At 37.4% G+C, this 144,179-nt stretch overlaps 5 protein-coding genes, 1 non-coding gene and 1 pseudogene across 14 annotated transcripts in view; 4 read left to right on the top strand and 3 right to left on the bottom strand.

Moving 5' to 3' along the window:
* The window catches only part of LOC105047009 (calcium permeable stress-gated cation channel 1), a 53,393-nt gene extending 8,958 nt beyond the window's left edge, over nucleotides 1-44,435 (top strand). For 5 of the 6 annotated variants that reach the window (XM_019851400.3, XM_010925774.3, XM_010925773.3 and 2 more), the window contains 9 exons: nucleotides 12,659-12,794; nucleotides 24,567-24,668; nucleotides 28,638-28,757; nucleotides 28,899-28,979; nucleotides 29,443-29,783; nucleotides 31,014-31,259; nucleotides 37,742-38,066; nucleotides 40,520-40,753; nucleotides 43,907-44,435. In XM_019851400.3, the coding sequence (XP_019706959.1) occupies nucleotides 12,659-12,794; nucleotides 24,567-24,668; nucleotides 28,638-28,757; nucleotides 28,899-28,979; nucleotides 29,443-29,783; nucleotides 31,014-31,259; nucleotides 37,742-38,066; nucleotides 40,520-40,753; nucleotides 43,907-44,161 (1,840 nt within the window). In that variant the 3' untranslated portion in view covers nucleotides 44,162-44,435. The remainder of the gene's footprint in view (nucleotides 1-12,658; nucleotides 12,795-24,566; nucleotides 24,669-28,637; nucleotides 28,758-28,898; nucleotides 28,980-29,442; nucleotides 29,784-31,013; nucleotides 31,260-37,741; nucleotides 38,067-40,519; nucleotides 40,754-43,906) is intronic. The other variant, XM_010925779.3, reaches the window with a different exon arrangement.
* Nucleotides 14,400-16,984, bottom strand: LOC114914110 (zinc finger BED domain-containing protein RICESLEEPER 1-like; annotated as a pseudogene).
* A 21,244-nt stretch (nucleotides 44,436-65,679) lies between the features above and the next one.
* Nucleotides 65,680-86,387, top strand: LOC105047010 (glycosyltransferase BC10). Of its 2 annotated transcripts, none has more exons than XM_073259329.1 (10): nucleotides 65,680-66,338; nucleotides 66,485-66,601; nucleotides 66,690-66,790; nucleotides 80,216-80,287; nucleotides 80,430-80,511; nucleotides 80,625-80,705; nucleotides 81,512-81,550; nucleotides 83,092-83,157; nucleotides 83,441-83,520; nucleotides 85,575-85,713. In XM_073259329.1, the coding sequence occupies exons 1-9, from the start codon at nucleotides 66,000-66,002 to the stop codon at nucleotides 83,471-83,473; spliced, it is 930 nt and encodes a 309-aa protein (XP_073115430.1). In that variant the 5' UTR covers nucleotides 65,680-65,999; the 3' UTR covers nucleotides 83,474-83,520; nucleotides 85,575-85,713. The 2 variants fall into 2 exon arrangements, with proteins under 2 accessions (XP_073115430.1, XP_010924084.2); XM_010925782.4 differs by having other exon boundaries at nucleotides 65,696-66,338; nucleotides 83,374-83,520; nucleotides 85,575-86,387.
* Nucleotides 86,388-88,481: 2,094 nt separating this feature from the next.
* LOC105047011 (uncharacterized) lies at nucleotides 88,482-107,901 on the top strand. Its single transcript, XM_010925783.4, has 5 exons — nucleotides 88,482-88,822; nucleotides 100,077-100,233; nucleotides 103,034-103,084; nucleotides 103,964-104,056; nucleotides 107,555-107,901. The coding sequence occupies exons 1-5, from the start codon at nucleotides 88,668-88,670 to the stop codon at nucleotides 107,612-107,614; spliced, it is 516 nt and encodes a 171-aa protein (XP_010924085.1). The 5' UTR covers nucleotides 88,482-88,667; the 3' UTR covers nucleotides 107,615-107,901.
* Nucleotides 89,827-90,012, bottom strand: LOC140858998 (small nucleolar RNA snR190). The gene has a single exon (XR_012142399.1). It is a non-coding gene; the product is annotated as a small nucleolar RNA snR190 (small nucleolar RNA).
* A 5,607-nt stretch (nucleotides 107,902-113,508) lies between the features above and the next one.
* LOC105047018 (cytochrome b561 and DOMON domain-containing protein At3g25290-like) lies at nucleotides 113,509-117,585 on the bottom strand. Of its 2 annotated transcripts, none has more exons than XM_010925790.4 (3): nucleotides 116,912-117,585; nucleotides 115,756-116,016; nucleotides 113,509-113,919 (listed from the first exon to the last, which is right to left on the bottom strand). In XM_010925790.4, exons 1-3 carry the CDS (start codon nucleotides 117,566-117,568, stop codon nucleotides 113,623-113,625), a joined length of 1,215 nt encoding a protein of 404 aa, XP_010924092.3. In that variant the 5' UTR covers nucleotides 117,569-117,585; the 3' UTR covers nucleotides 113,509-113,622. The 2 variants fall into 2 exon arrangements, with proteins under 2 accessions (XP_010924092.3, XP_073116107.1); XM_073260006.1 differs by having other exon boundaries at nucleotides 113,673-113,919; nucleotides 116,908-117,585.
* A 9,468-nt stretch (nucleotides 117,586-127,053) lies between these two features.
* Nucleotides 127,054-133,559, top strand: LOC105047012 (two-pore potassium channel 3). 2 transcript variants are annotated; one of them, XM_010925786.4, is made up of 2 exons: nucleotides 127,054-128,504; nucleotides 129,910-130,653. In XM_010925786.4, exons 1-2 carry the CDS (start codon nucleotides 127,306-127,308, stop codon nucleotides 129,917-129,919), a joined length of 1,209 nt encoding a protein of 402 aa, XP_010924088.1. In that variant the 5' UTR covers nucleotides 127,054-127,305; the 3' UTR covers nucleotides 129,920-130,653. The 2 variants fall into 2 exon arrangements, with proteins under 2 accessions (XP_010924088.1, XP_010924086.1); XM_010925784.4 differs by lacking the exon at nucleotides 129,910-130,653 and adding an exon at nucleotides 132,719-133,559 and having other exon boundaries at nucleotides 127,056-128,504.
* The last annotated feature ends 10,620 nt before the right edge of the window (nucleotides 133,560-144,179 follow it).

The raw sequence follows: 144,179 nt of genomic DNA, 5'->3' as shown, positions 1-144,179 counted from the left end.
GGAGGGCCAAGTTGATATTGTCGATGATACATCTGAAGAGGAGATACTAAAGAGACAACTGGTTCAGGATCAAAAAGAGGTTTAAGGTAGGGGATTGGATGAACCTCGGATATGACGATGCGCTTAGCAATGGGAGAAGAGAAGAAGGGAGATTTCTCAAAAAAGATGACATCTATTGAGGTGAAATAGCGGTTGGTGTCCGAGGAATAACACCTGTATCCTTTTTGAAGTGGAGAGTAGCCCAAAAATATGCATTTAAAAGTTTTAGCAGAAAGTTTGTCCTGTCTAGGGGTGAGATTATGAACAAAACATGTGCAACCAAAAATATGAAGGGGAAGAGGATAAAAAGATTGATTAGAAAATAGAAGAGAATCGGGAATTTGATTCTTTACTACTGAAGATGGCATGCGGTTAATCAAATAACTAGTAAATACAGCATCACTCCAAAAACAATGTGGAAACATGTGTATGAAGCAATAAAGTGCGGGCAGTCTCAATCAAATGATGGTTTTTGCGCTTAGCAACCTCATTTTGCTGAGGAGTATGGACACATGATGACTGGTGAAGGATGCCCTATGAAGTCATGAAAGTTTGGAAAGGGGCAGATTCATGTGCATTACCACTGCGTAGGATATGAATAGAAACACAATTGTGTTCGAATTTCACCATAAAATTGTTGGAAAATAGAAAGCAACTTAGAACGATTTTTTATTTCTTTAGAAATAACTGGTATAACGGGAATAATTATCAATAAAAGTAACAAAATAATGAAAACTTAAGGTAGAACTGACACGACTAGGATCCCAAACATCTGTGTGAACAAAATAAAAAGGAGATTCAGTTCTACTGTTACTACGTCTTGGAAATGAAGCCATGCTTGTTTGCCAAGTTGACACGACTCACAATCTAAAGACAACAAAGTGGAGAGATGAGGAACCATCTTCTAGAGTTTGGATAGGCTCGGATGTCCCAAACGACTGTGAACAAGGTATGGTGACTCATTAGTTGTGTAGGCCATTGGAGATGTAAAAACAGTGAGATGATATAGACCTTGTGACCCATGCCCTGTGCCAATTATTAGTCCCATACCCTGGTCCTATACAGGAACAAAATTATCAACAAAGATAATAGAGCAATTAAGAGTACGGGTTAATTTGCTAATAGAAATTAAATTAAAGGGACACTCAGGCACATAAAGAACATAATACAAACGTAAAGAAGGAAGAGGTTTAGCCCGACCAATACATTTGTCAACTGTTTTGGAACCATTAGCTAAAGTAATAGTAGGAAGAGATGTAGAACTGGTAATATGTGAGAAAAGATTTTGGTTATCAGATATGTGATCAGGGGCACCAAAGTCAAGAACCCAAGGTCCAAGTGAAGAAGACTGAGAAAGGCAAGCAACTTGATTATTGGGTTGAGCAACAGGGGAAAAAGACTGTTTGGCTGCCTGATATTGTAAGGAATCATTATACTCTATTCCTTATAAGGGAATAGTTTGAGATGATTGTCCCTCGAAGGAATCTGAACTAGATTTAATGGTCTCAATGGAATTTGTCTGGGCGACATTGACTGTACGAGGTGGTCGGACATTCGAAGAATAACAGTGATCCGTAGTATGGCCAATTTGATTACAGTAAATACATTGAGGACAGAGGCCTTGGTTGCGATTACCTCCTCGTCCTCCTTTATCAACAGAATGTGAAGCCAAAATAGAAGACTGTTGAAGAATTTTCAGTAGTAGCTATCGATGAAGAAAAAATGTGCAACAAACGAACAAAAACATCCTACATAGAAGGAATTGTAGGACTAGCTAGGATCTGATGACGAATTGAGTCAAGGTCAGATCTAAGGTCAGACAGTGCAAGCATCAAGATTTTTGGAGCTGGAACCCATGCCAGTTGGTTGTGTTGGATTTGTGCCCTAGAAGCCATTGTTGGCTGACACATTATATATTTCCAGGGCCTAAATTTGTATTTGTAATATTTTCATTATAAATAAAAGGCTTTTTCTTTTCAATCATGCTTATGTGTCCATGATTTGTCTTAAAAATTAACAAAGATGATTTTTGTATATTCTTAAAGAGTTAAGAATTTGAGACATACATTAATTAGTGGTTAATTTTTAAATGCTCCCGATCAAGGGATCATCACGGAGGACAGTGATCAATTCATTTGAGATCGGTGCACGGTTCATCTCCCTTGTGGGTAGATGAGTCTTGGGTCTGCAGTGTAGAGACACTGGGTGAAGGTGCAGGTGGTTATTAGAGAACTTGTACTGAGCGTGACCAACATGAAAACCACATGGATGTCTCCTCACTCGTCAGTGGTCTTCTTGATGCTGCAGTGGTATTAGTGGTCCTTTGACCTGCGGTGATATTGACTATTCGCAGCTAGGCTACTGAGTTTGACTGCACGTTTCCTTGATCCCTAGCCATTCGGGTCTTTACTGTGTATGTTGGCTTCCGCAGGTTCAGGTTCGCTGTTTGGAGTAGGATGCACCTAGATAGAATTTATCGATTTTGATAGAAAAGGAGAAGTCCTATGTGATTTGCAAGATTGAGTTCAGAAAGTCTTTGGCCAAAGCAAGTATGAATATTGGAAAAGAGTTTTCATGGGATTCATAAATGAACTCGAGTCGAGCCAATCTTACATAAGACTGACGATGGGATTTGACGAGTTCTCCATGACCTTTGTCAAGTCAGAACTCATGATAAAAGGATTAAATTATACGATAACTGCACCTAGGGGTTCGTATTTTCATTCTACTGGATCGCCACTACATACTGCTAGGTGTCACTGGTGGATTGTGAAACTCATTGGACGTCATCTTGATGATCGATGGCCCTCGAAGGGTAGAATTGAAAATGTTCCAATCCATCGAAAAGAGTTTCGATGATATTGTGATAGAGATCACAATATATCTCACTATCAGATAGAATGGAACCTATGGGGTCACACATTAAGAGATTTAATCTCGAATTTGTCAATTGGGCTTATAAAGTTCCAATTGGGTTAAGGTTTATTTGAAACTCTATTAGGTTTATGAGAATCATGCTAGCACATGGTTAAACCTCATTCTTCTCGGAATTTTGATTTGATCAAGTCTATAGCCTTGAACCTAACCTAAATTCATTTGGGTTTAATTGGGCTCTTAATTATAAGTCCAAGAGGATTTAATTAAGTCAATTAGTTGGCATAATTATCCTAACATTATCTCTTCCATATCTCCTAATTATCTCTAAATATGTATGTGGAATAGATAGAAGAATGGGTGGCGTAAATTTTTTTTTTGAAAATTATTGAGCGCCATATCCTAGAGGAGCCCACCCCCTTTTATGTGTCATGGCGTGAAGGAGAGAGGGTGGGGTCCATGCCCCATCTCTTATAGCTAGAGATCCCTTTGTGGGGCGCTAAGAATTGGCATCCCAACCACCTGACATATATTCCATGGATGGCTATTGTACATGCTTAAAAGAGCTGATTAATTATCTTTTATATCTGATTTTATTTGGCATAAATCATATTTAAAAGGTAGAGGATTCTTATGAGATAAGGATCTACCTTTTTAAGATGACAGGATTCCTAATATGTATCAGGGCTTATGTCTATTTAAAGGGAGGTCTCTAGGGTTTCTTAGTATTGACTTTTCATCAAGAAAATCTTTCCTCTCTCCATCTCCACGCCTCTCTCTCATATTCTTCCTTTTCATGCCCAAAGGTTGGGTGTTCTCTCTTCCACACGCCTAGAAGGAGTTCTGGTGACTTAGAGATCAATGATCGAGGAAAAGAAGAAGACTGCAGATCGAGTTGATCTCTCAGTTAAGATCAAAAAAGTTGATCAGAGTCCTCAAGGCCAAGGTTCTTCTTGAGAAGAAGAATCTTCTACGAGAAGAAAAGTTCGAGATTGATCCCGGTGGATATCCGTAGAGGTCGGACACGTGTGCGGCTCCATCTTCTACGAATTCGAGATCATTTGAAGCGGTGAATTTCTACCCGTGCAAATATAATGAGATATGATCTCATATTTTTTTTAAATTTCAGATTGATTATGTGTTTTCTTCTGGATTTGGGTAGGTTTAGATCGGATATCTTGCATGTGGGGTTAAAGGGTGTAACTCGATTTATTTTTTACTGTATGTTTTCAAAATTTTAAAATTTACACATGCTGCCTATCCTGTTTTCTATCAGTGGTATCAGAGTCAGATGTTTTGAAAACACATGATCTGGTTTTTAGGTTAGATCTGAAAGTTTTAATGATTTAAAATCAATTTTGTGCTGATATAAGGTTGTCGTGGTATAGGGTTTACCTCCTATATTGCAAAGGTTGTCCTAGCACGAGATTGATTGGTTCTGAAAACTGTTTTCGAAATAATTAAATCAAATTTTTTAGATCTGAAAATTAACATATATGATATGTTTATTTTTGATTTAGATCTGAAATTAGAATGATTAAAAGTTCACATCAAACTGGTATAAGGTTATCCTGATATAGGGTTTACCCTCTATATTGTAAAGGTTATCCTAGTTTGATGTGAATCAATTTTTGAAAAGATATTTTTAAAATATTTTAATCATTATTTTAGATCTGATTTTATATATATTTGATATGTGTAAATTTAGTTTTAGATATGAAATTAATATATTTGTGATGCATATTTAATTTAGATTTGAAATTACATATATTCGATATATGAAATTATGTTTAGATCTGAAACAGTTTCAAGATCATAAGTCATTAATAGCATGCAATGAAATATAGTCTAAAATCATTTTTAGATCTAAAATTAAGTTGTTGCATGTGGATATGGATTGAACAAATTAGGTCTAAGTGATTAAACTACAATTAGGGTCTAATTGATTAGATTAGGCTAAAATCTTTTATTCGATTTTGAGCAGTTAATTGAACCTAATCGATGGATGATTGGGATTAGATCACAGGGGTTCAAAGTCAACTTTAGTTGTAGTTGGTCGCATCAATTCACATTTTGATGTGAGTTGATTGACTCAAGACCAAAATTTGGTTCAGTGGCTCGGGTTCGTTTTCAATAGGTTAATCTAATCGATTCTAATCGACCAATTTGGTGTCTAAGGTAAGTATTTAGATAGTGGTTATTTAATTGGTTCCGTTGTCTGATCTGGTCAATTTTGATTGGTGTCTAAGGAAAGCAACGGAGGGACTCCCATACATCTTAACTTACCTGGCCATATTGAGAGATTTAGTTTCGTATTAGATTACTTGTTGACTTGAGTTCACCCATACCAGCTAGGTTGGTTGGACATATTGATGTGCTAATCTAATTTAATCAGTCGGATGTTAGATCTACTGATTTAGAAGAGATCTAAATCCAAATCTCTTCATTAAATATTAAGTCTAGAGGTCTTCCGTCGTTGTAGAGATGCCGGTGCCTTCCTAGTGTTGATCGTTTTCGACTGATTACAGTGGTTCGGTTGCATCGGAAAGGTACAACCACTCTATTGACATATGATGTCTCGGGTAGAGATGGGGTTGGACCAATAACTGTTAGGTGAGGGTCCCAATGATGGCTTTGCACCCGCTGGTGAATGATGGGTTTGACTTAACTAAGGAATGTGCCAATAACTGTTAGGTGAGCCACAGGACATAGAGACCTAGCCCGCTGCATCTTGCTTAGTGAAGCAATAGTCTACTCATCGGTCTGTACTCACCAATAACTGTTAGGTGAGGTGTGTATAGATTAATGAGACCGTAGTACCCACTTAAAATCGATCGCGTATAGGTTTCTGTTTCTCCACCTGAGGAGTGTGGGAGATTCGAAGAAATAGTGGGAGTTTTTTGTTTATTTTTAAAGTCTCTAAAACAAACAATATTGTAAGTACAAAATCTAATTAGAAACTATTTTCTCTGCAGATAACCGTATCGAGTTCAAATCCTTTAGCCTGAATCCTCGATACAAATAGGTTGACCGGCACCAATTACAAAGACTGGCTCCAGAATTTGAGAATCGTTCTCAATTCTGAAAAACTCATCCATATCCTCGATCAGAAAGTGCCTGAGTTACCTGCTCGCCCATCCGCTGATCAACGAGCTACACTTGAGAAGTGGATGGACGAAGATAACAAAGTAAAGTGCTACATCTTAGCATCCATGTCCAATGATCTTCAGCAATAGCACGAAGACATGAGGACTGCCAAAGAAATGCTAGTTCACCTGCAAGAGTTGTATGGTGAACAGAGTCGCACAGCTCATTTTGAAGTCTCTCGGAGACTTTTCAGAGCAAAGATGCGTGATGGGCAGGCCGTCAGTGATCATTGTTTGATAATGATCAAGGACATAGAGGAGCTTCAGAAGCTCGGTATGAACATGGACAAAGAACTGCAGGTGGATCTGATCATCCAGTCTCTTCCTGACTCATATGGACAGTTCATTATGAACTACCATATGAATAAGATTGATGCTACTTTGTCAGAGTTATTGAATATGTTAGTGACTGCAGAGGGCATCTTGAAAAGTTCAAGGGGCACAGTTCTGGCTGTGGAGCGGGCTTACTCCAAAAGGAAGTTTTCTTTCAAGAAAAAGAAAAAGCCCGTAAAGAAGCAAAAGAACGAGGCAAGCCCAAGAAACATGTTCCGAAGAAGGTCGACGATAAAGGAAAATATTTCTATTGCAATGTCGAAGGCCACTGGAGAAGGAACTGTCCGGCCTATCTGGCAACTGTCAAGAATAGGAAGAAGGATGGGCCTTTTGAAGGTACGTCTGAGTTGTTTGTTATAGAAACTAACCTAATGGCTTCCTCTTCTTCTAGTTGGGTTCTTGATTTTGGTTCAAGTACTCATTTGTGCACTTCAATGCAGAGTCTTGAAGAAGTTAGGGGGCTGAAGGAAGGCGAGATCACTCTCCGAGTCGGCAATGGAGCAAGGGTTGTTGCTGTGGTCGTTGGAACCTACCCTCTGCGACTACCGTTAGGATTTAGTTTGTTTTTGAAAGACTGTTACTTTGTAACTGTAGCCAGTAAAAATTTGATTTCTATCTCTGTGCCAGATAATTACAATTTTCATTTCAATAAAGACGTGTTCTATTTATTTTGGAAATAAACTTGTGGCACGTGCTTTCTTGATTGATAGTCTTTACCATTTGCATACCGATGCAAGTGTAAACATTAACGAGCAAATTGTGAATGCCATAGGGTCTAAGAGATCTAGAGATAGGATCAGTTAGAAGTATCGTGGCACCTTAGGTTAGGTCATATTGGAAAGGACAGACTCAACAAACTGGAGAAAGATGGTCTTCTTGAACCATTGACTTCCGAGTCTTACCAGTCTGTGAATTATGTCTTCAAGGAAAAATGGCCAAGTTGCTTTTTGTGGGACAAGAAGAAAGGGCCACTGAGATATTAGCCCTGGTACACACTGACGTGTGTGGTTCATTTGATGTAGAAGCCAAGGGTGGCTATATCTACTTCATAACCTTTACCGATGATTATTCACAGTATGGTTTTGTATATCTGATGCACCGAAAGTCTGAAGCATTTGAAAAGTACAGAATTCAGACATGAAGTAGAAAAACAGACCGAAAAACCCATAAAGGTTTTTTGATCAGATCGAGGAGGGGAATATCTTAGTGGAAAATTTCGGGCCTATCTCAAGGAAAATGGCATAGTCTCACAATGGACACCTCCAGGGACACCTCAACTCAATGGGATATCCGAGAGGAGGAATCGAACCCTATTGGATATGGTTCGATCCATGATGAGCTTCACAGATCTTTCTAACTTTCTTTGGGGACATGCTTTGCTGTCTGTGATTCATCTCTTGAATTAGATTTTCTTTAAATTCGTTCTTACCACACCATATGAGTTATGGCATGGTAAGAAACCAACTCTTGGGTACCTCAAGATTTGGAGATGTTCGGCCCATATCAAGAGACAGCAGGCGGACAAGTTAGAGGCTAGGTCCTTTAGGGCTCGTTTTATAGGGTATCCTAGAGAAACCATGGGATACTACTATATTCCTGAGGATCACAATGTGATTGTGAGCCGTCATGTCGTATTTCTGAAAAAAGAGTTTATCCAAGATGGAGGCAGTGGGAGGAAGATTGAGCTCGAAGAGAAAGTCTCTGAAGAGCATTGAGTCCGAGAACCTGAACCCAGTAACGAGCCAGTAGATGTGATACCTCCACCTCGTAAATCAAGTAGGATTTCTCGTTCTACTGAAAGATACTTAGGTATTCTTACAGAGAATTTAGAGGAAGCATTCCTTGTGGGAGATAGAGACATTAGGAATGATCCCAAAACCTACGATGAGGCAATATTGGATGTGGACTCTGAGAAATGGATGGAAGCAATGAAGTCAGAAATTGACTCAATGCATTCCAACCAGGTTTGATCCTTAGTAGATCCACTTGAAAATATTATACCTGTTGGGTGTAAATGGATTTACAAAAGGAAGATTGGGTCGGATGGTCAGGTAGAGACCTATAAGGCAAGGTTAGTTGCGAAAGGTTATAGTCAACGCGAAGGCATCGACTATCATGAAACTTTTTCTCCCATAGCCATGCTGAAATCTATCCGTACTCTGCTTGCTATAGCAGTATTTCATGATTATGAAATTTGGCAGATGGATGTGAAAACTGCTTTCCTAAATGGATATCTTGAAGAAGATATCTATATGGAGCAGTCTCTGGGTTTCATATCCAGTGATAGTGATCACAAGATCTGCAAGCTGCAAAGGTCCATATATGGACTCAAGCAAGCATCTCGAAGTTGGAACACTCACTTAATGATGTGATCAAAACATTTGATTTCATAAAAAATGAGGAGCCATGTGTGTATAAAAAGATCCATGGGAGCGCTGTCACATTCTTCGTATTGTACGTGGATGACATCCTCTTGATTGAGAATGATATTCCCATGTTGACATCGGTCAAAGTATGGTTGTCGAAAGAGTTCGCCATGAAAGATCTAGGAGAAGCTTCCTACATTCTTGATATAAAAGTCTATAAAGATAGATCTAAGAGAATGATAGGACTCTCACAGCATTTGTACATAGAGGAGGTGCTGAAGAGATTCAGCATGAAAAACTCCAAAAGAGATTTTTTGCCCCTTAGACATGACATTCATCTCTCTAAGAAGATGTGTCCAGACACACCTGAGGAGATCCAGCATATGAGCAAGATCCCTTATGTTTCGGCAATAGAGAGCCTCATGTATGTTATGTTATGTACACATCCTGATATAGCACTTGCCGTGAGTGTCACGAGCAGATATCAGGCAAATCCAGGTGAAGAACACTGGATTGCTGTTAAAAACATCCTTAAGTACTTGAGAAGGACTAAGGATTTAATATTGGTCTTTGGTGGAGGATCGGAGCTGAAAGTTGAGGGATACACCGATTCAGACTTTATGACTGATGTCGATGATAGAAAGTCTACATTGGAGTGTATCTTCTTGTGTAATGGTGGTGCGGTTAGCTGGAAGAGTTCCAAGCAGCCAATCATTGCAGATTCGACCATGGAAGCTGAGTACATCGCCGCCTCTGAAGCTGCTCAGGAAGTCTTTTGGTTCAAGAAGTTCGTTGCAGAGTTGGATGTGATGCCATCAGATGCCATTGCACTGCACCGTGACAACAACGGCGCCATAGCCTTTGCTAAGGAGCCCAGGTCTCACCAGAAGTCCAAACACAGAGCGGCGATTTCACATCATACGTGAATATCTCGAGAAGAAGTTCGTCGAGGTGCAGAGAGTTGACTCCACACTAAATGTAGCGGACTCGCTAACCAAGCCTCTCAGCCAACAGAAGACCCAAGCTCACCTTGAGAAGATGGGTCTAAGATATATGGTCAATTGACTTTAGGTCAAGTGAGAGTTTGTTGGATTTGTGTCCTAGAAGCCAATTGTTGGTTGACACTGCATTTTTAGAGCCTAAATTTATACTTGTAATACTTTCATTATAAATAAAGGGCTTTTTCTTTCCAATCATGCTTATATGTCCATGATTTGTCTTAGAAACTAACAAAGATGATTTTTGTATATTCTTAAAGAGTTAAGAATTTGAAACATACATTAATTAGTGGTTAATTTCTAAATGCTCCCGATCAAGAGATCATCACGGAAGACAGTGATCAATCCATTTGAGATCGGTGCACGATTCACCTTCTTTGTGGACAGATGAGTTTTGGGTCTGCAGTGTAGAGACACTGGGATGAAGGTGTCGGTGGTTGTTAGAGAACAACTTCCACTGAGCGTGACCAACACGAGAACTACATGGATGTCTACTCGTCAGTGGTCTTCTCGATGTTGTAGTGGTATGAGTGGTCCTTTGACCTGCGGTGATATTGGCTATTCGCAGCGAGGCTACTGAGTTTGACTGTACGTTTTCTTGGTCCCTAGCCATTCAGGTCCTTGCTGTGTATGTTGACTTCAGTAGGTTCAGGTTCGCTGTTTGGAGTAGGATGCGTTGGTTTCAGTAGGTTCAGGTTCGCTGTTTGGAGTAGGATGCGCCTAGATGAAATTTATCGACCTTGGTAGAAAAGAAGAAGTCTTATGTGATTTACAAGATTGAGTTCAGAAAATCTTTGGCCAAAGCAAGTATGAATACTGAAAAAGAGTTTTCATGGGATTCACAAATGAACTCTAGTCGAGCCAATCTTACATAAGACTGACGATGGGGTTTGACGAGTTCTCTATTACTTTCGTCAAATCGGGACTCACGATAGAAGGACTAAATCATACGATAACTGCACCTAGGGGTTCGTATTTTCATTCTACTGGATCGCCATTACATACTGCTAGGTGTCACTGGTGGATTGTGAGACTCATCGGGCATCATCTTGATGATCGATGGTCCTCGAAAGGTAGAATTAAAAATATTCCAATCCATCAAAAAGGGTTTCGATGATATTGTGATAGAGATCACAATATATCTCACTATCAAATAGAATAGAGTCTATGGGGTCACACATTAAGGGATTTAATTTCGAATTTGCCAATTGGGCTTATGAAGTTCTAATTGGGTTAAGGTCTATTTGAAATTCTATTAGGTTTATGAGAATCATGCTAGCATATGGTTAAACCTAATTCTTCTTGGGATTTTGATTTGATCAAGTCCATAGTCTTGAACCTAACCTAAATTCATTTGGGTTTAATTGGATTCTTAGGCCCGTTTGACCCGTGCGAACCCATGCGTGTCTCGTACCCGCACATGAACCCACACGCCCACTTAACTCACGCACGCTTGTTTGAAACTGCGCACGCTTGCTCGAAATCAAGCACGAACCCACCTAAAGCCCGCCAAAACCCACTTGAAACCTCTGTGAGCTGCGTGAAAGACCGAGCGGTCCTGTGCCCGTGCACCAGGCATGGACTGCTTGGTTGTCTCCCTGTGCACCGCGTGTGGAACGCATGGTGTTTTGTTTCTGGGCCGCATTCCTTGGGTCAGATTTGAGTCGGTTTGGGCTGGAATTTGGCTTGGATTTGAGCCGCCTTTGAGTCTCCATTCGGGGTCCATCTTGAGTCTGATTTGCTCCCAGTTTTCTTTTTTTTAACCTGTGAATCGGGCTCTTTGCATTGATAAGCATTTTCCCTACAAAAGGTACAAAGAAGCATCAATTCTTAAAGATTAAAGATGAATTGATCTACAAATTGATACTTCTATTGGTATATTTAATGGAGTTATCAATTGTCCCTACTAATTTTAAGCAGGGCTAGGAGTTTGGCATTTGGCTTGTTTGTAGAATGTATGGTAAATCTTGGGAACTGAGTAGCTTATTAGTCAATACAAGATGAAAATGACATGGCGGCTATTAGGCAAGATTTGGATAACAATTTAGTAGAGATGCTTGAATTTGAGGAGCAATGAACAGCGCATGAAGGAGTGGGAATAGACTCTGTACGTGAGACAGTTGGGTGCACAATGATCTAAGCTCGGACATAGGCATAAGCATGGATGTAGAATGCATGACATGATGGTCATATGAAAGCATGGGCATGGATGTAGACTGCATTTGATGACAAGATTTGGAGGGTGCAAGGTGGGCAAGGTGACAAGTGCACAAAGGTATGAGCAGAAGGATGGCTACGTTGGGTGCTTGTAGTTGTAGGGCATAAGCATGGGTGCTCCTATGAAACGGTGTGGTCATTCCACAGATTTTCCTTTGTTTTGCCATAGGGCATATGCTTTCTTAAAAACACATCAAGCTTGTGCCTCCTAATTAGACCAAGGCTTGATTAGGCTTAATTTGATTATGCCCCTAAGTTGAAGGAGAGCTAACAGTGGGAAAGTATGCATTTGCTTTTTAGTGTTGCAGCCCATATTGGACAAGGGATATGGTAGTTACCATGGTGTAAGAATATAGTGGTGAAGAACAAGGAATATACAGCATACAATTATGCTGTGTATATTTCTCTTACTCTGTTTTGTTGCGTACTTTATTCATGTTTATCTCTGCCAATAAAATTGTGCACAAACCAGTTGAATTGGTATTACAGTAAGTATCAATATGTAATTCCTTTGTTCTATTCGTACATATCACAGCAAAACACCTTTTAAATCTGTATTCTCATGCCATACTCATACACTTGAATGTATCAGGTTGATAACATTTGTCATTCTTGTAATTGGATTTATCCCATGGAAGAGCAAGCTTTCTGCTTAGACCTCAAAACTTTTTTGTTTCTGTTGCAGATTTTGGGCCCATTTGGTGATGGCATATGTGTTTTCCTTTTGGACCTGCTATGTGTTGTTTAAAGAGTACGAAATTATTGCATCAATGAGGTTGCATTTTCTTGCATCAGAGAAGCGTCGTCCTGATCAATTTACTGTAAGCTCACCTTAATTTTTGTCAAAGTATTTTTGGTATAAATAAATTTTAATATTATATCGACACTCTTTTTCTTGGATTTGAAAGAAGTTTGTTACTCGATATGTGGTACATTTCATAGTTTATTTTTGTATGAATAAGGAATGCATTGGGTTGTCCTTTCTGTGTTCATTTGGATTCTCTCATATTGCTCTCTTGTAATTTAAAATAATAATTTTAAAGGGAGTATAGGTTTCTGTGTCTACATATTTATGGTTTGACATGCCGACATAATTATGACAATGCTAATGTTTACATGCATTTTTTGCTGGAATTTTGCATAGGGCATAGTGTATGGCATAAACATTGAAATAGAAAAAATGTTTTGTGGAATGATATGGTCCAATTTGTTTCTATACATATGTATGTCTTTTTGAACATTATCACCAGTATCAAGTTTCTGTTTGTGCTTTTGGTTACCATCAAGGGAAGCAGTATCATCATTGACCAAAACATAGCTGTTAATAGATATATATGTGCATACATATGCATGTATAGTACATTTATTTTGTATTACTTTTTATTTTATGCAACAATGATTCATGGATATTCATAACAAATCTTCTTACAAACATGAGGAATTAAATTCCATTCTGAAACCCTTGGTTCTTGTGGCTTTTTTCTTTAGTGGCAGAACTTTTGTTTACCTAAACACCACCATACTTCTTCTATTGGCTGTAAGCTTCAGTGTCATTAGGCTTCTTGTTAAGTGCATTTTTGGACATTTGGCCTCTTACTTTCACCTCTTTGAGTAATCAAAATTTGACCCTTCCTTTGTATATTATTGAAAATTTGAAAGCAAAATGCTATCACAAATGGTCAAGGAAGAATATTGGGGCTTCGTACTTGGTTTCAATTCCAATTTTGGTCGGATTCATTGAGTTTTAATTTTGACAGTTTGGTCTAAGTTCCATAGTTTCAGTTGAAAAAGACACAAAAGCTAGATTTAAAAGTAATTCAGATATAATGCAAGCTAAGAAACATATTACAAATTTTGGAGTATCTTGTACTGTTTGGAACCATTGGCTCCATGCTTTCAATGTTTCAAGCTGAAATTTTGATATTTATAGTATAATTAAAACTAGCTTGACAATGAAAATGTTAATAAAGATTGCATCACACACATGGTTTTAAGTCCCAATTAGCACTTATTTTATTTTGGTAACCCAAATTGGACTTATGACTTATCGACTCCCTAGACACATCTAGGGCCCTGACCCTCTCCTTCATGGTTTGCCATTTTGATTGGTACTGATGTGTATCAACTGTATTGTGCTGGCACAACAGTGGTACATGGTATGGAGGGCATATCGAGTGTCCGTACGCCAAATTGGACCCTGTACCGAGCATTCGGACACAATAATAGGATGATACCGGCACGGGGTTTAACATCGAGATGGCGAAACTTGCTCTCTGTTCCAGGTCATCTCGATTGGTATCAATTGGTACCAAGTGTTATGAGGATTAGCATTGGCTGGTATGGATGAATAACAATAGGGATGCACTAAAATCGCACCTGCCCCTTCTGCGGTTGGCATCGAAATGGGGAGAGGAAAAAAAAGGGAATGGAGAAAGAGGGAAAAGAAGGAAAAACAACAGAAAAAAAAAAGAAAGAAAATGGGAAAGAAAACAAAAACTCACCTAACCGCAATTTAGGCCTTAACAAGCATAAAAGCCCTAAACAATGAAACATCAAAATAAAAGATAAAGGGCATCAAAAAATGATGTACTAGTATGAATTGGGTGGCCAACACATCCCAAGTTTGGTATACTATGCCATTGCTGAAATTGACTGAAAGTAGCAAGAGTGCTTTGCTCATTCCATGGCTTTAAAAATTATAAAAAAATAATTTAATACCATAGTGTATGACAAAGTTTATGAATGTTTTAGAAATTGAACTTGCAATATAAAAAAATTATCTATGTATAAAAAAATAATGAAAGTAAAAATTATAAAATTTTAATACCATAGTGTCTGACAAAGTTTATGAATGTTTTAGAAATTGAACCTGCAATATAAGGCGAGGCGTCTCGAAGCCAATCTTGAGTGCATATTAAGGCTCAACTGTATTGGGGGATAGGCTACTACGAAAATCGTCCAAAACCCTTCCAGCAGTGCTGAAGGCAGACTCAGATGCAACAGTAGACACTGAAATAGTCAATATATCACGAATCATCTTAGACAATATTGGATATTTTGATTTGTTGATTCTCTAATAGTCTAAAATGTCAAAATTTTGATCCCCTAGAGGATGAACCTATTTTTAAAAAAAAATACATTGCAAGTTATTTTATTAGCAATATTGAATTATATTTTAATGCAGATATATAAATAGATCTCTAATTCTGATTTAGATGGTTGGGCAACTTCTTCTTCTTGAATAAATTCTTCATAATGTTGCATGAAAAGACTCTCATCTCCTCTATCTTAAAATGTAGACACCATTTTCTCCACTTGAACATGAGAGCCATGTGCACCATACAAAATTGTATAATGATCATAAAGACTTTGAATAACATCACGCACCTTATTGATCTCAATTGAAGCACGATCACCATTACTATAGATTTTTTGAAAGCAATACTTAATAAGCTTCATCTTATGACTTGGATCAAGAACAACCCCGACAGCAAGAATGTGAGAGTAATCTTTTCAATACTTGTCAAATTTTTCTTGCATTTTTAAGGTCATCATCATCACAACTGTATTTGAACTCCTAGATTCTTGAATTAGAAGCATTTGTATTCTCCAAATCTCATAGAAATATAAATTTGCAGTTGTATTTTTTGTTTGTGAAAATAATTCAGTTATGTGATGAAAAACCTTTAAAAAGTTGCAAATAATGGTGCCTTGAGACCAATCTTCTTCAGTTGGTGCATTTTCAAAACTAGGATCTCGAGCCTCAAGTCGCATAAATACTTCTTTGAATTGTATAGCATCATTTAGCATGAGATATGTAGAATTCCAACGAGTAGGTACATCTATGCATATCCTTTTCTTACCATTCATTTTTAATTGTTTGACAATCCCCATAAATGTTTTCAATCTTGCTTGAGATGACTTTATAAATTTAACAGTCTCTCAGATCCTAACAATAGCACCCTTCACTGCCTTCAACCCATCCTTCACAATCAAATTAAGAATATGTGCACAACAACGCACATAAAAGAACCTACCATCCAAAAGTAAGTCTGTTTCTAAATTGTCTTTGAAGTTGTATGGCCACAACTGTGTTTGTTGACAAATTATCAAGGGTGATTGAACCTAACCTTCTTTTAATATTCCAAGATGAAATGCAGCTTGCAATACAATCACTAATGACTAAAGCCTGTGTGGGGTGAAGGCACCATCTTAAAATTGATAATATGCTTTTTAAGTTTCCAATCATTAATGATGTAATGTGCAGTGAGACACATATATCCCAATGTCAGATTTGATGTCCACATGTTAGATGTTAAGCTAATTCTTCCACAATTTGCTTTAAAGAACTCATATAATCTTCTTTTTTCCCTTTCATATGCTTTCAAGCAATCGGATGCCAATGTTGTCCTTGAAACAATATGAAATTTAGGTCTAAGATTTCTAACAAACATCCGAAAAGCCGGATGTTCAACTGTTGTAAATGGCATCTCTTGTAGAATTATCATTCTTGCAAGTCCTCACGGCTTTTTTCTTGATCAAATGAATAAGGAGTTAACTCATTCAATGCAACACCATCTTTTGATGTTATATTACCTATTAGCTGTTTCTGCCTCTTATCAAGATTTTTTTTTGACTTACTGTTCTTTGTATGTTTGTGAAGATGACTTGTCCCATTTTTAGGATCAGCTGAAAAAATAACATGGCAATAATTGCATTTAGCCTTGTCTTTCTGGTTTTCTACCTCAGAATAATGATTCGATATCTCCGACCTCCTTTTTTTGCTCGTTTTAGAGCTATCTATATTAGATGGCTCTACCGGTTGCGAACTACTACAACCAAGTGCACTTGAAACTTCAACTGTATTTTCATTGCTACCCATCATAGACATAAACCTATTTCATATAGAATTAAATAAAAATAAATAAGCATAAATTACAACTAATTACATTAGAAATACAAAATGAAACAAAACCTATATCAATCTATATCTTCAGGCACATAAAAGAACTTGGAAACTAAAAGTCTAAAATATATCTGGGGAGAGGGAGTGGGTCTAAAATAAACGAAACTAAAAGTCTACTACAATCGAGTCTGAAAGAACATGGAAACTAAAAGTCTAAAATAATTAAATAAATAAAAATAAAAATCTACTACAACCGGATCTGAGAGCTTGCGGTCATGAATGGAGTTGGAGAGGACAGCGACGAAGCCGAGGAAGTGGCAGTCGGAATGGAGGAGCGCAAGCGGCGGGTATCGTCGGGAGAGGGAGGGGCGTCCGAGGGCGGAGGAGGAAGGTGGAGCCCCAAGGGGGGTGCACCCGAGCAGAGGAAGAGGAAGGCGGAGGAGTTGGATGGGGGCATGAGGGCATCGGTCTCCGAGGGTGGAGGGGGGTAGGGTTGCCTGCGGCGATGGGGGAGGAAGGTGGAGCCCAAGGGGGGTGGGGGTTTGCCTACAGTGATGGGGTAGGGGGTTGCATGCGCGCGGATCGAATGCCAGCGGCAGGGATGTGTCGGCCCACGATAGCGGCGAGAGGCCATGGAGGCGAAGGGGCCACCGTAGGTGCAGTAGACTGATCGTGGCAGATGCAAGGAGGCCACGACAGCGGAGTTGGAGGATAGTGGGGAGGAGAACATTGGGGAGGAGTTCATATATGAGAGAGAGAGACGTCGAGATGAAAGCCCGAGAGAGACGTCGAGATGGAGAGAAAGCTTGAGGGAGATGTCGGATAGAGAGAACCAGAGAAAGCTTGAGGGAGATGCCGATCGGAGAATCGAGATCTGAACAAATTTGGGAAAAATTTTTCTCATGGAGGTCGGAGAATAGACGAGAAAAATTTGGGATTTAATGGGGAAGAGAAAGATCGAGATCCGAAACAAATGAAGACTGAGATCTTGTGAAATAATAAACTATGGGCTTATAGGAAATCCAGTGAGATAATTTTCTTAACGAGGGTTTTGGGTGAGCCACTTAAATAGTTAAACTAGATTTGGATCCGGATCGGATCGAATCGGGTCATATATTTTCAGATCCCAATTAATCCAAAAATCTTCACGGGTCGGGTCGGGTCCAAATTCAGAAAATTCAGACCCGACTCGAAAAGAGAACGGGTCCAATTTTTGAACCCGATCCGGTTCCATGGGTCTTTTAAATGGGTTCGGGTCGGGTCTAACCGGGTCGGGTCGGATCACGGATCAACCCGATCCATTTGCAGCCTTAATAAGGATAAGGATGAGGCTGAGACTTTAGCTTCAATTTACTAATGACAGGCTTAGACACAACATTCATAGAACTACCCCCATCAATGATAAGCTTACAGATCTTATCCCCACGTTGGGCATACGTATGAAAAATGCTGGTGCATTTCCACACCTCAGAGTCTGCAGGAATGGTGATGGTACATCTTATGACATGAATATGCTCTTCTAAATCTCACAATTCTCCTCATACTCTGCCTCTGAAGTAGCTGGCTCTGGAGGGTTAAAGTCTTCTATGGGGCCATCATGTGAAGTTGCCTCACCTTTAATTCCCATGGTCAATGTACGATGTGGACATCGAGCAGCTATATAGTCCTTATTATGACAATAATGGCACTATATTTGAAGAACTAACTGAATGAGATATCATTGGGGTAGAGTCTTGGGTCCTAGTGATCGTGGTTTGCTGATTAGCAGTCATACTCAGAGTAGGATCATGATTTCTACAAGAAGGCAATAGCTGTGAAATATCCTTAGGACGATTGACAGAGGCAGATCTAGACTGTCCAGATTCATCGAAAAAGGAAACTCCTCTTCTTTGAGGGAAAGTCCTATGAAACTTCTCAATCTCTAAAGCTTTGTGGTAGGCATCTCCTACAGATTTAAGAGAATACAAAGAAACCTCTCTTTTCAAGTCGACTCTTAAACTACTAACAAGCTTAGATACCAGCTTCTATGACTCTTTATAAACATCACATCTTAATTGTAAATCCTCAAAACAAGTCATATAGTCAGTGACACTAGTGGTTTCTTGCCTAAGAGTATACAATTGGTCTGATAATTGACTCTTGTAGTAAGTGGGAACATACTTCTCACAAAGTTTAGACTTCATCTTCTCCTAAAGGACTATAGATGGATGTCCTAATCGCTCTAGATTCCTTTGAGTTGTCTGCCAGTACCTCTTGGCAGAATCCACAAGCTTCATTTTAGCAAAGCGGATACGAAATGCATCTGACATGTGGTACCACTCAAAATAAGCCTTTAGGTCCTATAATCAATCATGGAATGCATTTGGGTCTAACCTACCATCGTAGGAAGTGACATCAATCTTAAGCCCTTTAGGTGATTCCTCAAACTCCTTATATCTAGGTAGATATGACCTAAGTTGTTGACCTCGGGGTCTAAAGTGCCTAGGACCTCTAGCATACCTAGTAGGTTGCTCATGACGTCTAAATGGGAAAATATGTGGTTCTACTTCTCCCTCATAGTCATTTCAATAGTACTCATCGTCCCTAGCTTCTGCTATGTAAATTGGAGGAGCCCTACAATCATAAGGACTCTGAAAATTATTTATGAAATGGTGGGTAATTGGAGGTATTTGAAAGGATTGACTAGTCTACAAGACATGATTCGGACTACCAGTTGGCTTAAGAGTCTGGGAAAAAGGCTAATGAATGGGTTGACTACCAGTATGGTCATCCTTTATAGGTTGTTTATCCAGTCTTGACTCTCTCAGGGATAGTTAGCATTTGACTTGTTGATCGATGAGATTAGCGATGTCCACACGGTAATCAATCTGATTAGTACGAAGCTCATTAAGCTCAGTTTGAAGTCGGTCTAATGATTGGCATATTTGGTTTAAAGTCTCTTGGAATGCGGTTTGGATATTTTTAATTGATTCAAGCTCTTTTTTCATGGTGGAATGAGCATCTTTCAAATTACCAATGGTCATAGTAGCAAGGAAGGGCAAGGACAAAAGTGATATATGCTATAATGATCGAGAAATTCAACCACAATGCTCACAATGAGGAATGCAAAGTCAAATGCAGTGTTTGTGTTTCTAACTCATGCAATATCAAAGAGGTGATGTGATATAATCGAGCTACTGAAAAAAAAAGTGAACAAAATGAAGCCAACCAAATGATTCGGATTCTTCCTTTTTTTTTTTTTTTAGGAAAGCATGGAGTAAAGAAAGGATCTGAGCAATCATAGAAGCTACTTACAATTTGAAAGTCACAAGGTTCAATAAAGGAACCATTCCTTACACAAAATGATACCAATTACCTCACAGCAATTTGCACAGTGCGTAGAAAGCGGTCTGACTGGGCTCTGATACCAATTTTGTGCGGCACCAAAAAAAACTCAAGAAAACAAATAGAAAAGGGAGATAAAATAAAAAGAAAACAAAGAAATCAAGAGAGAGAACAACCCACTTTAGAGTTTTCAATTTGTTTTCCCAAGCTGTCTCCTTCAATACAATAGGAATCTTTAAATAGATTCTTAAATAAGGTGGAAATAAAATCATATCCTAATAAAAATGAAAATCATATCCCTCTAAGATGGAAACAAGATAAAATCTCTCAAATAAGATGGAAACAAGATAAAATCTCTCTAAGATGGAAACAAGATTTTCTCTCAATATGAAAATGAGATAAAATCTCTCATATAGGATGGAAACAAAATAAAATCTCTCTAAGATGAAAATAGGATAAAATCTCTTTAAGATGGAAATAAGATAAAATCTCTCTAAGATGAAAATAAGGTAAAATCTCTCAATTATTCAAAATTTTACAATTCCTAAATTACGATGTCTCCACCTAAAATAGGTGCGGAATTCTCGATTCTCATCAGGCACGTTTGGCACTTTTTGAAGTCGAGGGGTATGAGTGAGATTGGCCTAAAGTTGAGAGGATGTCCCTATAATTTTTTTTTAAAAAAGTAACATAAATATCATTTTTTATAACTATATTTATTTACCAATTATCCCTTAATGTCAAGAATATTTTGTTATGCCTCCGGTCCGAGATCGCAAGCCGGAGGATCATGGCAACCGTTGCATACTCATAGGAAACACTCTCTACAAGTATGCAAGGCATCTTATCAAAATAAATATCATAAAGCAACAGCGGAATAATTAGTCAATAATTTAAATCCAAAACTTAACAATCTAAATTTCAACTTTAATATCTCAATAAATTCAACAATATTCAATAAATTTTATATCAAATTTAATAAGATTTTTAATCTAAAATAAAAGTATCGAGGCTCTGCTTCTAATAACTCTCACACATATATCTTGTATCATCTTAATTTTTCAAAATCTGTAAAAACAGTAAAATAGAAGGTAATGGGCTAGACAGTCTAGTAAGCAATGATCACTTCAATCAGATTAAATCAGACAATAAAGCAAATACTCATTTATAAAAAATAAGCATATAGAGTTCATCAATTCGAAATCAGTTTCAATTATACAACATTATCAAAACATAGTTCATGCCAAATTCAATTCTTTTCAAAAATTTGAGTTTTTTTTACGAATTCAATTTCTTTCATTTTTAAGTTTTTTTTTCAACCATGAGCTATGACCACATTTTTTCTGCGGTAGGGTCATAACACCGCATATCATCTTGTGGTGAGCTACGAATCATCTGGCAGCAAAATCTTTCAAAATCATTGGTCTGCTGACGGTTTGTCGCTGGTCTGTTGGCGACATAACTCCCAGGACAAATCATTTGCCAGTGTATTTGCCCCCATTGGTGGGGTCTTTTACATAGATTGTCAATTCATACCATTCTTAAATCAAAATTCTTCATAAATTATATTTCTTATTCTAGTTTGATAGGAAAATACATAATCATGTGGTATCAAAATCAATCAATATAATATATAACAAAATCAATGCGTTCAATCATGCTTCATCATAACATTTCAAAATAAGATATTTTCAATAACAAAATATCATTTATCAAATTCATGCATCATTTCACAAATCGTATCAGAAAAATATATTATAATTTGCCGATAAAACTAGAAAAAAATGAAGCATTACTTACCTTATATGCGTTTTAATAAATCCACATAATTCTATAATTTTTTTTTAAAATCTTCGATTCATAGATCATATCATGGTATCCCATTACTAGGTATCCACAACTTTTATACAAATCAAGTCCAATAATCAGAAAGAATACGAATACCATATTCAATGGTTTAAATTGGTCCAGTCATCTAATTTCTTTTGGTCAAGATCCAATTAGGACATAGGTGATTCAATAGAGATCGAAAATGATTAAATCAATAGTGCTCAACAAGAATCAAAATAGAGATCTATGCTGTTCGGCGATCATGAGTCAATTTGATCAGTAACTTCATCTGATCAAAGTCTACCAAAATACTAGAACTCGATAGAGATTGACAAAGATCGAATTGTGCGATGTTCGATGGAGATTTCAGATGGTGCAAATATGTTGTCTGATGGACAATGTGGTTCAAACTTTGTCTATCGGGTCAACTCATATTTGAAGTGACATGGCTAGGAATCTTTCATTGAGTTCATAATTTAGTGAAAAGAGAATCATAGGAGAGAGAAATGAATCAAGTACAGCCGAACTGATCAAATACAGCCCAACATCTCGATCAGCCCAATCAGGATGATCTAAATCAAATCATGATTCAACTACTATAGAGATGATTCAATAAAAACTGCGGATGATCAAATCTAGTAGTTCATGGTTTGGTCAAGTTGGGTGCTAGCATGCCGCCTGACAACCACAGATTAGGACCCCTTCGCTAGGGCCGTTCAAACTCATCATCAACCTTCTCAAAATTCTAAAAAACCCCAGGAGAGAGAAACAATCTAGAGAGAGAAAATTTTAGATTGAGAAAGTGGAGAGAGAAGGTAGAGAGAAAGAGAGGAAAGAGAGAGGAGAGAGGGGAGAGTCTTTTTCTTTTATTTTTCTTTTTTTTTCCATGGCAAACAGAGGACCTGTGCATCCTCTTCCTTTTTTTTTCTTTCATGGAATAGGGGGGGCTCTTCTTCCCCTTGTTCCCGAAGCTGGGAGGTCCTCCTCTCAGTTGACAACCCTCATGGCCGGAAGGGCAGTCCCCGACAGCGGCAACTAGCCGGGTGCGGTGGCCGGCGGTGATCAAATGGCACCAAAAAATCAGAAATAAGGTGTGCAAAAACAGAGTATCCGGTAGTCAGTGTTTTCCAGAATTTTTTTGGCAGAAATTTCAACAAAAATTCAAGCTTAAAACCTATGAAGAATGAAGGGAAGATGGTTAAAAAATGATTTACCGGGTCTTGGCTGATCAAACCACTAAGATATCCAGAAGAAATCAGAGAAAAACGGCAGCTTTCGATGGTGATCTTTGGTGTTAATAAACTAAAGGATTTAGGCCTTTAAATAGACCTTTAATGGAGAGGGATTAGAGTTTGAGTTCACCTTGATTTCCTGGTGGATTCAGGATTTCCAAACGGAGGAGAACTCCTTTGGGAGTTTGGGTATTTTTCCCAACTTCTCACAGTAACCCATCTTTCCCAGCACGTGCTGGCCCATTAAGAAACCCCACACCACAAACCCCCCCCCGGGCGCATTTTTTACTGGTTCATGCTTTAAGATCTGTGCCATCTTTGGGTCTGAATTGAGACTGGGATATTACATGTTTAGAGAGAAAAATCAAGATATTTGTGATTTCTGCAAAATAACTAATGATTGACTGAATAAATCAATATGCTTGCCCAAAAAGTTGGTCTAGAGTTGTTGATACTATTTTCCAACTGTCAACAATTGCTTGACTTTTAAATACAGCAATATGGTTTCTCAGACAATGAGCGCCAAATGCATGATGGGAGTAGCGCTCTTCGTGCAATCGGAAGCTCCGCTTGAAACAGAGAAGAGAGTGAATTAGATTTTACTCCACTATGTAAAATGTTCAAAATCTTATCCTTGATTATCAAGATTGTTTCTTTGATCATTAATAAAGGCTGGGTGGCTGTATGCCTCCCTTTCCATAAACAGAAAAAAAAAAGGATTATCAAGATTTGATTCCTACAGAAATTTCAAATGTTGTTTATGAAGAATGTTGAGGGGACAGACTAAAGCCTTAATGGCTGAATTGCAGCTAATGCTAAGTAGCTTTCTGGATGTTATTAGTGCTAAAAATATTGTAAAGTACCAGAAAAAGGGGCATTTTTATATAATTTCAAGGTGGTCATCAACACATTATAAGGGTCCAAGGTCAATAGTTGAGGCCAGTGATGGTGATCTTTTGCTCTGCTACTGTCAGGTGCTCGTCACTGTTCCAATTTGTTAAATGTTTGAGATCTCAAACATTAGTTAGCTGGTGCAGTGGCTCTTGTACATATGCTTATTAATATGCAGAATGTTCTTCATGTAAGTATAAACACAATCAGTAATTAATTACACATATGCATGCATGCCAAGGGACCATTTTTATTTTGTAGTGGTATTAGTGTCATTTAAAGGACGTGAAGATGTTCATAACAACAAATTTTGTTGATTGTTCTTACTTTTTCCTTTCCTTTTCGAATAAATTGTCATTTCCAACTCACTTGGTTCTAGAATAACTCATGGTATACTTTAATTGTTTCAGGTCCTTGTACAGAATGTGCCACCCGATCCGGATGAGTCTGTCAGTGAGCTAGTTGAACATTTTTTCCTTGTCAATCATCGTGATCATTATTTAACTCATCAGGTTACATTTGGCCATAGTTTACATTAATTGGCATAGTTTGAAGCTTTAGGATGGGTGCATGCAAGGAAATGATGTGATTAACTCAATAATTAGTCTACATTAATTATATCTTTTACTTGTTGAAGGCTTTTCTAACTGTGCTATGTTTTTAGTTGTACTTGTAATCTTAATGAAGTATATAATTTTATATAATATCTTCTATATTCTTCTCATAAAATAGTTGTGTTTCCAAGGTGCAGTTTAGCTATTCACTTACCTTAATGCCAGCTGCATCTTTTGCTGAAACATATTTATATAGACTCATGCTTTTAGTCTTTGATATTCACTCCTGAGGAGTGGCTTTTATGAATATCCAATCTTAGGCATGAGAAGAAAATAAATTTGGATTTGTGATTGAGAGCCCATCAAAAGTGATGTTGTAGGCCAAGTGGAGTGAAGCATCCAAGTGGCTGCAAGATTAAGAAGCAATGTGATTCCCAAGTAATAAAATTTTTTGATTACACCTTCATTGTCTATCATCATCCTTAATTTCAAATCCCAAAATACAAAATTTGGGGAATAATGTCCAACCAGGACTACAGCATTGGCTAATTTGATTGTTGATATTAAACTTGTATGGAGCTACAAACATGTAAAACAGAAGATAATGGACTGGTTGGAGATGCATCAGCCCCAAAGTTTGTTAGTTTGGTTCTGTCAAACAATTAAATTCCTGTTGAAGAGGTGCCCTTATAAAACCATAATTGGATATATTAGATATTTTATAAGTTATTAATAATTTCATCTGTTAAACAGTATGCAATATTTTTATACAAAATCTAAAATTCTAGAAGTCTGTAGGTGCCTTTTAGGGAACTCATTTAATTGTTTAGGGTGACAAGTATCAAATGTATTTAAAAAACCCAGGGCAAGTTTAACACACTGAACTTGACCCTCTTATCTCAATTCTCTATGTACCAATGCCAAAACCCATTTGTATACTAGATTTAAATGAGTGATCTTCTTGTACATTGATTGACATGAGCAATTTATATGTATTATGGCACTGCTGCTTTTCTGGTACATGTTTAGATTATCATAATCTCCTGCATCTAATTTAAAATTGAGGATTTTTTGTTACCAACTCATGGAGCCTCCTACGGTATCTCAAAACCTACTAAAGAGGAAAGCACAATAATGTTCAAACATATGCGATGCAAACTGCTGAGTAGGTATGGGTACACAAGTTAGAGGTAGGAAGTGGAAGAGGTAAAGAAAATGAAGCAGATGATAAGGGAAATGTGGACTTCATCAAAAAGAAAATTAATTTGCTTAAGTAACTGGTCAATTCTTCAAAATTCATTAGTGCACGTATGACTTTACGACAACAATAACAATTAAACAAGGTTTTTGGATCCTACAAGTGCTCTCAACTTATTTATAATGACTGTAGACTCATCCTGACACACATTGGCTATTAAAAATGGGACATATAATTACATTTAAAAGTAATAACTTCCCAGACAAATGTGCAACTTATCATACTGGTCCAGGAACACCATGGACTCCTAATTTGGATCGGCAAACCTGGAATTTTTTAATGACTCTATAATACTCAACGTAGAAACAAATCCAAAAGATGCACAAGAAAAGAAAAATAATGATCTCTTCTTCCTATGTTAACTATGAATATGCATGATGCATCAAAATTATTATATGATTATTAGAAGCTTTTTAGATTTAGTTCTGAGCGGTCACTTCATATGAATTTATGAGATCCCTACAAAAGTGGGCATTCTTGTTTGAACGATTTATGGTACATTGGCTGTCTGAGTTCTGGAAGAATTATTCATATTATCAATCAGTTCAACACTTGCTGAAATTGGGACAGTATTTTACATCCTTCGATGTCCACCATGCGGATCCTCTTTTATGTCCTTCAATATCTTGGTGGCCCTGTATGATCTTCTTGCTTTTTGGAACCAATTCCTCTGTTCGATTTTCATGCTTGCACAGATGTTTTGTGGTTTTTGGGAGATCCAAATGACTGAATTTGAAAAAAATGAGATTTTGAATTGCATTCTCTCTCTCTAGTTATTCAGTGCAGTAAGGAGCAAATCATTTCTGTGTAGAACCTCTCTCTCTCTAGTTATTCAGTGAAGTAAGGAGCAAATCATTTCTGTGTAGAACCAAGGTCCACGATTATTTGATGGCTCACTGCTTTTGAGTTTGCCTAATTCAAGTGCCATTTCATGGACCTGGATGTCATACAAGCCTGCTTTGAGATGTTATTTAGGCGGTAAGCAAGTCAGAATTAATGATTCATTGGGACACACAGTTACCATGTTTGCGATCATTACCTTGTGCTTCCGATTCAACTGTAAATATATGCTAGTGTTTCTTGACATCCGACACTAACTTTTGCCTTAAAATTCATCAGGAAAACTGTAGGTATATCATCTTTCTTGCACAAGGGGGATGGCGAGAACTAATAATTTATCATGTTTATCTGGTTTGATCCCTGCATTATTTTTTCATAGATTTTAGCAAGTGATGAGGAACACAGTTATCATGCTTGCTTCTATATGTGCATATGTGTGTGTGTGTTTGTGTTTTCTGTGAATTTCTTACCCCATGATGATTTGTCTTTACATGGCATTTCATCTGTTTTATTCTTCGTGTTTTACATTAAATTTATTCTCCAATTGGTGCAAAATATTCGCATACAATTTGATTTGTCTCCTCAATTGTCTAGGCCTCAGTCCTGATATTGAGAGCTTTATTTAAGAGTATTTGGAATCTGGGATCTTTTGTATTTTAAGATATCTGATCCAGTAGGGGAATGTTTGCTTTTGGTTAGAGTCTTGATCATCGTTCGTCGAACCATCCCGAACCAGATGGTTCAGGCTGTCCCGAACCGTACCGATGGGATATTGGTCTAGTTCTGGCATGAATAACGGCACAGTGGCCATCTCGAAGGGATGGAGAAGAAAGAGAGGAAGAGAGAGAGGGGGAAGAGAAGGAGAGGGAGAAGGAGAGGGAGAGAGGCCTCTAACAGCCATCAGGGCCATGGGAGCTCTTTCTGAGCTCGATAAGGGAAGAAGAGAGGGAGACCTCACTGGATTATCGGAGGCCATCGAAGGCCTCCGGACGGACGGCGACCCTATCGTGAGCTCTTTGACGGCCGCGAGCCAGCGTCAAGGGAGTAGAGGGCGGCCGAGGCCGGAGGAGGGCGGATTCGAAACAAGGGTTCACCCCTATTTTGATTTTTTTTTTTTTTGGATTTATAACGGGTGAAGTCAGCAATGCACCTATTTTGTTTTTTTTGAAAAAATTTCGGCAACTTGCCAACTTCAGTCAATTTTTTTCAAAAAAAAAAAGATGTAGTTGTCCGTTATAAATCAAAAAAAAATCAAAATAGGGGCGAATCCTTGTTTCGAATCTGTCGTCCTCCTGGCTCAACCGCCCTCCGCTCCCTCGACGCTGGCTTGCCGGCTATCGAAGAGCTTGCAGCGGCATGGCCGCCCGTCCAAAGGTCTCTGAGGGCCTTCAATGATCCAGTGAGTTTTTCTCCTCTCTCTTCTTCCCTTTCTCTGACCTTATTGAGCTTGGAAAGAGCTTCGATGGCCTCCAGTGGCTGCCAGAGGCCCTCTCTTCCTCTCTTCCTCCCCTCCTCTCCTCTCCCTCTCCCTCTCTTCCTCTCCTCCCCCCCTCTCTCTTCCTCTCGTTCTTCTCCCTCTTCCCTTCTCTGCCTTGTTGGTTTGCACCAGTCCGGTGCGGTATGGACCCGTACCGATTCGTACTGCCGGTCGCCAGGCACGGGTCCCGTTCTGGCTCCAGGAGTTTTGGTCTCAATATTTGTTCCAAAAGCCTAGTCATAACACCACCTAGGTTTTCTTGCTGTATGTTTTGTGCTCTATTCATGGATACAACTTAAGTAGTTTGTGATATGTTTTTGTTTTTATTTCTTATATGGACTGTGCCTTGTAGGTTGTGTATAATGCAAACAAACTTGCTAAGCTAGTCAAAGAGAAAAAACAAATGCAGAATTGGCTTGACTACTATCAACTCAAATATGATCGGAATCCATCTAAAAGGCCAACCACAAAGGTTATTTGAGCCAATGATATTATTATTTTAATTTTGGTTATGATCCATTTTATTGTCTTTTTTATGCTGAGGTTTAGAATAGCAAGCATTTGTTAACTTTCTTGGAAGATTCATATTCTATCCCTTTTTTTTGCCCATCAGACTGGTTTTCTTGGATTATGTGGTGACAAGGTGGATGCAATAGAATTTTACACATCTGAGGTTGAGAGGCTATCTAAAAAAGTAAGCAGTTCTTCCTCCTAGATTTGTTGCATATTGGTTAATCTTGGGAATCTTTGATGGAAAGCATTATGATATATTTTTCATGATGACTATTTGATCAGACGCACTCGCTTGTGAAAGATTGTTTAATTTTTGTTCTTGTATAAATTATTTTTATCAAGAAATCTGGTTTATGTGAAAGTACATTTTGTTTTCGTTGCCAAAGCTATGTGTATTGAAAAGTAAAACAGGTGACTTTCTTCTTTTAGGCATGTTCACAGTATTTTTGAAGGATAAATATTGTCATGAAAAGATGAAAATAGAACATACTTTCTTGGGGTTTATATGGTTTTGTGAATGGTATAAGACAGTTATAGTCTAATGTTCAGTATTTGCTAGTATGTTGTGCCTAAATAATTTCATATATGGATGTTAGTTTTTTGAAAATTCATTGTTGGTTTTTTGTGGACAATGTTATTTTCAGGCGGCCACAGAGCGTGAAAAGGTTAAAAAGGATCCTAAGTCTGTTATGCCAGCGGCATTTGTTTCATTTCGAACACGATGGGGGGCAGCTGTTTGTGCTCAGACACAGCAAACCCGGAATCCAACCCTATGGTTAACTAAGTGGGCTCCAGAGCCTCGTGATGTTTATTGGCAGAATCTTGCCATGCCTTTCGTCTCCCTCACAGTCAGAAGGTTGATCATAGCAGTAGCATTCTTCTTTCTTACCTTCTTTTTTATGATTCCAATAGCCTTTGTGCAATCTCTTGCTAATATTGAGGGGATCGAGAAAGCTGTTCCTTTTCTAAAGCCCATAATTGAAGTGTGAGTGCTCGTATTTTTTTCTCTTTTTTCTCCATACTTGATTTATTGCTACTTTATTTACTTTTGTTTCATATTCATTTTCCTTATCGTGTCTTTCTTATCCCATAATTATTGCAGTCAACTTCAATAAGTAGCAATGTAATATTAACGAATGATATTTTCTTCTTTTTTTATCAAAAAGTTATTAAGAATTACCAAAATTTAGGCAATTGGCATGTTGACCACTATACAGTTTAGATATAATTGAAGTCACGACACCTGCCTAATAGATGCAAAGGTTAAATACTAAAGCAAAAAGGATAATCAGGGCTTGCAAAATTATCAAAGTAACAGAATTAATTCAAAATGCTTCCTTATTTTGTGGGATTTTTTAGTAATAAAAAAAATGAAAAGATTGGAAAGGTTGCTGAAATCCCGATTTTAAAGTATACAAGAATCTTACAAAGCTAATGAACATTATAATATTAAAACTTACAAAATCATAATCTTTTATCTTTAAACTTTTCTTTACATTACAATTCCTAGTCATAATCAGGACATGGAAACGAAAAGCACAGTATATGTCCGTTGGCATAAGAGATGCTGGAGGAAAGGACACACTTATAGGAGGCAATATTATCCTTATTTCCTATTTTGAATCTTTAACTGCTGCACAGATGCACCTCCATAACCAAGTGGGACATTGTTTACAATATTGCATGAGTTTGAGGAGTTATTTCAGATATAATAGTTTCGTAATTGTTCACATGCCTATGTTAAACATTATAATATAATATGTGTGATGATTTAGGTGCTGCCCTGTGCCAATTAAAAACAAATGGCTCAGCCAAAAGTAATAAAACTCTTAGTTTTGGCACGGACACCCCTGTGCTGGCTACCGTTCTATTGTCAGTTAAATCCAGTATGTGCATGTATGCCCTGGCTAGCAAACTGTTGCGCTCATCCATTCACGATTTTTCCCCTTTTTTTTATGTGTTGTTAACCATGTTTCTGAAATCCCACTGCTGTGCATATGTGCTTGTTGCTTAATAGAAAATTACTTATAGGAAATTAATGGAAACAAGGAATTATTATAGGAAATTAATGAGAACAAAGAGTTATTATATCTAGCTTTAAATGATATGTTTGGACAATTTGATAAAACGTTCTATAATTTCATATATCCATTTTATGTTATGAGGTTATTCCATATCTTCCTACTTGCCTTGAACAGCATGTGACTTTGCACAGGCACATTATTAAGTCGTTCATCCAAGGGTTTCTTCCTGGAATTGCTCTGAAGATCTTTCTTATATTTCTGCCAACAATACTAATGCTTATGTCCAAGTTTGAAGGATTTATATCCTTGTCAGCTTTGGAGAGAAGATCTGCATCCAAATATTACCTTTTCTTACTTGTTAATGTATTTCTAGGGAGCATAGTCGCTGGAACTGCATTTCAGCAACTGCATACCTTTATGCATCAGTCGGCAAATGAGTATGTTTTTGCACCTTCATTTACTTGATAAATGGCTCTTTGAAACCTCATAAAATTTATTTCTAATATATGTGCTCTTCTTGTTAAACCTTGATGATGGAGGTAACAATTTTTTGGCCATAGTTGTGCATCAAGGTTACTGTTTACGTTAGCTTCTGCTTTATAATTTCATAATTCATACCAACAATTTGTTGACCTGTACCCCATTCCCTCTACAGGGCTAACAATTTGTAAGGATCATTTATATGCATGGTTCGCCGAACCGGCCCGAATCGGATGGTTCAGGGCATGCCAAATCATACTGGCGGCTAATCAGTGTGGTTTGAGCGTCTGATTTGGAATGCTGGTGAAAACAAAGTGAGCGAGAAGGAAAGAGCAGAAGAGAGAGAGAGAGAGAGGAGGGGAGGGCAGGAGAGGGGAAGGCCGATGGTGGCCCGTCGAGGCTGCCGGAGGGTGTCGAGACTCCGGTGGCCTTCGTGGCCCTCTGATGGCCATTGCAGGCATCTCCATCGGCCAGCTATTCCTTCCCTCCCTCTCTCTTGCTCTCTCCTTTTCTTCCCAGTTCATCCCCTATTTCCGCATCGATTCAGATTCGGTACGATCTGGTACAAGGGCATACCAACTCGTATTGCCAGCCAGCTGGCACGGGGTCCAATTTCGAGTTGGCGATCCTTGATTCTTTGTCTCTCTCATGCACATACGCACATGAGCACATGCACGCACCAATGCATGCTCCATGTGCATTTGTGCTCAGAAGTCTATTGAATAGTGCTAGTAGTATTTTTATCTACTATAACATAAACTTTTGTCTATGGTTACTATTTATGATTGGAATTTGGATCACCCGCTAAGCATATCTGATTATTTGAATATTTATTTCTTTTGTTGGATCACAAATTTATTAAAATTATGTAATGCTGTTATTTGAATATTTATTTCTTCTGTTGGATTAGAAATTGATTAAAAATAATAGAACCCATAATACAACAATGTTTTCTTGAGAGTTGAGACATAATGTAATAGAAAAGCAATTTTAAAAGATGAACGCTAGACTTATCAGCTGCTTTTGGTCAACCAAACCCTCATGCTCTAGCTTGATAATGAGGCAGACTGCTTGGATGACAGTGGATGCAAATGATATTACTGTGCTGGTAGATCAATGTATTATGGAAGTTATGCAATAATTTAAAAAATCACCTTATATGAATAAATTTACATTTTTTAGATATATGTAGATGCTTATATTGATGGGCTGGAAGAAGGTTGTGGAGGGGGAAAGATTTTTGGTTGTGGGTTAAGTGGTTACGTAGGCAAAAATAGTTGAGGACTGGAGAAAGGCACATGATATACTAATGTCTACAAATAGAAACATAACAAGGTCCATTTTCTGAAGGTTACAGCGGCCTACAATAGAACAGCAGTAATACATGCATAAGGAGCATTTTGTGATCTTCATGAGTAGAGCTGGTGACTTATAAAGTGATGTTTTCTTGTAACAGTTTTCATGCAAAGAAAAAATGGCACTAGGCAGAACTTGCCAAGAATAAGTGGGCAGACTTTAGAGTTGAGAATATAAGTCCCTTTATAGACAGACAATCATGAGAATTTGGATATTGAAAACCATATTTTTATGCTCGAGAATTAGATTGGTGATTATGTTAAAATGGTTCTCTGAAAGTACTTAAGATGGTGTGCCTTGGTGCAATGATAAGGTTGCTCCATTATAATCTAGGTGTCATGGCTTTGAAATATGGAAACAACCTCTCTGTATTGGACCAAGACTATATCCATCTAGCTCTCCTTGGACCTTGCGGTGGTGGGAGCCTCATGCACTAAGATGTCCTTTGCTATGAAAGTACTTAATGAAACAAAGGAATTTCACATACATATAAAGGAGCTAGGTGGTCAGAATTTTCAAATGATGATTATGGAGAAGAGCTTATGCTTCAGTTAATGACAGTTTGATTAAAGACATTGAATGATTAGAAAATGTTCCACGATCAAAAAATTTATAGTGTTGACATATCATTTATTAGGCTCAACATAGATAATGCATAATTAAGATGAGGATATAATTATTAGAATATGATATTTGTGATGGATGATGAAAGCCGGGTGATTTGTAATTGGTTTCCTTCTACAAACATCCTCCTAATGAACTTGAACATTCTTCAAAAGGATTGCCACCAAACAGTTCTGACATACAAAGAAGTAATGGGCTTGCTAGTTGTTGAGGAAAATATCTCGAGATTCGGCCTACAATAAGCCTAGAACGAGGTTCAGGATAACAAACGGAATCCAACGAGACTAAGAACAGCCTAAACGGAGTCCAGACGGAGGAGATACGTGTGAAAGAACGCTAGCAGGAGGTTGGTATGGCCTATGGGCCGCCAGAGAGGGCCCACGGGCCGGCACAGGCCGGTGGCAGTGCGGACCAAGCTCGACAGCATGCTGGGCCGGCCCAAACACGTGCGAGCCCGCAAGCATGGGCCGCGCGGGTCCCCAAGCCCTCCTGGGTATCGCGGTCCACCATGGATCGCTCAGGATGTCGCAGCTCATAGGTAGATGCATGGAACGGAGCGCGATTTGACGGCTGATATCGCAGTCGATCGAGATCAGACGTCTGAGACTTGATCTGGGTTTGAACTAAAGATTAGAGGCGCGATCCAATGGTTCTGACATGATCTGGATGCGATCAGACGGCCCAGATCGAATCTGAGTGTGATCTGGATGCCTGATTACATGATCGAATGGCCATAATTCGAGCCGATCACGATCCGACGGCCAAAATTGATTCTAAGGTTTGTTTTGGACTCGATATCCTAGGAAAACACTGTTTTGGAGTTTCTGAAGCCTATATAGCTCCAATTGACAAGCCATCTGTTGTGTTGGATATCTGGTGACATCCTGATCATGCAGAGATACTTCTTGAGAGGTTTCATAGAGCTTTTGTGAGGACTTTAGGGTTTCTTGTTGAGAGATTTTTGTACAAGGGTTGAGTGGTGAGTTCTTATATTTGTTTGATTTTCTCTCATAGTGAAGCTTGCGTATCTCGTGGAGGTAGGCTTGAGGTCAATCCACGTTATCTTGATTTGTTTGTGGTATTTTTCTTTCTTCTTTCTTCCTCCCCTAACAAGTGGTATCAGAGCATAATAATAAGTATCAGAGCCTGATTACTGTGGACAAGTGGTACCAAATGATCCAGACAGAGGTGGTATTGATCGAGATTGGAGATGGAGAAGACAAGCATAATCAAGATAGAGATCAATCAGTTTGATGGAAGAGTAATTTCTCCTTGTGGCAAGCGAGGGTGAAGGACGTGCACATCCAATATGGGTTGATCGATGCTCTCTTGTACGAGAAGTCAGACATCATGGAGGAGATCTGGGAGCGACTACGGATGCAGACGGTGAGTACCATCCGTTTGTACTTGATGGATGAGGTGGTGATTTATGTACTTGACGAGATTTCTCCGATGGTGCCGTGGTCGAAGCTCGAGTTGTACATGATGAAATCCCTCACTAACACTCTTCCTCTGGAGATAGTTCTACCAACTATGAATGGACGAGGAATAGAGCTTGCAGGAGTATCTCAGCCACTTTCAAAAGATTCTCACCGATCTTCTCAGTGTAGGTGAGAAGGTTGAGGAGAAGATCAGGGCATTCGTCTTGTCAGTGTCGCTTTTCCCTTCGTATGAGTTCTTGATGATTGCTTTTCTAACAGAAAAGAGCACCATCCAGATGGACAAGATCACCGTGGTGATTTTTCAGAACGAGGTTCTCAGGCAGGAGAATCAGGTTTCGAGCTCAGGCGGCGGCAGCTCAGCTTCGAAAATTTCTGAAGGAGCAGGTGGCAGCAAATGGAGCGATAGAGGATCGCGAGGAGGACGATCCAGATCCAAGACGAAGGACCCCAGCAAGATCAGTGCTACCGATGTGATGAGTTAGGGCATCATGTCAGAGATTGTCCCCAACTCAGAGATCGAATGCCGGCTACTGTGGTGACGGCCAGTAGAGAGTCAGATGATGATGTTCTAATGATATCTGACGAGGTATTTACTTTTTTCCAGCAATGAATTTTAGATTCTGTATCCATCCATCATATATATTGTAGAGAGGAGCTGTTTGACTCTATGGAGAGTAGTGAGGGCACTGTTTATCTGTCGGATGCATCAAATTATGCGATCAGAAATATTGGGACGGTCAGCTGGAGGATATATGATGGTGTAGTGAGATTGGGGGAGGTTCGATATATATCCAATTTCAGATGAAATTTTATCTCAATGAGTAGACTGAATTCAAACGTCTATATGTGGGTAGCTGATGATGAAATCCTGAAGGTCATGCACAGCGATAAGGTTATTCTTGAGGGAAAGAAGAGGACGAGAGGATATTACTATGTGGCGGGGAGCCCAGTGCGAGTTGGAGCTTCAGGAGCTAGGGGAGCTCCATGCGAGGTGAAGCTCCAGATGGTAGATCGGACATGAGATGTGAGACTCGAGAGGATGAGAGGCAACATTGCAGAGTGAAGTTTCTATTGTCGCAAGAGACTTTTTTAAGTAGATCTTTGATCAGAGTGGACATAGTCCATGACAGAGGTGGGATCGAGTGGCCTGACTCAACTCTCACATTTGCCCATCCATGAGACAGCAGGCATGCCTCAGGGCGTGGGGGCGAGATGGAGCACAAGCTCTCAGAGATAGGTGGAGGCCGAACATCGAGTCAAGGTGAAGATTGTTGAGAAAAAATACTTCGAGATTCGATTCACAATAAGTCTATAATGAGGTCCAGAACGACGAACGGAATCCAACGAGATCAAGAACAGCCCAAACAGAGTCCAAACGGAGAAAATACGCGCAAGAGAAGGCCAGCAGCAGGCTGGTACGGTCCACGGGCCATCAGAGAGGGCCCACGGGCCGGTGCAGGCTGGCGGTGATGCTGGCCAGGCCTGACAGCGCTTTAGGCCGGCCCAGATGCACGCGAGCGCGAGCACGCGCACGGGTGCCCAGGCCTATCTGGGTATCGCGGTCCACCATGGACTGCATAGGATGTCACAGCTCACCGGCAAATGCATGGACCAGAGCACGATTCGACAGCTGATGTCGCAGCTGGTCGAGATCGAAAGGCTGAGACTCGATTTGGGTTTGAACTAGAGATTAGAGGCGCGATCCAATGGTTCCAACGCGCTCTGGACATGATCGGATGGCCTAGATCGAATCCGAGCATGATCTGGATGCTTGATTGTGCGATCAGACAGCCATAATTTGAGTTGATCACGATCGGACAGGCAGAATTAATTCTAGGGTTTGTTTTGGACTCGATATCCTAGGAAAACACTCTTTTAGAGTTTTTGGAGCCTATATAGCTCTGATTGATGAGCCGTTTGTTGCATTATGTAGCTGGTGACGTCCTGGTCGTGTAGAGAGGTTTCTTGAGAGGTTTTAGAGAGATTTTGTGAGGGTTTTGGGGCTTTTTGTTGAGAGATCTTTGTACAAGGGTTGAGTGATAAGTTTTTTTTGTATTTGTTTAATTTTCTCTCTCATATTAAAGCTTGCATGCTCCGTGGAGGTAGGCTTGAGGCCAATCCACGTTATCTTGATTTGTTTGTGATATTTTTCTCTCTTTCTTTCTTCCTCTCCCAACAAGTAGTATCAGAGCACAACACTAGTAAAGTTTTCTTGGACTAGTCCAAGTCAAACTGTCTCATGAAAATAATAAATTAAATTAAACCAAAAAATTAAAATTTTGAATACAAAATAATGATTTATTTCCATAGATCACAGTCACGATTTTTTAAAAGAATAGAATCACAAAACATACAGAGTGACATACCATGCAATGTGTGCTGGTGTCTTATGTACTGAAACAAAGCATCTTGACATGAATAGGTACATGTATGGAGCAGCAGCGTGATGTTGTTTCACTGCAAGATAGCAGACTTTTGAATAATAGTTAATCTACACCAAGAATTGAACCTGGAAATTTTAATCTTCCTTCTGTTTTGGCAACTAATTAGTTATATGAAAGAAGTTTAATTTCTTATGTTACTCTGAGCTAGATTGTGTTATTTATAGGGCTGAATTCTAGACTTAGAGTAATAAGGGAAAGGTTTGTTAAATTGTCTAAAATATTTAAAACTAGATTTAGCATAGTGCAATCTTAGTGGTTCTCTGAAATTTTCATGCTAAAGGAGGAGTTATTTTTTGTGGTGAAAGTTACAAGCTATATTATTTTGCTTCAGTATTATTTGTCTCTAGATTTTAATGCCTATGCTAAGAATTGCAGTAATGGTTCACATAATAGTGAAGTGCTTCATAAAATATACTCTTAATGTGATTTAGAAATTAGTTGCAACAATTACTGGTGGAGAACATGAAACTTACATCTCCCGATCAAGTAATCATGAACTGTCATTCAAAATTTATTTCAACATACTGTTTATAGGCCATGCTTTCATGCTTTCAATTTGGTCTTTTGATGCAGAATTCCAAAAACAATTGGTGTATCCATTCCTATGAAAGCAACTTTCTTCATAAGCTATATCATGGTTGATGGTTGGGCTGGAATTGCTGGGGAAATTTTAAGATTGAAACCTCTAATAGTATTCCACTTGAAGAATTTCTTCCTGGTAAAGACTGAAAAGGATAGGGAAGAGGCCATGGATCCAGGAAGTATTGAGTTTGGTTCATCTGAGCCTCAAATACAGCTATATTTCTTACTTGGCCTTGTCTATGCTGTGGTCACACCATTCTTACTTCCTTTCATCATAATATTTTTTGGTCTGGCATATGCTGTTTTCCGTCATCAGGTAAGCAACTCACTGTTACTATGATGCTCATAGTGCTGCAAATTTTTTACATGAAAACTTCTTGGTCAATGTATATGCTTATCTAGTTTGCTGATCACATAATTTTATGGTTCATTCTATGTTATGTTGCTGTCTAACTTTTCGAGTTCAACTGCATCATTTTCTGGGCACTTCAACATAAATCATGTCCACTGATTTTGTGAAAACTTGTTGGAGAGACCATGCAGCATGTTTCAAACCTTGGTCTGGGCATCTTTTTATGGCTGTGGAAGATTACTTGCTGCTTCATGCTAAATTAATGAATCACGCGAAGGTGGCAGCATGGAGACTACTTTTGGGATATGTGTAAGGTGACTGGTACTATCGGTTATGTATGAAAATAATAAATACCCTAAAGGAGTATACGTTGGAAGAAACTTGGCACTAAATAAGTTTGCACTAGTTGCATAATGGAAGGCATACAGCCTCCTGGTGAAGTTTAATGCTAAAGATTGAGAAAAATTGAGCTAATGATGAAATCACATTAGTTGGGAAAGGAAAGAAGTGCAATGATGAGGATTCCTAGCTGGATGGCCATCATTTGACTGGCTCCATTATTTACATCTGTACTGCTTTTTAGCACCTTACTTTTTCTTGTCTAGATGTGATTGGCCTCAAGCCCATCAGGTCTAAAGCCTGTAAGATGTCTTAATATGGGATATTCCTAGTCTCTGATCCTCATTAAGTGGCTGCCACATCCACTAATCCTGTGTCATGTGGCATCTTTTTGCTTCAAATCTGTGCCTCCTTTCTCTTCTATTATCTTCTTTCTTCAAGTCTAGTTCTTGTAATTCTTTCTTTTCCTTTCCTTCCTCTACCCATCCTATGTATTTTTCTGCACTCTGCTTATCAAATTTGTGCCACTGGTGGAAGAGACCTAAATTTTATTGTTGCTATTAGAGAAAGTCAGATCTTGTTCTAAACAGTGTATTTACAAAAAAAGGCAACGTTGTTAAATTGGTGACCCTTTAGCCTAGCCTCCCATGAATGTGGATATTATCCTAACACCTAACGTTATATGTTCATCACACACCTAAATGGATCTACATGATCTAATATAAGGTGTGCCATCTTGATGCCGGATCCCATACTGGTAACATTTTGGTACAGTATTAGTACGTCCTGTATGGGGGTTGGTTCGGCATACAGACACTTGGTACGCCCCCAATACTGCATACTGTTTCAGCACTACTATAGTACAATATGCCCAGGAAGCATCAGTGCTGACTGTATGGCGTACCATGATCCTATATCAAATTGCTTGGACATTCCAAAGTTCATGATGCTTGGTCAAATGGTTTCATGGATTTGGCATTAAAATTGTAATTGTTGCAAAAGAAATAATCATTGAATTAAAATGCTTTGTTTTTATGATGTATTAACAACTTATCTACCCATGATTTTTCACAATTTTATTATGCATGGTCGGTTTGGTCAGTTCAGGTCTGGTTACAGCCTGTACTTCAAATGCTAATTCTTATTATTTACAGCTAGTACTTTAAATGTTATGTTTGAGTATCATATTTGTTATATCATGATAAGACTCCAAGTCCTTGAAGACTCATAGCAGGGTGGTAGACTTCCTACATATTAAATTGACAGGCTATATTGGACATTGTACGGTCAATCTCATGAAGAATGTGAGCCTTGGCTCCTGTGATTAATGCGATCGTATGATACTTAAGACAAGGTTAACAGTACATCGAAGAGTGGATTGGATATACTAGAACAGGTCAATATGCTCATTGTTTTTGTAAGATAAACATAAACTAAATTTGCAAACTTCGATTAACTGCTATGAGCAATTATAGTTGGTCACAAGGAGGCAAATGCTTATGGAGGCAATGGCAACATTGTTCTCCTATAGTTTGCTCAGTGAGGACAGGAACAAGAATATGCAAGTTTAGAATAACACCCAGAGCATGACCTGTGTTGCTACATATGGTGCCAAAAAATGCATAGAGATCATGGCATTATGCCATAAATATGAAACCATGGTGCATCATTGCATGATAAGCATTGATCATGGTATTCGTCGTCCTTATGAAAAATTACATGATGAAATTGGACTTTTCCATTTTGAAGTGTCAAATGTCTTCCAGCACAAGTTATTAGAGAAAATAATTAAGCAAGCAAATTCACTTTGTTATGATTTTAGTAAAGAAAAAGCCATGAAAAATGTTGTTGCAACAGACTTGAGATTTTTGTTGTCCAGATCATGATTCTGAACTCTCTCTTCCTTCAGCAATGCCATTTTTCCTGAAGCTAGAATGACATGCCGAGACTCTACTTCTATTCCAGTTAACTTATAAGCAGACAGAAATCAGCTGACTATTGATTATGCATACTATTATTCCATTTAAATGTTGGGCATTGTATCCCAATATTTCTTATGGAAGTTTCTATTGTGACAGATCATTAATGTCTACAATCAAGAATACGAAAGTGGCGCAGCCTTTTGGCCAGATGTCCATGGTCGCATAATCACTGCATTAATAATATCACAGCTGCTTCTACTTGGATTGCTAAGTACAAAAGAAGCTGCTCAGTCAACACCTTTTCTCATTGCACTTCCTATATTGACCATATGGTTTCACAGGTTTTGCAAGAGCCGCTATGAACCTGCTTTTGTTAAATATCCACTTCAGGTAACTTTCAGCTACGGTATTATCATTTTTATATATAGTGGAAGGGAGTAAATGAGTCTTGGATCTAATTTTTCCTGCTTTTTCAGTATATTAAGTCCCTAGAAATAATGCAAATTTGACATCATTTCAACAAGTGTCTATCTATTTTATGGTTGTGATACCAATTCTCATAGTGTTTAATAGACTTGCTAATATGATACTTAATATGACAAATGAAGATAGAAGTTTGTTTCTTATAAAGGAGCTCTGTTCATCCACCCACCATCATCTTATATTCCCTTTATATTTCTTGGCCTTTAACCTCCCTACTAAAAACATGTATCATTTTGGAAGAGTATGATTTGTGAAATTAGCTGTATTCACCTGTACATGTTTTATGCAAATAGTGTGCACCTATATATGGTTGACATGTCAGAAAATGTGTGCACTGAGACATAGGAAACGAAAACAAGGATTTTGCAATAAGAAACAACACTAGTTAGAGAAATATGTACAGAGTTTTCACTCAAAAAAAAAGGGAGGGTGGGGAGGTGTTTCATAACGTGATGCAAGAAGTAAGAAGTGCTTAATATTGTTTTGGTAATTAGATAACTTGTAAGGTACAAGATAAGAACAAAAGTTGGATTGTATTATAATAGCCTATAATATTGTTTGCCACATTACAGCATATTTACTTATTCAGTGCTATTATCCTAGAGTATTACTTTTGGATTGGTTTGGGCTTGGATTCAGAACTTAGTTATCCATATCCAGTCCTTATTCAGAATGGGTCATATTTGCCGATCCAAACCCAATCCAAATAACTTTGTTTTGGATTGAGCTGGGTTAAGTTCAGATAAGTTCCAGATTGGAAGGACGTCATGATATCAACATCCTGCACTACTGTTAACCCAAATTAATTTTTACCCTTATCAGGTGGTCGATCCCTTGTTGGCTATATCATATGACCTAATTAACATTCATTCATGCTAAATAGAGCACTTAATGTAAACTTATGACTTGATCTATAAAACCAGTCAATAAAGTCTCAATGATTGATACTAGTACACATATTCTCTAGGTGTGCAAAGCAAATATTTTCACATAATGATAATGAAACCTATCCTAACAACATGGTTATTACCTGGGCATGCTCTCAATCCAGCAAGACAATATGTGATGATGCCCAGAAGTGTTGATATGAGGTCATTGTTCCAGCATTTGAGAAGGGTTGCACCACTGTCTTATGCTTATCATTCATACTTGTTAGCTATGTGAATGAGTCGTCAAAACCAAGCCCATCTCTAGCTGTTTAGCTAACATAACAAACAAGAAATTGTAGCCTCTACTATTGCTCAGTTACCCAACACAGTGGAGATAGCTGCAATATACTCTTAGATAATAGTTTCACCACCAAGGTTCTAAATATTGGTCGTGATATATGGGTGGTTGCTGTATTGCATAGCACCTAGGCAGTCTGTGCTCTAAAATTGCCTAGCTGGCACCTAGGAGGCTAGCATTTGCAAATTTTATTGAAATTCATAAAATAGATGTTAATTAGAAAAATGGAGGTAAAAAAATATTGAAACTTCTGAAAAACAAAAGAAGTTAAAGAAAAGGTGGATGAGAAAATGGCAGAGGGAGCAAGATAGTGGAGGAGAAGAAAAAATGGACTAGTGCTTATCATGGTGTCCTTTGTCTGTTATCTCTCGTTCACCTCCGCTTATGTGGGCCATTTAAGCATGCTCTATCAGGCTGCTTTAGCCCTATTGGAGCATCTAGGGAGTCGCATAAATGTATGCAACTCCTTTATGGAACAATGACAACTAAATGAAATATCTATGCAACTCCTTTCTGAAAGAATGACTACTGAATGAAATATCTCATGCTAACATTAATTACATCAAATTCTTCAGAAAAAACGTAAATTACATAGAGTATACATATAAATAATGCCTTGCAAGGTATCTTGTAGAATGTTGATGAAGTCATGGCTTCATTATGGTATCACTTATACCATGTTATCATAATTTATAGTTTATACCATTTAAAATGTCAAGAAACAAAATCTCGATGTTATGCAGGTTTCTTACATGAAACATCAAATGAATGGCCCATCATGCATTGTGGCACTCTAGATATTCGAATATCATTCATTTTTTCACTTGATGTGTAGATAAGAAATATTGATATTTAGGCATTTGAAATGTTGTGCATCATCATGGATTCTCATTGGAAGGACCACCTTGGGTTTTGTGATTGTTAGGTCTGTCTTTCCATCAACTAATCTTATGCTAATCTGATACCCAGCAATATCCTTTTTCCAGTGAGGAGCTGCAAGTAGGATTGACTATTGCACAGTCATTTTTATTATGGTAACCTGCATAACATTGTATGGCTTTCTTGAATTTTTAACATATCTCTAATGTGCAAACATACTATTGGGATACCTGCTTATCAACTATTCTTTCAGTTTAAGGTCTCAGCCGTTGCAGATCGAATACTTCTGAAAAAAATTTCAAGGTTCCATGCTACTACTTTTCTGGGTGAAACAAGGTTCCCTATCTTTGCTTGCAAATTTCAGTTCAAATGGAACTTTTGTAATCATGATATTCCGTATCGGTCCGAACTGACTGGTACATTTTGTACCGTACTTGCGGGGAATCGGTTCGGTTCAAACCGATTTTTTGAAAAATGGCGGGAACTGGACTGAATCGGTCAGTTCGGTTCGGTATGGTATCGGCCTGAACCATCCGATACTGGGCGGTTTGGTCCGGTACGGTGTGGTACGGTACTGGTTCGGTCTGGTTCGGCTTGATTTTTTTTTTTTGACCATTGGGTGGGATTTTTTTTTAATTTTTTTATCGTATCGGTCGGTAATCGAAACGGATTCTAGTACTAAGTCTGCGAATCTTGCTTGTAATATAAACATGTCCCTTGCTACCATGTGAAATCACCATAATGTATGACCATCGGGAACATCAAAAACAAGCAAAAGAACGGTCTGGACAAATTCTCATACCATATTCTAGTATATGAGTTTACTCATATTTATTTATTGAATCCTCATTAGGATGTCTTCAGTTAGATGTAGAATGGTTTCCTACAGTATACATGTCAGATAATGTGTTATTTTCTTGATTATGAAATGTTGCTGATAATTTTCCTTCACAGGAAGCCATGATGAAAGATACATTAGAACGTGCCAAGGAGCCAAACCTAGACTTGAAAGCATACCTAGTAAATGCATACGTACACCCAGTATTCAAAGATGGAGATGAGGACGACAGTTTTTCAGTTGATGAGGAGGTAGTGTATGACAATGTGCTGGTACCTACCAAGCGTCAGTCTCGTAGGAATACACCAGCCCATAGTAGATACAATGGTTCATCATCACCGTCCCTGTCTGATGCTATCCAGGAACTATAGCATAGCATGGTGCTATATACCATTGTGATATGTTATCTTGTACATCAATACCGCAATAGAAAGTGGGATGGGTGAAATGGCCAGCCTTGCATGTGCATCAGTATGTTTTCCTTTGAGCAAAAGATATATGGGTGTTGTATATCTTGGTCCGGTGTTATGCCTCAATTCCATGTTGTGGAACAGCCTTGAAATGTGTCAACACGGAAAGGAATCACAAAAAATGTAACTGTTATTTGCAATCAATTACAAGCTTGTTGTGTGATTTGATAGTTCACTTGCCGGGTTCATATTTACATGATTTAGATGCCTACCATTCTCTTATAGAAGATAAAATGAAAAAACCTCACTTGTTCTACTGTGACATGGCAATCGGTTGAAAGAGTCAGGTTAACAATTATAAGCTTTACTTATTGGACGAAAGAGCTCTGTTATGAGGGTGATGCTGAATACTGAGTTGACAAGTTTGAGACCAACTCAAAATAGCTCGCTTTCTTGGTTTCCCAAAACTTGCTAACCTGAATCACCAACCAGATGTTCCATGATAAGATCAGTGAGGTTGGTTGAAGATTACAGGAGTAGTTGGTAGCCCGGTTATGTTTGTTTTTCGCGTCATTATATCGCTATTAAGATGTTTCAGGAAAAAGAGAGGACTCCCCTTGACCAGTGTAAGAGCACCTATATGGCCAGATAAATTAAATAACCACCTCTAAGCTTATGGTAAAAGCAGGATAATCCCAGGATAAATGCTGTGATTTGTGATGACCCCTGCAGATGGCCTAAAATTGCAGTCAAGAATGTTATACTTCACAGCGCGGTTAAACCAGGGAACTTTCAGGATGCACGTTCGTACCCCACCAACCATGGTAGACAAAAAAATGCCCCCCTCCCCCAAGCTTTATAATTTTATTAATATAATGTACTAATATAGGACTACTTATATGATATTCTCATAATACAATATTAATATAACATATAATTGTAACTATAAATAAGAATCAAGATATAATATATTATATTATATTAGTATGTACATAATATAAATATATTATACTATCATGTAATATTCTATATCATGATAATATTATATGTTAGAATTAGTATCACACAGCATACAATGTGGTATTTCCCCATAATATAATAACATTTATGCAAAAATAGTACAGTTATATATATATATATATATATATATATATATATATAATATATATATATATATCACATTCCAAATTTAACATAATAATAATATGAAACTACATTGCAATATTATAATATGTAATATATATTGCACATGTATATACTAGTGATAATGCAAATGCATTATGGTGCTAGAAACTTTATGATAAGAAACGATGAGATAAAAAGTGGAATATTGGCTTATTCCCATGTAAGTGACAACTTTCTCTTTTTTTTTTTTGGCTTTATGAAGATGGCCATCATTAAGCAGCCTTGGATTAAATACACGCATCAAATCCCCTATTAAAATATCACAAAGCTGGCCGAGAACCAAGGATATTGACACTAAGTGGACTACTCCGAATGGTCACGAGGCAACCCGGTCTACTGCACCCTTTGTCTCTCTCAAGACATGCTTAGCTTTAAAAACAGTTAGAAACAAGATAATCTTTCAAATGTCTCAGAAGTAGAAGATGAGCACTATGGCCTTAGTTTTTTTTTTGCATGATATCTATGAAGTCACGACTTTAAATTCTCCTTCCAAGATAATATTGGAGAAGCTCTCATCAGGGTGATTGCAAACTTTAGCCCCTCCCATGCGGCTCTCAATTTTGCCGCGTAGTAATAACCTCAAATGGATATCATCTTCTTGATTCATGTGGTGCAACCCGATGCATACAGGATAAAAAAAAAAAAAAAAAAGGAAAACAACTAGATTTAGAGTACTCTTATAGATATTTAATCAGATTTATGAATGGTAATTATTGCTGTAAGGCTCAAAATCTGGAGTAGAGTTGATCAACTAGAGTGAGGCTGGGCTGGAGTAATTCTTACGACTTGATGAGAATTTCTCCAATCTGCAAAATCAGTCAAAAAATCAGATGGGGATCCTCCGATTCTTGATCCTTCGATGCTTAAGTCAGTTCGAGCCTTGAGAACAAAAATGAAAAAGAGTGGAAGAGCAAGAGAAGTTGAATGGAACTGGAGGAGAACTGGGTAGAAGCCAAGAGTCTGACTTTGTTTCCTATTGACATAGTCTTCCCTAATTTCAGAGAGTAAAACTTACCGATGGAAGATCCCTGACCCTCTATTTATAGAGGGGTTAAGAAGGCCGTTTCAGAATTTGTTAGGCCATTAGAAGAGTCTGTTAGGTAGTTAGAGAGCTACCTGTAAGTGAGCTGACATACAGTTATGCATATGAGCTGGACATAAGATCGTGGCCAGCTATGACTTGAGTGAAGAAACAACCATGGGCGTTCACAGAACGATTAAGTCTGTCACATAATAGTTCACCTCGGTGGATGATCGGAGGTGAAATAAAGATATCATAACATTTATTCCAGATGAGGAGGCATTAGGGTTCGAGTCGGTAAATATCCAACTTGAGTATTTTTTTGTTAGTTGAGACGTCATCCGGACAGAATACAAGGATGTCCTTTATTCAGATTGATAAAATATCGAGTTGAATCTGCCAACCGATAAATTGGTCTGTTGGGATCTGGCACTTTTAGATTGACATCTCTTCAATTTCGCATGATGTCACATGTTTTGAGGTTGGTTTAATACACCAATACTTTGCCCTCCACTTCTTATATCCGAGATAATAATTCTCTGATTGAACTAGGAAGTAAAAGTATTTTCATAAGGTTTGATTTTTACTAATTTGGGAGGTATTTTTCATTGAGACCGAATTTTATCAATCAAAATATTTTATTTTTGAATTATAAATTTTGGTTCGATTTCTTATCGACCAGGAGATCTTATCTCTGTACTTGCTTTTTGGCTCGGTCGTTCACCGATCAGAAGACCTTATCTCCATATTTAACTTTTTGACTCAGTCGTTCACCGATCAGGAGATCTTATCTCCACAATTGAATTTTCGATTCGATTTTCACTAATCAGAAATCTTATCTTCGCACTTACTTTTTGGCTTAGTTTTCATCGATCAGGAGATCTTATCTCCATACTTAAATTTGGATTCGATTTTCACCGACCAGAAGATCTTATCTCCGTATTTGTTTTTTGATTCAGTTGTTCATCAATGAAGAGATCTTGTCTCCATATTTAAATTTTCGATCCAATTTTCATCGATCAGGAGATCTTATCTCCACATTTATTTTTTGGCTCAGTTTTCACTGGTCTGGAGATCTTATCTCCGTACTTGAATTTTTGGTTCAATTTTCACCGATCAAGAGATGTCATCTCTACGCTTGCTTTTTGGCTCGATCGTTCACCGATCAAGAGATCTTATCTCTATACTTGAACTTTCGATCCAATTTTCATCGATCAAAAGATCTTATCTCCACACTTACTTTTTGACTCAATTTTTATCGATCAAGAGATCTTATCTTCGTACTTAAATTTTCGATCGATTTTCATTGACTAGAAATCTTTTCTCCATATTTGCTTTTTGGCTCAGTTTTCATCGGTCAGGAGATCTTATCTCCGTACTTGAATTTTTGGTCTGATTTTCATCGATCGAAAGATCTTATCTTCATGCTTGTTTTTGGGCTCGATCATTCACCAATCAAAAAATCTTATCTCCGTACTTGAATTTTCGATCTGATTTTCATCGATTAGAGATCTTATCTCCATACTTGCTTTTTAGCTCAGTTTTCATCGATCAAAAGATCTTATCTTCGTACTTGAATTTTCAGTCTGACTTTCATCAATCAGGAGATCTTATCTCTGCATTTAACTTTGAAACTTTCCTAGCTGGTGTTGCCGCCGCTTGCAATAAATGCGCTGTGCCTCGAGGGCATCAAAATTAATTACTTGATTGAAAATGAAGAGACTTGATCTTTCAGAAAATGATCCGCCCGATCTTCTACCATCATTGTCTGACTGGATGGTTTGAAAATATCAAATAAGAGTACAACATCTGTCACCGTCTGATTGACTTATTAGTTTGGGCATGGATCGATCTATCGTGGCTAAATCTAGGGAAAGATACACCTAACCGCCATTTGATCGAGCATCGGATTAACACCAGATGTCAAAATCGACAAGGAGATCAATCAATCTAGACCATCGGTTTGCCTATAAAAGGCTTTTGCCCTTCGATCACTATTCATTTCTGCTGTTACTATGCAAAAGTACTGCCAAATTATTTTCAGAAGCTTCTCTATGTTGAACGGCCATCGAAGATAGCAAGAAGCTTCATCGGAGCAGGAGGAAAGGAGTTCATTCTTCATCTTTAGGAGGATTTCATTTCTTTTTTAGGTATCGGTCCTCTCTCATTTGTTCTCTTTCAGCCGTAGGATAATCTTTCTTCCTTTTTCAATTCTTTTCATCCCTCTCTCATATTTTTCTTCGTGAAACATGTCCAAGAGAGGTAGAAAGGAAAAGGAGACTATAGGTGACTTACAAATTAAGTTGACCCAACCTTTATTGGCTATTGAGGCAGGAAATCCACCTCAAAAGGGTGCTAAAACTGGTTCCATAGGTGATGAAAGTTTGGATCATAGCATCGAATATCCTGTGCGTGGTTTCATGAACTATCTCGATCCAAAAATAGTGGGATCTATTTTGATCGAGGAGAACCTCATAATCCTTAAGAAAAAATATGATATACCCGACGAGTATGAGATGATAGTGCCGGGTCCGAAAGATTGGGTTTCTAAACCTCTTGAGGGTTGTATAGCTTTCTATGATGAGTTCCTTTGATCCAGCCTGTGGTCTACTGCATCACTTTTTCAGTAATATCTTTGATTTTTATAGGATCCACCCCATCCAGATAACTCCAAACGTAATTAAAATAATCATAGTATTCATAATCATGTGTAATTTTCTTCATATAGATCTTAAAATATCTCTGTTTAGGTCATTGGTCATTTTGAAAAAGCATCCAAGTGAGAAGGATTGGTGGTATTTTTCACCTCGAAAAAACTGCAAGTTTGGACCTAGTCTTCCCTCTTCAATTCATGACTAGAAAGGCTGGTTTTTCTTCATCCGAGCTCCTATTCCATGAGATTTTAGGACTTTCTGAGGATGTCTAGACACCAAACATAACTTCGATGATGAAATTTTCTCTAGGGATGAGGTGGCTCATTCAACCCTGATTACCACCAAAACACCCAAGCTATCTTCTTTGATAAATGATCAGATATTGTATGATGCTAATATCAGCTTGTACTCTCCTCGGGATAAGATCGAAGTATTTTACTTTTTATTTTTTTTTTTTTTTTCTATCTTCCTTATTCTAAAATATGTCTAATACAGAAATGAGGTTCAATCCAGTGAGGGTGGAGGATAGGAAGAGGAAGAACCAATCAAAATCATGTGCTACCATCCCCGCGCCAAAGAGAGTCAAAGGTGCAGAACCTCCTCCTGTCCAGGCACCATCTCGGTCTTCTTCAGCGACCCTTTCTCTGACCAACTCGGGGAGAAGCAAAACCTCCCGGGGACCATAAAATTCTCCCCGAGCCTTATCACTGGAACCCCCACCTCGCAAACCCACTTTGGTGAGGATCAAGAATAATAATGCCCGACTTGCACTGCCTTCCAAAGAGATTGGGTGCAAGCTGCCCATAACTTTCGTGGCCCTGTCGAGCTTGGCTGAGGGGGACGTCGTGGCAAGGATATCACTTTTGGAGCGACGTCGATTGGGTCACAATCTTCTCGAATTAGTGATGCTGATCGTCAATCTGGAGGTGCATCGAAAAAATAAATCAGAGGAGATCGCCAACCACGGCTTCAAACAGCTCATGCATGTGAGTATTTTTTTTCTTTTCTTTTTTTATCTCTCTCTCTCTATTTTTTTTTTTACTTCGGTGAATGATCGATCTGAACCTTTGTCTTGCAGGTCATCGTCGACTTCAAAGTCATGTATGAGAATATGGCCTACTTGTTGAAGAATAAAGAGACCATAAATGCCAATCTGATCATTCTCCAGGAGGAGAAGAAAAAGAAGTCCAAACTCGCTACGGGACTCAAACATCAACTTGAAGAGAAGCTGAAGGCACTAAAGGAGAAGAATCATAACCTATTAGATCCTCAGCGAAAGATCGATGAACAAGAGAAAAAAAATTTTGATCTGCACACTATCGTCGAGAAAAATAAAAAATTGGGGTCAAGGCTTAAAGAGGCAGAGAAGGCCAATAAGGCTTATGAGAAAGCCATCGAGACCTTGAAGAAACAAGTCAAGCAGGAGAAGGATAAGGCGGCCAAGGTGGTGGAATTATACAAGGCCTCCGAGAAGTTCAAAGATGAAGCATCTGAAAGCTCTGAGGGCGTATATGATTATGCATTCAATCAATGCTGCAACTTAATCAAAAAATTATATCCTGAGATAGATATCTCTAGGGTCACTCTGAAAGTGGCCATCGAGATGGGCATAAAGGGGGATCTTGAATCACCCCCTAAAATGGCAGAAGAGCTAGTAAAAGAATCTGATCGATCTCCTGCTGAGGTGAATAGAACTAAAGCATCACCATGAAGTCTATATCTGTGGTACCTCCAATAGAGACTAAAGTCCTCGAGGCTGATAAGAAATCGAAGTCCAACATAGCCACGGAGCCTACTACCACTGATACCATTGAAAACTGGAGCAGACTAAAAAGGAACCAATCAAGAAGAACTCCAATGCACCGATAATTATTCGATAGAAATTTTTCTTTCTTCTTAGGATGTATTGATGTGATACAGATCTTCTTCTTTTTTTTCCTTTTCTTTTCTTTTTGGAACATATAAACCCGATACGGATTTTTGCTTCTATACTTTCTTTTCATATCAATATAAGAAATATTTTTCCAAACGTCGTGATTTAGTTCGTATATTCTAAGTAAATTTCATTGCTTGTCAGGATAAAATAATTATATATATCTTTATAATTCAACATAACTGAAAACTGGTAATCTTAAATTCACCCATCATTAATTAACTAAAAATAAGATTCGAACATACCTTTATTTGTATAACCTCAAACGGATCAGGTTTTAAGATTCGATCTGGAGATTGATATTTTTAAGAGAATCCAAAGACAATCTCGTTTCAGAGATCAATATGGTATCATATTGGTTCGAAACCGATATAAGACCCTTTCGGTCTCATGTTCAACATAAGACTCATCGGTTGATGGGGAGATCAAGCCTTCCAAGATTTTTTTAGATTGAAATCCAGATTAATATGTATGCCCTTCAAAATTTTATCAGACTAAAATTTGGATTAATATATATATGCCCTTCAGGGCTTTACTAGACTGGAATTCAAATTAATATATATATACCCTTCAGTGCTTTACCAGACTGGAATCTTGATTGAGATATATGTTCTTCGAGGGCTTTATGAGATTGAAATCCAGATTGATATATATGTCCTTCAGAGCTTTATCAGACTCGAATTCGGATTGATATATATGCCCTTCGGGGCTTTACCGGACTGAAATTTGAATTGATATATATGCCCTTCGGGGCTTTACCGGACTAGACTCTGGATTAATATATATGCCCTTCGGGGCTTTACTGGATTAGAATCTGAATCTCGATAAATGAAAAAATATGACATATAAGAAAAGGTTCGTTAGAGCATTTTTATTGATAATATTTTTTGAGATTTTTAAAATTTTAAGTATGAAAAATAACAGACCTATCTAAATTCTCAATTTTATAAGCCCTAGGCGAACTACATCAGTGATTCGATAAGGTCCTTCTCGATTGGGAGCTAGTTTATCTTGCTTAGTAGGCTTTGAAACTTCAGCTCATCTCAGGATGAGGTCATCCTTCTGAAATGATTTTGGTTTCACCCAGACATTGTACTACTTAGCAATTCTCTACTTATAGGTCATCATTTTAATATGAACTTGTTCTCTCACTTCATCAAGAAGATCCAGATCGGTCCTTAGCCGGTCAGAATTGGTTGCCTGATGAAATTTCTAACTCTATTAGATAATAAGCCAATCTCAACTGAAATCATAACTTCAGTTCTATAAGTGACCTTGAAAGGAGTTTCTCCTATCGAAATTCGGTACGTGGTTCGGTATGTCCATAGTACATTTTGTAGCTCTTCACCCTACAACCCTTTTGCATAAGTGAGTCTTGTTTTTAAATCCTGAAGGATAGTTCTATTGATTACTTCAGTCTCACCATTTGACTGTGGATGTTCTATGAAAGTGAGTCAGCGATCAATATGAAACTTGGAGCAGAATTTTTTGAACTTGGGGTTATCAAATTACCGACTATTATCAGTGATGATGATTCGAGGTAAACCAAATTGGTATATTATAGATTTTCAGATAAAATTTTGCATCTTTTTCTCTATAATTTAGAATAAAGATTTTGCCTCTATCTATTTTGTGAAATAATCAATGGCTACCACTAAAAATTTTTTTGACCTGCCGCTATTGGGAAAGGCCCCAGTATATCTATCCCCTAAATTGCAAAAGGCTAAGAGACGGTGATTGAAATAAGCTCAGTAGTGGATTGATGTTGGATATTAGCGTACCTCTGCATTGGTCGCACTTGTTAATAAGATCAACTGTATTTTTTTGAATAGTTGGCCAGTAGTAACCTTGTCAGATTACTTTATAAGCAAGTAATCTGCCCTCCAAATGGTTTCCACATATCCTCTCATGTATTTCTCGAAATACGTAATTAGCTTCATATGGTGTCAAGCATCGAAATAGAGAAAGAGAATAAAATTTTTTTATATAAGTGGCATTCTTGAAGAACATACCATAGAGCTTGTCTTTTAATGCTTCTGACTTTGGTTGGATCATCGGACAGAACTTCTTTAGATATATAATCTATGAGAGGATCAATTCAACTTGACTCATGATCGACCTGAAATATTGAGAGTATCTCAATATTAGGCCTATCCAACTGTTCAATCAGTACTTTCTGATTCAGTTCGAAAAAATCCAAAATGGTGAGGTGTGATAGAGCATCAGCCTGGATATTTTTCGATCTAAAAATTTGGAGTACTTCAATCTTTTCAAAATTTTTGGATAGCTTTTTGATATTCTGTAGATAACAGACCATCGTAGAATCGTTGGCTTCAAATTGACCTTGAACTTGATCGATGATAAGTTGCGAGTCTGTAAAAACTTTTAATTTTTTGATCCCAAACTCTTTTGCCATTTTGAGATCCACCATTAGGGCTTCATATTCAGTGCCATTATTGAAAGTATTAAAATTGAATATCAAGGTCTATTCAGCTATGAACCCTTCAGAACAAGTCAGAATCAAACCGATGCCACTTCCCTGAGAATTTGAGGCTCCATCCATATATAGAATCCATAATGAATCATCATTTTTAGGACTTGTCAGGATTGACCAATCATCTGGAATAGTACACTCTGTAATAAAATCAGCTAGTATCTAAGCTTTAATTGTAGTTCGAGATCGGTAGTAGATATCAAATTTACTTAGTTCAATAGTCCATTTGGCAATCTAACCCGAAGTATCAACTCTTTATAATATCGATCTGAGCAGCTGGTCTGTTAATACTGCAACAATATGAGCTTAGAAGTAAGACCTGAGTCTCCAGACTGCCACAATCAAAATATATATCATCTTTTCAGCCTTTTTATACTGGATCTCTACGTCTTGCAATAGTTTGCTAGTGTAATAGATAGGCCTTTGAATGTCCATTTTTTTTCGGATAAGAACCAAGCTGACTATATAAGATGAAATGAAAATATACATGTATAGTTCTTCACCTTCGACTGGCTTAGAAAGAAGAGGAGGAGAGCCAAGATACTTCTTAAGATCCTCAAAAGTAGTCTGACATTCTTTTGTCCAGCTAAAATTTTTGATATTTCTTAATATTCTGAAGAATGGAAGGCATCTTTCAGTCGATCTAGAAATAAATTGATTAAGAGCTGCCACTCGTCCGGTGAGCTACTGGATTTCTTTGATAGAGGCTGAGCATTTCATTTCTAATAATGCTCTAATCTTTTTAGGATTAGCTTCTACTCTTTTTTGATTAATGAGAAAGCCAAAAAAATTATCTAAGCCAGCTTTGAAGGTACATTTATTAGGATTGAACTTCATCTGGTACCTTCTAAGTTCTTCAAATATTTTTTTCAGATCGATAATGTACCGATCTTCTTCGGTGCTCTTTACTATTATGTCATCAACATAGACCTCTATATTCCGACCAATTTGTTGCTTGAAAACTTTATTGATGAAGTGCTGGAATGTAACACCTATATTTTTAAGACCAAAAGACATCATTTTGTAACAATACAAATCTCTTTCAGTGACAAGGATGGTATTTTCTTTATCTTCTAGAGTCATTTGGATCTAATTATAGCCTGAGAAAGCATTCATAAAGCTGAAAAGCTTGTGACCAGAGGTAGCATCTACAAGCTGATCAATTCTTGACAGAGAAAAACTGTCATTCGGATAAATTTTATTGAAGTCTTTATAGTCGATGCATATCCTCCATTTGCTATTGGCCTTCTTAACTATAATGACATTGGCTATCCATTTCAGATAATGGGCTTCCCTGATGAATCAAGTTTTCAAAAGTTTATCAACTTTCTCATCGATGATTTTTTATCTTTTCAGAGCGAAACTTTTTTTCTTCTGCTGAACTGGCTTGAAATTTGGATCCATGTTCAGTTTATGAATAATTACATTGGTAAGGATGTCAGGCATATCAGAAATCGATCAAGCGAAGACATTAATATTTGCTTGTAGAAACTTGATCATTTTCTCTCTTAGACCAGGCTTAAGGTTTACACCAATCTGGATCATTTTCTAAAGGAATGGCTTCGAGCTTTTCTGCTGGTTCACCTCAGATTTTTCCAACCTCATCTAATGCATCCGTATATCAACTGGCACAGTTTTCGTCGGTTGGTTTATTTTAGCAGAAATCATAAAACACTGTCGAGCCACCGCTTGATTGGCATGCATTTTACCAACCCCTTAGTCAGAAAATATACCGGTAGATGGTAAGTAGAAACAATGGTCTTGAAAGTATTGAGACTAGGTCGGCGGAGAATAGCATTATAAGTGGATGGAACTCTAACCATCAGAAAAGCGAGCTATACTATTGTCTACCTTGGTTTCTGTTTCGTAGTAACTGGTAGAGTAATTTCTCTATCGACTGCCATCAGATTTTTCGAGAACCCGATGAGGGAGTACTGATCCATCTGAATTGTCCGATCAGATTCATTTTGAAAAGCATCATAGAATAATACATCAGCAGAGCTTCCATTATCAATAATTTTTTTTTTTAAATCATAATTTGCTATCATCATAGAGACGACGATAATATTATTATGAGAGATTTGGATCCCCTTTACATCATTTTAGAAAATAAAATAACATCTTCAGTTCTCTATCTCTTGAGAAATGAATCATCGGTGTCAGGATATCATATTGATAATACCAACAGTTGGTTGTGATCATTAGAAGTTCCTTCTGTTGGAGGCCTGTATTCTCCGATTTTGATCGATCTGACATATTTGTCGAGGTAACCCTTACGCATCAAGATTTCTATCTCATCTCGTAACTGTCTACATTCCTCAGTGTCATGTCCATGATCTCTGTGGAAGCGATAATACTTTTATTTATCTCTTTTCTCTGGAGGGACTTTTAAAGGATCAGGCTTTCAGAGATATTTCTCTCCTTCAATTTTCATCAGAATCTGAGCTCGGAGAGCGATCAGAAGAGCATAAGAATTAAAGCATTGAGGTGGACTCTTTGACCTCAATTTTTTTTCGAGATCGATTTGAATTTTCAATATGCCGCATCTCATCATTCTTCCTCGATCGTTCTTTTCTATTTTTATCCTTCTTTGCTTGACTTAAAATGGCCTCTTCCTTCTCGGTCTGGACGTACTTACACATCCGATCGAGCATCTCATCGTAGGTATTTGAGAAATTTTTATTCAAAAAAAAATCAGATGGTTGCTCCGGAGTCTTCTCTTCAAAGTAGTCATGGCAACTAATTCATTAAAATTTTTTATTTTCAGGATGATTGCATTGAAATGAGCCACATAGTTTCGGAGTTCTTCTCCTTCCTACTGCTAAATGAATGAAAGACTATCCAGATGCCTCAAATAAGGTCTGTTAGTACCAAAATAAGTAATGAATTGCCTCCCAAGCTACTCAAAAGAAGAGATGGATCCTTATGGAAGTCTAAAAAATCAAATCCTCACTGCTTTCTCGAGGGTTGCAGAAAAAGCAATGCACAATAGGACATCAGAAGTCCCTTGTAAAGCCATGAGGGTCCTATAACCCTCGATATGATCCATTAGATCAGCAGAACTATCAAAAGACTCGATGGTGGGTATTTTGAACTGATTTGAAACTGATTCGCTCAGGATCTCATGAGAAAAGATTGAAGATTGAAATTATTTTTATTTTGAGATCGACCTCATATCTGGAGCTCCATCAGACATCTTTTAAGATCCAGGATCTTATGCTTCAAGTCGCCCCCTCTTTGAACTTTCAGAATACTGGAGACAAATTCACTGTCAGCCTCATCAGTGTGGTGTTCATCTTGATGGACTGGTTGAATGCTGTGTTGAGACAAAGCATTTGGAGGAGGAGATTCTTTTAATGGTTACTCCTTTTGAAGCTGTTGAACAGCTGCTTTTAGGGCTTGGACTTGTTGAATAAGAGAATTGAATTATTGAGGATCAATAGAAATCAATTATTGTGGTGGTGCCTCGGTGCTCCTTCTTATGGAGTGGAGGGAAAGGGATGCTGAGCTCGTGTTTTGACTATCTTTTCTACAAAAGAAATTAGAGAGGCCGCTCTCCTTCTAGTGCCAATTTGTTACTATAAGGCTCAAAATTTAGAGTAAAGTTGATCAACTAGAGTGAGGCTAGGCTAGAGTAATCCTTGCGATCTGATGAAATTTCTTCAATCTGCAAAATCAGTAAAAAAACTGGGTGGGGATCCTCCGATTCTTGACCTTTCGATGCTTAAGTCAGTTCGAGACTTGAGAACAGAGATAGAAAATAGTAGAAGAGTAAGAGAGGTTGAATGAAACTAGAGGAGAACTGGATAGAAGCCAAAAATCTGACTTAATTTTCTATCAGTAGAGTCTTCTCTAGTTTCAGAGAGTAGAACTTATTGATGGAGGATCCCTGGCTCTCTATTTATAGAGAGATTGAGGAGGCCATTTCAGAGTTTATTAGGCCATTAGAAGAGTCTGTTAGATGGTTAAAGAGCCATCTGTAAGTGGCTAATGTACAATTGTGCATATGAGCTAGACATGAGATCGTGGTCAGTTGTGGCTTGGATAAGGAAACCACTGAAGTTTGTCACTATAATAGTTCACCTTAGTAGATGACCGGAGTGAAATAGAAATATTGTAACATTTATTTCAGATGAGGAGGCATCGGTGTTCAGGTCGGTAAATACCCAACCTGAGCTTTTCTTTGTTAGCTGAGACGTCATTCGGACAGGATACTAGGATATCCTTTATTCAGGTCGGTAAAATATCGAGTTGAATATGCCAATCGGTAAATTAGTCTGCTAGAATTTGGTGCTTTCAGATTGACATCTCTTTGATTTTGTATGATGATGCCACATGTCTTGAGACTGGTTTAATGCACCAACAGCAATATTTTGTTGAATCATCTTTTTAAAGTAAATTATCTGATTTCTCTACTTAATTTCCAACATATGGCAAGTAATACTACTCCATATAAATTATATAGATTCTAATTATAACATCTTGGATTAGGAGCATGCATCTCTATTTTTGGGAAGTATGAAGCTTTCTCATAAAAATATCTGTTTAGTGATGTACATACAAAATACACGTTTATTAAGCTCTATGACACATGCCTCACATAGCATTTCCTTTTTTATTGCCCTCCCAGTTGAAGACTGATGGTGGAAAATGATGATGTCTCTCAAGGAAGAACAAACGTGTCTCTGACAAAGCTTGCCTTAGTGGAAAAGCTATTCGTTGTTCTTTTAGCTGAAGGGTTGCGCTTGATCGATCAGCACCTGGATCGAAAGATTGGATGACAACCCCTAACTCAGCATTTAAAGATGAACTTGTTATGTGTTGTGGTATAGAGAGAGGGACATCATTAGTTTCACATTAGTTATGAGTCAAAAAAAAATTTAAAGATATAAGAAGGGATCATTTTTTTCATGTGATGTATATTTTGAAGGACAAAATCATAAAGCTCATAGGTTAGAGTGGATAATACTTTACATGCCAAGCCACAAATCTTTGGCTGCAATAGTTATGCAACAAATAGGAAACCAACTTTGCAACTATAGGGCACTTTCTATAGGTCAAAGTGGACAATATCTTATGTATCAAGTCATGAGCCCTTGGCCGCAATAATATACTTGTATAATGGAACAAGGAACAAGGAAGCCAAATCAATGCATGGATGACTATCTATGTATTAACATGGTAGGTAAGGTAACAATTGTCTTATGATGTTAGGTTCAATTACCTATACCATCGATGTATTAGGTTCGAAGAAGATACATCCATGTGAAAAGGGTTTTGAGTGCACTGAACTTTAGGGGTTGGAAGGAAAAAAATTTGCCAAGTTTAGCGGTCAGATAAGTTGAATGATATGGCCTGTATGTATGACCTATTGAATGGTATGGCCTGAAATGATCTATAATAGAACAGGCAGGACATCAACGCTATTATAATATTAATATATGTAAATTGTTTCAGCAAATCTTCGGTTTGGCCTGGATTAGCTGGAGTGAGACAGTATCTGGCAGAGATAACGATGATCGGACTTATAAAATAAGTCTGTGATCGGAGTTAGCTCTAACGGAGACCCTCCAATGGTCAAATCAAAAATCGATAGAACAGATGAAAGGAGCATACAAGAGAGTTACCTACCTTGGAGGTCTTCTAGTCTCACTTCTATTTATATAAGTGAGAGCCATGGAAGAGAAGAATTGGAGGCCTTTTTGGCTCCTTTGGATGTGCTACCTGAGATTTTTGATCTAATTTCTCGACATTGAGTGGTTATAGTTGTCCTATTTGGCCTATAGCCAGCTGCTCCCAGTAGTAACGTGATTTGACAGGAATGCATAAATATTTCTTATCAACTTTTTTTAAATATAACGATCGAAGCAGAGATCGGATAGAATACTATTGGAGATGAGGAACGACGATGGATATTGGGGTCGGAGTCGACGTGGGGGTTGAAACTCAAAATCCGATTGGAGATTGCTTTGATGACGAGAGCGATGGTTGATGTGTAGATCGGCAATATGATGTGTATAGAGATAGGGGTCGGCCATCAATGCTAGGGTCGGTGGCGCAAGCATGGATTGATGGCTTATGAATAAAAATATTGATGATGAAGTCGAAGTCACCTATATATAGGTCGGCGATCGATGTGTGGGTCAATGGCCGACTCATCGATCGGTCACGACCAGAACCTATTCATGTACAATTCGGACACTAGGATTCTGCCTATAACATCAATATATGGTACTAGTTTCTATTTATAAAATATTATAAATGAATTGTAAAGATACTACTATATTGGTATATTGTTATTTTATTAGGTGCATAATGCGCATTAGATGGAAGAATGTTGGAAGGAAAAAAAATGGCTTGAAGATGTTTGACCATGTCAAATATTAGCAAGAGGAAACTACAAATCCCAACTCCAAGCCCTTTGGATTCTCATATACAAAAGATAATTGTTGTGGTTCTAATAATATAGAGAGCACTAATAGTCCCACATCGATTGTGAATCAAGGGAGACACACTTAGAAAAAAAAATACTTTCCATGTGAGGTGCCTTTTAAAAGACAAAACTGTGATGACCATGGGCCAGAGCAGATAATACCTCATATAGCGGACCGAACCTTTGTCCGCAATAATGGCGCATCCGGTAAGGGTCGAGGTCCACCTCGGTTCTCTGGGGCTAAAGCTCGTCTCGACTTATTGTAAGGCTCCTTGGACTGTATACATTGGAGTCCCCCTTGATTGGAGGGCTCTGTTGTGGTTCTAATAATGTGGAAGGCACCAATAGTCCCATATCGATTGTTAGTCAGGGGAACTCACGCTTATAAGGAGAAAAAAATTCTTCTCACATGAGGTGCTTTTTAAAGGACAAAATTATGAGGCTCATGGGCCAGAATAGATAATATCTCACGTGATGAGTCGAGTCCTTGTCCATAATAATAATAATAATAATAATAATAATAATAATAATAATAATAGAAAAAATTGACTAAGTCCCCGATATTTTTGGATGAAGTTTGGAATTTAATGTATCATATATGATGTTTTGATATCCCATATGACATATGATACGTTAAAAAGCTTTGTACACAAACCGAGATACTTTAGTGAAGACAAAATATTACAATCATTTGAATTTGATTATAGATTTGAATGGATATTATCATATCCGGTGCATGGAGAATGAAAATTTCAAATGCATTTGAAATATTACCATGACTATATATTTTCTACAAATACATCAGTGGTTTGCAACCCTGAAATGTATGCCGATAAAGTTTATTTCAGCAATGATTTATATTACAAAGGAAAATACATGATGAACCGATATGTACTTTTTTTTTTTTGGGTAAAAGAACCCATATGTACTTGATGGCTCGCTTCTTTGACATATTCAGATCATATTGTCCATCCATCGCTACTTGATTTTCAGCTAAAAGATTAGTCTTGATTGGCCAGCATCTGGATTGGAGAGAAATCATACCCTTGACTACATGCATCATACGGTTATGCATCATATTTGTCATATTATCTTTTTCTTGCGGGTTCTATTCATCATGTGTTTGTCTTCATTTTTAGCCTATGGAAAGAAGATGAGCTGATTGACATGGGGCACGGTCATATTAATGCATATGATGTTGGATAAAATTTGCTTGGATCGAGGGATTGGATACAAAAATATATGCAAGTCAGCATTTCATATTGGACCTAATACGTATGTTTGTTGTTGTGCGCATGTGTCAAGCAAGTTGTCGAAGTCAACCATGCTCTGCCCCACGAAGTATTGTCCGCTTCAGCTAGGTTCGGATGGAAAACATGCCCCGTAGTCCCCACCGGAGATTGTCCCTGAAGTCCCTAATTGGGCCCCATCGGGGGTTATTCCGTCCCGGCCCGACGTTACGCGGACGGCCTCATGGTTTTGTCCTTCGCCCTATGGACAAAAGGCGCCTCGTGAGGGAAGATGTGCTCGTATCCCTCTTAAGTACATGCACACACCAGAGTTGCCCGATGTGGGACTATTAAGGGAGGTCCCCCCACAGCTTGCCCACAACATGCCCTCCACTTTGGAGGGTGCATGTGCGGACAGGGGGCGGGTGCCCCCTACCTGGCGCGCCACTGTTGTGCGCACGTGTCAAGCAGGTCGTCGGAGTCAACCACGCTCCGCCCCACGAAGTATTGTCTGCTTCGGTTAGGTCCGGACGGGGAGCGTGCCCCGTCGTCTCCACCGGGGGTTGTCCCTGCAGCCCCTAATCGGGCCCCACCGAGGGTTATTCCGCTCCGGCCCGACGTCACGCGGATGACCTCACAGTTTTGTCCTTCGTCCTATGGGCAAAAGACGCCTCGTGAGGGAAGGTGTGCTCGTATCCCTCTTAAGCACATGCACACATCAGAGTTGCCCGATGTGGGACTATTAAGGGAGGTCCCCCCACAGCCTGCTCACAACATGCCCCCCACTCTGGAGGGTGCATGTGCGGACAGGGGGTGGGTGCCCCCTACCTGGCGCACCACTGTTGTGCGCACGTGTCAAGTAGGTCGTCGGAGTCAACCACGCTCCGCCCCACGAAGTATTGTCCGCTTCGGCTAGGTCCGAACGGGGAGCGTGCCCCGTGGTCCCTACCGGGGATTGTCCCTGAAGCCCCTAATCGGGTCCCACAGGGGGTTATTCCGCTCCGGTCCGACATCACACAGACGGCCTCACAGTTTTGTCTTTTGCCCTATGGGCAAAAGGCGCCTCGTGAGAGAAGGTGTGCTTGTATTCCTTTTAAGCACATGCACACACCAGAGTTATCCGATGTGGAACTATTAAGGGAGGTCCCCCATAGTCTGCCCACAATATACGTAAAATTTTATACGGTAATATAAAATATAGATGGAATCCATTTCATGCATCGATCATGCTCCTGGATTGGAAAGATTACATTGGCAGTCCCCTAAAATAATTGCATGAAAACTATTAACTGTAAATTTCATATGCGTGTAGACAATATTATATAAGATAATATAAGAGAATATTACTGTTCCAATGGCATCCGACTCATGCATTGGTGATGAGAGCTGTAGCATTACGTGACCAAAGGGACCTTCATGCTATATATAGACGACTAAACGGGTCTTCACATAAATTTTGAGATGGGCTGAGAATTATCAGCAACATCGTTGGTCATACTGGCTGCATGTCCATAACGGTTTATCATGCCTCACCATCTAGTTGTGCCAGTTCCATTGAACCATCCAAGTTTGCAACACATCCTTGAGAAATAGAATATCTGGCTTGCATTTTCTTGGAGCAGTAAAAATCATTTGTAATGCTCAATATTAAACATGAATATTACAAATACATGCAAAATTAAAAATTGAAAGTCCAATCGACAATAGTAAGAAATCAATTAAAATATGGGGAGAAATGACCAACACTGCCCTTTGGCAATCCAAAAAATAAGAAAAAAATGTACTGCAAAAATAGGAAATTGACATTTGTATGGTACATGGTTGGCTCAGACTTACGGGGACCATCACAGAAGTATGAATGCCTGCCAATTTTGCGTGTACCTGCACATCAAAACCAAGAATATCCACCGGTTGTCATCATCACCAATTTCAATCTGAAATAAACATCTGAGTGGGTTCCTCTCCCCTCCTCTTAGTTTCCTTCTTATTTTTTTGAATTGATCCAATCAGTTTAACAAGTTGCCCTGTGGCCATGGCTGTGCTACTGGCCTAATCGCCTGGTCAATATCCTCTCTGCTCCAGCAACTATCACTCTTGTCAAAAAAAAACTGCATAACTAAAAGAAATTAGTAGTTTGTGTCATGTATATCCGTTGGGCCTTGATTGTTGACAAAATAAATAGAGGTCTCTTGAGCCGATGACACTTTGATCTAGTCTTCATTAGAGCCATAAAAGAACTGTCTAAACTAATCTGTTTCTGAATCTCAACTGTTGCTAAAGCAGTCATATTTCATTTAAATGAGAATTTGATTTAGCAGCTCTTTTCAAAAGACATGTAGAAATAGATTCTTTGCAAGAAAGAATTATCTTTATCAGAAAAATAAAAATCTATAACTTTGATCCAAATGATTTATGTATCTTCAGGCGTTTGACCGAATATTTCTTTACTCCTCATCTAGCAGAAACTAATCAAGCTCTGCGGGACCTTGCAAGCGACCACACCATCAACATGTCCAGCGGCGCCTCACATGCCGGGATGCGCACGCTTGCCGCGCCTGGGTTTTTGGCACCCAAGACCCCAGACCAAAAGGGCCGTCTCCCAACCAAATGCCGCGTGTTAGGCGCACCATCCGTGGTCTCTCCATTGTGTACGTGAACCATGAAGTGCCCATTTGAGTGCCCACATGCAGAGATTATTTGGGAGCTAGTGGTACCTGGAAAGAATCATATACCTTTCATGCAACAATGGACCCAACATTATTGGTTGCATATAAATGAATTCAATGATATTATAGCTCTGTCATATTTTGCTTTAATCTTGTCGTGCATATGGAAAGCAGGAACGATTTTGTCTTCAGCCAGCCTCGTGTTCCTCCGGAGCACCCTACACAGCTGGCCCAACGCTTGTTAGGCCAGTATGCTGTAAATAATGTATCTGTTGTCTTCTTCTCATGTTTGTGTTTCTTGGTCTGCCCCACCTATAACTTGGACAAAGCTTAGTACCGATCGTTCTTGTGCCCGTGATGATGGTGGAGCGGGTGCAGGCTTTTCCTGGTGCTAGAGTGCAACCAGCTCTGAGCTCATTGCTGGCTAGAGGCGTGGGCCATCCGTGCGGCGCTGCGGTTTGCCACTAACCATCACATTTTCTGGTTTATAACCCAAAGTAATTATTCCCTTGGTTAGACACTAAACCAAGGTGATGTTTTAGCCCTTCTGCATGACGTACGCGACTACAAGATTATGATGAGACTTACTGACAAGTAAAAACAGTGGCAGGACGCTTGGCTAATATGGATGGGACACGAACCCTCTGTCGTGCACATGCCATCATAGAATGTTGTGAAGCTGTGGATGGCTGCCGTCAAATGATGGGCAGCGGCTATCAAATAAGGCATTCCCCGATCATATGTCGAATCATGCATGATTATTTAATCTTTGAGCCGCACCGTAGAGAATTCTAATTAATATGGAGTGCCATCAGGGCGCGCCCCCACCCCCCGTTTTTGGCATGATATAGAACTGAGGGGTTCCGATAGGACTGGAGTTAGGCTTGTGCTGATCCGATGGGCCCCAAACCAACCAACCTGACTTTCGAAATAGTTCTAATTAGGCTTGGGTCTAATCGTGGAATCTGTTTGTCTTTTTTGCTGGGTTTGAATATATCTTGGATTTGATCTGGATTCAATCTGAATCTGATCTTAAATTCAAATTCGATCAATAATTCGAATATCCGTTCTGAATCCGATTTCTAGCCACATAAGTTTGACCGTTTAAGATGGCTCATGAGTTAGTTTGACTTCTAGCTAGTTAGTTAGCTAATTGATTTTAATTTTAATTAAATCTCATCATCTCGAAAAGTCTTAGTCCAATGTCCCAAAGGTATTTATGAATTTATGAATTAACGTTTGCTTTTCTTATTTATATATTATTTTTTTATTTTTATAGATCCGAATAAGCTTAATATTTGATCCAAATAGATAATGTTGGCCAGTCTCAAGCTTGGGCGTATGCCGGACCCGAGCTCGAATTTTTAAAAAATTTTCAAGTCTGAACTCGATCTGAAGCGCTAAAAAATATTTGGGATCGGATTCAAGTAGGAATGCCGTTCGGTCCAGATCCATTTTCAGCTGCTCTTTCATTCCATCCTTATTTACCAACCGTAATTAATATTTTAAACGGAAAAACTTATTCTTTATTTAGAGGCCCCGCTCTCGTCCAACGACGTGACTTCCAACACGTGATGGGCCAGCACGTAGTATGACGGTGGAAGGTCGCTTCACATGGTTAGAGAGATGAATGAAAGCCGTGATCATGACTGGCGCATTTCTATATCAAATAAATACAAACTTAGCAGCCACAGTTTCCTCACGAATTTCCTTAAAAGCACAGACGACGTTATTAACCGGTAGGGTCACGAAATTTTTGGACCGAGATTTGCTGCCGAGTAATGCGGAGCTGCGGAAGCGGCGGGGAATGCGTGATAAAGAGGGAGACTGGAAAAACAAACAAAAAAGGAAAGATGAGAGCATGAACAGAAATGTTGGGGGGTACTTTGGAGTCGCTTTTTAGAACTTCAGATGGAGAGCACGAGAAGAGGACCAGAAAACTCCCCTGCTGTCCCCACCCAGTTTAAATCACCAGAGAAAGCACGGCATCGCCACCAACGATATTCCTGTACTAGTGATACCAGATAGATTTCCAGTAGTAAAAGTATAAGAATTAAAACAGAGCGGAAAGGGTTGGCGGCAATGCGAGGCAGCGGAGAGCAGAGGTGGTAAAGGTTAGGAAAGAGAAACATGACGTCCGGGAACGAGGATGGCCAAAGCAATTAGATGGTGTTGCTTCCATAAATGCGAGAAGATAGAAAGCGTCCCATCTTCTCTTCCTCCTCGATTCTTTCATACTCCCTCGTCGTGACGGTGACAATGACGATGAAGAAGAGGATGCCGCCGTCTTCGTCGCCGTCGATCCAGCAGCACTTCTGGCTGGGTCTGCAGCTTGTGCTCTCCCTCTCCGTCCTCGTCTGCGTCCTTGCCCTCCTTCGCATCAGCTCTCAATCCCAATCCTCTGCCTCCGCCTTCTCTTCCTCTGGACGGTCCTCCTCCGTCGAAGGGACTCCCAAGATCGCCTTCCTCTTCCTTGCTCGCTCCAATCTCCCTCTCGATTTCGTCTGGCACGCCTTCTTCCAGGTATAGCCAATATATATGTATAATATATATAATAATATCGTATATGTTATATGGATTATATAATCATTGATCCCATCCCTTTTTTATCTTCTTTTTTTTTTTTTTTTTCTCGGGTTTCAAATGAATGGTTGGCTGGTGTTCTGCAGAATGCCGAGAAGCGCAACTACTCGATTTACATACATTCCGAGCCGGGTTTCGTCTTCGATAAGTCGACCACGAGATCCCCCTTCTTTTATGGCCGCCAGCTCAACGGGAGCGTAAAGGTCTCCCCTCCTACTCGTCTTTTCTTAATGAGATATCCTCCTCCTATTTTTGCTCTTTTAACGAGGACGTGTTTGTGGTATCATGCAGGTGGAGTGGGGAGAGTCGAGTATGGTTGACGCGGAGCGCTTGTTGCTTGCAGCTGCGCTTGAGGATCCTGCGAACCAACGCTTTGTTTTAATCTCTGACAGGTACCTGGTTTCCACCATCCCTTGGTAAGCTGGTGTTATAATTGCTTAGGATGTTCATTCGTTTATGTTTCTTGCAATGTTATGTGAAAAAATTAAGTTTTTATTTGTTTGCTGCAGCTTGAAATAACATGTGCATTTTCTTCTGTCAGTCGCAATACTAAAATCTAAACTTCTGTGTGAACGTTGGCCTTCTGCAAGCATTTAGCATGGGGCGTGGTCTTCCATATGATTGATCTCGTTTCTTGTTTGAATTATAGAATCTATATTCACCAAAAAAGTAAAAAAAAAAAAAAAAGGGTTTATTATACTAAATGTCTGGCTATTGCATCTTCATATCAAACTCACAGATGCCGCTTACTTAAATGAGTAATGCGCAGGTGCTTGAATTATAGTTGAGCTGATAACTCATTCATGAGTCTATAAAGGCAATTGGCAAATCATAGCTACCTTAGTTCTATTTCTAACATCATCTTTTTTTCCAAGCAATTAGATATAATGTGCAATTCAACCTCAGCTGTTGATTTAGGGCAGCTCCAATTACTGCCCCTTCGAGTTTTGTGAATTAATTTTGTCACCTAGATTTCCAACCTTTTGCATGTGCTTAGCTTCAACATCAATGCTTTGGTGGAGTGCAGAAGCTTAATTTTATTTTATTGATGTTTTTCTACGCAAATCCAACAACTTGAGTTTCGATTTTTGTTCTACCATTTGATGTCCCTGTATTTGATTAGATGGAAAGAAGGGTCCTTCCTTTGAAGGTAAGGTACCGTATGGGACAAACTACAAGCCCCTTTTGTCATCTAACTTTAGAAGAATGTTGGGGTAGTTGTATGGTTGTACGAGAGCCAATTTCTCCCTCAGACTTTGTGAACTTATGATCAATGATTCAGGTTGTGAGAGTTGCAAACTATCCTGCAAGCCGAGGAATAGCTTGCCATATATGCAGACTAATACACAGATACACACCGTTCAAGTGCTGATAAGAGGGACGAGACTAATATTTTTTAATGTTTCCCTTTTAAATGTTAGATCATCAAAATCTTCAGGGATGCTACATAGTTGCATTCCTTATTGCCTTGTTAATTTTTTTTTTTTGCATTAAGCATGCTATTTAATGCTCAACTTATCCTGGAAACATGTAGTTTGCAATGAACATGTTGCCCTTTCGTGGTAAGTGAGGTTGTTTTGTCAAGGGTCTTGTTGGTTTCTAATTGACTCTTTTGTTAAAGATCTGTATCTCTTTTCTCTCTGATTTTTGGTGGTAGAATACTGACAAGATGTTTCTTTTTCTTTTTTTTTTTTTTGATTTACCAAAATGATTTTTCTTCGGTTTGACAACTTAGTTCACATTTATGATAAAAATGGGGCCTTAATTTGTTGATGAAGTCTAGTAAAATTATGATAGATGGTGCCTTAATTATGTTTACAACTTAGGAGACATCTCTATGTATCCCCTAAGGAATCTTAATTGCTGTTGCTTTGGTAATTCTGGGTGGAATGTCATATCCCCAACAATGTCTTTATTTTTTTTTTTCTTTTGAAGTAATATGTTGATCTATTGCTTTTATGGTGTCTTTCATTGTATTAGACAAGTTTTGGCTGAAGCCTATAAATTTTGTAATTTTGCTTGGTTACTTACCAGAAAGATTATCTGTTTCAGCCGGTTTCAACTGCTTCTCCTAAGCTGAGTTATTTCAGATAAAAGCTTAAAATTGATTTAGACAAGGCTGAAGTTCTAAGTAACATGTTATCTCCATCTGTTTTTCAGCTGAGTTTGTTCACCAATGGCCATTTTAAGAAGCGATTTAAGGTTAAACTCGAAGTTTTGCTAGTTTTGAGTGGATTTGAAAGTGTAAACATCCTTCCTTTTTTTGGGATATGCCTCCATGTTTAGGATGTATCTATTTGGGATATATCTTTATTTGGAATGTATTGGCTGGACATGACTGTATGATGATTATTAAAGATATATTGATTAGGCATAGCTGTGTGATGGATTGATATTTATTTTATATAAAATTTTAAATATATATTTAATGAGATAAATTTCAAACATAATGATATAAAGTTTAATCTTCAACATGGTATTAGAGTCGTGACCATCTCCATAACCATTTCTTCCCCTCCCTACCCTCCCGTTTCTAATCTTTTTCATCCTATGCCCTCCACCCATACCCACCACCTATCAATCTCATGACCAACACCCAAAATCCCTACTGCAACCCCAATCCCTTCATCCAAAATCAGCAACTCTCCTTTTCCCTCGTCCACCTCATCGACTCCTCTGCCCACTCCCTCATCCGTGACCAAGCTGCCGCTGCCGTCTCCCTCCTCGCCACCGCGTCGCCTACCGCTGTCTGCCTCCGACGTCTCCTGTCATGCCGTCTTCGAGGAGGGCGCACTCGGCCCCCTCCTCCGCCTCCTCGACTCCGGTTCCCTCAGTGTCCGTGAGCGCACCGCTGCCGCGATCGAGGCCCTCACCGCTGATCCAACCAATGCCTGGGCCGTCTTCACCTACGGCGGCGTCCAGATCACCGCCTGCCACCATGCAGATCCGGATCCTCCACCATCCAGGCTCTCCTCCGTCGGCAAGCTCCTCCTTCAAAGCAATCTTGACATCACCACCTCGGCCTTCTCCTTCCTCCTTCGCTCCGGCATTCTCCACCACTTCCCCTACGCCGGCGCCATCGTTCTCCATTCCCCGCCCCCGCTGTCACCCGTGCCGACCTAGTCCTCTTCGTCTGCGACCTCTTCGTCCGTCTCCAGATTTGCCCCCATCAACATTAAGAACCGGGCTCTCGTCTGATCCAGAACAAAATCGGCTCCATCAACATCCAGAACAAGGCCCTCATCAAGAACCAGATCGGCTCCATCGACCTCTTCCTCCGATCCGCCCAAATCCAGAGCCTCCCCTGGCTCTTCTTCTCTGCCTGAGCCTCTCGTCTGAACCTGTCCAACCACACCGGTCCACATCAAGAGCACCACTCAGCTGGGGTCCACAAATCATTCAAGCCAGCTCTGTTTCATCGTGTTCTTGAGCATTGTACTCATAATGACTGAAGTGGCTCAACCAATTGTGATCAAGTTGGATGGGACCAATTACAGCCAATAATTTTTTATGATGAGGATTTTTCTAAAAGGACGGAGACTTTGGAAGTACATTACAAGTGACATTCCATGTCCAGTTGAACCTGGTGATTTTTTTGTTAAATAAAAAATCGATAATAACAAGATCATGACATGGATTTTCAATACTGTTAGTATGTCTGTCAGCCTGCAATTCAGTAAGTTCGACACCACAAAGGAGATTTAGGATTTTCTCATCAAGCGGTACAATCAGGCGAATTTTGCCCTAAAATACAAGCTCGAACTGGACATTCGCAATCTCAAGCAACAATCGGAGCAATTAGTAGCTGATTTTCATTCTCAGATGTCTCTGATTTGGGATCAACTTATCTTGATGGAGCCCAATTGGACCCATGATGCTGAAATCTATTATCAGTTTCGAGAAGAGTTCCGTCTGGTCTAGTTTTTAATGGCTCTTCGTGATGAGTTTGAGTTTGTTCGGGCCTCTATTTTGTACAAATCTCCTCTTCCATCTGTTGACACTGCCCTTTCTTAGTTGATTGCTGAAGAAACTCGAAAGAAGATCGTCTTCTCCAACTCTGATGGTTCTCTCATTCTGGCTGTACTGGTCAAATCGAAGGACTTATCTCAAATCCAGAGCCACTCATGCAAGAAGTTTGGATATATTGCCCGTAATTGTCCTAATCAGACATCTAGTTCTTGACCTTTACCTGATTTTTGATTTCAAGATGTGTCTTCCACACAGTGTACCTACTGTAAGAAGGTTGGACATATTGTTTGGAATTATCCCCATCCAAACTCCAACAACATGCGAGCGAAAACTCAAGATCCTGGAGATCGCTCATCCTCCGCTACTGTTACTGTCGTACCGAAGCCTATAGCACAAGCAGCCACATCTCTTACTGTCAATGATATCCAGACAATGATTCATCAGGCTCTCTCTATTGGTAATATTGCAGTCTTATCTTCTTCTGTCACCTTCATTCGTCAAGTAAGTCATTGGATAGGTGGTTCTTTGATTTCGGTGCCTCCAATCATATGACTTTTAACTCCAATATTTTTTAATATGTTTCTCCTTTTCATTCTCCACCTCATATTCAAACTGCAAATGGATCATTCATTACCGCCCTCCATAGTGGAACAATTCATTCTCATAATCTATCCCTTTTTGATGTTCTTCTTGCTCTCCAACTTTCTATAAATCTTATTTCTATCGGTCAACTCTGTGAAAAAAGACTCATAATAATTTTTTCTCCTTTTGGCTGTATTGTGTAGGATTGCTCGACGGAGAAGGAAGTTGGGATAGGCTGTAAGATTGGTCGTCTGTTTCTCCTGAATAAGCTTTATGTTCCTCATGTTTTTGGTATTCACTCAGTCGCTGCTATTTCTCCTACTGACTCTTCTTTTATATCTTGGCACAACCGTTTAGGTCATCTTTTTTTTTTTTCAAAATTATCTCAATTAATTAACAAAGAATTGTTAGGTTCTGTCTCTGTAATAAAAGAACCATGCTGTGTTAACTGCAAATTATCTAAACAATCTGCTTTATCTTTTTTCTTAAGCCAATCTACTACTACTGCTCCATTTGATCTTATTTATTCTGATGTTTGGGGATCTGCCATTTTGTCTTCTATGGGTGGCTCTAGATATTATATTATTTTTATAGATGATTTCACTCGATACACGTGGCTTTATCTTTTGCATGCTCGTTCTGATGTTTTAAAAGTTTATACTGAATTTGCCACCATGATTAAAATATAATTTTCTAAATATATAAAAATTCTTCATTCTGACTCTAGTGGTGAATATCTTTCCAAAGCCCTCAGCGAGTACCTTAAATTTCAGGATACCATTTTGCAGTTATCTTGTATTGAAACTTTACAACAAAATGGTGTGTTGGAAAGAAAACACCGTCATATTATTGAAACCGCCCGTACCTTGCTTCGTTCCTCTTCTGTCCCCAAAGTATTTTGGGGTGAAGCCATGAACACTGCTGTATATACGATTAATCATCTTCTTTTTCGTGTCCTTCGTGATCTCTCACCTTTTGAATGACGTTATAACTCTCCTCCTTCCTATGCCCATCTTCATATGTTTGGATGTACTTACTTTGTTCTTCTTGAAAAATCGATTGTGGGCTGTAAATGGGTCTACAAGATAAAAATCAAGGCTGATAGTTTTTTGAGCGCTATAAAGCTCGTCTTATTGCCAAAAGCTTCACGCAAGAGTATGACATCGACTATGAGGAGACTTTTGCTCCTGTTGCTTGTATGACCTCTGTTCGTACTCTACTTGCAGTAGCCACCATCAAATAACGATCTCTACATCAATTTGATGTCAAGAATGCATTTTTTCATGAAGATCTATCTAAAGAAGTGTATATGACGTCACCTCCTGATTTACCTCATCAGCCTACTCAAGTCTGTAAACTCCATCATGCATATTATGGTCTCAAGCAGGTTCCTCGAGCTTGGTTTGAAAAGTTTCAAACCACTCTTCTTTGTTATGGTTTTCTCCGGAGCCTTCATTATTCCACCTTATTCTATCGACGCTTCTCTTGTGGGATTGTTCTCCTTCTTTATGTCGATGATATGGTTGTCACTGGTAGTGACCCTCAAAGCATTCATGATACCAAGCAATACCTGCATAACTGCTTCAAGATGAAAGATCTTGGCTTATTACGATTCTTTCTTGGCATCAAAGTCAACTATTAGTCTGATGGTCTCTTTCTTTCTCAGGCTAAGTATGCATCCGACTTGCTTATTCATGTAGGCCTAACAGACAATAAGACTACCGACACCCCTCTTGAGCTTAATTTGAAGCTTTGACCTATTGATGGGAAAATTCTTGCTGATCCCTCTCGGTATCGACAGCTCGTTGGCAGTCTCAACTACCTCACTATGACTCGATCAGATATTTCACATGCAGTTCATGTTGTCAGTCAGTTCATGTTTGAGTTTCGTTCGGTTCATTATGCTTCCATTCTTCGGATCATGCGGTATATTAAGGGCACGCTCCATCGTGGGTTTCTTTTTTCTTTTTCTGATCTCACTCTTCGTGATTATTCTGATGTTGACTGGGTTGGAGATGTCACTGATCGTTGCTCCACCACTGGCTATTGCATCTTCTTGGGACATTCTCTGATTGCCTGGAAAAATAAAAAGCAATCAGTTGTATCTCGTTCTAGTGCAAAAGCTGAATACCGTGCCCTTGCTCATACTACTGCAGAGATCGTCTAGCTTTGCTGGCTCCTTAATGATATGGGCGTGCAACTATCCTCTCCAACGCCCATTTGTTGTGACAGCAATAGTGCTATCCAAATCACACGCAATGTCGTTTTTCATGAGCGCACCAAACACATTGAAATTGACTGTCACTTTACTCGCCACCACTATCAGCAACAGACTATCAATCTGCCTTATGTTTCTTCAATTGATCAAGTTGCTGATTTACTTACAAAGTTACATTCGAGGGAACGCTTGCAATATCTTCTCTCCAAACTTTATCTGCAAGAAGCATCTTCAGTTTAAGGAGGGGTGTTAAACGTCCTTCCTCTTTTTGGAATATGCCTCCATGTTTGGGATGTGTCTATTTGGGATATGTCCCTATTTGGAATGTATTGGTTGAGCATAACTATATGATGGCTATTTGGGATATATTGGCTGGACATAGCTGTTTGATGGGTCGGTATTTACCTTGTATAAACCCTTGGATGTATATTTAATGGGGTAAACCCCATGCATAATGATATAGAGTTTAATCTTCAACACAAAGTTGTTTGGTGGCAAGAGAAATAAAGGAAGCATAAACTTTTTTCATTAGACAGGTGGTTCTTTGATTTCGGTGCCTCCAACCATATGATCTTTAACTCCAACATTTTTCAATATGTTTTTCCTCTTCATTCTCCACCTCATATTCAAACTGCAAATGGATCATTCATTACCGCCCTCCATCGTGGAACAATTCATTCTTATAATCTATCCCTTTCTAATGTTCTTCTTGCTCTCCAACTTTTTATGAATCTTATTTCTGTCGGTCAACTCTGTGAAAAAGGACTCATAATAATTTTTTCTCCTTCTGGCTGTATTGTGCAGGATTGCTCGACGGAGAAGGAAGTTGGGATAGGCCGTAAGATTGGTCGTCTGTTTCTCCTGAATAAGCTTTATGTTCCTCATGTTTTTGGTATTCACTGAGTCGCTGCTATTTCTCCTACTGACTCTTCTTTTATGTTTTGGCACAACCGTTTAGGTTATCTTTTTTTTTCAAAATTATCTCAATTAATTGACAAAGAATTGTTAGGTTCTGTCTCTGTAATAAAAGAACCATACTGTGTTAACTGCAAATTATCTAAACAATCTGTTTTATCTTTTTCCTTAAGTCAATCTACTACTACTTTTCCATTTGATCTTATTCATTCTGATGTTTGGGGATCTGCCCTTTTGTCTTCTATGGGTGGCTCTAGATATTATGTTATTTTTATAGATGATTTCACTCGATACACGTGGCTCTATCTTTTGCATGCTCGTTCTGATGTTTTAAAAGTTTATACTGAATTTGCCACCATGATTAAAATATCATTTTCTAAACATATAAAAATTCTTTATTCTGACTCTAGTGGTGAATATCTTTCCAAAGCCCTCAGCGAGTACCTTAAATTCCAGGATACCATTTTGCAGTTATCTTGTATGAAACTTTATAACAAAATGGTGTGTTGGAAAGAAAACACCGTCATATTATTGAAACCGCCCGTACCTTGCTTCGTTCCTCTTCTGTCCCCAAAGTATTTTGGGGTGAAGCCATGAACACTGCTGTATATACGATTAATCATCTTCTTTTTCGTGTCCTTCGTGATCTCTCACCTTTTAAATGACTTTATAACTCTCCTCTTTCTTATGCCCATCTTCATGTGTTTGGATGTACTTACTTTATTCTTCTTGAAAAATCGATTGTGGGCTGTAAATGGGTCTACAAGATAAAAATCAAGGCTGATAGTTTTTTGAGCGCTATAAGGCTCGTCTTGTTGCCAAAAGCTTCACGCAGGAGTATGGCATCGACTATGAGGAGATTTTTGCTCCTGTTGCTTGTATGACCTCTGTTCGTACTCTACTTGCAGTAGCCACCACCAAATAATAGTCTCTACATCAATTTGATGTCAAGAATGCATTTCTTCATGAAAATCTATCTAAAGAAGTGTATATGACGTCACCTCCTGATTTACCTTATCAGCCTACTCAAGTCTGTAAACTCCATCGTGCATTTTATGGTCTCAAGGAGGCTCCTCGAGCTTGGTTTGAAAAGTTTCAAACCACTCTTCTTTGTTATGGTTTTCTCCAGAGCCTTCATTATTCCACCTTATTCTATCGATGCTCCTTTTGTAGGATTGTTCTTTTTCTTTATGTCGATGATATGGTTGTCACTGGTAGTGACCCTCAAAGCATTCATGATACCAAGCAATACTTGCATAACTGCTTCAAGATGAAAGATCTTGGCTTATTACAATTCTTTCTTGGCATCGAAGTCAACTATCAGTCTGATGGTCTCTTTTTTTCTCAGGCTAAGTATGCATCCGACTTGCTTATTCGTGCAGGCCTAATAGATAATAAGACTACCGACACCCTTCTTGAGCTAAATTTGAAGCTTCGACCTACTGATGGAAAAATTTTTGCTGATCCCTCTCGGTATTGACAGCTCATTGGCAGTCTCAACTATCTCACTATGACTCGTTCAGATATTTCACATGCAGTTCATGTTGTCAATCGGTTCATGTCTGAGCCTCGTTCTGTTCATTATGCTTCCATCCTTCGGATCATGCAGTATATTAAGGGCACGCTCCATTGTGGGCTTCTCTTTTCCTCTTCTGATCTCACTCTTCGTGATTATTCTGGTGTTGACTGGGCTGGAGATGTCACTGATCGTTGCTCCACCACTGGCTATTGCATCTTCTTGGGACATTCTCTGATTGCTTGGAAAAACAAAAAGCAATCAGTTGTATCTCGTTCTAGTGCAAAAGCTGAATACCGTGCCCTTGCTCATACTGCTGCAGAGATCGTCTAGCTTTGCTGGTTCCTTAATGATATGGGCATGCAACTATCCTCTCCAATGCCCATTTGTTGTGACAGCAATAGCGCTATCCAAATCACACGCAATGTCGTTTTTCATGAGCGCATCAAACACATTGAAATTGACTGTCACTTTTCTCGCCACCACTATCAGCAACAGACTATCGATCTGCCTCATGTTGCTTCAATTGATCAAGTTGCTGATTTACTTACAAAGTTACATTCCAGGGAACGCTTGCAATATCTTCTCTCCAAACTTTATTTGCAAGAAGCATCTTCAGTTTAGGGGGGGTGTTAAACGTCCTTCCTCTTTTTGGAATATGTCTCCATGTTTGGGATGTCTATTTGGGATATGTCCCTATTTGGAATGTATTAGCTGAGCATAACTATATGATGGCTATTTGGGATATATTGGTTGGGTATAGCTGTATGATGGGTTGGTATTTATCTTGTATAAATCCTTGGATGTATATTTAATGGGGTAAACCCCAAGCATAATGATATAGAGTTTAATCTTCAACACAAAGTTGTTTGGTGGCAAGAGAAATATAGGAAGCATAAACTTTTTTCATTGGATAGGTAGTTCTTTGATTTCTGTGCCTCCAACCATATGACCTTTAACTCCAACATTTTTCAATATGTTTCTCCTCTTCATTCTCCACCTCATATTCAAACTGCAAATGGATCATTCATTACCGCCCTCCATAGTGGAACAATTCATTCTCATAATCTATCCCTTTCTGATGTTCTTCTTGCTCTCCAACTTTCTATGAATCTTATTTCTGTCTGTCAACTCTGTGAAAAAGGACTCATAATAATTTTTTCTCCTTCTGGCTGTATTCTGCAGGATTGATCGACAGAGAAGGAAGTTGGGATAGGCCATAAGATTGGTCGTCTGTTTCTCTTGAATAAGCTTTATGTTCTTCATGTTTTTGGTATTCACTCAGTCGTTGCTATTTCTCCTACTGACTCTTCTTTTATGTCTTGGCACAACTATTTAGATCATCTTTTTTTTTTTTCAAAATTATCTCAATTAATTGACAAAGAATTATTAGGTTCTGTCTCTGTAATAAAAGAACCATGCTGTGTTAACTGCAAATTATCTAAACAATCTGCTTTATCTTTTTCTTTATGTCAATCTACTACTACTGCTCCATTTGATCTTATTCATTCTGATGTTTGGGGATCTGCCCTTTTGTCTTCTATGGGTGGCTCTAGATATTATGTTATTTTTATAGATGATTTCACTCGATACACGTGGCTCTATCTTTTGCATGCTCGTTCTGATGTTTTAAAAGTTTATACTGAATTTGCCACCATGATTAAAATATCATTTTCTAAACATATAAAAATTCTTCATTCTGACTCTAGTGGTGAATATCTTTCCAAAGCTCTCAGCGAGTACTTTAAATTCCAGGGTACCATTTTGCAGTTATCTTGTATTGAAACTTTACAACAAAATAGTGTGTCGGAAAGAAAATACCGTCATATTATTGAAACCGCCCGTACCTTGCTTCGTTCTTCTTCTGTCCCAAAAGTATTTTGGGGCGAAGCCATGAACACTGCTGTATATACGATTAATCATCTTCCTTTTCGTGTCCTTCGTGATCTCTCACCTTTTGAATGACTTTATAACTCTCCTCCTTCCTATGCCCATCTTCATGTGTTTGGATGTACTTACTTTGTTCTTCTTGAAAAATCGATTGTGGGCTGTAAATGGGTCTACAAGATAAAAATCAAGGCTGATAGTTTTTTGAGCGCTATAAGGCTCGTCTTGTTGTCAAAAGCTTCACGCAGGAGTATGGCATCGACTATGAGGAGACTTTTGCTCCTGTTGCTTGTATGACCTCTGTTCGTACTCTACTTGCAGTAGCCACCACCAAATAATGGTCTCTACATCAATTTGATGTCAAGAATGCATTTCTTCATGAAGATCTATCTAAAGAAGTGTATATGACATCACCTCCTGATTTACCTCATCAGCCTACTCAAGTCTGTAAACTCCATCGTGCATTTTATGGTCTCAAGCAGGCTCCTCGAGCTTGGTTTGAAAAGTTTCAAACCACTCTTCTTTGTTATGGTTTTCTCCAGAGCCTTCATTATTCCACCTTATTCTATCGACGCTCCTCTCGTGGGATTGTTCTCCTTCTTTATGTCGATGATATGGTTGTCACTGGTAGTGACCCTCAAAGCATTCATGATACCAAGCAATACCTGCATAACTGCTTCAAGATGAAAGATCTTGGCTTATTACGATTCTTTCTTGGCATCGAAGTCAACTATTAGTTTGATGGTCTCTTTCTTTCTCAGGCTAAGTATGCATCCGACTTGCTTATTCGTGCAGGCCTAACAGACAATAAGACTACCGACACCCCTCTTGAGCTAAATTTGAAGCTTCGACCTACTGATGGAAAAATTCTTGCTGATCCCTCTCAGTATCGACAGCTCGTTGGCAGTCTCAACTACCTCACTATGACTCGATCAGATATTTCACATGCAGTTCATATTGTCAGTCAGTTCATGTCTGAGCCTCGTTCTGTTCATTATGCTTCCATCCTTCGGATCATGCGGTATATTAAGGGCACGCTCCATCGTAGGCTTCTCTTTTCCTCTTTTGATCTCACTCTTCGTGATTATTCTGATGTTGACTGGGCTGGAGATGTCACTGATCGTTGCTCCACCACTGGCTATTGCATCTTCTTGGGACATTCTCTGATTGTCTGGAAAAATAAAAAGCAATCAGTTGTATCTCGTTCTAGTGCAAAAGCTGAATACCGTGCCCTTGCTCATACTACTGCAGAGATCGTCTAGCTTTGCTGGCTCCTTAATGATATGGGCGTGCAACTATCCTCTCCAACGCCCATTTTTTGTGACAACAATAGTGCTATCCAAATCACACGCAGTGTCGTTTTTCATGAGCGCACCAAACACATTGAAATTGACTGTCACTTTACTCGCCACCACTATTAGCAACAGACTATCAATCTGCCTTATGTTTCTTCAATTGATCAAGTTGCTGATTTACTTACAAAGTTACATTCCAGGGAACGCTTGCAATATCTTCTCTCCAAACTTTATCTGCAAGAAGCATCTTCAGTTTAAGGGGGGGGGTGTTAAACGTCCTTCCTCTTTTTGGAATATGCCTCTATGTTTGGGATGTGTCTATTTGGGATATGTTCCTATTTGGAATGTATTGGCTGAGCATAACTATATGATGGCTATTTGGGATATATTGGCTGGACATAGCTGTATGATGGGTCGGTATTTACCTTGTATAAACCCTTGGATGTATATTTAATGGGGTAAACCCCATGCATAATGATATAGAGTTTAATCTTCAACACAAAGTTGTTTGGTGGCAAGAGAAATAAAGGAAGCATAAACTTTTTTCAAACCTTCTTACATTTTAGTGGTTTCATCTTTCGTTTTTACTGAAAACCAAGATGTTATTCAGTCCATTCCAGTGTCCAACTGGAGAGGCCCCTAACAATGTTAGACTTTGATGGTTTCACCTCTAACTTGGATACACTATTCTACTTGGTTAAAGCTTAAAGGCAACTGAGTAAATCTTGGGGGCCCATATTTACAGCCCTGATTATATTTGAGCACAAGCCTTTCACATAGTATGCAATTATGCTCGCATTCTGTGGCCTCTTTTTAGAACATTGATATGTGTTGTGAAATTTAAATCAGAGATATTATACAATGTTTTGTTTCCCTAATTTATGTCATAAAGTTAAAATTATGATAACTTTTTTGATCCTACTCTAAACCTGAAACAAAAGATCTTTGACTCTGATGGAGCTTGCTATAGTTGAGTTTGTTTCTCTGGAAAATTAACTTGCACATCAGCTGTGATTGCTCTTGCCCTCCATAGATTCTGTAAATACCATCAAATAGATCTGATAACAAAGAAAGTTCTTTCCCAGCATGGGATCAGCTCATTGATTTAGGAAAAGTGGAAAGCTGCAGATATTCTGTTTGCCTCCTTGTTTCCCTCATCTTTCTGATGAATCTTTCTGGATTGGGTAATGCCCTTTTTCTAAACTAATTAATCTCAGGTTATGTGAAGTTAATCATTCCAGAAATGATTTAATTGTTGTCATATATTTTAGAAGCCAAAGTCATAACCATCCCATTAGTATGTTGTTTTTTCCTTTCTTGCCCAACCTTTTAACCAATTTTAACAATGTTTTATATTATTAAACTTGAATACCTTCAAGTTTTGTTGTTGATACTGGTGGATTCAGACTTTTGATTATGATATTGCTTATTGCAGTTGTGTTCCGCTTTACAACTTTAGCTACATATATGGCTACTTGATGTCTTCTTCAAAAAGTTTTGTGGACAGGTAGGTAATGACAAAGGCTGAGTATAGTTTTTATCATAATCAAGTTCATTTCTTATGACTCAGCAAGCTTTTAACAAATGAAAAAGCAGATTGTACCTGGTTTTATAAAATCCTTTATGCTGTATTGCTTTCGTTGTTCTAGCTTTCTTGACAAAAAGGAAGAACGCTACAATCCTAAGATGTCTCCTGTCATTCCCAAAGACAAATGGAGAAAAGGATCCCAGGTTATTCAGCTTTTTTATTTTTCATTTATATGATATGCGGTTAAATATTATTAAGGTCTTATATTTCAACTGTTACGAGCATGTTTCTGATCACATCAGCACTTGGATTTCAGTGGATAACCTTAATTAGAAAACATGCTGAGGTTGTCATTGCTGACAATGCTATCTTTCAAGCATTCAAGAGATATTGCAGGGTAAGGCAGTATGTTTATTAAACAAAGATAGATCTTCCATATGTGATGTTGAATTGCTGTCTTTTAGAAATTTGACACTGAATTCAATTTCCACAATTCTGCTTCATTTGTTATGTATGTGAAAGAACACTGACAAGATTTTTATACACATCCACAGCCTCATTTCCATACTCCTTTTCTCTTCCGAATGTGTATAAGATACCTCATTATCAGATATGTCATGTGTGTCAGATGCAACACAATCTTAAATTTGATTCTCAAATAACATCGTGGCAATGAAAGTTCAGGATTTTTGTATTTCCCTTCTAAACAGGGAATTCAACCAACATATTAATGCTGAATGATTATAATTCAACTTGAGTTATATCAACCAAGCCCCAAACTGATTTAAACTAAAATAACATTAAAATCGCCTGCCAAAATTGCAAGGTTGAATTTGTATACCTGTTGCTATTGAGTAATTTGACGGGTTAAAAAGAAAAGTCGGCTACCTAGAGGATTTGCATTGATTGTTGTGGAGACTCAACCCCACCCTGATTTATAGAGGTCGTATATGATGGGTTTGCTCACCAGAGGGAATATTCAACAGAGAAGAAAGAACCCAGAACTCTTTTGTTATGTTTTTAATTCTGGATGGTAGGAGAGAACACCCTTATATAGACTAAATTAACTCTGCTCCTTTGCTCAATCTTATTCCAAACTGTCACTATTGGCACTTTCCAAGCTTTTTTAACTAAAAACTTTTGGTATGACTGTAAACTGCATTAGAGTTATCTAAAAGATCTTTCCTTCTGGCCATTTTGCAGCGAGGATCAGCACTAGACCCTGGGAGAAAGCAAAATGTTGTGAGTTACCTATTTTGTTAATTGTTGTAGTTGCGTCAAAAGGGTCTCATAAGATACAGTATATGGCATTCCATTCATATAATTTTTTTCTTGGTTTTCATCATAGATTCTAGTTGGCTATGACATTCCTTTTGGCTTTAGTATATTGACATTTTTTAAATTTCATTATGAGGAACAGTTAGTATTTTGGGAGTTCATAATATATCTTTCTGTTGCATATTGCAAAATTAAATAGGAATCAAATGTGCAAGATGCACTCTCTTGATGATGTGGTAAGTTAGACTTAAGATTCCTGAGCAAGTTGTTATAGAAGTATGATTTTCTTGTGTCCAACTATAATGATCACTTTGCTTGGTTCTGAATGCTAGTTTTGTAAATTTATTCACTAGTTTAGATTCTAAAATGCCATATGGCTTAAACTGAATTCCAAGTTTTTGTGCTTCAAAGTCATGATTTTGTCTTTTTCTTAATTCAAAATGTCTAAGTTTCAATATTTGAGTTTTTTTTTCAATTAGATGTTTGGCTTGTATTGAATAGTATAAAATAAATTATTAAGGTGATAGGGAGGGAGGAATATGAAACTGGAAAATTCTACTCAGACTAGAAATTTCCAATCTTATGATTTTATACATTTTATGAGTCTCAACCACACACTAAACTCTGGATGTACAAATCCAGAACTTGGAATTTAAGAAACCATGTAAATTCACTAAATATCATGGTTTCCTGGTACATCAGTACACACCTTTAGCAAACTTCTTGCAGCAGGAAAATTATTCTATTTGCATGTTGATTTACTTGTTGAGTTTACCTACTACACATGATATTTTCATCAAATTACTGGAAATAAGAATACTTTCTTTAATCTGTCTGATTCAAAAATTTGTCTAGTGAGGGTATTTCATAGTTGAAGCCAGGCTAGGTTAAGAAAGCTTTTATAAGAATTAAACTGACCAGGAAGGGGGAGCATCAAAGAGGTAGTGTAGTAACAAAGGTATGACAATGACTGGAAAATAAGTGGTCAGCATGCTAGATGAGTCAAAATGATGCTTAAGAAGTCTGGACATCATGAGAAGCCACAATTTGGCTTTCCAATGATGCACTTATGCTCAATGGTGTCGGAGATCATACCTGCAAATGAGAAGTTCATCATTCCTTTAATATAGTTTTCTTTCTTAAATTTGTGTTTCGGAAGAAATTTATGTGAGTGCAACTTGGCAAACCTAAAGCATTCTCCAAGAAGATTGTCAAGTCTTTTGTGTCATAATGGAGCTTTAGTTGGAAATTATGTCCAATGGTGTCAGAGATCATATTTGCTGGTAAAAGTTGATATTGGTCAGAAAATTTTATCTTGTCTAGTTTACAATTTTCTTTCTTGAATTTTAGTATGACACCATGAGAAATGGCTTAATCCTTTTCCTTGCTTATTTTATGGATTAAAATATATTTTTTCATATAGACTTCTAGCTTCTCAAGGGGCCAATTGTTTCACCTTTTTTTGATTTATCTTTGATAAGTTTTTTCTTTCTTTTAATGTGCAGAAAGCAGTTGTCCAGAAGCAACATGATTGTATTCCAGATGAACACTATGTGCAGACACTACTATCTGTAAGCCTGTATATTTCATTTTTCATTTATTTAGATACTGAATCCTTGGCTTTGTTAATTGCATTGGCATTTTATGTTTTTATCTCATGATTATTATTTTTAATTGCTGATACTGGAGATGTTCTATGGTACATAACAAGCACAACTACACATGTTAATGGCAAAGATTCTTTCTTTTGCTTTTTTATTCAGTATTTTTTTTTTATTTTTTCCTAGATGAGTGATCTTGAAGATAAACTAGAGCGAAGAACTTTAACTTATACTTTGTGGAACCAATCTTCAGATGATAAGAAAAGACAAAGTTGGCATCCTATGACATTTGAATATGCGGATGCGAGCCTTCAGCACATAAATGAAATGAGGGTAAATATCATTTTCCATGGCTGTTGGTTTGCTTGTGATATAATCTCTCTTTGTAGTTAGTGTATATATGTTTTAGCATAACGGTATCAGTTTCCTTGTTCATTAGTTCGTAATGTTTTAGGATAGGTTATGCATCTCTGAGCTTTTTAAGGTATGGTGATGCACTTCCTCTAGCATAAATCTGCATACTTTGCAATATATGTTCTAGCACATTTACATCAATGTCATGTGTAATAATTTATGAATATGTTAGAAAATTCATACAATTGCATATTTCTAAATAGTGCTGCTATATTCGTAGTTTTGTTTTGATAATGCATTTTGCTTGAGCATGAACTACTACAGAAAAATGACATGCACAAACTTTTTATCAAAAGTTATTCTCATAGGGATAAAAGCAGATATAAGGTGGTTGCTGGTTTGCTTGTATTTGATGGTTTACGATTGTTACCAGTCAGCAAAGATTTTAGCCACGATCATAATAATATATTAATACTTTCTATAACCCTTATGTGTCTCCATTTGGGGCATAATCATAGCTGGTATCACATATAAGATATTGCTACTATGTTACAGGTTTATATACTGGTTTAAAAGTTCCATTCTTGAAACTCATACTTATTGACTGCTTGTGGGAACTAACAAAATTTGGAGTTCTGGAATGTATTCTTTAAATGCGAAATTGCAGATATGGAGTTCACTCATATTAATAGAGGTCTTAAGAATGCATTTGTGATGTATCATATGTGATGACAGGCAGTGTCTTTTCTGTTCATGTCAAACCTCATGCCTATGATTTCCAGCCTAACCTTATTTATATGGTGTTGGCTTAATGAATCTGAGTAGGATTGATTAAAGGTTGAGAATTGATAACCTCTTCTTGATTTGACGGAAGTCTGTGAAATAGTATGGGTGAAACTTTGGCATGTGGATTTGCATTGATCTTCGAATACTAGTTCACGAGAAGAGAAATCTTCCTTCTGGTTAAGCTAATGCTATGTGGGAGTGACCCTCCATGGTCTCTCTTGATGGGTAAGAGAGTAATGGAAGGGAAAACGCAAGGAGTAGGAAACTGTATCCATCTTTGGGGCATCAATGATTGGTCCAAAGGCCAAACACCAACAAGGTCACAAGCTTTGTATGAAGTTTAAAAGAAAACCCACCCTGATATATCTTTATTGTTTTCATTTTAAAGTTTTACTATTTATTAAATTAGAAAGAAAACTGTATGACAATCCTTAACAAGGCAATGAGCTAAAGAGATCAAACGAAAGGAAACCTGATAAAGAAAATAAGGGGAAAAACTTTCCTTAACAAAAATATATAAAAGCAAGGTTCAGTTCTCCACGCACAAAACGCTCCATTGAAATATAAACATATGCAGAGAACAGTGTGCATCCCTCTCCACATCAGGACTTTGCTTGAAAAAGTCCTTGACTTCATTATTTTTTCCCACCGTTATGCATCACAGAGGAAGGATTTATGTGTTTTAAACTTTCCACATGGCAGTAGTTCAAACAGGGATCTGGATGGTACTAGGAATTCATTCGTCCTAGTGAGTACTTTTAACTCCAAAGGAAATTGATCTAATTTGTATAGAGAAAAGACTAGTAAAGTTTAAAGGCAGCTGCAATTGATGCAAGAAGCAGCACAAATATTTCAAAGATCACTGTGTTCATTCATGAGGGTGCCTTTAGCTCCTGCTGACCATGGATGAAATTGATTGGGAGGCTGATTGATCAAGGATTTGAATCCAATAAGTATTAGATATGTATGTGGCTTTTAGTTTAAACTTTAAAGTGTCCGTGCTTATGCTCTTTTTTTTTTTAGTTTTCTTTACTTCATAGTTGAAATAATGTGGGAAATATTGAAATGCACGGTAAAATAAACTCTTTTCTCCACCACAATTTTTCTGACTGTATCCTTATTCTCTTTTATCATCTTCACAGCACTTATTCCTATTGCATCATCATACTTTCTTCATACAAATCTATGGTTTCCTGTGATTAAGATTTGGAGGATCATTCTCCACTGATTCATTGCTCGTTTTGCAGAACATCAACCATGTATACTATGAGACGGAATACCGGACAGAGTGGTGCCGATGCAATGCTACATTTGTTTCATGCTTTTTGTTTGCAAGGAAATTCTCCCTGGGTGCTGCCAAACGCCTTCTCAATGAGGGATTAGTTGGTTCTTTTGACGCTTCTGCTTTGTTATTTAGTTCATCATGATGATAATATCTCTCTTCTCATATAATCTAATTCTATACGGCAAGTAGCATGGTGCTCACCTTCCCAGGCCATCTCAGCCTTTATGTACTTACCGCCACATTACACTGACATTGCAGCCACAAAATAGTGATGGCTTATACAGTCTCCAAATAATTTACAACTATCAAAATGGGAACACATCCCACCATACAGCCTGAGGATATTAGCAAGAAACATGCAGTCTCACCAATTGGGTACAAAATCTGAAGCAGTTATTTATCTGTCAGAGCTGTTCTTGGACAAGATGATGCAGGACTACACAGGTTACAACATTAAAACCAGAACGTGGCAAGAGTGGTAAAGCCGCCACTCAGATGTTTTTGACTACTAGATTATGAAGAGAGATTTGCGATTGAGCTACATACCAAGATGTTTACTGCTGTATGGGTTCATAACTGCTGTTAATCAATGTTTTTATGTTAAGCTAGGTTTTTATGCTTCAAGGTGAACAGCTTCATTAACATTAATTGCTGTCACTTATTGTCATGACATCTGCTTGTTTTTAGAACAATGGGTGAATGTCTAGGGGTGACACGGGCACAGATTAGTTGATTGGCCAGAAGTCTTGACTTCAAAAGAAATTACTTCTCTTAACCATGCTGATCTCTCTCAGTATCTGAAATGGGACTGACCTGATGAGGCAGCTGCACTAGATGAAACTTGGACCTGGTTGTCGGTCCTAATGGACCTTGAGTCTATATATTGAGATTTATGTTTAGTAATGAGTACATGATACTTCTTTGGACTGCATAATTTTTTGTATATTATCATTATCTTGCAATTTTCCAATTCCTTTTTAGGGAATATGTACATCAACTGTTTATTTGAGCAGGGAGTTATCTTGGGACGCCATGCAAAGACTATAAATAACATACGTCTGCAGTTTAGGATATGCTTTAATGATGAGGTCAGGACCAAGGATATCTTTCTAATACAAATCTTTTGTTTATCAAGTTCTAACGGGAGAGAGGAAGCCCAGCAAAGGTCCAACCAAATGAGGCAACCTATTATTTTCAGACAACCTCAAAAAGGGCCAAAAGTATGGTTTGGATGGACTTTTTATCACACCGGTCTCTTTTTCCTTTTCTTTTTCCCCATTGGGTTGGGGTGGTTCTTGATTTTGCTGGGGTTGGGAGCGTGGGGTTGGGTGGAAAGAAAGCTTTTCCGTTGTAATTGAAGTTGTGTTCAGGTTTCGGATCGTTCAATTAGCTGTGACTTCATTTGCCTCGAATAGACTTGCGTCTGCAAGTAAAATTGCAGCACTGTTTGATTAGTGTATAACTGCAATTATAGGAATCATTATTTTTTTGCCACGCTGCCGGCGTTTGGCAACTTGCAAAACGATGGCTTTTTGATGTTAAAATTTGTGTGGCAACATGATGATATAGTAAGCTTATCTTCTTTGGAAACAATTAGGGGTATTTGGAGGGAGTAGAGGTCTGGAATTGAAATGAGAACGGATAGTTTTCATTCTAACAGTTTGGTTGGGAGAAGTTTATTTTGATTTCGATTTTATGGTGGAATGAAAATAGCCAATCTATCTAGAACTCAATCCCTACTCTCTCCTATGAATTCAAATTTTTATTTTGATTTCGATTCCGATCATAATCCAAATGCTTTGGGGGATTTGGCCATTTCAATTTTAATCTATTCAAATTTCTATTTCAATTCTGATTTTAGTCATGAATCAAGCACCTCTTTAATATATTTTGTGAAAGAAAAAAATATAGTGAATGCAATATTTTTATAATATTATGCTAAAGAATATAATTTATTTTATCATAATTCAATATGTTCTTTTATGTCTGGTTATCAATCCAACATCAGCCCTTTATTTTTCTTATCTTAGTTTGGGACCAATCAAAGTCAATCCAACTAACAATAATTGTAACGTAATTCGTTTCTATCCATCAATTAACTTCATTAACTTAACTAGCTGAACTCAATCCAATCCAGTCAAAATTTTAAATCCAAACATAAGTTGGGCATGTCAAAATAGAGCGTCCAAGTAGCTCAAATAATATTTAAGTTGTTTATAAAGAAAGTCCATATTTTATAGAATATAAATTATATTTGGATTTATGGCATAGAAATATGTGTTTTCCATGGATTAAGATAAGTAGAAATTATTGAAATAGAGTAGCTCAACTTAATTAAATCTTAATTATAAACTAGTTGGGATCACCTATATGAATTCTTTTCTTTCGTTCTATTCTGCTGAGGATCATACTTTTTGAAAGATGTAGCATTATCAAATTCTTTCTTGTCACTTCATCCTATGAGAAAAATGGGTTAACTATAAGATCAAATTAGTTAGAAGTTTTTTTTTTTTTTTTTTGATAAAAGGTTGGGAGTCATTCAATAGCAACACAATTACATTTATCCAAAAAAAATTGAGTAATTCACATGTAATACATGAGCTGCATATTTGGATGCTATTTAGATTAGTTTAAACTAAAGCCCACTTAATTAATCATCCAACCTTAACTTGACTCTTCCAATCAAATTATTCAACTTATCAAATCTATCTCTAATTCAAAATCTTAAACTGGAAGTACACCTTTGATAATATCAAATTGATTTTTTATTTTAAATAATTTTCTAATTTTTAATTATATTATATTATTTGAATTATTTATTTTAATTAATATTTTAATATTTATTATTGTTTCCACTTCAGCTGCTCGATCCAATTTCTGGGAAGACGGCTTCTTAATCTTGGTGTGCTGCTCTTTCCGAGAAGAGCCGGGGTGAGGGTTCGGTAGTCAGCAGCGGTAGGTGGAGAAGGCCCGGTCAGGCTGGGATCGCGGGAAGGGAGCAGCGCGGTCTCTTACGCGGATCGGTCTCACACCACCCGCCAGAGGGAAAGGAAAGATGAACGAGATATTGACCGCGGCGGATGTAGCTTCGTCGTCGATGAAGTCCATGGCGCCGCCCTCTCCTCCCTCGTCCCCGGCCGCCAATCCCTCCCTCGTCTCCGCCCTCCTCGCCTTCTCCTTAGCCCAATTTCTCAAGCTCTTCACCACCTGGTACGTCGCTCGTTCTCATTTGCCCCCCTTCCCCCACTCTCTCTTTCTTTCATCTCCTTAATTCATATGATCTGGTGCATTCTCATTCTCCATCTGGATAAAAATTAAATTCAGTTCTGTTGTCATGATGCACATTATTTATAGACAACAAGACGAGCCATCCAATTGATTCGAATCTTGCCGATGTGATGATTCGAACTTACCCATTTTTATCTGTGGGTGATTCATTCAGCTAGGTTTGGTTACAACAACATGGCTTCTCAGTGACAGTAAGCGGTGTTACAATGGGTTTATTTATAGTTTGCTTGGGGTGAAGAAACCCTTGGAGACTTGTTTTCATGGCCGCTTAGTATTTATACTTTACCTCTGACGTGTGAGCGTTGAGACATTTCCTTTATTTGATTTCTTGGGTAGTTGTTAAGATTCGTTTCACTGTCCTATCTACTTGTGTCTGTTGATCCTAAAAGCAGTATTAGCTAAGTTGATGATCTCCATGGAGGGAGCATCCCTGGAGCAAGTATCCTTTTATCACCATCAAAAAAATAGTTGACCGTACCTGTGCATTTGGTTTAGTAGTCAAGATCTGCTGGAAGTATTCTTTACGTGACTATATATGAGACATGCATCACTACAAGAAATTTGATTTTTTGCGACGAAATTTTTTCGTCGCTAAAAATCATATTTTCGTCGCTGCTAAAAGTATTTGCGATGAAATATATCGTCGCTAAAAATTTGTAGAGAAAGCCTCGTAGCAAAAGACCTTAGCGACGAAACTATTTTATTTCGTCGCAAAAAATAGTAAACCTAGACGACGAAGTTATGTGCTGTATTAGCGACGAAAATATTTTGTCGCAAGAGCTTAAATTTTCGTCGCTAAAATTGCAACGAAAAATAATTTCGTCGCTAAATATTGTGATTAAAAAAAAATATTCTCTTATTTTTTGCGACGAAAACGAAATTCGTCGTAAAACTTAGCGACGGATTTCGTCGCAAACAAAATTTGTCGCAAAAATTTCGTCGCAATAATTGCGACGAAAAAAATGTTCGTTGCTATAATTGCGACGAAAAAAAAATTTCGTCGCTATAATGGCGACGAAATAAAAATTTCGTCGCTAGAAGGGCGACGAAATAAAAAAATTCGTCGCCATAATTGCGACGAAATAAAAAAATTCGTCGCCATAATTGTGACGAAATAAAAATTTCGTCGCAAAAAGATAAAATTTTTAGCGACGAAATTATTTTTTCGTCGCAAAAATAGCAACGAAATAATTTCGTCGCAATAATTGCGACGAAAAAAATGTTCGTTGCTATAATTGCGACGAAAAAAAATTTCGTCGCTATAATGGCGATGAAATAAAAATTTCGTCGCTAGAAGGGCGACGAAATAAAAAAATTCGTTGTCATAATTGCGACGAAATAAAAATTTCGTCGCAAAAAGTTAAAATTTTTAGCGACGAAACTATTTTTTCATCGCAAAAATAGCAACGAAATAAAAAATTTCGTCGCAATGTATAATAAAAATTTTACTTTTTTGGGTTCACAAATTTTTTTGCGACGAAATTAATATTTCGTCGCTAAAATAAATTTTGGATAAAAAATAAAATTTTTATTTTTTTTCAAAAAAAATCTGCTCAAATACAAATTCTCTGATCAAACATATTTTAAATAAACAGTATATTAACACAATAAAAATATTCTAAGTCAAAAGACCAATTTCAAGTATCAAAAAGTTTCATAACCATCTTTGTCATATACAAAAATATAAGTCTATACACCATTTTAAATTTAAAATAACTACAAACTAGGTATGATCTGACTCGTTGGCCTCGTTCCCTTCTCCAGGCATCGATCCCTGACCCGATACGTGTCGCGATGGTGGTGCAGAGGCGGCATCATGTGACTGTAGAGGTGCTAACTCAGAAGCATCAATATCGAGCCGTCCCGCCATCGCAGCTACGATCCTCTCGAGCATCTGACTATGATTCATCCAGTAACTAATCTGATCTTGCATCATGCTCATAGATGTCCTAACTGCCTCGGGCACTGATGCATCATCAGACCGGCCGGATGACGAACTGCATGATTTTTTGGACCGCATGCTATGACCAGATCCTAGCTGCCGCCCGAGGACGGTATCCAAAATCATATCATCTGTCATCAAACAAACCTGCTGCGATCCAGTATCACCGTCAGATCCCACCTCCCTCGTCGCCTGCTCTCTCAATTCTAACATTTTTTCCTTCACAATAAACTAAATAAAATCATAAATTTTTTTCAAACTCTTTAAAAGTATTCAAAATGTAGAGTAATGATACTTACATGATGCTGCCTCGCCTCCTCGGTCACGAACTCGCCACTCTTGTTTTGATAGAATTAGCATAGGCGTCGACTCCGGATAGTCCCTGTTCAAACAAAAAAAAAGAAAAAAAAAGATATCAAAATAATATAAATATTTAATAAGAAGTTACAAAGTATGATTGCAAATGTAGTTACGTACCATCCTCTTCATTCCCTGTGCAAAAGAGGCACTTCCTTGCGTGTGAATAGAATCAATCTTACTCCTATTCATCTTATTCGCCTCCGATTGTCGCTACAAAATACATACAATTATAACCAATAAAGGACATAACAAAATTAAAAAAACTTGAAACACTAGACATACCTGAAATGCCTCACTTCCAAAATGCTCACATAACCACCGCCAATCGTCACTAGACCCAGCCCAATTTCTGTATGGCTGGGTCACAGGATCAATCCCCTTCGCCTGCAGCTCATTGCAGTATTTATGAAGCCTACATCGCCGATCTCTGTATCTATTTGCAGCCATTTTGAGAATACATGCCGTCACTTCTTCGTCAGTGCAATCCTCGAAGTCAATATTATCCTACACAGTCATCATACCAAAAAGCAAATACATGAAATTATTCATATAATAAAAAATTTATTTATATAACCAAAAATAATATGGATCATGTAATGATATGCAAGACATCCAAATTTAATTCTTACCTTGATGTGAGAGACTAGAGCATCACGGTATCGAGGAGCTACATGCTTGAAACTTTCAGCAGTCCACGGAAAATGATTCCACATATACAAACTGATCTCATTTGCGACGATACTAGCCTCTGTGCCAACCGGATGATCTCGAAATATCTGTACCTTCAGTTTTTCATTGTGTGTATGCACATATTTTTTCAAAACAAGACCCCTACTAGGACCATGCACTGCACGTCGATGCTGTGTTCCTACATGTAAAAATTGATGAAATGAACATATATCATGTATCACTAAATGCATATAACAAAAAAATATATATGGTTTATAAATTGATAGAGATGTACCTGTAAGGGGATGATGCTGCGGTACCATGACCTCCGGCTGGGCAAGCTCTGGCTGAGCACTAGTCTGCTCTGTGGACTCGGGCAACTGAGTCTCATCTAAATCCTCTGACTCATCATGCAAAATGCTAAAGTGAGGATGTGTATCATCAAGCGGAGCCTGCTGTCTATCCCGTGAATGTCTACGTCCAGGACCAGTCATGATGCTGCAATGATTAAAATAATTTAAATCAGTACGTAATCAAAAAAACTCAAGTATTACATGATATAACAAAAAAAAATAAATTGAATTACTTATTCATATTAATTATTATTCTCAGATTCTGAACTCGTGTCCATATAGTCATCTTCGACGGGAGTCATAGAAGACTTCGACCCTGAAGTGCTATCATCATCGTCGTTAATGAAGTCATTATTGGATCGTGCTCGTGCCCGTGCCCTTATCGACGATCCAACAATAGAAACATCCTCAGGTTCATAGTTGTCTCTTTGTAATTGTCCTATGTTAATCGTATCATCTGGCACTAATATGTTATCTGGTGCTTGCATTTGATATGCTTCGTTTTCAATAATTGCACGGACTTCATTCTCAAGATGTTCATCGTTCGGGCATGTGAAAAGTGCAGGATCAAACAAATGCCTATGCTGAGCCCTTATTGCAACTCGCCAAGGCTCTTTCATTTTGTTATCATCAATATACCACACTAGTCTTGCTTGCTTTGCAAAAATATAAGGATCACTTTCATACCATACATGACCAGTGTGGACACTGACGAGTTGAGGATCTATAACAATTGGCCTGTGTCGTCCTAAGTCATACCATCGACACTTGAATAACACAATCCGTCGAAGACCACTATATCTCAACTCTATAACCTCATGCAGAACACCAAAAAAATCTATTATTTCACCCTTGTGCTCGCCTTCCACGCTTATTCCATAATTCTGTGGTTCGATCGCGATCGCGATTTTCCGTTAAGAATCGCACACCATTGACTATGCATGCTGAATATACTGATACACGTCTGTCAGGTTTTCGTGCAAGTGCAGCTAAGTCATTACTGATACAGTTAGGATTGTCTATACGTAGCTGAGCTATCTACAATTAAAAGAACAATAAGCAGGTTAAATTTGACAAAATAAATACTATATAAACAAACTTTTAATCATGGATGAACATGAACATAACTTACCCGTTCGTCAAACCATGATGCGAATTGATTCCTATGTCGTGCCGCTGCTAATGTAGGATTACTTCTTCTGAGCTCACTTTTGTGTTCTCTGAAGTGATACAGTAATACCATGTATATTTTAATTTAGAGTCCACGTACATTCATTGATATATCAACAAATAAAAATTAAATGTATATACTTACATCATGTACGCTTCTACCTCCTCGCAATTGTTTAGCACATACCAATGCATGTCATCCGTTTCTTGTGGTGTTAACATTCGAAAATCTTTTTTACCATATGGTCGGGCAACATTGGAGAACACGGACAATCCATCGGTCAGAATCTCGTCAACATCGATATTCTGTTGTGGCCTTGTAAATTTGGTCTCCACTCGCCGAAGATACATAGAGCAGAATGTCAGACATTCATTCATAACATGTGCCTCTGCTATTGAACCTTCAGGCCGTGTTTTGTTAGTGACGGCACTCTTGTATTCATGCATCTTCCTATTCAATAAATTATCAATTGATATCACATATAATAAGAATACAATAATGAATAATAAATATTACAATATCATGCAATTATCTTTCAGTTGGGTACATCCATCTTGTATGTACTGGCCCACCCAATCTAGCCTCATGTGGAAGATGAACAGAAAGATGCACCATGATATCAAAGAAGACGGGAGGGAATATCATCTCGAGCTTACAGAGAGTAATGATAATCTTCTTCTCCAATATGTCGATTTGACTTCGTCTCAATGTCTTCGCACATAAGTCCCGAAAATAAGTTCCCAGATCAAGTAACGCATCACACACATTATCCGGCAACAATCCGCGCAAACCAACTGGGAGCACATGCTGTAGAAGTACATGACAATCATGACTTTTCATTCCGACGATCTTCTCATTTTTTGACTTGATGCACCATTTCAAGTTTGAGGCGTATCCATCAGGAAACCTCACTGATCTCAAATATGAAAGAAATTGATTTCTCTCTCTTCGATTCAGTGTATAACATGCCAATGGCTTCACCAGCCTATCCCCTCGTCGAATCAAATGTAATTTCTTTCTAATCCGCATATCCTCTAAGTCAAGATAAGCCTTCACGGTATCCTTCGTTCTTCCTTCGATATTGAGAATGGTATAAAATACATTATCAAATATATTCTTTTCAATATGCATGACGTCAAGATTATGTCGAAGAAGAAGCGTTTTCCAATATGGAAGATCAAACAACTTGCTCTTTTTTCTTCAATTTTCGATACTTGTTCGCACCCCTACTTGACTGGCCAGACCCTTACCAAATATGACATCCTGTGGGTTAGGTAACTGATTTAAAATATTGTCCGTAGACCAGAATCTTGGCTGCGCACGTCGTTCATGCTTGCCATTGAACTTAAGACTTCTCCTCCATCTATGATCATCTGGCAAGAAACGTCGATGGCCGGTAAAACAAATCTTTCCACGAATACGGTCCAATGTAATATCATCGTTACAAGTTGGGCATGCTTTATACCCTTTTGTATACCATCCAGAAATATCGCCATATGCAGGAAAATCGTTAACTGTCCAAAGCAGTGCTGCATGCATACGAAAGATGCCTCTTGCAACATGATCATATGTTTCGCATCCTTCTTCCCATAAATATTGTAACTCTTCGATCAACGGCTCTAAAAATATGTCTATGTCTCTTCCAGGGGCACGGGGACCCGGGATCAACAAGGCCAATAGATTAAAAGGTGATTTCATGCACTTCCATGGTGGTAAATTATAAGGAAATACCATAACAGGCCACATACTATAAGCAGTACTAAGATTACCATATAGATTAAATCCGTCTGTTGCCAACCCTAGCCTGACATTTCGTGAATCAGCTGCAAACCATGGATGTTCACGATCAAAATGTTTCCACGCATCTCCATCTGATGGATGTCTCATGACATCATCGTCCATATTGTTTACCTCCTTATGCCATCGCATGTCACAAGCAGTATGCCTCGACATGAACAATCGACGCAATCGTGGTGTAATCGAAAAGTACCGCAAAATCTTGCATGGTATTTTCTTTTTCTTCTTATCCTTACCACGACTTTCTTTCCATCTGCTTGAATGATAAATTGGACATGCTTGTAGATCTTGTTTATCCTTCTGAAACAGAATACAATCATTCGGACATGCATGTATCTTTTCACAGCGTAGGCCCAAGTCATCGACTCTCAAACCGAGTCCTTTCAATAATTTTTTGGCTTCATAATGACTTGACGGAAGTAACTCTCCCTCTGGCAGTAAGTCCTTCAAAATTTTAAGCAACCAATTAAACGAGTTGTTTGACCACTTACCAAGTGTCTTCATGTGTAATAACTTTATTACGGCGGACAACAGAGAGTACTTCTTACAACCAGGATAAACATCACTTTGTGTATCTCTTAATAGACGCTCGAATCTATCATTTATAGATATATTACTGTCCTCTTCAGCTTCTTGTCTCGGAATGGAATGCTGATGTTCTGCTCTCGCTTCTACATTTACTTCAAATAATTTTGGATGAAGATCCTCTAAAATTTCTCTATCTTCTTCACCAAGTGTTTGTCTTTCACGACTGCATGATCCACCGACTGACGACGGATTTATGGGACTCCTGGACAACATGCTCGAGCTAGTCGGCAAATCTTCACCATGACAAGTCCATCTCTTGTAAGTCACATCTATACCGTGTTCGTATAAATGATTCTGAATGTCCGATAAGGTACACCAAATAAATTCCTACATCGACGACATGGACAACGAGCTTTTCCATCTTCTCTAGTATGATTGGACGCCACATTCATAAAAGTCGTCACACCCGTAATATACTCGGGACAGAACTTATCACGCAATGACATCCAACCACGATCCATACCTACATATTTATGATGCAAACTATACAATCAATTTTATGTAATAATAATTGACTAACGCCTTATATCTCCTACTTATAGGGTGATGGTCCTATTCCATTCAGGAACGTAAGAATTTAATATTGCAATACATATCTTGTATACCAAAAAAATTTCGACAGCATTTCGACGCAGTTCTTCAGATACACAAGCATTAAAATTGTGCTATGTATCCAGAGAACATGATCGAAAATACCGACAAAACTCTGCGATATAGAAGCACATGTGTTGCAATATTAAATTCATTCACGTGCCCAAACTGTCCACGAGGACAATTCGAGAATAGTGTGTAAAGCACCAATATTCTTTTCATAAAAAAAAATATTGGTTTATGCACGCTATCCTCGAACGGAAATTCTAAGGCTTATAAATTTGTTATGCTATAATTAATATATTATTATTAAAAAATTTTTATTTTTAAAATATTTTTAAATCATGATTAAGATTAATTATATCAAACAAATAATTATATCTAACATTATATCTAATTACTAAAATAATAAATAATTACTTCTAATGGCTAAAATTTATTAAGAAAAAAAATTAAAAAATATATAAATTAAAAAAATGGTTCTCACCTTCAACTCTTCCGTGAACAGTGACGGTGATAGTGACGGCAACCGGCGATGGCGGCGGCGGCGCGGCGGCGGCGGCGGCGGCGGCAGCCCTACGAAACCAGACAAGCCAGGTAAGGGATCGGCCTTCAACTCTTTCTCAGGTAAGAGACTGAGAAAGGAAATGAGGGAGGGAGACAGGGGATGGATGGGTCGACCAGCGGCGACTGCCTTGCAGACACTGCGGCAGCGGGGGACGGGAGGCCGAAGCGGCAGGCGGCGGCGGGGGACGGGAGAGGGTAGGAGGCGCTCGAGGAGCTTGAGCTTGGGGAGGAGATTGGAGGGGACATTGGTGGCGAGGACAGTAGGGCGGCGGCGGACGAAGGCGTGGAGCTGGCGGGGGGAGAGGCCGGCGTGGTGGCGGAGGAAGGCGAGGACGGCGTCAGGCTTGTCGGGGGTGGTGATGTGGAGGAGGGATTTGGAGGCGACGAGGGCCTTATCCTTGGAGTAGCCCAGACGATCCATCAGGTACTCCGCCATGAAGGGTAGAGGAGAAGAGGAGGTAGTCGTTTCGGCGGCGGCCGGCGAGGAAGAATAGGAGGAAAGTATGGAAGGAGGAGGAAAGGGAGGGAGGAGAGGTGGCCGCCACCTTCGTTTTATGGATTGGAGGGTTAGGGTTTCGAGGGATTGGAGGGAACCGGAGGGAAGGAGGCAGAGAAGAGGGAGGATTCGGTGCGCGGAGGAGAGGGTGGCGAGGCGGGAGGGAGATGGCCGGCGCGCTGGGAGGTGGGCTCGATCAGCGACGGGGGGCGGGCTCGAGCGGCGACGGTGGCGGGGAGGGAGGGCTCGACGGCGGTGGGGAGGGAGAGAGAGAGAGGATGGTGGCGGGGAGGGAGAACTTACCGGGAAGGACGACCGGCGACTGGGGAGGGAGGACTGTCGCCGGAGATCGGGGAGGGAGAAAATTTGGACGACCGCGGCGGAGATCGGGGAGGGAGAAATCAACAGGTTTATTTTCAATTAGGGCAAAATATCAAAGGGTTTTTTTTTTAAATTAAAAAATATTTAGCGACGAAATACATTCGTTGCTAAAAATAAATATTTTGTCGCAAAAAAATATATTTTTTGCAACAAAAATTTTTTCGTCGCAAATGATTAATTTTTTGCAACGAAAATTTAATTTCGTCGCAAATATAAAAAATGATCGTAAAATCAAGTTTTTCGCAACGAAACAAATATTTCGTCGCATAAAATCAAATTTTTTGCAACGTAATTATTTTCGTCGCAAAAAAAAAAATTTAGCAACGAAAAATTTTTCCGTCGCCAAAAAAATATTTTTTTGCGATGAAAAAATTTCGCGAAATAGAAAAAAAATTTCGTCGTAAAATATTCAAATTTTTTCAACAAAATAAAATTTAGCGACGCAATAGTTTCGTCGCTAAATATAAATAAAATTGGTCGCAAAAGCCTTTCTTTTTTGCAACGAAATATCAATTTCGTCGTAAAAAATATAATTTTTTTGCGACAAATTTTTTTTTATCGCAAAAAAATATTTTTTTACTACGAAAAAAATTATTTCATCGCAAAAAAAATTATTTTTTGCAACGAAAAAAAGGTTCGTCGCTAAAAATCAACTTCTAGCAACAAAAATAAAAATTCGTTGCAAAAGATATAACTTTTTGCAACGCAATTTTTTTCGTCGCAAATACCTAATTTTTGGGGACGAAATTTAAATTTTGTTGCAAAAGCTTAATTATTTACGACGAAATAAATTTCGTCGCTAAAATTTCGTCGCAAAAAGTCAAATTTCTTGTAGTGATCTCTCTTTATTGAAACTCTATCTAAAGAGTTACATTTTATGTCATGAGTATCTATTCACTTTAGAGGTTCCCTCCTGGTTACTGCCATGACATTATAGAACTCTTTTAATGCTGGATATTTCATAAGAGAATAAGAGATCATTTCAATGGTCCAAAAGTGTAGAAGTTATTATCATGGGCGAGTGCTTTCCATTGTAGATGATTATTATAACAAATTATGCCAGAGGAATGCTTATACGTTGTTTGAAGGTTCAAGTTGGAAAATTCATTGGCTTTTTTCTATATAAGCTACATGAGTTTTGTGTATTTGGACTATTGGGTTTGGGCCCTTCATATGTTGTTCATGTTTTTAATTTTTAGATTTTAAATTTGAATTGACCTTTCAAATGCCTTGCAATGAGGTTTAGTTCATTTTAACAATGCTTATTTCCGATTATTAAGATTTTGAATCCTAATTTTCTTTTATGACTTTCAGATCTTCAAGTATTATTATTAACCTTGATTGGGATATTGTTATTCCCTACAACCCAACTTATGCTACCAGCCATTAGGGTGGTTACATGAACTCTTAGTCATCTCCAAGGTGTTTTGGCCAGGACAATAGGGCACATGAATCATAACAGTTTAACATTTTCAATGCATTTTTTTTTCCTCTTCTCATGACTACTCTCTAGGCATGTCAAGGTCTCCAAGCAAGTTTTGAATGCTTATGGTAAGTGTTGCACCACTTCACGGATGAGGGTTATCGTATCTTTGGAGAACTTGGCTAGTGATGCTCATAGAAGGTTGTGGTTCTTTAAGGCAGTGCTTTAGCCATGTCTCATTCCTAATAGTCGCTTAGATGCACTCTATCTCAAATGTGTGGCAAGCTTTTCCAGAGCTCCATGTTCCAATATTATATCTGCACAAACAATGTACATGCATGTATGTCATATGCAACAACTGAGGTATCATATTCAATGACTTGAGTCAATACTTCTAGGTGTACAATTCCCAAAATATTCTATTCATCCTGATCTGTTACACATTTTAGGAGAGAGAATGTGCTGACTTGTTTGATGGTATAATTCATTATAATCTGTGTCCTCTAAGTATTTCGTAGCTGATTAGATGATAGATTTAATTTCTTGTGTTTCCATTTTGCCTCATCATCATTAGCCATCTTCTTATCTATCATTTTCATGAAGCACTTTTTTAAAATATTCGGTCATACTTTGCCATAATTTATCTTTTATATTTTTTTTCTTACATTTTTGTTCTTCAGGTAACAGTTAAATTTGGAAAGTCTCTTTTATGATTCTTTTAGATGATTTTATCTAGAAATATATGTTGTTTTGTAAATTTTTGTTGCTTGGATTTCTTTGAGCTGAAATTCTAAATGTTTATTTATAAGTCTTTGGTAATTTCATCCTAGACATACAGGTTTAAGGAGAAGAGATGGGATTCTAAGAGGTTGCTTGAGTCAGGTGGAATGCCTTCATCACATTCAGCAACTGTGGCAGCTCTTGCTGTAGCTATAGGTCTCGAAGAAGGAACTGGCACTTCTTCATTTGCTCTTGCTGTGATTTTCGCATCTATTGTACGTACTTTATAACCATGGTCATTTCTTTTTCTACTGGGCATGGTTGATAGTATTTTCTTTTTCCATCCTGTTGATTAAGTAAATAAATAATAATGTCCACCAATCAATACATTTATGCAGTCATACTAAACTAGCTTTCCATTAATTTTCAAGCTTCGATCAAATGTTTGCATTCTTTTGTAGTATAGTTAACCATTATGTGTTCAAAATACCTAGAATTATGCAAAATGGGGACTTATTTACATATATTTTTGTGCAAGAAAGAGCTAGGATGCTTGATTAGTAATTTATTTTCATTTTGATGTCTCAAAAATCTGCTTACAACATTTGCCTTGCAAGGCTTAAATGTGTAGGCCGGGGAAAATGTTTAAGAAATTTGGTGGATGTAAAGAGAAAATAATAAATAAAATAAATAAGATTGGCGGTTAGTTAACTATTTTTAGTTTACATAAGGCTTTGTAAATGTGTAATGACACAAATACACTTTGTCAATGGGATAAGTGAGCATGTTTGGTACCAATTTATCACCACTTTAAGGCCATATGATTTTCCTTCAAATATTGCCTTGAAAGTCTTTCACTTTGTAAGGACCAGGATGTGCGTGTGAGAAGGCTTAGCGGATGAAATAAGTGAAAAAGGTATAGAAAGATACCCATAGGAAACAAACTTATGATGCCATCTGTAACAGTGGCACTAGAAATTTCTAACTTTTTTGCCTTATGCTTTTTGGTGAATTTTAGCTTAGTTTTGGATCTGATTGTGAAAGTTAGGTTACTGGAAATCTTTTATTGAGCCATTTTTGGCTTTGAAACACTTCAGTGGTGTTAATCTAATTACAGTTGCGAAAAGCCAAAAGCATGAGATTTGAGAATGTTATTAATGAAGGGGCTTAATGACCTCCACCTCATATTGATTGTACCTCAATAATTCTCTTCATCACTTCTCATTCAATGACAATTCCGTTTCTAGATGTGGATCATATAAATAATGTGATTGTAGCCATAGACCCCATCTACCTTTTCAGAAGGTTGTTGATGCACAGATGGCTATTGCCATTGAGATGGGTGTCTGCATGCCGCATTTAACCCGTCCTCTCCTGTAAACCATGGGGGGCGGCAATTAATGTAGGTATTTTTGGGATATTCTTTTTTTTTTATTATTTGATAATGTTTTCTTTAAATGGGTTCAATGTTATTATATGAGATTTTTGATGGTTCGGTGTAAGAGAATAGCCATATTTTTGAACCTCTATATTCTCTTCTCTGGTTTTTTTTTAAAAATCTCATCCATCTCCATCTATTTTTTCCCTTTGTTACTCTCTCTCTCTCTCTCTCTTTCTCTGTGTGTGTGTGTGTGACGAACAAATATTGTTGCATTAACCCCCAATTAATATCAGACTAATTATGAAATTAAATCAGTACTTTAAAACCCTTCATTCAGCCTTTGTTATGTTAGGGGCCTTCATCACCCCTAAACCTGTCTTGACTTCTTCTAGTCCTGAATTATCCTTGATTTGGTTGTTATTCTGCTGCCAATCGGAACTTCAATTTTATTGCAACAAAGGTTCAAGGTGTTTTTGGGAGACCTTGACCTTCTTGAATCTAGTACATTGCCTGGTAGTTCTGATTGCTGACTTACGTATTTGGCACCTCTGCTTATATGTCTAATCCCATACCCTAATGTATCACATTTATATACATATTTATATGTGAAACAATGGAAAAAATATTGTATAATGCATGTAGTTTGTAATTATACATGATGGAGCTCCATTTAACTTATTGATAATCATATGCTATGTTCCTTTCTGCAGATGATTTGATACAAGTTATTAACTAACCACTTAACCTCAAAAGCATGAGCTGTTAAGCAATATGGGTCAAACACCTTCTCCCCTTCCCCTCTCCCCTCACTTGCATGTTTTGCGTGTGTGGCTAGGAACACATATGCAGAAGGATTAAGGAGTCAAGATAACTACTAAGCCAAGATGACAGCTGGGTTAATTAAATAAATAACCAACTTGGAGGGGATTTGAGTCTCTGATTCTAGCAATCTTAGCTGTGATACCATCTTGATTTCAAAAGCTGAAGCTGTTAAGGAGTGGGTCGACAACGTATATCGGGCTTAAGGCTATGTTCAGTCCTTGACCCTGATCTAGATAGCCTGCCCAAATTTGAACATCACTATGATAGAAACCTTTTAATATCATTGATTTCATAGTGATTCATCAAAATGCAATTGAACTTATTAGACGTGATATGCAGGTTGGATGAATCCTTGAAATATATTCTTGCCAACAGTCATTTTGTCCCAACATTAAGAACTTTGAAGCATTTTTTCAAAGCTAGGGGTAGAGAAGCTTGGAAATTTAATATTAAGCTCCTTAACAGTACAGAGAAGACAACAAAAATTATAGGGCTCCCCATATAGTGGCTTCAGCAATTGTTGTTTCTAATGCAGCAAAGTTCATAATTTTAGAAATTTATATTTTTTTCACCACCAGGCAATAATTTTATTTTCATGTAAGGTTTTTTTCTCAGTTTACTTGCCATTTCTTTTTGTCTGTGACTACAATTCTCCATAAAAAACATGCCATCCATCATTTTCCTTCATCATTGTATAAAGTTCAAAAGGATATCCATCCTTGTGATTTTGCAATTTCTATTTTGTATGATACATTTTTCACCTGTTAGTTCCTGTAATTTCTGCAACAGTAAAAACTGCCAAAGATGTTTTTACAGCTAAGCTTATTTTCTTTGATTAGTTCCCGATCTCAATCATCTATGTTTTCCTGCAGGTGATGTATGATGCATCTGGGATCAGATTGCATGCTGGCCAGCAAGCTGAGGTAAACTCTGCTGACAGATATTTACTTATAGTACAAACTAGCTCTAACACATGCAGTGAACAACTATCCAGTTGTTATACATATATGGAGGGTATATTGTAGTTTTCTCGGCATGCAGAAATATGTAAGGAACATAGCATCTCCATGTTTCCATCTGATCCTTGCTAGGCCAATCTCAAATCATACTAGAGTATTATTGTGTGTGCGATGCACATGTTCTTTATTAAAAAATAAATTAATAAATACTACAGGCCCGGTGGGTACGGGGTGCCATTATATATTTTCTTTTAACTATAAAAATTATCCAAAGAAAAAAATGATAATAAATGCTATAGAAAGGAATTATACCTTCAACCTCATGCTTAAAAGCCACATGCTCCAAACAAGTTAGCTACCTGGTTTTTAGGAGACGAGAGAAACGTGAGGTGGGAAAAATGGGATAGATAAAGATGGATAGGGAAATCTGGATGGTCAGGCATGCCTCGTGCACAGGCACACTATAGGAGTTGGTATTATATAGAAAAATAGATATGTACATGGAAGGATGTGAGTGTTCATGCTACTCCTGATACAAAAGTTGTCATCAACAATAATTCTTGATGATTAACAATATCTGCACTGATGGTTTTTATGCATGACTACTAGAGTATTCACTACATGGCCTATGAGTTCTAAATAATTCACTACATGGCCTATGGTTTTTATGCATGACTACTAGTGTTATTGTTTTATACTAGTTTAAACTTATGATTGTTTTTGCTATTAGGTTATCCTTTCTCCATAACATTTTGTAGATCTATGTCTGATCATGTTCTGACATAATAGATGTCTTAGAAACCAAGTCTTTTAAAAATTTATTATAGTGATCTTTTGCTGCAGCTGTTGAATCAAATAGTATGCGAACTGCCATTGGAGCACCCTTTATCTAGTGTTAGGCCTTTACGTGAACTTCTTGGACACACCCCACTTCAGGTACATCACAGATGACTTTTATTTGTGCAATTTTATTTGATTCATTTAACTGTTTCTTTCTATTTGTTATTGTTGCCATCAATTTTCTCTGAATGCTTTATGCTGGGCTATATGCATACCCTTGTCAGAGAGAGCAATTACAGGAAGTAAATAAGAAATGCTGACAATATCATTTGAATTGTAATATAGGTAAATTTTGGTATATTTAATTTGTGTTTGGTAGTTGGAAGAATTTCTGTTATATGTGTTATTCTTGCCATTGGTACACTGTTTTTTGCATAGCTTCATGCGAATATGCTGGGTTGACGTTCATTGCTTGTGTTGTACGGGGAGTGTGTTAGAAAGATTGAAGGAGTAATTTCTATACAAGCTGAAAATTGCTCAAAAAAAGAAATATTTAATTTGTTCCATAAACATCTCCTTAGACTTCATGAGTATTAAAACCTCTTGCACTTTCATTCCTTTCAAATCTTTATCTTGAAAATGTTGTTTCTTTTTCTCTTAACAGGGGGTTACACCCAAACTACTGACATCTCATGAAAGAAACACCCATACAATTATCACCAATTTTGAAACTGCTGTTTAAGAAAATGGAAAACTTAAGCCTCCTATTATAAGAACAATGCTATATATTATATAATATCTCATGCAACTACTTATTTGCTTATAGTTGTGTCATTATCAAGAACTGCTGGTTCCTGTTCCACATTTAAGTTACCCCTACTAGACACTTTCATTTCGATGAAAATTTAGGGCAACTCTCAACCAGGCATGCTTTAGAGCATGTTTAAGTTTTATTACATATAAGATAACAAAGGTGAACTACAAAAAGGTGATGATCTTGAGGACATAAATTCAAAGATACAGCATCACATTGTGCAGCTGAAATGAAACATATCGGTTTCAAATTTCAACCAATACTGATACAAAAACTCCAATTTTGTATTTCTCCAAAACTGGTGGAAACCAATCAAAACTAACTTTATAATTAATTACTTTGCTTATCTTGGGATCTAGACTTCAGAACTATTAACTTATGACAGTTACCACTGAATATAAGACACCTTCTCAATGATAATGAACATATTTTTTTCATATGGAATATTAATTATAATCAAATTTTGAATTTTTATATTATTTAGTTAAATGACCATATGAATTAAAATATGATGGAAAATGCCTGACTTCGGATTCTGTATTAGGTTGTGTTTAAAATGATGATGAGAAAATATTTTGATACATTTGCCACTGAAAACTTATGTACAGTACTAATTTCGGGCCAAAAATACTGAAAGTCTGAAACCATTCAAATAAAAGAGAAAGATCTTATATATCAATATATATACTTAAACGTGGTGCAATAAGTCTTCTTAACTTTTTTTTTTTTTGATATTTTCTTATTTTTCATGGAAAGAAATTTGGAGCAAAATTGTTGAAACCACCAGATTGTTGAAACTAAAACACCACAAGTTTGACTGAAAACAAAATTGAGCTTCTAACCTTTGGTATAACTTGGAATTTTGGAGAATATTGAACTAACAAGATAGCTTCCATTGAAGCTATGGATGCATAAAATTTAGTGTACAGATCATGAACAGGATTCTGTGCCACAGCAATTATAACTGAAACATGATTGTTGAAAACAAGAAAGAATAGTGTGAGTGATAGGATTTACTATTTTAGGTTACATTTTACTTGAAAAGTTTAGCACAAGGTACTTGAGGAAGAAAATTAGAGAACTCAAAAAGATATACAAGATGGAATCACCACCACCGTAAAACCTTAAGAGTCAACATTTAGATTGAGCTATTCCCTCTTCAGTCATGGAATTATGATGGCAAGGAAGGGAGAACTAGGAACATGATATATATTGTGTGCCATTCATGCTTTGTTGCAGGATAGCATAACAAGGTACTGTATCATACTGCGGTGTTTGGTCTGGTGCCAGGGCAACTTGTAGAATGCACTAGCGCAGTCAAATGTGGACTGGTATGGTACAGTACTTTGACCATGGATGCATGAACTTTGATTTTGATTGCATAATGCTTTGTTATGCATTAATTCAATCTGATAGACAATGATATAGACTGGCATGGGCAATTTCAAGGTACAAACTCTTGTGTTGTGCAGCAACTCTTAAGAACTATATGCATTTTAGAAACAATATGCAGACTTCAATTCTTTCTGCTAATTCTAAGTTTTTCAGTGTGAAGGAAATGCATTAATGCTCATAATTCAACAAGAAATCCCATGTTGACTATAAATGTATCTTGAATAGTTATTCTAATTATAGCTGGTATTACCCATGCTACTATAGTTTTGAAAAGAAAAGAATTTTTGGGAGCAGGAGGAGCAATTTGAGGGAGAAGAAGAGGAGAAGAGAAGAAAAAAGGAGGGATATAAGATAGAGATATGGAGGAAAAGAATGTTGCAAGGACTGGTCATCAGTCCATGTGGCAAAAAGTTTGTCAACGTGAGGTCAGCCATCAGGGAAACAAGGAATAAAATGTTTTTAATTAGTGGTTGATTATGATGATAACAAGCATTGCTCAATTAAAGGCTCATTACATGAAACATACAAATATGGCCAACAGGAAAGAAATACGGCAGAATATTGATATATTACAACAAAAAATAATTATAAAAAAAGAAATCATCAACACCTGCCTCAAGTGCTCTCTCCTTGAATTCTTTCCTTGATGTTTTTTAGTTGACACCATAATCAATACAAAGAGGCTGCTTTAAACTGAACGTGTGTGCCTTTACAATGCTAATTGAATAGCACATAAATTTTCCAGCACGCTTATCTGGATACCTCAGAATTACAACCTTGCAAAACCCTTACTTTTATGTTTAAATTTATTTTTTTCTACATGATTCTTCCACAATGATGATCTTGGAAATTCTTATCATGAGACTATATAAACCAGGACAGGCTGTTCAATAAGTCATGCGGGGTGAAATTTAATGTGAACAAAGTTGTGCCTAATGGAAATGCCATGGTTTCTTGTTTGGAGATGTCTAAGCCGTGCAAGTTAGCAGCTATAGACCACAAGTACTTGTAAATAACCAATCAAACCTTTTGCCTCTTTCCTAATAACGAATCAGGCAAAGTCACCATGGGCAACTCCTCAACTTTATAATCCTTCTTTCCACTCGTTGTATACAGTTTGAAATTTATGGGTGAACCTCAACAAATTTATTTGTGGAATTTAGGTATGTTTTATCTATGTGATTGCAAACCTTCCCTAGTTAATTTTCTTCTAGGTAGATTTTCTCAAAACATCTTTTTACATTATCTGTTGGGGACTGAAGAAAATTCATAAATATTTTACTTGCTGATAGTGTGAACCGTGGATTTGAAACTAGTTTGCAGCAATCATATTTGGTTGCGATTGTAATTACTACACTGTGCTCTTAGCCTACTATAAACCTTCTGAATATCATGGACGTATTGGCACAATTTGAAGTATCTAATCTGTCCAACTTTTTGTGCAGGTTTGTGCAGGTGCTGTCCTTGGCTGCATTGTATCATACCTGATGAGATACTCAGGATGAGGAGAAATTTGGCCTTTGTCTGCCATAATTGGTTCTGATGGAAATGGGGGTCAATTACATGGCTGAAACCAATCCATGCACCAACAAGATATTCTTATTAATATTAGCTTGGGTAGGACATAAATACTTGTTGATCTGAACGTGTTCAGTAAAATTAGCTTTTGCACTTGTATTATAGATGGTAAAAATCTTGATTCTCCTTGAAAATTTAAGCACTGGTCCACAAATGAAGAAAGATGGTGCAATATTTGTGCCAACCCTTGGTTGGTGACCGATTTAAATGCCAATTTGCACCCGCCAGAAAAGCTATCTTGCCTCTTAACTATCCGTCCCTACCAAGCAACATTGGACCCAAATACTAGTGTGCACTATATTGGTTTGGTTGGGTCAGCTCAGGATGGCTTCTTTTGTATGTTAGTAGAATTTTCGGAACATCAGATTTTGCTACAGATCATTTTTGAGGTTGACATTGTATTCTCTTGGGAGCCCCTCGATAAAGCTGCAGCTTGAGTTTTGGTTGGTGGATCTTTGAATTGGAATCCAACCCATTTTGAAAACTTGCGACATTTTCCCACCCAAACCATTAGCCCATCCTGATCCAAAATACAGGTTGGGTCAAAACTAGAACCACAACATGAGTTGTTTCTTAGTACTAGATTCATGGCTAAAATATCGGAGACCGAAAGTTGCCCGTACAGGCTTATATACAAATAAAACTTGCATTGTGGTTTGGCACATGACAATGATGTAGTCAATTCTAAATTAAATCTATTATTGATGTCATGTTTATTTTCTGAAACTTCTGTTCTGTCAACTGTCAACAGATTTTTTTTCCATGAACTTGGGCCTCTGATTGCATGGATATAAGTTGATGATTTTTCTTTTTCGAGATGTTTTATGTTCTATAATGTCAAGCTGACCACCTTTAAAACTTTCTATGGTGAATTAAAATCATGGCTAAAAGGGGTATTGGTAAGCTATATCTTGGTAAAATCAAATCCATGATTTCAGTAGGTCTAATCTTGGATGATTCTGTCTGGAACAAGCACAATGTGGGAGTTGCTCGACCCATTGGTGTCTCTGAATTATCAATCCATTATTTCAGAGTATAGTGTTTGGGTTAAGAGTTTGCCGCACTGCAACTTGCCAAACCCATCTATATGCTATAATATCAGTGACTGGCGTTCGCTGCATCAACCCATGGCCTCTTTCTTTCCTATTATCGCGCCAGAATCGCAGCATCAATCCACTGCGACTTGCCTCAAAGCATTTGACTTTTCCTATTATCTCGAGAATATCCAAGCCATTTGTCATCATGGTAAAACGAAGTTAGGATGAAAATGTATTGCTCTACACTAGATTTTTCTTGTACCCTTTAGCTACCAAGCGAGTCTTGAAGTGACCTATCTCTCCTTTTAAAACAGTAGTAAGCTATCATATGTTAGTTTTTTCAATTGTACGAATTTCTTTATCTATTGCTTAAATCCAATGATCATGGTAAATGGTTCATATGTCAATAGATAATAATCTATAAATAAAGCAAAATTAGCTAATTCATCATCGAATGGATCATTATCTTTACCATCAACAACATTATGCAAATGAGAAGGTGGATGACACTGGTGCTGTGGACAGCTAGATGACTTTGCAGTAATAGTATTGTATCTAATGGAGGCAAATCATCAGTACCCTGCATATCTTTTTCAAACATACCTTTCAAAATTTGTATTAACTATTATTGGCAATAGAGATGACTTTTCCTCTTCAATAAACCAATCCCAAGCAGCTTGCTCATTAAAAATAAAATCTCGGCTAATGTTCTTCAGTCTTTGGATTATATAACCCTTTCTTTCATGATTGTAGCCAATAAAAATATATTTTCCCACTTTATCATCAAGTTTCTTCTCAACGTATCAGGCACATATGTATAGGCAATGCAACCAGATATCCTTAAGTGTTTATGTCAGACTTCCTTCGTGTCCAAACTTGTTGTAGAGTTTCTCCCTGTATGCTTCCAGTAGGGTATCTATTCTAAACATAAATAGTACAAGCCATAGGCTCTGTTAGGCAAATTTTTACAATGCAACTTGCATCTAACTATATCCATAACAGTTCTATTTTTTCTTTTTGTCACTCTATTTTGTTAAGGAGTGTACTTAGTAATTAACTGATGCTTAATACTATATTATTTCAAAAAACCATCACAAACAATATATATTCAATGCATCTATCAGCCAAAAAATTTTTAAATGCATCTAAGTTTCAAATTTTTGCTTCAAAAAATAAATCCATGCCATCCTATTGAAATCATTAATAAATGAAATAAAATATCTGCTACTATCAATTGAAAGAACCTCTACGTAGCATAAATCTAAAGGAATGAGTTCAGGCAATTTCTTGGCACTCCAAGATTTTTTTAGGAAAGACATTCTTGTGGTTCTTCCCCGAAATAAAAAGTATCACAAACATTATTAAGACAATCAATATATGGTAGTCTTGAAACTAACTTCTTATGAGCAAGAAATTTCAGATTACCAAAACTTAAGTGTCCAAAATGCATGTGACATAACCAATTATCATTACTGATTCCGGAACTAAGGAAAGATAAATCTCTATAGTTAATGCTTAATAGGAACAAATGATTTTAAGTCATATTTATCTTTGCTATTAGTTCTTTTTGATCTCATTGATGCTATAGCTACTCTTATTGATATGCAAAGTTGTAGCCATTTTTTGCAAGCTACTCTACAATCAAAAAATTTTGATGGAGACTCGGCACAAAAATATGTTTGAAATATAGTTAAAGAACCCATTCTTCAATTTAATTGTAATCTTGCCTTTCCCTAAAACATGTAGCTTTATATTATTTCCAAGCTACACCTTTGTGTGAATTGTCTTATCTAATTCAACAAACATCTCCTTTTTGCCATACATATGATTGCTGGAGCCTATATCCAAAATTCATTTATTTTTCTCATTTTCCTATATTACATGACCTGCTAGTAATAAAGCTTCTGAGATATCACCACTATTTTCAATAATTTTAGCATCCAACTTTATATTCTCTGATCTTCTAAAGTGACATTCATGCGGACAATTGCCACATATTTTATAGTTATAGTATTGAATATGAGACTTACGCTCTTGCTAATAGTGGTCATATTTTTTATACTTAGAACATTAGATATGAGATTTATTACATTTGTTTTATCAAAATCATTACCTCTTCCTTGTCATTGATCTGATCTGTAATTTCTTCCTCCTCTACCTTGAAAGCTCTAACCTCTTTGGTTTACTTCAACTTTATTCGAGAAATCTTCTTTTTTGTCTTCAAATTTATCAGATTTGATATGCTTCTTCAACCGTCATCTCTGATTTATTATTTATATATTGCTTATGAGCTTCCAAGAATTCCTGTAATTCATCAATCATCATTACTATGATAACCTAACCCAAGAATTGGACCCAGTCCATTTGACCAACCTAAAATTTGAAAACAACCCAAGCCAAAAAAAAAAAAAAGAAAAGAAAAAAAGAAAGCCAAATGTGCTAGAGATCCTATTCGAAAGTGGACTTGCAAAAGAGTCTTCTTTCCTTCTCCAATCGAGACTTTGATTACAATTGGGAGTTGAGGTTTTATCGACCTCTATCTCCTTAATTGGCCTCTATTTAAAGGCTTAAGCACTCTTTGAAGCTGACCACCCACCTTTGCCTCTCTTCTTCCCTATTCTCTTCTTTAGAAATCCATTAATAAAGTTTATTGTGTTCATCGGAATCATAGCAAACCTCGCTGAAAGTAAGGTGAAGATTTTCTAAACTGCTAGCTAATCTTTCTTCCCATTCTTCTTAGCCCTTAGAGCTTTGATTCCGACCGGCTATCACCGAATTTTCTTTGAAAAATTGAACCTCTAATTTTTCTCCTATTTTTTCATGATGATTTTGGATTTTTCTAATATTGATCATCGCTATCGAGCATTGATTGAGATACCCTTGATTACACCTACATGGCCTTAGCCACCACCAACTACAGTCATGTTGATCATGCCCTGATCTTCTAGGGGAAGAAGGGAAACCTTGTCCCCTATTTTTGCCAAGAAAAGAGGAAGTAAGAGTAGAAAAGAAAGAAATAAAAAAGAAAAAAAAAGTTAGGGAGAAAGAGAGAGTTTTCTTCTATCTCTCCCCTTTTTTCCATCTCTTTTTCTTTCTCTACAAAGTTCTCTCTCCATTATCTCTCCAGGGTTGATTTAGTAAAAGTCTTCCTTCAATTATTCTGATCTGATCATAGTTATAAAGTGAATCTTGATTCATGGTTGTCAAACGGTCGGTCACTATACTGACTAAGTTGGGTACTAGTAGATTTGATCATCTATGATTTCTGTTGAACTATCTGTACCCTATTTCAATTATGATTAGATGAAATCATATTGATCGGGCCGAGCGGAATGTCGAGCATTATCGGTTAGCCAACCCTATGAAGGTGTTGGGATTAAGGATTTTTGTTCTTAAAACAATCATGCAAAAAATTGATAAAAGTATAATTTTTGAATATTAGACTCTGAGGAGGATTCCTAGAATTAATTGGACCGTTGATTAGTTTCACTTCTAAGATAAATAATGAACTATCTTTTCTAAATATTTTATTTTGAAATAGATAAATTAGTTATTGATTTATGTATGATTTATGAAATCATATTTTGAATAGAGAGTAAACTTACAATTTTAAGATTTTTAGAATACTATGGTTCATCGATTTATTATAGAATATGCATATACGTTATCTTATGTAAAGAGTTTTAGTATACATTAGATTTGATCTCGGGCTAACTATGTTCTAAACTCTACCAATAGGGGTCATATATCGGTGTTTTGAACCCTACCAACAAAGGCTATGCATTAGTTTTCTGGATCCTATCAATGGAGAGATCATGTATTGATCTCTCCATTTTATTTTATTGTCTTATAGGATTATTAGTTGAGTTTCAAAAGTTTAAAATTTTATTTATTAATCAATTTTATTAATTAATCAAAATTTGACTTTTAGTTATTGAAATTATCTTTACTGTGATGCATTTGATATAATGTTATAATGTCTTGCGTGCTTATGAAAATTTTTTTTTATGAGTATATGACGGTTGCCGTGACCTTTGGCTTATAATTTCGAGTTGAGATATGATGATTACACTAAGATCTTTTGACACCTCAATTGCCACCACCACAAACTCTAAATAGACTTTTACTCTTCGTAGAATTTTCTCCATAACTTGAATGTACTTTACATTTTCATCATTGGCTCTCCTATGATTAACAATAGCTTATATTGACAAAAAATAATTGACAATAGTCTCACTCTTTTGCATTTGATGAACCTCAAATTTTTTCTGAAATTCTGCAATCACATCTTTTTAGTTCTATATATCATTATCCCTGTAAGAATTTATTAAAATATTCCAAAATTTCTTTGCTAATTTTGCATATATATTCTTCTCAAAATCTAGTAATTCAATGCTTTATTGTAGATGATAGATAACCTATTTATCCTTGAATTTATTGTATTCTAATTCTTATATCTTCATAATTGTGCTATATCAAAAGATTGAATAAAGTATTTTTCTACATCCCAAATATCCAAAAATTGAAATAATATTGCATCAGAATTTTGCCCATACTCAAAATTATTTTTTATTAAATTTAAAAACCGTACATGATACATGAGATATATTTGTAGTGGTACCTCAAAATTATTAAATTTTGATACCAAATATTGGAGTTCAAAATTGATGAAACTATTTAGTCGCATAAATATTAAAAAACAAAACATAAAGATAGTGGAGGCCTTTGAGGAAGAAAAGGCAGAACAAATGCTCCTTTTTTTTTAAAAATTAAAAAAAGTCCTAACATCATAACTATGACTCCTTTCAGAATAAGAAAAATCCATAGGCCATATGATCCCACGTAACATACCCAGAATAGCAAATAGCAACCAATAAAACACAAATGGAGCATTTTTCTTAATTTGGATTGCTTGTCTTGCTTGGATCACTTGCATTTGTTTGAGCTTTCTTGTCGTCTGGTTTCAAAAACACAAACCAGATTGAGATTTCTAGTCCAAGTGCTACACATGAAAGGCCAATAAGAATTCCAATATATGCCCACTTCCATCTTGGTGCTGGTTTTAAGATGGCATAGCCCTTGAAAATGTTAACTATTATAAGAACTATCAATGAATAGCCAACGAAGTGATGATAAATGTTCCAATATTTCCGATACTTGTCCAACATTTTTGGTTTCAGCCATAAAGCCATCACCTGAATAACAATCAAAAGTAAAAGAACAAGCTTCATATTGGGTGACTATTATCAACATATTCATGGAATTAATAATTCCAGGAAAAAGAAATATAACGTTGAATATACAGTCTATATTTGAATTGCCAAGTCTCTCTTATATAAATCTTTCCTTAAATACATCAAATCCAACATTTTTCCTTTTTCACTTACATTGCAAAAAATGCAATTAATGATTGCTTTTTTTTGGTAGGAGCTAATTAATGACCCTTGCGCAATAATACTTTCTCAATGTCCATGTTGAGTTTTCTCCCCTTGGGGAAAACTAAAATTTATATACTCACTTGCGGATTAAAAGTTCTACATTATGATATACCTCATAGTAATGTAATTTAATCACTTTGAAAAAATTGGCAGCTGGTATAATTGGAAAGGTAAGCATTCATGTTATAAAAACAACATATTACTTGGTTAATTAAAAAAGGTTTATTTCCAAAATGAAAAAAAGAGGGGAAAAAGAAAAACATATCATGGCCTTAAAGTGAAACCCACTTATTGTTCATCTTATGGTCTTTGGTTTGGTGAGAGCTATGATTGGGAAAGAAACCATAATATAAAATCTTTTTGATCAAGTTGTCATTTAGGTTATATATTTTAATTGGATTAGTTTAGAAGGATAATCTAATATATTGAATCATTTATGCTGCACCAGTTTTTATAGATTGATATCTAAAATAGATTTTAAACCAAATCGTTATGTTAAAGTGCTTTGTTAAATCACTAATTTAAATGAGCAACTAGGTGCATTATGCCCTTTCTTCATGATCTAGTCTGAAACATGCTATAAGTTATGTTTATGATAAAAAAGATGAACAATGTATAATAGTTTTTTTTTTTTTTTAATTGTGGCCTTTAGGCAATGAAAAATTCTAACTATTATATGCAATACCACCACTTCATCACTATAAGTTTATTAGCATCAGATATTTCTAGGAATGCCACTTCTAGACTTATGGTGCCAATTTTCAATTGTTATTAGAATGCTGATGTATAAAAGATTCTTTTCTAATCATATTTCGTTAGATGACCCTCCACTAGCTTATTGTAGTGGCTTGTCACCATAAGTACGGCAGAGAATATTCAACAACATGCCATTTAACATATGATGAACTCGTTACTATTATTTACTGAGCTTTTATTGTGATCAACTCAGTTTATCCTTCAACTCATTGAATCAAATGAGACACAAGCATCAGCAAGTTTCAGTGCATTTGAGAGAGGTTTTTCAAAGTTGAGTGGAGTCTGAAACAATCAGCATGCAACTTAAGACAGCTTGAGACTAGCTATGGGCTATGGGAGATGGTTCACTCCAAATAGAATAAAAAAGAATAAAAATATTGAAACTAGAAAAATAATCATCACCGTAGCTCAAATAACACCCACAAGATAGAAATGTAGAGGAGGAAAAAGTAGGATCTAAGATTAGTTGAGTACCAATATCTTATCTACAGACTCATGTCTCATTCAATTTAGCTTCGAATGATTTGTAGAATGGAGCCAACTATTTTAATTAGTTAGTAATATTACAGAAGGTCAATACCGATAAACTAGGTTCAAGTCTCAATTGCACCTTCCTGGGTAAACCCTTAAAAGGTATCCATTTGATAGACATAGAACTCTAAAATTTCATGGTATAAGATATTTTCTCCTGAAAACTTGTGATAAGTGCAAGAAATTGGTTGGCCTAGGCTCTGATAATTGTAATCAAATAAACAAATTTTTTTAAAAAAAAGAAGAAAGAAAGAAAAAATGTTAGTACTGTTTGAAGTCAAAAGAAGAATGATGGTCTATACTCACTTGCAATGTAGCCAAGCAAAAGATCAGGATCCCAACAATTCGATGGCCCATGAAGGCTCTGTATTGCCCGGAGCGCTCCATCAGCGAGAGCCCAATCCCCCATGCAGCAACGCCTAACGAGAACGCTAAGATCTGTATTCCTACATGCGCATAGAACCACTTGTTCTTTGTATCGATGGGAGAACCCCTGAAGTACCTGCTGACTATTACTCCAATCGGTAGCAAAGTACCCCATCCTATTACACTTAGTATTCCATGCGCCTGCTCCACAAATACTTTTGGGTCAATCCAGACTCCAGTCTAGAAAGTGAACATCTTCTACGAGATCACTGATAATGTAAGATAAATCCTTAGCATATTTGTGCTAAATCTAACATTGACATTTTCTGAAAATTTTGTAGAATAAGTCCATTTACTGTTTCAATGAAGTCCATTTTAATGATCTTTTGAACTTTAGTTCATGGCTTTTGAGTGACTATAATAAGAACATGCAGATCAAACTACTATTACGAGTGTATGCGTAATCAATACATACTTATGCATCTGTTGGATATTTATATGATTCTATCACTTCGATATTACTTACAGTAACAAGATACGCATATATAAGCAGTGGAATGATTGCCTGATACCTATACTTAATATTTGCTGCAACAAGAGGAATTAGCCTTGGAGAAGGCAGAATTTGGAGCCTCTGCATTTCTCCTAGTTTATGTTTCCGCTCAGTTTTTTCACGTTCGGTTACTCATAATCCATTTATGTAAGTTCTACTAAAAAACAGGGAGTCAACTGAAATAATATAGTAGAAGTCAGAACCGGAGCTGTTCAACCCCTAGTTAATAAATATGATGCACTTGATCAATGGTGAGGGATTGAATAAGGCTGGACCAAAAATATGAATTTTAGAATATTTGATACTCAAAAGTAGGAGGCGCAGAAGCGGATGTTAATTCCATTAATTGTCCCTCTGAATAGCGATTTCATGCAATGCAACTGACCATGCATTAAGAGATGCAATTCTTGGAAAATTTATTTTATGCAATCCACCAATTTGGAGACGAAACAGTGCATGAGAGTAAGAGAATTAATTGGAGAGGAGTCCAATGTGATGAAGGAGCGAGGGAGGGTGATTAAGTTGCGTCGAGCACTTACGTACCTCCCGAAGGCCGATATCGTGGTGCCGCTGGCTATGCCCGACACCGCTCTCGAGATCCATCGTCTCTTTGCTGTCAAAATTGTGCAGGGTCTTTGCGTGCGCCAACGGCACCGTGCCCACCACCCGCGGCCCCACCTGCCACACGTGGTTCAGCTTCGATACGTTGTACTCCGGCGGGAGCGTCAGCCTCGCCGCCATCGTGAGACGGCCGGTCTCGTCGGAATAATTCGCCGCCTTGTTCGCCACCCCCACCTCGATCGTCGAAGGCTCCAGCTTGCACCCGCGCCGCGTGTCGGCGGTGACGTTGTAGGTGTTCACCACCGGCATGCCCGACGGCTGGTTGAAGGCGATGAGCGCCCTCGTGCCCACCATCTGAGGGTGCCGGCCGGGGTTGACGCCCCAAGCGATCCACCCCTGAGGCGTGGGGGGCAGTGCGCTGAAAACGACGTCGATGGACGTCGAGGAGTTCGGTGTGGTGCTGTAGTTGTTGATCCCAAGCTCGGCGCCCAGAGTTTGGAGCTTCCTGCAGTGGGTGATGTTCCTTGCCATGGCGGTAGCTGAGATGGAGAAGCCCGAGTCGCATGTATGCCACTGGGCCTTGGTACGGTGGCACAGGGAGGAGGGTAGAAGGAGTACTAGTGCTAGAAAAAGGGACATGGTGGTGGTGTCTGGGATATTAGTTTTTCTCCTGTCTCTTGTCCTCCGATCGAGCTCCTAATATAAATAGGCATACTGTTGGAGGGGCCACACTTGAGTGTCCTCCACAACCAGGCTGCATCTCATACTAAAGTTAGCTCATGTCGCTTGATGAGTGATGAATTACCAATGACATTATTGCCTCATTGTTGTGGCCTGAATATCATTGGATATTGTAGACTAATATGATGAACGTTTGCAGCTTAAATTAATTTTTCGTTGTGTTAAAGCAAGAAAAGAAGATGAATACCAATATATAGTTTAACAATATGGCTAGCAAGGAAAGTGTATAAAGCTGATAAGAAAATATCAATCATATTTGGATTATTATAATAACAAAATAGTAAATAGTGCTTGACATATTGATGATCAATGTTTCATTGGACTTTTAATTTTGAAGCATATATATTTGATACATGATTATGCTTGTTGAGTACATTAGTTGTGTTTATTTGATAAATGTTAGGGACTAAAGTTTTAATGGCTATCAGATTCAAAATGCAGGTTTCGAAAGTTAGGTTACCCTAATTTTTATAAAATAATCATGTCTTCTTTTGTAACTATCTCAATTCCAATTGCAGAGTACTCTCCATTCGTGATTATAATAAAGGCTGGACCACATTAAGTATTCATGATGCCCGAACCTCTAGCAACGTGCTAAATGGATGAAAATGAAAAGGGATTGATGCAGCTGTTAGAACATGCTTTCATGTTCTTTATTTCGTTTGTGTTGGAGGCTTTTGGCATCTAGTCTTATTTTGTTCTCTTTAAAGGCTTGGCGCATCTAGTGTAGCCTAAGAACTCCAAACAGCATTTCCTATGCTCATCAAATCAGGACCAAAGCAAGGTTGAACCTGACAAATTGGCCCAAAGAAATGGTTCGCATGGTTGGTGTTCCTGTTCCAAGTGGATCAGGGAGTGCTAACAGACAAATTAAAGAGGAGCAAAAACGTGGCCTTCCGCAGCTACGAAGATTTCCCTTTCGCTTTGTGCTTTTCCTTTTATTTTTATACGCTCGCTAAGGCAGGAATGTGGGCCCACTGGAGCTCGAGCTTCTCCAAGGCATGAGGAGAGGCCTTTAATTTCTTTCTGCCTTACATTGTACGAAAGTCTCTCCGATTCTTATCGTGATTTGGGGAAAATACCAGCATATGATACCAAAGTGGTCGCGTGTAATCATCCACACTCCGCCTATCTCTTCTATGGTATCAACGAGAATGCCACATTGTTATAGATTATGCACATTACCATATGTAGAGCCACTGAAATTATATCCTATATTGCATATACCATACGGTCATTTATGCGATAACGCTAATAACTCACTCCTATAGCAACACATTGAGATGAGTGCTTGATAAATAAGCCTATGCAAATGAACGACTATGACCGACGGTATGTATGGCCATATAGTACATACATTTTAGGATATAGTTTCTCCTAAAATTATTCTAATTTCTTCATTCTATTACAGACATGCAGCTATCTTAATGTGATAACCACTTATGCAAAATTTAAGAGTTAAATAGTGTTATATAAAGCTCACCATGGTCTTCATTTTTCTTATTTCTTGAAGTATTTTGCAATATTTTTTCACTCTATTTTTTGATCAAATATATTGTGGGAATCACTTTATTGGTATAAGTTTCTTTTTATGATATGACTTTAGGAATCTGTCTTGACATCATGATCATTATTTTTCTTATTTTTTGAAGTATTTCGAGGTATATTTTTCACTTTATTCTTCGATCAAAGAAATTGTAAGAACCACTTTATCGGTTTCTTTTTATGACATGACATTAGGTGGTTCTCTTGATAACATGGTCACCATTTTTCTTATTTCTTGAAGTATTTAATAGTATTTTTTTCATTTTATCCTTCAATCAAATATATTGTAGAACCACTTTATTGACATCGGTTTCTTTTTGTGATATGACATTAGGAGCTTCTGTTGGTATTATGGTGATCGATAGCCTTAATTTTTTTGTTTTAGCATACAAGTCATCTTTTGCCATCCCATCATAACCGACTCGTATACAATCAAAATATTTCTTGTTATAGAGGATTATCGTAAAACATGAACACACCATTGAGAAATATGAGTAGGAGTATTTTAAAACTTTAGAGGTATATATATATATATATATATATATAATATATATATATATATATATATATGGGTTCATGTAGCAATCCTAATTAATTACACCTTTAGAAGTGGATCAAACCTTGCCATAAACTACATGCTCATATATGGCATACTTTAGAGGCTCAATTTATTTATCTTGACCTTCTCTCCTCCCATCTGTTGGTGCTCTACAGTATCCAAGTTTCTTTAATCCATGAAAATTAGTGGTCCAACTTTTCTCTCTCTTCCGTTTCTCCTTCCTCAATGACAAAGGCCAGCAGCTATCGACATCATGCTAATTGCTTCAAGCCTTCATACTTTATTTAGATTAAGAGAAATGGAGAGAGAATAGGAGAAAAAATGAGAAGAAAAATCGAGTTTCTCCCATTTGATTAGAAAAACAAAAGAATAAGTTAAGAGAAGAGAAATAGAGTGGTTATTTCTCTCCAAAGCCATTTTTTTCTCATCTAAAGTTGAGAGATGGGGAGAGACAAGAAATAAGATACTCAAAAATAAAATTTCTATTCCTCTTGCACCACTAAATCAAACGGTTCAAATAATCTTTTTCTTATTTCTCTCGTGTATCCAAACTAGATGGGGAAAAATTATTTCTTTTCTTCTCCATCTCTTCTTTTCTTACCACCCTTTTATCTTTTTTTGCCTGTATTTTACCCAAGTAGAGAGCTAATGAAGGCCCTCTCTTCTATCATCCTTGTCTCTGTAATAACCAACCTCCTCCCATTTCCGATTGTTGTCAAATCCCCACCATGTCACTCACCTCCTCTAGGCCATGTCTAGTCTAGCCTTACTAATGTTTAATTTGTCATCCATATCTCGATAAAATTGCTACTCTAACCTTACCGTTTCTAATCCTGCTGGTAGCCTTCTAGGGAATGATGAGTAATTGCAATTCTTTTAATGTTGGACTCATGATGCATATGAAAGGAGGCATGAATAATTGTGAATACATGAGATTTTATAGTATTGTATTTATATATAATTTGATAAATGTTGTACATCTGTTTTTCTTTCCCCTCTCTCTTAGAGTCGAAGGAAGAAGGGTGCATTTATAATAACTGGAAGCACTGATAGATTTATAAAAATGAGAAGTGGAAAGAGATGGTCATGATTTCACTTGCCAGATCCTAAGTACATGCCATGAAAAAATAAACAAAAAAAGGAAGAATATAATCGGCTGCGTAACCTCCTTATTATATATACAATAACATATGTTATCTATATTTGATTTAAATCATGCGAACCTGCATGCTAACATATTAAAATACGTGCGAACAAACCACACTTCCAAACTGCTTGTAGTCGGCTCCTTGAGCTAGCTAGGATTAGTTGCCGAATCTGATTGAGTATATGTGAACCAGACATGAGCTTATTGCCGTCTATATTGGCGTAGTAGTAGGATATGCCCTACAACAAGAGATGCACCCAAAACAGTTTCATAGGGACCAATTGTGTTCCTCGCTTGCTGGTGTTCATCCAACAAGAGTGGCAGATAAGCCCATCATCAGGAAGCTTACGAAGGATAGTAGTTTTCCTGTCAGCTTCTTCTATCACTTTATTAATACAGTGGTTTACTATGCTCATTCTGCAAAGCATTATGGAAGCCAGCAGTATCAGAGAAAATTAGCGTTTTCATGAAACTGGCCTTGAGGGGCATAAGCTACCCACCAAAGATCTTCTGGTCAAAAAGAAATCATTGTAGAATGGTCACTCTCAGACTTTGAAATCATCGTGGACTCGCTGGAGCAGCAAATTAATTCAGAAACATCCGAGGAGAGACTGTGATCATCTCATTCTCTGTATTAATTTGCTGGGAGGTATAGAGGGAGAGAAACGAGTCTTTCTCAGAAAGAAAACCACATGGTTAAACACTTTAGCTGCTGCTCCCAGGAACTTTAACTCCTAGAAAAGTCTTCTCTATCACAAGCTGATCGAGTCCCACGACTGCATTGGATCTATGCTTAAGCATTTTTTTTTTTTTTAATGATGTAACTCGCTATCTTCCCTTCCATTTTCTCGAACAAATAAACTACTGGAGTGATCATGTTACTCCAGGATATTGCGGCATTTTGAATTCCAATAAATTATGTTTTTTTTTTTTTTTTTTTATTTCATTTGTTTTATTCTAACATGCAGCTGACCATCTAATATTTCTTCTCTCAAATTGGCTATTTAGAGTTTTATGCACCGAGGTTACTTGAATCTGCTAGCCATACTTACCTGAATCCATTCATATGCTTAATATATCTTTATACAATTGGTATACTACAATAAAAATAACCATTAGCAACATTTTTAAGTACCATTATAGATCAAAAAAAATATCATAAATATCTTTAGCGGTATTTTTGTGGCATTTTCTTATATATTGTCTTAAGATGGCGTCAGCAATTAATTATCGATATTTTTAAAAAAAATATGATAAAAATTTTTATTTTAGCATACTTAATATATCTTTACACAATTGGTGCACTACAACAAAAATTACTATGAGCATATTTATAAGTATCATTATAAATAAAAAAAATATCGTAAATATCTTTAGCGGTATTTTTGTGGTATTTTCTTATATGCTGTCTTAAGATGGCATCGGCAATTAATTATCAATATTTTTAAAAAAATATTGATAAAAATTTTTATTTTAGCGCATATGTAAGTGCTTTAAAATTTAATACCAATATTTTTTATATACCGATAAAAATTATCAAAAATAAACTATATATCTAGAATTAGAATAAAAGTAGGATTCAAACTAATGATCTTTTATTTGAAGAGCAAGCTTTTAACCACCAACCCATAACTTATATTATTAATATGTAAATATAGTTTATTAACTTATTAACAAATATTCATGTCATTAAATAAGTAATATTAAGAATATATATGTATAATATATTACATATTTTATGAGATCAGTATAACTAAATCAAGTTTATATAAAATTAGTAATTTAAAATTTATGATAATTTTTTAAAATCTTATAAATTATGATATTATTTATCGACATATTTGCTAAATACCATAAAATATAAATATATAGTGATATTTATAATAAAATATCATAAAATATAAATTTATATGGTATTTATGATAAAATATTCTAATAAAAAAAAATACTTATTGAAAGATAGCAGTATTTTTATCAAAATACAGTAAAAAAAAGATTTTAGTGGCATATAATAAGAAATACCACAAGCAATTAGTCACTAAAAATCATTTTTGTTGTAGTGGTAGAAGATTACTAGATTAAAACTGCTGTCACATGTGTTTACAAATAATCTTTCTCTATTGCCCTTATTTTTCCATGATCAAGACTGATTATATATATTCACAATGACTAAATTGTGCAACGTCTTAAATAGAGATAAAAATCCTAGCCAACTTGCCCTAGAAGTTAATTCTTTATTTTGAAACTAGCATCAATTATGTGTGATGCACATGAGCAAGAGAAAAATGGATGGCTTTGATCTCAATTTAGGTTAGTCAAGTGATAAATGTTTCTCACATTTGATTGCCACACTCTACAAACCAAAAAGAAGACAGAGCTATATATTTGTTAAAAAGTAGAAAGGAGAGAGCTCTCTGGACCAAGATTCGTGCATCTAGCAAAAATGTTAATAATTTATAAAAAAAAGTTTTGCCAAACAATAGATGGGTATCGTTGAAAATCTAGTAATTTGCAAGACCTGTTCATGGATAGCTATAACTGTACTGCATGTGACATACTGAATTAAGAGAGAGCATTTGATGAGTGGCTGCAAATTTGCATTCACAATGCTTACCAATATTTTTTTTTCTTTATCTAGATAACTTTTTTACTTTAGCAACATATATCATTCTCTTGCTCTTTCATGAAACAATTGAACACCTATTTAAGGTTGTGTTATGCTTGGACTCTAAAATTCTAGCAAAGAAAACGATAGAAGTTGAGTTTTACTTTCTCAAATTTTGTAAACTAAGAATCACCTGAGCAATTTAGAACATTGAGTGAGATTTAGAAGTACAAGTGATATTTTAAAAATAGATACATAAACATATATAAATATTTTATGCATATTTTAGAAGGTTTCTTTCTTCTTAGGGAGATAGCTAGGCTCCCCTCAATTGTACAGGTGAGAAAGCTTTCCTACCTAGCATGAGGAAAGAGCAAACAACTTATCTCATAAAAAAAGGATAGGATTTCAGAAACCTGTGGATAGAGTGGCTGGTTTAGATCATTAGATGAGGGATTAGCTTCATTGGACTGAAAGGACTGCTCAAACATTAAAGCTGTGCAATGACTTTAGAGAAAAAGGGCTAGTTGGTGTGGCTAGGGTTGCTCTCTCTATTAGTTGAATTTGCCGCTATGTGAAATCGATGCTTTTATTCTCAAATCTCAATTGCTACTTGATTGCCTATGTCGCTGAGATTAAGCTTTCTTTGTCTCAAGTTCTGCACCAAACCAAAGCAATACATAGATGCAAACCATTTTTGAAAGCTCACCATTAGCTTAATAACTGCGAGACCTATCAAGTGCTGTTTTTACCACTTTATTCTGCAAGCCTGTATTTCTTGCTTAATTAGTTATATATGATATGACTTGAGTTTATTTATAGCGAGGCCTAGGGACTTTCAACAAGCTAGCCAATTCTACTTTAGGAAGTTGTAAAATTGGTTTGCTAGCTTCAAATAGATTTATCTTATTTAATTTTCTTGGTCCTCTCGAATTCTTTCATGGTTGCCTAGGCCTACCTACTTATTGGTTATTATATTGTTTTGCATATCTAACTATATATATAATTGGTTTTAAAAGAAAAATAGAGCATGTTTTTTTTACTTAATGCGGAGATAAATCATTAATTAATTGGTTTCTCAATCTTGATAAACTATCGACTTTCTAATCCACTGCTCGAATTCAGTACATACACCCAAATTAATCATCAAATGTGACTTGTGGAGTTGCTGATCTTGTCTCAATAAAACATAATTAATTTACAAGTGAAAAATGATCCATTAATTGTGCTTGCAGTAAAAATATTCTTCCATTAGAAAAAAAAAAACTATCAAGCAGACATTTGCCCTTGCTATCATGTTCAATTGTCAAATATACAATTATTTTCCATAAGCATCAATGTTAAACCATTTTATTTCTTTTGTCCAAAGAGTAAAGAGTTCTGCATCAATCAAAAGCGCTAGTGCAATTGCCCAATTATAAATTTTAAACCATTATGATCCAATAGGGGATTAGAGGCATCCATGCTATTTGCTTGCAGGCCTTACTTGCGCACAAGGATAATGATCTGTTGACAAATTTTTGATCCAATGGTGACATGCATGATATGTATACATTGAATTGTATTATTATACCGTATGCCTATTATTATGCGTCCATTTCATATCAAGGATTCATTGTTCTGCCATGGAACATGCATTACTCACATCCAAAAATCATCGGCTGCGCATGCATTAATTGTAGGTGAGGAGGAGCAAGCAAAATCGCACTTTGAATGGTAGGAAAGGACCGATCTATGGCACCCTTGCATCCGACGGTCCTCACTGATACATTGAAAAATGAAATAATTATGACAAAGCCACATAATTATGACAAGCCACATGCGATTACTCAGTGTAGCTTAAAAGGGATCTTCCCAATCGAAAGCTGGGCCATGGGGAATCAATATCCAGGAGTACCGAGCTGGGTTATATATAATATATAACAATAATATCAATCAAATTTAGATTCAGATCATATTTGGTTAAAATTCAGTAATAAAGATCCTACATAGATGATTGAAGATATTAGATGTGATCTACTATCTTAAAAAATTATTTATATATAAAAATTATATGATTTAAAAATTTCTAATTTATACATTAAGTAGTCAAAAATTGGACAGCCTAAATAAAATTAAATTAGATTTTTTTTGATCATTTGATGTATAGACTAAGAATCTCCAACTCATATGATTTTTTATATACAATTAGGTTTGAGATGGTAGATTATATCTAACGACTTGGATCATTAATGGAAGATAAAAAAGTTTGGAATGATTGACGTTGAATAAATGTGAAATCCATGATAAGCCAGAGTAAGGAAAAAAAATATAGTACATTACTTGACAAATTATTATTTTATAGTTATTTGCTTAGAAATTGGGGATTATTTCCTATGTATAAAAAGTAAAAGTAAGCATCAAAATTGTATTATCTATGATATGTACTTTGGATATCTACAAAGGGGATTCTTAGATCTCCAAAATAGTGTAATGTAAAAAGAGGAATCTCAAATAATTGATATTTGACTTGGACTAATTCAAAAAAATTTGAGATACTTCAAATTGTTTGTCGACATAGGCAAAATAAAAGAAAATCTCATAAATGACTTAAATATTATATCTTGTACATATTATAGTTTTTAATTGAATATCTTTAAAAAAAAACCTTTTGTTTTATGGTAGCCCTATTAATCTTTCTTATCAAATTTGCTATAAGCTTTACATACTTCTATTGATTTACAAGGATCAACAAATGATACAAATTTTATCATAAAAAATAAATAATATAAATTTTGAATAAACATCCGCAATGCACTAGAATGCGTTTGTGGATGATCCTTTACTTTAATAGCATGTAGAATTTCTCGAACAATGTGTTGTCTCACCAAATAGATACTTAAATTCCTCCTCTTGCTAATATGGATATATAAGCACTTATTTGAAATCGAAAGGCCAATTGTACTCTAGCAACTTGATGATGTGAGGCAGAGGTTTGGGTTTTGGGGATGATAATTGAAAAGTTGGTAAATGAGTCACCTTTATTGCCAAACCGTATATAAAACTTTTATTTCATGTGGCTCGTCGTTCAAAATTTTCAAAATAATTCAAACCTCCTTTCCTTTTTTTTTTTAAAAAAAAATCTAATTCAACACTATTAAATGATATTTTTGTTTTTACTAAATATATAATAATAAAAATAATTTTTCTAGATCAATCTTTTTCCTTGTCATTTTTTTTTTTCAGAGAACCAGCAAATTATTTTCGAGTTCGAATTCATCTATTCAGCATTTGAACTCTTCTATTTCTACTTATTTTATTTATTTATTTTATTTCAATTTTTTTTCCCACCTTTTTTTTTTTAATTCCTCTCCATCCTCGCCCAAGTCTTCTGAGTTCGTTAATCCTGTAAAATTTAATATATGTATGAAATCAGTAAGATTCATCTTTTTTTATTAAACAAATATTATCCTCGATTTGGTCGCACCCTACATGGCGGGGCCTTCCGTGATTTGTGTTTAAAGAATAGAAGGGATGAATAGGCTATTTGTCTTCCTATTATCTTCACAGGAGATCCATTCATCGGGTACTTCAGCCGATCCTCCTACCACCCCATCCCATGAATCACGGTTGATTGATCCTGGACAAACATTCAACCAACCGAAACTCTGAGGCACCCCACGACCCCATCGCAATCGTACACCGCGTGAATGCTTCCTGTTGTCTCTCCCCTCCTCCTCCCTTTCCTAGCAAACCATGCCAAATTCCCTCTGCTTCTGAAGTTAAAACAAAAATAGCAAATGGCCGAAACGGAACCCCTCCTCCCCACCACCAGCCCAAGAAAAAGGCTTCTCCCATCCACTCCTCCGTCCTCCATCCTCTGTCCCCTCCCCGAAGACGGCGAGATCTCCATCCCCTTCTCCCCTGCCACCGCCTCCCCATCCCTCAAAGAACGCCTCATCTTCGGCTCCTCCTCCGACCTCCAATCTCCCATCTCCCCCGAAGCCCTCTCCCTCCTCATCCCCATCCCATCATCTCCCATCGCATCCACCGCCCGGGATCCCACCGTCGCCAGATCTCCTCTCGCTGCGGCCGAAGGCCCCGCGTCGTCGTCATGGTTGACGGACCCGTCGGCGGCGGCCACGGGCCGGAGCAACCTCCACCGGTCGCGCACCGCCCCCGCCATGTCGGCCATCAACGCCCACGCCCAACAGCCGTCGGCGTCCTCCCCCCACCGTCCCTCCATCGTGCGGCAGGCCGTCGTCCTCCTCTCCATCTACCTCTCCCTCGGCGTCCTTGTCTACACCCTCAACCGCTCCAACTTCTCCGCCGCCGACACCCACCCCGTCGTCGACGCCCTCTACTTCTGCATCGTCACCATGTGCACCATTGGCTACGGCGACATCACCCCCGCCACCCCCTCCGCCAAGCTCTTCTCCATCACCTTCGTCCTCGTAGGCTTCGGCTTCATCGACATCCTCCTCTCCGGCATGGTCTCGTACGTTCTCGATCTCCAGGAGTCCCTCCTCCTCGGCGCCGTCGCCAACCCGAAGCACGACAGCCACGGCGCCGCTGGTGGCAAGCACCACCACCACCGGCGCGACGTCGCCCGCCGCTACATCATCGACGTCAAGAAGGGCCGCATGCGCATTCGCATGAAGGTCGCCCTCGCCCTCGGAGTCGTCGTGCTCTGCATCGGCGTCGGCACCGCCGTGCTCCGCTTCGTCGAGCGTCTCGGCTGGCTCGACTCCTTCTACCTCTCCGTCATGTCCGTCACCACCGTCGGCTACGGGGACCGTGCCTTCAAGACCATGCCCGGCCGGCTATTTGCGTCTCTGTGGCTCCTTGTGTCCACGCTCGCCGTCGCCCGTGCCTTCCTCTACCTGGCGGAGGCCAGGATCGACAAGAGGCACCGCAAGATCGCAAAGTGGGTGCTCTGCAGGGACATGACCGTCTCCGAGTTCCTCGCCGCTGACATCGACAACAATGGTTTCGTCACGTGAGTGACCGCCTCTTCGTCTTATTTTTCTCTTGCTCTGGTTCTTTCAGATGCCATTCAATGTTTTCCGTTACCATCTTCTTATCCTAAGGTGATAATGGTAGCAGGATGAGCGATTGTGCAAGAAAAAGGGAGGATAGAGACGTTGACCACTTATTAGGACAATGATACTAGATTAGAGAGGTAGGGGAAGAGATCGTAGGAGCAGAGGAAGGAATAAATGGTGAAGAGAAAAAGGATAAGAGACACCTGAATCTGGGACAAGAGAAGTATTTTTCCTTCATTCAAACAATTGAAGTGCAATGCTTTCCACAGTAGCTGGCTTTATGGCTTTTTATGCCCTTTTCATGGTTTAACCAATTTCCATATTGACGCCCAAAATCTTTCCTAAAATGCAAATTCTAGAATCCTACAATGCACCGATGATAATTAGCTGGCTATGTTAATGCAAAATCAATATTAATACTCCCAACAATGCACTGATGATAATGATTTGCATGGCCTACCTTGGTGTACTTGGTATCTTTAATTAATTTTACACTTGTATACTTGTCTTGTTAATTAATGCCGGATCAAGTAATATTTGTTATTTTACTCATTAGTAATATTTAATATATTAAGCTTCAATATAGTTGAAGTTCATCCTAGAACTACTGAAAGTACTTACATTATGATCCTAAATAATCCAAAACATAATACAATAATATGACATAACTTGCCTCTTGTTTTTTGTATTTTCTTGATTTTTTCTTACTGTTTTGACCGAAGTTCCAATGCATAGAGCAAACTGCTGAAACTACCAAACAATTGTGGAAATTTAAACTCTACGTAGAGGACATGACTAATACTAAAATTCAAAACCTTCCCCATATATATATATATAGATATATTTGCAACGTATATCAGTTTCTTTGGTAGATGCTAAGCTGAGGTTTTTAGAAAAAATAATTGAAGAGGAAGATTCAAAACCATTTTCTTGTCCACGATAAAAGCCAAGTGCCACTACAAACTTGAAATTTGTTTTTGAGGCTGTAACGAATTGTACCTTTGGGATCTCGTTCCTTATGACACATTGTAGCCATTCTTGAATAATGTCCCAATTCTATGAGACAAATTTTTTTTTTTTGTTAATTTTCATCATTTATTCTAAAATTGATCCTCAATAAGGCGCTTCTAAGCCTTATACCGATCACATTCCAAATCATTTTCAACAACTAGCGAAACTTGTGCAATTTTCCATCTAATTTATTACTTCTACCCCAAAGAAAATCTTCCAATTTTTCTCTTAAATTTCTGGGCCAATATATTCTTATTGTGTATTCAACATTCCCAGGCTTTTGAAGAGATCGATTTAGTTTGTAGGGAAATCTAACATATTATAATCTTGAATCCAACCTTTCTCCAGCTCCAAGTAAGAGGATGAAGATGTGGGGTCCATCAATGATGGCAAGCCAGTTCGAATACTTGAGGGCGATCATAGCAAGGGCAGGGAGTTGTTTTTCTTGGAGTGCACTGGGTCGATGCAGAAGCTGAGGGAACAAAGCTTAGTGGAGATGTATATGCTAGTCAAAGAGATTAAGCTGGGGGCAACTTCAAGCTGCTCCTAGGTTCCACCCAAATTCCACAATTAGCTTCCCTCTCCTCTGCCTCCTTTTTTCTCTTTCTTGATGCCATATAAACCTTTTTTGTTTGGTTTTTGTGAGGGTCTCTTTCAGTCGATGACCCATCAGGGCCATCTCACGTTCAAAATCTTTGGTAGAAATGTTAAATTGAAAATCAGCAAAAGATTGATAGAGTCAAAATTGGCACATAACCATTGTTGTTGTATAGGTACTCTCTTTCTCAGTTGGATGCACAACCTTTTTGAAACAAAGAAATGACGTCTTGCTACGAAATGGGAGTTCATTTATCTGTTATAGCAAGATTTTAGTAATAGTGTGTCACAGAATTTGAAGTGTTTAGCCTTTTCTTTGTTCACCATTTCTATCTTGTGATGTCTTCATCATAGTATTTCCATGATTTGCTATAAAAAAGGGTACATCAAGATACTTAGAGCTATTTTTATCTCTTGATTCTCCATCAGTTGTATGCAAGAACCCTTAAAATTTTAATTCAGTTGAAACCTATGCATGGTTAGCACTCAGTACTACTCTTGGTTCTCTGCCATTCAATTATTCTGTTTGAGCATGTGAATTGTTTAAAGAAGCGCTCATTATCACATTATGATCTTGGATGGGTTTTTGAAAGTGAGTTTTTAGTTATTTAGTTAAAGTGAAGAATACCATTTTGCATTTTTAAGAAATTTATGCTGATATATGAGAAGTCCATTTACAGTTTTTTTCCCTTTAGGCAATACATTTTCCTTTAGCATTCACATTTTTTTTTTTTTTGATAAGCATAACATGTTAGCTTTCTATTGTCTCCCAAAAGCATGATACACTATCTGCTTATGATGAGAAATTGATATTTGCGAGTTTCTTTATAAAAAATGACAAGAAACATTGAAGGTTCGCTAGCTTTGTATTATCTCCCAAAAGCATGGCATGCCCTTTGCTTATGATGGGTAGTTAGATCTGTGAGTTCTTTATAAAATATGATAAGAAGCGTTGAAGGTTTGCTGGTCTGGTTTCCAATTTGTTCATTTATAGTGAGCTTTGATTGACATTTCAAAGGCATTTTAATGAACTATAGAGAAAATACAAGGAAAAACCACTTATGCTAGAAGATGACAGGTTTGAATTCCAATCCAATTGGAATCTCATCATTTCTTTACATTTATTGTCAAATAAATGCCCCCATTTTGCAAACATATGAACATGGAAGGTATACCCTTTCAAACTATCTGGTTTGGGATGTACCAAGCCATACTGGGGACAGACCCATTGAGAAATTGGCGAGGGAGGGGGAGGGAGAAGGAAAGAGAGGAAGAAGGAGAAGGAGAGGGCTTTCAAGCCCCGTCTCCTCCGGCTGCGCATAAGAGGGGTGGAGCCTTTGTTTTGAAATGAAACATGAGCTCCAGCCTCTTAAACACAAGCCACAAGGCCATTTGGGGGCATTAGCTGAGCAAAGGATAGCTGCTGCTACTTTTTAAGGAGAAGATTGCTATTCTTTTTACTCAAAAGGACTATCAGCCAACTAAATCTCACAAGAAGCTTTGTATCAATACAACTTAACAGACTCAATAAATTTGAATATGCAGCTCCTTCTTTAATCTTAATCTGATTATCCCTTTTTTATGTTTGTTTTCTGGTACTCCTGATTTTGGCATAGTGGATTTTGGACTGCAGAGGTAGATTACAATTGCGTTGGATTTTCCAGGTTGATGAAAATGATGTAGACTTATGCTGTAAATATGTGCGATTTCTCTTTTATGCTTCAATTACCATTTTTGTTACCTCTCCTTTCTCTTGTTCTTTTATTTTTCAATTTTGTTTGGTCTCTCTTGTTTTTGCTAGCATGGTCTATTTCTTATTATAAATCTATCATATAACTCTGATTTTCTGTAAAATTCCAAACCAATTTATTTTTTTGTTTATTAGATGTTATCATGTTAGAATGCAAAAACAGAATATGTGGTTCAGAATTTTTATTTACAGTATTTTTGTGTTACCAATGGATAGTTCAGGTTAGTTATTGTTCGACTTCTATTTTAGAAATAATTTTCCACCGTTTTCATAGCTTACCATATGTATTGGATTACTTTCCTGGAATACCAAATAGGTTATTCATTATGTTAAGATGAAATCATAAACATTTCCGTGTAAGATTTCTACAACCTCCCATTCTGAGGAAAATGAATCTAGGAATTTATCAGTGGATAGAAAAGCAGGTCGATGCATGCTTAATACTTTTTTTTTTTTTTTTAAACTTCTCCCATGCATAAGACAAGGTTGATGCTAGTTATCCGTAAAGTATCACCATGATTTATAGTGGCCATCACATATTCCTTTATGGTAGGCACATGACATGTGATGGAATCAGACCTGTTGATAAATTAGTCATATGTTTTACACACGGCAAATGCTAGCCTAGTCCTTGGTATTCAACAATCTGCTTTCTCAACAGCAATGTTCGTTGCTCTTTGGGTTGAGATCTTTCACTGCTTTTACTTTGGATCGTTCTTTTGTGGCATGTCCTTGATTTGAAACAACACAAATTTGGTTTAGCTGAATCATCATTTTTCCTTTTTCCCTTTTTTCCTAAATGGCATGCAGTAAATCAGAGTTTGTCATTTACAAACTGAAGGAGATGGGGAAGGTAATGGAGAAGGACATCATGCAGATCTGCGATCAGTTTGATAGGCTAGACACAGGAAAATGTGGAAAGATTACACTTTCCGATCTCATTGAAAGTCATCACTAATTCTCACACCTCTTGGTAATGGAAGATCTGGAGTGCATCTTGGGTGATCCAGTAAAGGGGTATGCAAGCCACTACTAAAAACGAAGCTACTAGCTTATCCATGATGTGAAAAAAAATACAAAGCGCCATAGGTGGGATGAGCTCATACAATTTGAAGCTGTGTTGGTCTTACCTTTCTCCACTAGTCGAGGGAGCAAACAACCGTTCCAAACCAAGCTCGTGGAGGTAAGCACTCCAAATCCAGATATTACATTATGATTCCACCACTTTTATATTCCATTATTGTTTCTATTTTTTCTAAAAAATATAAGTAGACACCATACGGGCATTTTTTTTGATATTTTAAAGTGATTTGGATGCTGATATTATTGGATATGGATGTCATCTGGTTTGATGGAAAGAGTGGTATTGAAAAGGCTGGTCTAAAAATGCAATTAGTTGATGAGGTGGTGTTGTGATGCCAAATGGACAAACCTTCTATCAATGATCTGCTGCTCTAAACAAATTCTGAGCAAATTTCTCAGGATAGTGAATGTATATCTGATCCTACATGCTGCCAATTTTGTGAGTTTATAACTGTTCTATCATACCCAAGGATAATGTTAAACGGGTCTCTGTATTGCATGCGGTGCCCTCTCTGCTTTGGCTGTGGTTCCTATTGGTAAAACTTCTATCTCCCTATATTTTCCTTTCCAGTCAGGAGCAATCTGTGATATATGGCACTCAATCAGCTGGACCCAATAAAACAACTGGATGTTTTAAAGCTAATGACCACTCTTGATATGCCTCGCAAGTTTTAGGGATCTAATGAATTGAACAAATAATTTGTTCCATGAGGCTGAGACTAAAACTTGCATGTTTTAAAATAATTATACATTGTGCGTTAGAACGTGATAGAAATTTCTTAATTTGCAGCAGTGCAAGCTTGAGCTTGAAATTTAGGATAGAAATTTTGTAAAATGATTTTTTTTTTTGGGGGGGCGTTGAGAGGGGGGCGCGCCCTTTGAATGTGCATTGCATATTTACCATAAGAATTTACAGTGGCAGTCACCACCACAGGAATAAACAGTGGCTTATATGAAGTGTTCTAGATTCCTAATTTCGTCTGTTTATAATAATAATAAAAAAAAAAGAGTTGGGAAGAAATGGAGGCAAAGAACGTGTGGCCAGAGAGCAAGAATGGACTTTCTGGCCCGCGTTCTAATAATGTGGCAAGAGGGAATCACGGAGTTTCATATTGAAGTGAGAATAGGGGAAGCTTGTTAGCATGACTTGATAATACTATAAAAGAGCTGACCGCAGAATGCTGTGGCCAAGCATGGAAATCCATAATCCGATCCATAATAAACAGCTTTGGTATTTGGTATAAATAGAGTCAGGTCGACGAATTTATTAAATGAAGAGAGTTTAAGATTAGAGTCGTTTTTTTTTTTTTTTTTTTTTTTTTGGGTAAAGATCGTCCGTAGGCATCAAGATTTATAACAAAAGGAATGTTACGGCCGACGAACAGGACAAAACAAAGGGCAAACAAGCATACAGCCTTTGTGACTAGGATAAAAAGAAAATCAAAATATATTGACAAAAACCCTTCCAGCAGGCATCACATTTAAAAAGCCAAATCCAGATGTAGCAGGCTTCCTGGTTGTTGGCAATCCCCGCATGAGACACGTGTGCGAAGTATTGAAAGAACCATAGTAATCATCGCAATGAAATAGAAGGACAGCCCAGGATGATATAGCAAGAAGACAAAATCCACCATAGAAATGGAATTGAAACCGCAAGTTATCACTGTGTCTGGTCATTCCAGAAAAGTGAGGATTTACCACCTTAAAGAAAGGGAACTACAGTATGATTTACAAAAGATATTTATCCTTCGAATGTTAAAGATCTTATGTTGCATTATGAAAACCTGCAAATAAAGATAAAATAGGTTAGTAATAAACGTTCTTTTTCCTTGTTTTCCATTCCTTTTGTCCTTTTATTTTTTTGCATTTTTTCCTTCTTTTTTCTTTCTCCTTTTTCTTTTTCTATTTTCTGTTTTTTTGAATATTTCCTCCATATACTAGAATTTTTCAAGCTATAACCATCATTGAAGAACAACATGTCACTAGTACCAAATCATCCATAAGGCCCGAAGTGACACTTGGTACCCAGTCCCTGTTTGAAAAATTTTGACAACACAGTCCGTAGTAGCTACATAAATCAGTTGAGTACAAGTATAAAACCACAGGACCATTGGGATAGATATGGCCAGCCAGCATATTGAAAGAAAGTTGTTGAACTGCAACAATGAAGATGTAAAACAGAGCATGAACCCTCTCAGTTATTGCAGTGTCCAACACCTTTGTGGCAAAACATAAGAACATTAAGGAAGTTGACGAGAGGCATTGATGCATAGCAATCACATTAGCATAGGTTAACATGCCCAAAAAAACATTCAGACCTCTCAGCCAAGTAATCCATAGAGAAATCAGCAAAGTAAAGATGATGCAAGTCTTCCAAACCAGTAAAGTGCAATCTCTCTGTTTTATATTCTTTTTCTTTTCTCCCCATAATATTTTTCCAATTTCCTTTTTGTCTTTTTCTTTTTCTATGATTCCTACTTTGTTTTTTCTTTGCATGAAACCAGCATATGAAGGAACACAGTGTGGTGAATATATACAGTATGACAATGGTTGTATCCTCTGTACCATACCAATGGATTCACTAACAAGCAGAGCCCAAATGAGTAAGAATGGAGATCATCCAAAGCAACAACGCACATACAGTGCGGCTTCGCAGAGCAACCCAGAATAAGATATAGGAGCATGAAAGAAAACTGTACTCTCGAACATCATAAGTGCTGCGGATCTGTTTGGAGAAAAAGAACAAAGAAGTATAATACCATTTAGAGATATCTGCCTTTAATGTGGAAATGTGAGACACATTCTGAGACCCCTGCCACCATAACAGACGTTGCAAGTCCTGTCTATACAATTTCAAAAACATTGTTAGCAAAGTTAGTATGGTACAAAAATATATGTATAACTTAAAAGGTAGTAATTATAACCCACACTGAGCAACACACCACAGGAAACATAACTAATGCAATATGACAAAGAGAGAATAAAGGCCAGAACAAACCATAGCTCGTTTGCTTAATATATACCCTACCTTTCGCTTATGATTCCCTCTTGTATAGTATTCCATATGCATCAGCCTGTAACAAATATTGACAATAAAGATCCACTTCAATCTTTATTTATCATAAAATTAGCCACTTGATTAGCTTCTCTATAAGTATGTGAAAATTTATAGAAAAGCCCATCTAATTCCCACTTATAAATATCCTTTACATATGGTATATAAAGCATATTTTGCATTGTGCGGCTAGACAACCAGGAAACAACGGTGGCCGAATCTTCCTTTAACCAAGATTTTAGAGGCATACCCTCGAGAGATAGCTACCTTCACCCCATACCATGTAGCCTGCAACTCCGTCAATGGAGCTGACATGGAAGAAAGAACCTTACCTCCAATGCACAACATGATCCCCTTGTGATTATGAATGATGAAACCCATTGCCACATTTTTTGCAGTAACAGATGCATCAAAATTGATTTTAATGACCCTTTTGGATGGAGGTAGCCAAGACACTAAAGTGGGTTGACAATAGAAAAAATCCTCTTGCAATTGGCTACTCCAATATGGACACGGGCCCGTGAGAGGTGATTAGATGCATGGTCACTCATACTATAAGCTGGGAGTCTACCTATCAAATGTGATAGAGAGATGGAAGAATTATTGAAGATCCGTTCATTTCGGACTCACCAAAGCAACCAGCCTGCATATGTCAGGAGTGACTTCTGTTCATTCCCTATCAAGGCAATGAAAAGAAAATCCATCTATGTCAACAAGGAAGTAAAATAAAAATTAACTCGTTACGTACAACTTATCTGCTGCCAAAATATCTATGCAAAACTACAATGAATAATGACATGAGCACAATCCTCAAGCTGATCTACGCATACATCACAATACTAATTATCTGCAGCAATTATGTTATAATATACAAGGAAAACTTTACAAGGTAATCTATCCCAAACCAATTTCCATAAAAAAGTTTTAATCCCAGAGGTACTTTAATAGATCAAATCCACTCACAAGCTACCTGCACAGCTTGAGTCTCATTAACCGATTAACCGTGGATAGCACCCTCATGTCTTGTAAGGATACCTGCAGTTGCTTCGAAGAAGCCCAAACAAGTTGATCTGGCCACAAACCTTGAGACAGAGGGATTCTACAAATAAGATTCACAAGTTCATTGGAAAATATTGGGAAAGAGATCAAACATCCCAACCGCTATCTATATTTATGAAATGATGAACATGCAGATTAATATCAAAATTGATCATATTAATATTTGTCGGTCAAAACATAATCGAGATAGGAGAAATCCAAAGATCATTGTACACATTAATCAAATCACCTGAACCAACAAGCCATTGAAATTGAAAGCTGATATAAGTCCCAACCTTCAAAATTTGCTGCCAAATAGTAAACATCCTTCTTTTACATTTATAATCATATCAAGAAGCAGTAAAATTATATTTGGCCCTAACAAATTGAGCCCACAATGAGGAAGGCTGAAGCACCACCAGCACAGCTAACTTGCATAAACAAAGGAACTAACGTTGAATCAAGGATTGAAACCCAAGCCCACCACTGCTTTTAGGCATATAAATCTTGTCCCAAGCTATAGTATGAAAAGCACGCCTATCCGACGGATGACCCCAAAAGAAAGATCGGACTCCCTCTCAAGTCTACACAAAATAGATATAGAAATATGCATCGAAGAAAGAGCATACAAAAGAATAGCATAAAAAATAGACTGTATCAATGTGATCCTACCCGCAAGAGATAAAGTCTACTATTTTCAAGCAGCCAATCTATCAGAAGTTTTTGTAAGAACAAATTGATAATTAGAGACAGAAGAGTGCATACCCAATAACGACGCTCCTAAATATTGCCAATTTCTTCTCTATTCTGAAATTTGAAGCAACTCTTTTATTTGATGGCGAACTTCATAGTAATTGGAGAGAATATAATATATGATTTAGTAGTATTTATAGATTGACCTGAATACGTAGTATAAGTATGCAAAACAGTTGATAACATAATTGCATCCCGTATCGAGCACGGGCCACCAAAAGACAATCATCAGCGTAAAAAATATGCAAAAGTTCAGGCCCTCTCCAAACTTTTAAGCCATGAAGAAGATGCATTTGAATAGCGGTATAAAGCATTTGACAAAAAATTTTAGTGCAAATGATAAACAAATATGGAGACAACGGGCAGCTTTGTCTAAGATCTCTAGAGACATGAAAAGGGGTAGTCTCAGCTCCATTAACAAACAGGATGAATTGAGGATTAGAAATACAACCTTGGATCTATGATATAAATTGAGAGGGAAAATCCTTTGAGTTAGGATTTGCAATAAAAACGACTAATGCACTTTATCATAAGCTTTTTCCATGTCCAATTTAATCAACATAAGAGGCTTAGAGTGAAAAGCAACATAGAGAGAGTACATAATTTCCTAAGCAATCAATAAATTTTGATTGATATTACGATTAGACACAAACACACCCTGTTCTTTAGAAATAATATCAGGTAAGACAATTTTAAGATGTTCCACCAAAATTTTTGCAATGATCTTATATCCAGTATTATATAAACTGATAGGGCGATAGTCACTCGGAACCAGAGGATTCTTCTTTTTTGGAATCAAAGTGATGAAAGTTTTGGTCCAAGAATTGGGCAGCTGTCCCGGAGAAAAGAAAAATATCACCGGCTGAACGATATCATTTTTGATAGTCGACCAAAACTATTGAAAAAAAACAAGCAGGGAAACCATCAGGGCCCGAGGCCTTGTCAGGATGCAAATTCATAACAGCAGTTTCAATTTCAGCCACTGTAAAAGGTTGGATCAAATCAGCTACTTGAGTAACAGATAAAACAGGAAAGATGATTGGTAAATCCAAGTGGGGCATAGCATCATCAGCCATCCATCGATTTTGAAAATGCTAAATCAACATATGTTGAATTATCGAAAGATCATTTATGATGTCATCCTGAGGAAAATATAAAATATTAATTCGATTTCATTTTCTTCGTAAAATTATTGAACAATTAAAATATTTGGTATTAGAATCCCCTATTTAAACCAGGTAATATGAGATTTTTGCCGCCACATGAGCCCAATGCGATGGAGAATTCGGTTATAATTTCTTAAATAGGATAAGAGAAGAGAATGAAGATCAGACGATAAACTCCCCCATTGAGATTTCTTAATTTGCAAATCATAGATCAAATTATACAAATGCCTGGCTTTGGAATTCAAATTACCAAGAGAATATTTTCAAGAATTTAAGGCATGATGAATTTTTTTTAATCGTAATATGATTTTGTCAGTAGAAAGAGTATCGAAACCTTACCAAGCTTGATGAACAACTTCCGCAACTTTAGGAAAAGTCAGCCAGAATTTTTCGAAGCAAAAAGAATGAGATTCTCTATTGATTTTATTAGAAATGGAAAGAAGCAAAGGGGCATGATCAAAGGCAAATCGAGGTAAATGGATTACAAAATACTCCAGATATTGATTTAACCAAAGGTTAGAGGCAAAAGCTTGATCAATGCATACCCAAACCCTAGCAGAACCCAGCCGATTATTACACCAAGTGAAGAAGGGACCCAAGAATCCGAGATCAATAAGACTAGTAGATCAGAGAAAAATACGAAATTCTCTAACATTCCTGTTGACAGTAAAATTTTTCCCCCCTTTCTTATCTGAAACATCAAGAATATAATTAAAGTTCTCCACAAGAAGCAAGGAAACCTGAAGCATCAACACATCTTGAACCTGAGACCAAATGAAATGCCGTTGAAAAACGGACATGCTAGCATAAACAATAGCTAAGATCCAAGACGGGACATTATTCAAAGAAATAATACCAAAAGCCACTTGTTTATCAATATGAGAAAAGGATATGGAGCCTAATATCTTTTTCCAAACAATAACAATATCCCCCAAATAATCCAATCGTAGGTATCATATATAAATCCCAAGCTTGCCCAAAAGACTTATGAATGTGATTAACAATGATCTCCTCAAGATGAGTTTTCAAAAAACATATTATATCAACATTATATTGTCCTAACAATATTTTAACATAATTAACAAAAAGGGGCTTTGACACACCCCGACAATTCCAAATAATCATCTTCATGAGGATGAAACATGATGCTGATTCCTCTTACCAGAATTAGCCTCATTTTTCTCCTTGGTATATCCCCATCTCCTTGAAGCACAGTAATATTAACAAGAGAAGCAGAGTCAATATTATCATGCAAAGCAGTTTCAAGGTTGTGACGGATTTCAGCATGCAAGGAAGCTTCCTGCCCAACACAAGGAGTGGATTTTCCAGCATTCTCAGTTGCACCATCATGAGAATCCTCCAATGTCCTGCTAACCATCATTGATTTGGATGTCGGTATATTTACAGACTTCAGCATTCTCAGCATTCTCAGTTGCACCATCATGAGTCGTAATATATTTCATTAAACGGTTCAATGCTTATGTTTTCATTTTCAACCAATTGAATATACAAGCTGGCAGTTTTTCTGGAGTAAGTTATATTGGTCAGGTCGATCTAGTCAGACGTAACCCAACCTCTTGCCATGTGGCAAAGATTCAAATACCGTTGGATCCAAATTCTCATAATACCTGTGATAATGATTTTTATTTCAGGTCCAGTTAGTAAAACAAGATTTCACTTTTAACCTAAAATCATTTTCATTATGTTATATCTCTTCAAAACGCCATAATTGTAAATTGGGTTCTTATCATAGTATATATTTGAACTTGTCATGCTCAACTGATAAAATTACATCAAAATCTGATTCTCGAAATAGAATTTTAAAGTCTGTTTCAATAAAATGGATTTTAATTCCCATGTCGGGAAAATAGATTTAGGCACACCATTCTGTGTTCACGAGCAACTATTTATGCATAACAGAATTATATCAAAATCTTGTCTCAAAAAATATTATCCACTCGAGTCTTTTCCTAGCCTATTCTAGAGAGAGAAGCTCGGGTGCCTGCTTGAGCTTCCTGGTCTCTATCACATCAATGCATCACTTAATTAACATATCATATCAATGAATTAATTAACAAGGCATGTAATCTCAACATGGGAGAGATTATGGCTATTAAATGAAGATAGCACAAGAAAGGCTATGTCTATTAAGTTCCACTACCAAATCAAAATGGAGAGTGATAGAGCCTTGATTTCTAAACTTCCAACTTTAGAAGATTAACTGTATATGTTTGTACGTAACAGGTCCAAAATGACACATGTAATGACTAACTAGGCAACAAGGTAATGTAGCCTATCATGGATTGCACAAAAGGAAGAAGTCCCCATTAATGAAGGGGTGGTTAATTAAGCACTCATCTTCATCTCCTAATCCAGGAACCAAGAGGAGGTATAATGGTCAAACCAAACACCTCAGTTCAAGCAAGCTCAAAAAAAAAAAAAAAAAAAAAAAAAAAGAGAGAGAGAGAGAGGCGGGCAAAGAGCTTACCATCAACATTTTCAAGGATATGATTATGAGGATCTCCATATTTAATGGCGGAAATCTTTTTTATTTGGCAATAAAAGGGACAGAAAAGGTAAGCATAACACAATACAATAAATCTTCATCTTCTATCCAGATTCGCTCAAATATGGAGATTAGAGGTGCGATATACTCTTCAATTTGTGACCTATGAACTACTCAATTATGCTCTTGGATAGTTAAAAAAAAAAATCAATCTACAGCTGTATATCATTGCTATGTACCAAAAACAACACATTATGATGGAGATCCAACCTGCTATAATATATATATATATATTTTTCAATTATCTTGCACTGCCAAGCATTTCATACGATAAAGATATTCTATATTTTATTATTATTTCTAATTTAAATGTATCTAGTTTCTATTCTTCCATGGCCATTTCACTTTTATGACCTCGCTCTTTGATCTACCAAGACACCAACAAATGAATTGATGACACGCACTCTCCAGCCAACAAGCGGAAAGCTGACTTGAGAATTGAGACAGAGCATGGCCAAAGATCATCGGGTTCATCCCAGAGAATAAACTTGTTGCTCCATGAATTGATTTTGATGATTACAAAATATTTGAAGGAGTTACTAATAATTTTGGCTTGAAAAAAGATTTATTGTATTTCAGAGGTAAAATCATAATTTTACCAAGTTTTGATTCAAAAGCCTCAAGAGCAAGAACAGAAGATTTGTGAACTATTGGAAGTAATTTCATATTTTTTGGATATATATTTTGAGAAAAAATTAAGTTTAAAGAAAAAGATCGACCTCTAAATCGATCCTTGTCAAAAGAGGCTGAACGGCATGCTATTTTTGGCTGGCACACTCAAAGGGGACGACCCTAGGGGTCGACTTCTGTTGTTTGTGCAAGCCAAAGATACAAAACAGTCACTTTCTGTTCTGCACCACAGAGGTCGACCCCTGTGCAGGGAACGACCCTATGAGTCGACCCCTGTGACGGAAAATCTTCGTAACGACTGGTTTTTTAGCTCATTTTGGTCACATGTAATGCTCATTTAAAGCTCTCCAATGGCTCTAATCTTGTCCAGATTTCTCTCTGGCATCCATTGAAGATATAAAGGCACCTGAAGGAGGAAAAAATACAAGAGATTCAAGCATTCATTTGAGCCCTAAGCAAAAAGCCCTTTTCAAGTAAAAGAAGCTTTCATTTCAAGTTCACCAACCCCTCAAGAGCTCATTCAAGTCTTCAACAACCTTGAGAAGAATCAGAAAAGCTTCTTCCTTGTTGTGTAAAGTGTACTTAAAGTTTTATTTGCTCATTAAAGGAGCTAAACTTGTATTTCTTTATCATTAACTCTTATACTCTATTTTTATCTTGATCTTTAGTTTTGAGAGGGTTCCAAAACTTGGATAGGTTGATCCAAACTTTGAATCGAATTGTATTGGATTGGTTTGTATCCAAAAAATAAGTGTTCTACCTTGGGATAGCTAGAGTCGGAGGTACCAACATTATATTCTTGTTGAATATGTTTTAGTGGATTTAAATTCTCAAGTAAGAGCTTGGAGAGTGGATGTAGGTGCAAGGTTAGCACCGAACCATTATAAATCTTAATTGTTTGTGGTGTGCTTACTTGCTCTCTATCTAAATTTCTTTATTTTCTTGCATTCTTGCATCTCATTTCTACACTTTGCTTAAATCACTTACTACATATAACTTGCTTATTATTACTTAATCCTTGTGGTTCTAAATTAACTTTAAAATTTTAAAAACCCAATTCACCCTCCCTCTTAGGTTGCATAGCTGGGCAACAAGTGGTATCAGAGCTCGGTGCTCTAGTCCTACTTTGATTTAACCATCAAAGAGCTAAAGATCTATGGCAACTCAAGTTGGTGCTTCACTAGCTGAGGGGCAGTCCACAAACTGACCTCCACTTTTCAATGGATCAAACTACACCTATTAGAAAGCTTGGATAAAAATTTTTATCCAAGCACTTGACTATGATATGTGGAGTATCATAATTAATAGACCATACACACCCACTAAGATAATTGATGGTGTAGAATCAACTAAATCTGAAAGAGAATTGGATGAGGTTGACAAGAAAATAGCTCAACTCAATGCTAAAGCCATGAATATTTTATATTATGCTTTAGATGCTAATGAATTTAATCGTATTTCAACATGCATGTCGGCTAAAAAAATATAGGATAGGTTAGAAGTAACATATGAATGCACTAATCAAGTTAAGGAATCAAAAATTAACATGCTTGTGCACAAATATGAACTTTTTAAAATGGAGCATGATGAATTAATAACTGAAATGTTTACTCATTTTATGGATATTATTAATGGTCTAAAAAATTTTGATAAGTCTTATTCTAACAGCGATCTTGTGAGAAAGATTCTTAGATTTTTACTAAGGACTTAAGAGGCCAAAGTGACTGCAATCCAAGAAGCCAAAGATCTGAATATTTTATCCCTGGAGGAGCTTCTAAGATCGTTAATGACACATGAGCTAAATATGAAACAACATCAAGAAGAAGACGTCAAGAAGAAGAGGACAATCGTCCTCAAATATATTGCTCAACTCGATGAGGAATCTGATGAAACAGAAAATGTAGAGCAAGATGAAGAAATAGCTCTCATCACTAGAAAGTTTAAAAGATTTTTGAAGAAAAGAAAACAAAAGATGAGGAA

Source organism: Elaeis guineensis, chromosome 6 (genome assembly GCF_000442705.2).
Source record: "Elaeis guineensis isolate ETL-2024a chromosome 6, EG11, whole genome shotgun sequence".
NCBI classification, from domain to species: Eukaryota; Viridiplantae; Streptophyta; class Magnoliopsida; order Arecales; family Arecaceae; genus Elaeis; species Elaeis guineensis.
Note: the sequence above shows the minus strand (reverse complement) of the source record. Positions and strands in the feature narration are given on the sequence as shown.

Coding starts and splice junctions, on each gene's coding strand:
- LOC105047010 (XM_010925782.4), top strand. CDS start 66,000: ATGCGAGAAGATAGAAAGCGTCCCATCTTCTCTTCCTCCTCGATTCTT. Junction 80,512..80,624: donor AATGGAGAAAAGGATCCCAG/GTTATTCAGCTT, acceptor CTTGGATTTCAG/TGGATAACCTTAATTAGAAA. Junction 80,706..81,511: donor CATTCAAGAGATATTGCAGG/GTAAGGCAGTAT, acceptor GCCATTTTGCAG/CGAGGATCAGCACTAGACCC.
- LOC105047012 (XM_010925784.4), top strand. CDS start 127,306: ATGGCCGAAACGGAACCCCTCCTCCCCACCACCAGCCCAAGAAAAAGG. Junction 128,505..132,718: donor GACAACAATGGTTTCGTCAC/GTGAGTGACCGC, acceptor AATGGCATGCAG/TAAATCAGAGTTTGTCATTT.
- LOC105047018 (XM_010925790.4), bottom strand. CDS start 117,568: ATGTCCCTTTTTCTAGCACTAGTACTCCTTCTACCCTCCTCCCTGTGC. Junction 116,017..116,911: donor ACGATATCGGCCTTCGGGAG/GTACGTAAGTGC, acceptor TTTGTGGAGCAG/GCGCATGGAATACTAAGTGT. Junction 113,920..115,755: donor TTTGCTTGGCTACATTGCAA/GTGAGTATAGAC, acceptor ATTGTTATTCAG/GTGATGGCTTTATGGCTGAA.
- LOC105047011 (XM_010925783.4), top strand. CDS start 88,668: ATGAACGAGATATTGACCGCGGCGGATGTAGCTTCGTCGTCGATGAAG. Junction 100,234..103,033: donor CTGTGATTTTCGCATCTATT/GTACGTACTTTA, acceptor GTTTTCCTGCAG/GTGATGTATGATGCATCTGG. Junction 104,057..107,554: donor TTGGACACACCCCACTTCAG/GTACATCACAGA, acceptor CTTTTTGTGCAG/GTTTGTGCAGGTGCTGTCCT.